Raw genomic sequence first — 115,632 nt, 5'->3', positions numbered from 1 at the left:
TGCTTGATGTGGTGGTGGTGTAGGCAAGAGAGAAGGCTGCGATTGAGCAGCAAATGCATGGAAAGGCTCTGTGAGGCTAGATGAAATAGCTTTCTTCCTTCGAGAGATAGAGAGTTCTTTGGTGAGTAATAAGCCATGCAACTCATCCAGGGTAGTGGTGGACAGACGAAGAAGAAGTGAATCAGTAAAAGATTCAAACTCATCAGGTAAGCCAGCCAGGGTAGCTGTAATTAGATCACGATCGGTGACGGGAGCACCAGCTGCCATCAAGGCATCAGAAAGTTCCTTGATCTGTTGAAGATAATCAGAAATTGACTGTGAACCTTTCTGAATAGACTGAAGACGAGATCGTAACTGATGAATGTAAGCATCAGAGACACCTCCAAAACGCTGCTCAAGTTTAAGCCATAGATCCCGAGACGAGGAGACACCAACAGTGAAAGGAATCACTTCTTCAGACAAAGTAGAATTCAACCAAATGAGAAGATTCTGATCTTTCTCATACCAAATTTCAAAGTTTGGATTAATAGAACGATCAGGAAGAAGAGAGGAGGGACACACCTCAGTACCATCGATAATACTCAGAAGCTTATACCGACGCAGAATTGGGGCAAATAGGGCACGCCATGGCAGATAATTGGAGCGTTTGAGTTTGATTGGCACCATACTGCCAATGTTTTGTATGGTAAGAGAGGCATACGAATTCGAAGGCGGCGCAGAACTGGAGAAATTAGGGTTTGCAGCTTGCACCGACGCAACGGGAGAAGACGATTCTGACGGTGACGCCATTTCTGATTGCAGAGAAAAATACACCGATCAACAAGATCGAAGATGCAATCGAAGAAGAGTAGAGAAGAATCGCAGCAGGGATTGAGAAGAGAAGTCAGAAATTGGAAGCGAAGAGGATCGAGAGAGAGAAAACCGTGAGGTGAAAAGGGCGTGATACCATATAAGAAAGGAATGATTTCTTGTTATTCAACATACTGAATAATTACACAGAGTTTGTTATATATAGCTGTGGGCATTCTGACATATTACATTTATGCCCTTAACAAAACTAACAAATTACAGATTAATAAAACAAACTACAATTAGTATTTATCAACACTTCGATGACTGGATCTTGGCTTCTTTATTTGTTAGAGATGCCCAATCTGTATTGGGCATGTACATGTTTACGTATTAAAAAATGGTACATTTTGAGCTTTTGCACTGGGCACCAAAAATCTCAGGACCGGCCCTGCTCTTGGCCCTCTTGGGCTCTGGCGGAGGCAGCTTCTCCACCCTCACCGTCAGCACGCCGCCTTGAGCCACCACCGAAATCGTCTCCAAATTTACATTCTCCGGCGGCACAAACTTCCTCATAAACTTCCCCACCCTCAAATACTTCATCCCACCCTCTCCTCTTTTTCTCGCCTTCTCTCCCCGCTCACCACCAAAACGTTGTCTCCTCTAATTTCATTGGCTTTGATTCCGGGTATGTCTACCACAAACGCGTGCGAGTTTGGATACTCCACCACGTCCGCCGGAGTGGCCGCCATTGCCTTCGCGTCTTGGACATATGCCCGAGACGGGTTCTTGGCGTTTCGGGACTTTTCGGGCCCTTGATCGGCCAAGTCCAGCATGTCTTCCAAGATTGTGAAGAAATTGTTTCCCGCGTTTCTCAAATCCATGTTAACGCAAATTGTGTGAGATTAGCAGAGAATTTATTAGTGTGGAAAATGGAGGATCAGATTGATGTATTTATAGAGTGATTAAGGAATTACAGAGAACATGCAAGAGTTCTAGAGGCTGCAAAGCAAAACGAAACAAGAACATCCCATCGCAACCAGAAGAGCAGCAACTCAAAATTTATCAGTACAATCTTCGTATTCAAATTTCGTCATTGTCTTCGTCGTCTACGTAGAGTGAATCATCTGTTTCTTTCTGCTCCATGTATCCATACTTTCTAAGAAGCCATATGATTACCCGAATCACGTTACCAATGAACACGATCCCCATCAACGCCAGCCATATCAGCACAGAAACTTGTGTCACATAGTACAGATAGCTACCCTTTCTCTTATTCGGTGTCATGATGATTAATCCGATAAAATAGGTACCCGTCAGTGCCGTTATTGCAATCCACATGATCACCATCTGAAGCCACATCAATCTCTTCCGCCTCATAGGCAATCCGCTCACCAGCAGTAGAATTATGCTCAATGATGCAAGGAAAGCAATCGTGTTGAAGATCATGAACTGTCCATAATTACGGGGCTCTGTATTTGCCATCACTGACTGCCCGGCTGTGTGCGGACGCTCCACGGCGGTGCCATTGGAGTATTCGAAATAGTCATCCTGCCATACACCGCCTGGCGGGGATAATGCAGCTTGAAATGCCACTGTCGCAATTAGGGAAGTCACAACCATTAACGAGCTTCGTTTCCTTCCCAACCAATCAATGTCCTTCTTCTTAACTATTTCCTTTATACTCATTCTCTTCGACATTAGCGGCTGCATTGAGATCGAGTTGGATACTCGAATTGAATCCATTTCCGGCTCGTACGCAACGGATCGTGACTTGTTGATTCCTGGAGCTGCAGCTTTCTGAAGGCACTGTTTGATTTCCAAGTCTCTTAAATCTCTAGTGCTATGAGATAAGACGTCCAATGCAGTGAAACCATTCGCATTCTGGGCTTTTACATCTATCTTTGTATTAGTCAGCAAATATTTTATAACCTGCACAAAATTTCCACACTTTTCATTGAGAATGAAAAAATATGATATCTCAGTCTAAAAACGCATTGCAAAACACACAAGTTAATTTGCATGACTAACTTGGGATTTTACGACAGTACTCCGACCCAATCACGCATTATCAACCACAGCATGCACGAATGGATTGGGATGCTGCGGTAGCATTCCAATTCAGTCATGCATTTCCAAATACAACACCGCATGATTGGCTTGGGATGCTACGGTAGCATCCCAATTCAGTCACGCAACGCCAAACACACAGCACTGCGTGATTAGCTTTAAATTCCATCATCGTAGCATTCCAGGTACAGGGAAGTTCTTCCTTACAATGTGAGTTAAATGGAATTGAAGTTTTTCTTCACTAATATTCATAGAATTCTTGAAATTTTGAAGTTTTCTTCTTTCAGATAAAAGTCTAATTATTCCCACTGAATTAACTAATTTTGATTTCAAAAGATAAAACTTTATTCCACAAAAATTAAGGAAATATTACCTCTAATTGTTTCTTGGCCACAGCAACATGTAAGACTGTGTTGCCATCGCCATCCCTCCAATTCACAAACTCATCACCTCTCCCAATACAATCCACCAAAACCTTCAACACCTCCAGCCTGTGATGCTTCACACACAAGTGCAGCCCACTCTCGCCTCCCTGAGTCAAAACCCGAGTCGCCGCCGGTATGACTCGGGCCAACTCAGCCACCACCGCAGCTCGCCCCTTGATCACACCCAGATGCAGGGGAGTGAACCCATCGCGATCCCAGACCAAACCCAGATCTGGGTTGACCAGCACCAGACTTTTCACTATCTCCACCGACCCTTTTGCCGCCGCCAGGTGAAGAGGCGAAGAGCCGCGGGAATCTAACTGGGCGGCGAGTTCGGGATTCCGACTCAGTAACTCTTTGGCGAAAGCAGAGTGACCCAGAAGCGAGGCGACGTGTAAGGGGGTGTCGGAGAGAGATGGGCCGGGCTTACTGAGGATTTGAGGGTCTTCTGTGAGGAGTTCGAGGAGTACGTCGACGGAGCCCCGCACGGCGGCTCGATGGAGCTCTTTCTGCATGACCTTCTCTCTCTGTTTTGCTTCTTCTTCTCTCTGTTCCTCTAACAAACACAGCAGCTTCATTTTTCATCTCGCGCTGATGCTTTGCGTGCGAAATACAAAACGGAGACGGAGGCGAGCAGAAGTTGACGGACGCCGTTAGTTTGGTGGTACCAAAGTGGAGAATAAGATCATCTCCGGATCTTCTTTGTTAAAATTTAGAGGATCAATTAATCATGTCAGTTCATCATATATTATGTGATCAGTTTTCGTTAAGTACTATTTATATTCAATTTAAAATTTAAAATAATTTATAATCGTACGATGTACAATGAACAAACATAATTGATTAATCTCTAAATCCTTACAAAGAAGATCCGAGGATGACCCATGTCCCCAAAGAGGGGAGGTCAAACCGTCAAAATTAGTAGCCTAAAAAACGTTACCGTCCAAGTTTTTTTTGGTCGAGAATACCGTCCAAGTAAATATGAGATAATACTTGGATTCCGATCATTTATTTTTTGTTTTGATATTATATTATATTTAAATAATTTATATATATTAAATTCTAATTCTAATTCTGATTAACAACGAATTACTTTTGTTTAAATTTTCTTAATTTTTTTATAGACCTTTCTGCGCCTTCAAGTTGGACCAAGTGAGGCTGAGTCAACATGAAACCACACGTGCGAGGGACAAGTAATGGTTTTCATCTAGAAACCTTATGGGAACCATTTGCTTTCTAATTTTCTATTTTCCTTACTGTCTAAACAATTTAGGAATCAACAATTGCATTTGAAAAAAGAAAAAAAAAATCATAAGCTATATAGTTCACATTTATCAAATTACTTTGTGAAATTTCGTAAAATCTGTGATACAAGTTTTTTTGTTTTAACAAACAATCTACACTAAAAAGTTAAGAAAGTGGGTTGAGCTCAACAATAAATTATCAATAACGCAATTCAAATTCACATTTGATAAGAATCAAACATAAAATCTCTTTTACAAAGTGAAGAAGAATCCACTGAACTGTATTACTAAGTGGCAAACTTGTGATACAACTTGACAAAACAAGGGCCATGGATGTGATTGCCAACCCTAAACCGCTAAAGCTAGATGAAAACCCTACGCGTGAATGGTATTGAACTTTTCTCTCCTTCGTGAGAGATCTTCTATCCTCTCTGTGAGAGTTTGTTTTCACCTGCGTGTGAGGTGGTTGTTGTCACCCTGTGCTTTCTTTTCCTTTTCCAGTTGTTAGTTTCCTGCATTTTTCGCTAATTGTCTCTGATTTGTCTATCTCCCATCTTCCACCTCCATGGTTTTCTTCCTTCCTCTTCCTGCTCTTCCATTTTGGCTCCGGATTTCCTCGACCCATATATTTTCAGATTTGTAGCCACAACCTGTCAACACGTTTTGACGCAATTCTACCGGGAAGTGCATAGAGCTTCGGCTCGAATGTTCACACCACCACCTCCCATGGATTTCTCTTCAGTGGCTTTGTTGCCTTAGATGACCTTGCTGCTAGTGGGTCATCTCTCACTAGCTTCCTTTGGTTTGTGGTTGTGGTTCCGAGTTGTGTGGTGCTTTGTGGAGGATGTTGTAGTCATGTTTTCCATCACTTATGTGAAGTTGGTTGGCTAGATCTTTGTAGTTTGTTTGGAGATCAGGTTTTCGGGGATATCTCATAGATGCTTCAATGGCGGCGGTTCTTACAGGACTAAGGTTTGTTGTTTGGTTTGTGGGCTCAAAATCTTTGTCTGGGCTCTGTTTTGGGGGTCCATATCTTATTTTGTGCTTTTATTGTAATTGGACCCTTCCTTTGTAATTATATTGTGTTGTTGGTAATAATATTACCTTTCTTCCAAAAAAAAGAAAAAAAGAGCGGTAACCCTACGTGCAATCAGAACCAAGATTATGCTTGGTAAAATTCATATGATGTCAATCAACGGTAGCCTGTCATCCATTGAGAAAAAATATTGCATGTGAATGGTATGTGTAAATTCGCATGCAAGTAATTGAGTTGAACTTGGCTTCTTTGCTTAAATACCAAACATGAGCTGTTGACTCATGTCCACTTTCCAAGTAATTGAGTTGAACTTGTCTTCTCATTTTACTCGGACTCAAAATTAATTATTATTTTTTTTATCAATACTCAAAACTAAAATTTAATTATAAGAATTCCACTATTTCTCTCTTTAATTTGTTGGCATAATTAAAATTAAAATTTGTCAATAAAAAAAGTTATCAAATTTATTAGTTTTGTGTGTTGGTCCCATACACATGGCATGAGTAGAAGTTTTGTTTTTCCTTTTTTTGTTGTCAAAATGAGAAAGCTACTTGCACTTTCGTAGTGCTAATCTTTATATAGTAAAACAACCCGTACAAGTGGCCTTTTACTAGAAGAGTGTTGCCCTTGTACCATAACGTGAACGTGAGTTTGAAACTTGACGACTCCCTAATCTAATATATAATCAAATAAATCTATCGTTCTACAAACAAAAATCAACCAGCACTTTCAATTAGTCCAAAAAGTAGAATTAAAGAAAGTAAGGGGCTACCTAGTGCATTCCAAGCTACCTTAGCTCCACTAAGTATTTATTTTGATTTCAGCACGGATAGGATCCACTAAGTTTTTGGATGAGTGTAATAATATTTCTGCGAGCAAAGCTGATCACTGAATAGCTTCAAATAACAAAAATGGAATTTGTCAGTGAATTATATTTCTCACCAAAGCAAAAACAACTTCAAATATTCCTCCTCCTTCTTCTCTTGTTTCTCTTCAACCCTAGTGCAACTCCGTTAACATTCAATTTCTCGAGTTTTCCACCCCTCACGGCCAATATATCTCTAGAGGGAGATGCTTACACAGACGGGTTCCTCCGGCTCACCAAAAGCGCTGCGGACGACAACAAGACTCGCAGCGCTGGTCGAGCCACCTATAGCCAACCCTTTCTCCTCCGCCAAAACGCCACAGGAAAGCTCGCTGATTTCACCACAAACTTCACATTTGTCATAGACTCACAAAACGAAACCAACTACGGCAACGGTTTCGCCTTCTTCATAGCGCCAAACGCCTCCATACTCAACCGCAAACTAGCGAAACACACTCTCAGTATGGGCCTTCCCGTACATCCACTTGGGGTCACCGTGAACACAAGTCTGTATCCTTATGTGGCGGTTGAGTTTGATATCCACTATAACGACCAGCCGGACATTCAAGACCCCATCGGCGATCATGTTGGTATCGACGTCAACTCGGTCAAGTCTAGGATTGCAAAGCCTTGGAATGGAAGTTTTGTTAATGGAAGGATCAATATTGCTTTCATTAATTACGATTCCAAATCAAAAAATCTTAGCGTTGCCTTCACTACTTGTAATGCAAATGGAGTCCAAGTGATGAGCTATCTCAATTACACGGTTGATCTGACTCGTTACTTGCCCGATTTGGTCGTTGTAGGGTTCACCGGTGAAACGGGTCGTTTCTATGCTATGCACAAAATCAACTCATGGAGTTTTAATTCAACTTCACTGCTTGATGATGCACATCACAAGAGCACCACCAAATCATCAAGAAATGGCCGCATGGCGGTTGGGATGGGTATTGGTGGGTCTTTAATTATCTTGGTTTGTGGATTACGGTTGCTTTGGTCCAAGATCTTGCGGAAGAAGAGAGAGAGAGAGAGAAGAAATTAGTAGTGATTGTGAATATCCTTCCGGTCTTGACTTGATCATGGACGATGATTTTGAAAAGGGGATCATAACCTCTGGCCCAAGGAAGTTTTCATATAGTGAATTGGCTCACGCCACGAGTGTTTTTTCCAAGGAAGAAAAGCTAGGAGAGGGAGGGTTCGGTGGTGTTTACAAAGGCTTCATACAAGACTTGAACTCATTCGTTGCGGTTAAGAGGATATCGAGAGCGTCAAAACAAGGATTGAAGGAGTACGCGGCAGAAGTGAGGATCATTGGTCGACTTAGGCATCGGAATTTGGTTCAACTCATCGGTTGGTGCCACGAAAAAAAACTGCTACTTGTGTACGAGTTCATGTCCAATGGAAGCTTAGATTCTCATTTGTTCAAGGAAACAAGCTTCTTGAATTGGGAGGTAAGATACAAAATTGCTCAAGGCGTGGCAGCCGGGTTGCAATATCTTCATCAAGAATGGGAGCAATGTGTGCTGCATAGGGACATTAAATCCAGCAACGTTATGTTGGATTCGAATTTCAACGCGAAACTTGGAGATTTTGGGTTAGCACGACTTGTAGACCATGGAAAGGAACCACAAACTACGGCTTTAGCTGGAACCATGGGATACATGGCTCCTGAATACATTATCTCCGGAAAGGCTAGCAAGGAGTCGGATGTGTATAGCTTCGGAATTGTTGCGTTGGAGATTGCGTGCGGGCGGAAACCTATTGATCATACTCGAGTTAACATGGTGAAGTGGGTTTGGGATCTCTATGGAGAAGATAAAGTTATTGAAGCAGCTGATCCAAAACTCGGTGGAGTTTTCGATAAGAAACAATTTGAGTGCTTGATGATTGTAGGGCTATGGTGTGCTCATCCAGATACAGTATGAGGCCTTCAATGCAACAAGTGATGCAAATGTTCACCTTCGAGGTTCCGTTGCCCATTCTCCCGTCAAAGATGCCGGTTGCCACCTATTTTCCTCTTCCAAGATCACTTTCAATGTTGTTCTCTGATATTAATGTTACTGTCTCTGAAGAAGGAGGACAAACTGAAGCGTCATGCCATGGATCTTACAACACTACAACTTCTTCCTCATACATACCGTAGTATTTGTATAACGTATTTCACTGTAATATATTTTTGGGTCCTTGAGATATAGACCCTTGAAATTCCTATTTTCCAAATAAAAAATCATCTAAATTTAAACATTCAAATAAAATCCAAATTTCAAATAGACTGCCACGTAGACAAATGTATAACCAACTATTACAATACATTTACAACTTATGCCACAAAATCCTAATTTGGTCAATAAATGTTATTACTCATCCTAATTATGATGAGCAATTAAATCCATATGGATATTTTACCTTTCTTGTGTCATATATATTAGCAATATATTTAAATTAATTTACCAAATTAAAAAAAAAAAAAAAAAAAGACATGTTGTACAGAAAAAAAATTTGTTTGAATCATGTAATTATCTACATACAAATTAATTTATCTACTTATAAAATATTATACTAATTTACCTGCATTTTGAATCATGTAATTACCTACACACAAATATTATACTAATTTACCTACATTTAAATTAATTTACGTACTTATAAAATATTATACTAATGAATTAGTTGGAGGCTAGCCAATGGGCTTTATTCAAGAAAACAAAAAGAGATGGATTTTAGTAGAGGAAAATATAGTTTCGAAGGGTAATGTCAAATTTTCAATATATTTTTCTACTCTCTCACCACTTAAGCTACCCAGGTCCCTACTGTTTTTTATTTTCTTGTTATTTATTGATGGTTGTGGTTTTGCTTTTCCAAATAATGGTATTTTTTAATTAATTTGTATTGGCCAGTACAAATTAAAAGTGACTTTGCTGCCATTTCCCTTTTTTCTTTCTTTTTCTGAAAAAAAGAAAGAAACAGTTTCGCTAAAAATCTCTGTGAGTTTGTGTGAGAGTGTCCAAAGTCCAATATTGTAAAGCGTTTACTTTTGCAGCATTAGCTCCACTTTACCATTCATAAGCAAAAAACTCTACTGTCTGCAGATCGATGAAAAATTACTGAATACAAAAGGTCCCATGTGAGAAGGCTTTGTTGAGAACATCCTACATTAGAGATGAAGCTCTTGCGTTAAAAGATCTTGAGCCTCTAATCCACTTATTGCCAATTTATTTTATATCGAAAACATGCGTTACAACAAAAACGTAAAAAAATTCTCACATAAAGTGATCAGTTAGAAAGTTGAGTCTTATAAGCTGAGAGCCTCAGGCTGACTATTTATGTTTTACAAACATGCATAGAAATGCAATACGTACAGTGTACGTACTCTCTCCCTCGCATACAGTGTCCCAAGCTGCTGCGGCTCCCTCAACACATTAACCCTGCCGGCCTCTCTCATGGCTGCGAGGTGAAGAGGGGTTTCCTTCCTTCAAGATCAATTGCGAGGCACATGTCACTACTGACAGTCAACCATCGTTTAACTATTTCAACATCGGCTTTTGCTGCTGCCAAGTGAAGAGGCAACGAACGTTGCGAATTCAACTCGCCTGTTTAATTTGGTCCATATTTCATATGTAATGAAATCAAAGTGTGGATTTGTCAAGATTATCGACTTTCCTAGAGCTTGAAGACATAGTTTGTGCTAAATTCTTCAACGGCAGAGAGTGATTCGGTCGTGAAGGATTCGTTGCAGTGGATGGCACCAGCTCTGGGGAGTCTCTGCATCAATGAAACACAAGTCTTTACAGGTTAATTAATACTTAAACTATGACAACTGGATGTAATTAAGAACAAATCTCTTCATAATTAGTTCATGTTATCACCTGGAGATTTCGGAATGAAAATCTCATTTCGTAGAAGCACCTGTTAGTACACGATATGTTAAATACTTGCTATGAATGATACGACAATCCATAGCTATAGTTAGGGATGGTTTGGTATAAGATATCGAACCGAAACTAGTATTTCGAATCTCAAACCAAAATTTGTTGGGATAGGAATTTGAAGACCAATCCCAAACCAAATTTTTGGGAATTCCGAAATATTTTCGGGATTTCAGGACAAATCGGGAATCTCAAATTAAAATATGAAATTATGAATTATTCTTCAAATATATAATTCAAGAACATATTCATGAATTAGGAATGTCATTTCATTCATACTACAATTTAATCGAACACTAGCATGTCTGACTGTTTTTATCAGAGTCAAAATTCAAATTCATTAAACGCTTTTGGCAATCTGTTGAGAGACAAAAGAATCAAGCTTTCTGAAATCATCATTCATGACAACAGCAATAATAAAATCCAAATGAATATCAACAGAACATGAAAAATATGCAAGGTGTAGGGCATTCCAGGTTTCAGAGCATGAATTAGAAACTACTAGCATCAATTACAAAAGAATAATATATATGTATAAATATATATATATATAATAATAATTAATAATATATATTTTCGGTTTGGTTCGAGATTTTTGGGAATTTTTTTCACCCCTAGCTATAGTAAGAAAAATGACTTACATAAAACAAATTAATTGCCACAATATGTTTTATTGCATGATATTGTACTAATAAATCACGACACCAAGTGATAATGAACTTATTTCATGCAAATTACTCTTCAGCACAACTTATATAACATGAGTACACCGTCACGTGTTGTTTCATACCAATAATGCAAAGAACATATGTCTTTATGTTATTAACATGGGACGCCAAACGATAATACACACGTGCTATGCAAGTCTTTCTCCTGCAAATCGATACACGAAGAGAAGCTCTACGTGTGGAGAGATCCTGCCATCCAGAACTCGGATGTAATGGGTCATGAGGGTGGTGTGAAAGGAAGTAAGTTCATTACATAAGGTAGTGGTGGGTCTTGATGTTAGGAGTTGGGGTAAGTGTAAAATATTATGTTTGGAGCCACATAGACAAGTGATCTAGATGTTGACCCCAAAATTTCCACCTACGTGTCGGCACTGATGGGCAACTGACTGTAGCATTGATGCCTACCACGATCCCACATATCAACCCATCATTGCATACGGATCAATGTCAAACCTATCCCAACATAAGCCTTGACACAAGCCCAAAACTGGAAGAAACTTTTAATTGTGATGGAAACATAAGTAGTAGTATACCATGTGTTTTAATAATAGTAGGAAATTTTATTTTTAAAGTTATTAACATTTTAGCATACATATCTCACCATTTATATAATGATGTGTGGTGTACAATTTCGTGTACAGATCATATTGAAAAATCTCTTAAAAATCGATTAATATCTTGGAAAGTTCTCGAAATGATAATCGACACGTGTCCGCTTTCTCGATCCGAAAAACCCTCGCTACACTCCATAAATCTTGTCCACTCTCAAGCCTTCGAGTCCCTCTCTCTCCCCTCAATCCTTTTGCTCAATCCACTTCGCTTTCTGTGTTACTCCTCACTCTCTCTCCCTCTTTCTAGATATTTGCAGCTGGGATTCCATCAATCGCCGCCGTCGATTCCGGAGGATGAAGTCCTGAAGACGATGAAGATGAGCCCCCATGATCTTCTTCCTCTGCTGGTAAGAACCATCACTACCGATTGGGGTTTTTACATGAAGAAATGTTCGACCCATTTATGGTGATCCACGTGCGGTCCCTAATCTGGTTGCGCAAGAGGAAAAAGAACCCTAAAAATCCAGCAAAACCCACATCCCAATTAATCCCATAGCTCTCAAATCACGCTTTAAATTCTTCTTTTTCTTACTAACAGTTCATTTCTTAGCAAAAGTTAACTTGTAAAGTTACAAGATTGTATTTTTACTTCATTTCAAAATCTAAATTACTCTTTTCCTTTGCTGATTGTTATCGGATTTGAGTGTTTCTCGAAAATTTGTCGATATCTTTAGTTGGGTAGGGAAGGATTTGGAAATATTTAGTCGGAAGAGGGGTTTGGATTTTGTATCCTGATCGAATTTTGAAGGTGGCGAAGATGAGCTTGAGCGCGGCCGAGGACGATTCGGCTTCGGAAATTCACATCCCAGCTGATATAGATTGGCATATGCTGGACAAGTCCAAGTTTTTCTTTCTGGGTGCTGCTTTGTTTTCTGGTGTATCAGGTGCTCTGTATCCAATTGTAGTGTTAAAAACCCGTCAACAAGTGTCACCCACTCAGATTTCTTGCTTGAAGATGTCTTGTGCTATCATGCGCTACGAAGGTCCTAAAGGGTTTTACAGAGGTTTTGGGACCTCTCTGATGGGAACAATTCCGGCTCGAGCGCTTTACATGACGGCGCTTGAAGTTACCAAGAGCAATGTTGGGACTGTGACTGTTAGATTAGGATTTTCGGATACTACAGCTATGGCAATAGCGAATGCTGCTGCAGGGTTGAGCTCAGCCATGGCGGCCCAATTAGTTTGGACCCCGATCGATGTTGTGAGCCAGAGACTCATGGTTCAGGGCTGCACCAGCAGCACCAGACACATCCTCCCCAATGTGAGTTCTTATAAGTACAGAAATGGCCTTGATGCTTTTAGGAAAATTTTACATGCCGATGGATTGAGAGGATTGTACAGGGGATTTGGGATTGCGTCACTGACTTATGCACCTTCAAATGCGGTTTGGTGGGCTTCTTACTCTGTTGCACACAGACTAATTTGGGATGGTTACGGTTGCTATATGTGTAAGAAAGATGAGAGTGGCTCAGGCAACGGGTCTAATTTGCGGCCTGATTGCAAAGCAATGCTGGCAGTGCAGGCGTTCAGTGCAGGCATGGCAAGTGGGTTTTCTGCTCTGATTACCATGCCGCTGGATACTGTCAAGACGCGCTTGCAAGTTCTGGATGCAGAAGAAAACGGGCAAAGAAGACCGCTGACAATAATGCAGACGGTGAGAAATCTGGTGAGGGAAGGAGGGTTTGCTGCTTGTTACAGGGGGCTAGGGCCTAGGTGGGCTTCAGTGGCAATGTCTTCCACAACCATGGTTACTACCTATGAGTTTCTCAAAAGAATGTCTACCAAGAATCAATAGAGCTGCCATTTCAAATCCTTCTTGCCTTGATTAGGTTATATTGGCATGCCTACTGCCATATCTGGTAATGTAACTTTGTACGTAGTGTAGAAGGTTTCTTTCATTTGTTTTGCCCCTTTGTGCAAGTAGTTTCATTCCGCTCTAACGATATGGCATTAGTAGATTGGTAACACTGCGTGTCGGTCGTTGAGACTTGTTATAGTAAGTCCAATGTGAAGGGGATGAACAGCAGAATCGGAAAGAAGTGAAGTTTTCATTCATGATTAGGGCTAAGTTTTGGATTATATGCTTGCAATCATCTAGTGGTATCTCTTTGTCATGTTGATTGAAAAAATCTGTTGATGTAAGACACTTCTGGAACTACCTTAATATTATTGTGGGTAAGCCCACTATCCAGAAATAACAAATGTAGGTGGAAATCTTGTGCAAAACTTGATGGGTGGAGTTGGTGGGTGGTTCGGCTGTAGCCCCTCTCTTAAGTTAAAAAAGAGAATATTTTCACTCACCGTTCTGATCATCTATAATACATACATGAACTTCAGGCTCAACGAACATTTATCATGTCGCGTGATGAGTGGTTTGGATTCGATTTGACTCGTCACATTGTCATTTCGCAAAGCTTTCTTAATGCTACGTGAATTTTCGGCTCAACAGACACTTCATTATGTAAGTAATTTGAATACAAGGGGATAGATATGTTTTGGTTTAAATGTCTGGCTGCCAGTTGGCCAAGCATGTTTAATGAAAATGTGTACTTCTAGCTTAATGAATGCTTTATTAGGTCGCGTGATGAATAATTTAAAAGAAAAATTAATGAAAAGGGTTTTAAAACTTTGAGTTTTAACGATAAAGACAAAATAAATGGTAAAGTAAATAGTACCGGGATTGATTTTTTAGTATAAAAATATGATTTTTTTGTTAAAATTAACAGTACAAAAAAAATTTCGTTAAAATTTCCTAATTTAAATGAGTGACAAGATGAATTTTGTAATCAGCTTCATCAGATGAGTTCAACAAACTTGCAATAAAACAAAAACAAAAAAAGAGGAGGCGGTAACGGTGTGAAAAGGCCATGACAGCATATGCGTCCGGTGTGGAACAGCCTTTTTGTTTTTAAATGGAACCCAAACTCCAAAACGAGTTGCGAATCCGGTGCAATGCAAATAACCATGGACCATCAAATCTTGGACGTTTTCTCAAATTTCTATGGACCATCAGAGGACGGAGTGGGTCTCACGTGCTCTGTCCCTATATTCTCTCTCTTTTCTTTCCCTGTCTTATCCTCAATGTGACACCCTCCCTCACAGCTGAGTGTCTTGTCCTCAATGTGACATTTCAAATCTCTTCCGGATTATCGGATTAAATAATTTAAGTCTTTGAAATTTTAACGAATGGTAAAAAATTATTATAATTTTTAAAGGGTCAAAACAAATGAGCCGTTGGAAAAAAATTTCAAAGGCCCGGATCATTTGATCCGGTGATCTTAGTGGAAAAGATCCATAGATGATTTCTTTCCTCTCTTTCCTGTGACAGTCTGGCCCTGAAATGTCTATTGAAAAGATTTATATAACACGGATATACTGATAATGAGACTCTTTGGGTCACGGGTTGATAATGTAATGTAATATGTAAGTTTTTTACATAAGTAAAGTACAAAAAATTACCTCAATTATTGATGTCACGACACTTTCATACCTCATCTTTTAAAATTGACAATGTCATACCTCATCTCTAGAATTTGGTTCAATGTTATACCTTCAGTTACTTGGCTGTTTACTTTTCAGTTAAATGATGACGTAGTTTGATCCAGATCCCATTTTCTATTAAAAAAAATAAAATATTATTAAAAACTAGAAAAAAAAATTTAAATATTAAAAGAAAAGTAAAAAAAAAAAATAATAAAATCCCACTTTCCTCCTCCTTCTTCCTCCTTCTTTGCAGATTCAGTTTTTTTTTTTTTCTTTTCCTTCTTCCTTCTTCTCCTCCTCCTCCTTTTGCAGATTCGGGTTTTTTTTTTTCTTCTTCTTCTTCTTCCTCCTTCTTCTTTTGCAAATTTGGGTTTTTTTTTTCCTTCTTCTTCCTCCTCCTCCTCCTCCTTCTTCTTCCTCCTTCTTTTGCACATTCGGGATTTTTTTTTTTTCTTCTTCCTCCTCCTTCTTCTTCTGGGTTGCAGATTCGAGTTTTTTTTTTTTTTTTTTTTTTTCTTCTTCTTCCTCTTCTTCCTCCTTGGGATGCAGATTCGGTTTTTTTTTTTTTTTTTTTCTTCGTCTTCTTCCTCCTTGTTTTCTTCTTCTTCTTCTTCTTCTTCTCCTTCTTCTTGTTGGGATGCAGATTCGATTTTTTTTTTTTTTTTTTTCCCTTCTTCTTCCTCCTTTTTTTCTGGGTTGCAGGAAGGGGAATGGAAGGAAGAAGAAGATGAAAATGGGGGAGAAGAGAGAGAAGAGGAAGGTGGGGGAGGGTACATCTTCTGTTTTTGTTTTTTTTAACTTTTCTTTATTATTTTAATATTTAAAAATTATTAAATGATTTTTTTTTAGTTTTTAATAATATTTATTAATTTTTAATAGAAAATGAAACCCCGATCAAGTAGCGAAAGGTATAACATTGGATCAAATTCTAATAATAAGGTATGATATTATCAATTTTAAAAGATAAAGTATAAAAATATTGTGACACCAATAGTTAAGATAATTTTTTGTACTTTACCCTTTTTACATTTAATATTGCACTGTTTGCTCGAGACACCAAAGTGATAATGTACAATGTACATGCTTCATATCATCGTTAAGAGTAACAGTGTTTAATATAATACATATGACACACGAACACAAGTCTGAACCGTTAGATCAACATAACTTTTTATAATCAGTGAATTTCCGAAGACATGGGGGCCCGCAACGAAAAAGGACCAAGTATTTAGCACATACGCTTTATTATTGTCTTTGAAATCAAACACCATTTTGGGCTTGGGCAGGGCCAATTCATTACCTATACAGAGACTGGACATTAAGCCCCGATTCAACAAAGCGCTTCTGCATTATACTTCGAAATTTTCACTTCATATCCCAAAGAGGCCTTTGATTCCAGTTCGAAGCACAAGGGCAATGAAGAAAAAACAGATTCGCCTCTTTAACACCCCTCAACTAAGCGTTTTGCGCCTCTCAGAATCGAAGTTCAGAGACAAATAGGACACAATCTGATGAAAATCCAAATGTGAAATAGACACGCGAACTTTATAAACACTGGACTACATTCACGCAGACAGATAACAAGTCCCACACTCACAGGGAGGAAAACGTTTCCGACCCAAGTTTAAATATCCTAACTTCAATTGAAATAAATAGCAGACTTGCAACCTACACAACATATAAAGATCCGAGATAAAATTTCCTAAAGTTACAAGCTTGAGACCGAGAGAAAACCTGACCTAGATAATTAGCAGTCAACCACGAGAATTCGTATCCACAGAAAAACCATCAATGTTTGGCTCTCTTGTTGCTGCAAGATGGGCATTTGTACTGCTTAATATGCTCGGCTCTTGCTGGCGTGATCTTGACACACTTACCGTGGAACCACTTCTCGCAGATATCGCAGCAAATCCAAAACTCATCAGCTGCGTAGTTCTCTCCACAGGCCCCACACAGTGTCTCCCCATGCTCATCCTCATCCTCTTCTTCATCTTCCACACCTTCTTCCTCATCCTCCTCTGCGTCCTTTGATTGCAATGCCTTTGAATGCCTGGGTTGAGGCTCAGAACCTCGCTGCATTTGCCAACCAAATATGAAATAAGTTACAATGTAGCCACGTTGTTCAGAAACCAAAAACTAATGTATTCATCTTCCACTCTGATGTTGGAACGGCATCACAATATTTACAGAAATTTCAGAGTTAATTTTTCCATTGTAAATATGTTATGAATATACCAAAGTTTCAACATGGGCACAACTATAAAAATATAAGCAGAAACATCAAACAATCCAGAAACTAGCAATCAATCCTTTTCCAAACCTTAGAGTTTGACTTAGATCTGTTGCTGCCATGATTTGAATTTGATGACTTCTCCTTCACTTGTTTCTTGGCTGTCCCTGTCACAACCTCGAATATTGTTGGAAGTTCATTTATCATATTAAAAAGGCGTTTCCTGCAATGTAGATACCAACATCGTATTGGTAAGTGAATTCAAGATCACTAATACGACAGAGTTGCCACACGAAACTAGAAGAGGTCACTAGAAAATGAGATTTAGATTGTAGTCAGCACTCCAAACCACCACATGAAGGCAATGGTACATAAGTACAATCTCAGAAAGGAAATACAAAATTCCTCTTTTCTGGCGATGCTCTTTATTAATAGGCCACGTAACCTTATACATCAAAAATTTAAGTAAAAGAATCCAGAAAAGGTAACCGAAAAAAGAATCCAAAATCCAAACACCTTCAACTACATTCCTAATAAAGAAGTCAGAAGAAAATAACACAACTATCAACTATGGCACGATCACCTTCTACATCTTCCAAAAAGAACAGAATCAATCATTTAAAACAGCTGTGAACAGTCGTCAAGGAAGTAGGCCACAAAGTATCAACTGTACTACAGCTCAACCCAAAACTTAAGATTAGGCCATTGGAGTTTTCCTGAAAAGAAGAATTACACAGCAAACACACACATGGGCGTGTGCACATATATTGGAACATAAAAAGTTTTAAAACAGATAACGTAATGTCAGGACGGTGATTTTGCCCTGACTTGACTTCTTGGGAATAAAGAAAGAATTTCAAATGCCCATACGCAGGAACTTGGCCTGACCTAAAAACAAGTGATACGTCAACTCTGAACCCACAATTCGAATCCACTGAATCATACAGAATCAAACCACGCATTTATCATATGGTACAAAGAAGCATACCTATCAGCCTTATCAAATCCAAACCTAGCACCAAAATAAAATGCCACTGCAAGCAACCATGCGTCACTGTGGACAGCAACCAAGGATAACCAGTCCTTTTCTTGCATCCCATCTCTCGCAAAGTTGATACCAAGCGCTGGCTCCGGAAGCTCTGGGGGAACCTCCTCCGCAGGCAAATTAACCTCCCACTGCTCGCTTGGAAATCCATAAAGGCAAAGATTTTCCTTCTCTGTCATTAAAGATGTTTAAGGTAACGTTCAGGCTTTAGAATTAACCGCTACAGAAGCTTTCAACAGTTGCATTCTCATTTTTCATTAATTTTTTTAACAAAAGAACCCAAAACCCCCCACTTCAACCCATCTGCCTTGAGAAACATTGATTTTGTCTTTGAGGTGGGAATTCAAACTACTTCTGTCAATACCCGATCAAACCGCGACAATTCAATTCAACTTTTGAAAGTTGAATTAGACGTATAAACACAACTAAATTCATTCCTCTAATAATTTTCAAAAGAAAAAAGAATTTACTTTTTGAGTTTTTATAGAATCAACTGATACTGCATTATTGAAAAATAAAAAAAGAGCAACCCCACTCAACGCTCCCCGCTTTGCGAGCCAGCGTCGGGAGAATGCAAATAAATTTACCAACAATAAAAAAACCGAAAACTGAATGCTAATAAAAGTGAAAATTCACTACCAGTACAAAATTCATGAAGTAAACTGTAAAGGGAAACAACTTAAGTTAAAAATTAGATTATTTAATGATTTATTTCTTAAATTACTAAAAAATCCTCTCTTTCACACACGTGTCAAATACACCAGAAATTATTAAACAAAAACCCTAATTCAGTTCCTTCAGGAAAAAAAAGCCCATTCTGTCAAATAACCAAACAGCACCTGCACTAAAATTAAACAATTAAAAAAAAACAGAAATAAAATCAAGGAAAAAACGCTAACCAGGGTCACACTGCTGAAAAAAGTCTTCGACCTCTGCAACCACATAAAATAAGAAAATTTAATATTTCATCGAATTTCCATAGATTTTGAAGCAAGAGCACAGAGTTGAAGAAAAAAATTGGAGCGAAAAGGTTACCGGTGGTGAGAGCTTTAATCATGCCGGCCCTCCGCCCTTTGAAGTCTCTGAAGACCTCCTCCACCGTGCGCGGGTTGTACGGAGCACCGCCGTCCATGTCTTCACAATTGCAGAGAGGGGGAAAAAAAGAGGAGGGAAAGGTTGGGAAATATTTTGACCTCTGACTCTGAGTCTGAGAGGAGAGAGAGGAGGGAGGAGAGAGAGAGAGAGAGTGGGCGTGTGGGAGACAGAGAGAGATGGGACGGATTTGAATCGGAACGAAATGGATTAATAAAGCGAATTTGATAAAGGGTGAAGAGTCCGTGAGGCTGACGAACTAACAGGCCCAAAATATTTTCAAAAATAAAAATAAAAATAAAAAATCGAAATTTTCAGATTGTTGTGGGTCCCCGATAGACTCCGACTCGACAGGGCTTTTCGGCAAATTTGGTTTTGACAGATTTCAGGGAGTAAATTGTAATTTAGATAAATCAAATTTATTCCTTGTCATGTAGAGTTTCAACTTAATTAAAGTGACAGTCTAACTTAATGACGTAATACCATGTTGTGAAAATTTTACACTTGACGAGTCTACAAATTTCGGAATCTCTTCCGTCAAATCCTACCAATCAATAAATTCGGACTATTAAAATTTGATCCAAATATTAAAATTATTATAACTTTTAAATGATCTCCTATTTTTAACCGTTTGATCAAATTTTAAGGATACAGATTTGTTGATTAATAAGATTTGGTGGAAAGGATCCGGAGATCCCTTTCCATCAATTTTGATCAAATAGAAATTGATTAATATTTCATAAATATTTCCGTAGCAATTTGAATTTATTTTATACAATTAGTATGAGCTATGACATATTGACATGAAAGCCGATGGGAAACCCATTTGCCTCCTTCCCCGACTGGAGAACAACATTGATTTTGATCAAGAAAATTTGGCTTCTGCTTCACTAGGCAATTCGTCAGACAATCGATTCGTCCCTGATCTGAAAACAAAACAAAACGCGTGTTTGAGCTTCACGTCGAAGAGTTTACTTCTTCATGATTCCCATCATACTCATCAAAACCTAGTTACCAAATAAAAGATCCTTGAACCTGCATTACTGTTGTTTCACGATCAAGTAACCTCCATTCTTTCCCTACACACAGACAAATGTTCAACTAGCACCCTTCTGTACCTATCTGCATCAGGCGCATCTCTTACGCTTGTCATCAAATATCGTCTTACCCTCAACTGCCATCCCTTTTTCCTTGACCAAAACCGAAAAGCTCTCCAAACTGAAAATGTAATTGTTCCACAGAAGGTCTGCATTGCCATATTCACGTTGTCATCCTTGCAGTAACTCTTTATTATGCAACCGTGGAGGGGGTATCAAGCTCGCGACCATTCAAAAGCATGTTGCGAACAAGCTTTTCAACTTCCACCATGAATCAGAGCATTGTAAGTAAACAGATCAAGATCACAACCCTACTTCTCTATTTCATTCATACACTTGATCGCCTCATCCAACTCGCCTTTCTTACAATACCCCATCAATCAAAGTTGAATACGTTATTGGGTAGACAATCCTTACTTTCCCTCATCCGACTCAAAACTCGCCTCGCACTATCAAAATCACCTGTCTTACAAAACCCATGAATCATAGTATTGTAATTAATCACATTTGGCTCGCAGGTCATTTCATTAAACAGTTTCTGAGCATTCTTCATTTCACCCATTTTACAAAATCCATGAATCAGAGCATTGTAAGTAACTTGATTGGGCTCACATCCCTGCTTCTCCATTTCACTCATACACCTCATCGCCTCCTCCAACTCGCCCTTCTTACAATACCCATCAATCAAAGTTGTATAAGTTACCGTATTGGGCAAACAATCCTTGCTCTCCCTCATCCGACTCAAAACTCGCCTCGCCCTATCCAAATCACCCGTCATACAGAAACCATGAATCAGAGCACTGTAAGTAACTTGATTGGGCTCACATCCCTGCTTCTCCATTTCACTCATGCACTTCATCGCCTCCTCCAACTCGCCTTTCTTACAATACCCGTCAATCAAAGTTGTATAAGTTACCGTATTGGGCAAACAATCCTTGCTCTCCCTCATCCGACTCAAAACTCGCCTCGCCCTATCCAAATCACCCGTCTTACAGAAACCATGAATCATGGTATTGTAAGTAACTTGATTGGGCTCACATCCCTGCTTCTCCATTTCACTCATGCACTTCATCGCCTCCTCCAACTCGCCTTTCTTACAATACCCGTCAATCAAAGTTGTATAAGTTACCGTATTGGGCAAACAATCCTTGCTCTCCCTCATCCGACTCAAAACTCGCCTCGCCCTATCCAAATCACCCGTCTTACAGAAACCATAAATTAAAGAACTGTAAGTAAATAGATCAGGCTCACAATCCTGCTTCTCTATTTCATTCATACACTTGATCGCCTCCTCCAACTCGCCTTTCTTACAATACCCATCAATCAAAATTGAATATGTTACTGTATTGGGCAAACAATCCTTTTTCTCCCTCATCTGACAAAACACTTTCCTTGCACCATCAAGATCACCTTTTTTACAAAATCCAAGAATCATGGTATTGTAAGTAATCACATCTGGCTCACAAATCATTTTATCAAACACTTTCCTTGCACTATCAAGATCACCCTTTTTACAAAATCTATGAATCAGAGCACTGTAAGTAACTTGATTGGGCTCACATCCCTGCTTCTCCATTTCATTCATACACTGGATCGCCTCCTCCAACTCGCCTTTCTTGCAATACCCGTCAATCAAAATTGAATATGTTACTGTATTGGGCAAACAATCCTTTTTCTCCCTCATCTGACAAAACACTTTCCTTGCACTATCAAGATCACCTTTTTTACAAAATCCAAGAATCATGGTATTGTAAGTAATCACATCTGGCTCACAAATCATTTTATCAAACACTTTCCTTGCACTATCAAGATCACCCTTTTTACAAAATCCATGAATCAGAGCACTGTAAGTAACTTGATTGGGCTCACATCCCTGCTTCTCCATTTCATTCATACACTTGATCGCCTCCTCCAACTCGCCTTTCTTGCAATACCCATCAATCAAAATTGTATATGTTACTGTATTGGGCAAACAATCCTTTTTCTCCCTCATCTGACCACAAACCTTCCTTGCGCTATCAAAATCACCCATCTTACAAAACCCACGAATCATGGTACTGTAAGTAATCACATCTGGCTCACAAATCATTTCATCAAACACCTTCTGGGCATTCTCCATTTCACCCATTTTGCAAAACCCATTAATCATTACGCTACAAGTCGAGACATCGGGCTTCACCATACCTTCCTTCACAATCTGATCATATATTTCCTTAGCTACACTCATCCTGTCAGCCCTAACCAGAGCACCCAAAATCGCATTGTACGAAAACAAGCATTTCCCGTTCTCGATCAACTTCGCCTTGTGAAACCAATCCATGGCGGCTCCGATATCCCCTCGTCCGCCATGAACTGCGATAAACCTGCTGACCAAGAAATCATTGAGTCTATTGGATTCTTGAAGGAGTGAGGCAGCGGTGGAGAAGAGAGAGTGGGAGAGGAGGAGGTCGGTGATGGCCACGTAGCAATGGTGAGTGTGGGAATAATTGTTGGGATTAGGGTTAGGGTTTGAAGCCCAGTTGAAGAAGAAGAGGGCACGGTGAGGGTTGGCCTGAGATTTGATCACGTGGATTACAAGGCTTGGTTTCAGGAGAGGCGAGAAACGGTTGAGAGCCGCTAAACCCAGATTAGAGCGGTCGGGTTTTTGTGGGTTTAGAATTTTCATAAGGGAGTTTATGCGGACTGCCGCATTGAAATCTGTAGTTGTGAGAGATGGGTTGATTAGGGCTCTGGCTGGTGTAGCCATTGATTTCCTCAAAGCCCTTCCTTCCACAGTAGAAGGTGGCATTGTCGGTAACTCCCTCGCCCGAGCTCGTTTAGTATTTCTTCAAAAAGTACTTAAATTTTTTTTGAAATTGAAAATTAATTTCATCAAAAACGTTTTTGATTATTTTAAATAAATGTACTAAACCCATCCCAATGCTTTATAAATAATACCTAACGAAAAAACTGGCTGTACGATATACGATGAACGGGAATCCTCATAAAGAGGATCCTCTTAGGTCAATTAGGAACCGAATCCCATCCATATCCACCAAAACTGAGCCCACTAATCAATGAATTCGGACCGTTGAAATTTGATTCAACAGCTACAATTATTATAACTTTTAAGGAGCTCCCTATTTGTAGCTGTTTGATCAAATTTTAACGGTCCGAATTTATTGATTAGTGAGCCCAGTTTTAAAAGATCCAGAGGGGATCCAATTTCGTCAATTAGAACATTCAACCTGCTTTAATGATTCGTACAACTGTAAAGTACCCTAATTTCTTTCCCCAAACGACGCAAATGTTCATCTCCCACACGTCATCAAATATCCTATCAGCTTCAACGACCATCTCTTTTGCGCACAATTCCTGGACCAATCCCAAAATGCTATCCAAATCAAACACTAAGTGCAAAAGTAACACACTGTTTTAGCCAACTGACCTAACTCACGTTTGTCGCAACGTAACAAAAATGTGAATGACACCACACCAGACTTTTGACACCAACTTATCAACTAATGCGATTATAAATATACAAATTTTTAGCTTTCTTTGGATTCAAATGAGTGTTACTACGTATCTTACATTTTACGATGTTGGTGATCACATTCATAATTCATCAGTCAATAGCTGCAACGAGCAAACTTAGTACGATCAAATTGTTCTTGGGGGACAGAATCCGCTAGGCGGCCGGAGCATAGCGACGTCAACAGCTTTCGGAGCGATTCGAAGCAAATGGTTAGACCAGGCCATGAGGTGCAAGTGAACTGTGTCCATCTGATCGAGCGCCGAGTGGAGTTTCTATTTAATTTCGGAGTGATCACAACAATGTATGAGCCCGGTGGAGCTGACATGTGAAGGCATCAAGCTCTTGCCTTCTAACCTAGATATCACAAGCTGGTATCCACTTGCATATGCTTCCTCATCAAGGATGCCGAGCCCCGATCGATCTGAGGCTGAGCCTTTCACTACCGAGTGTATGCAATTCAAGCCCTGCATTTATTTTTTTAGCATAAAATTGTAACGTTCATGTGCATTAAACAGTGTTCGTATGTTATATGTGTTCGTGTGACAGAATTCGCGACAATGTCTAACCTCTTCAGTTCGTTTAACGTCCAATCCAAACCACGCATCGTCTGGTTCAGGTATCATTTCAATCAGCATTTCTGCAACTCCAGGCATAAACCAAAGTCTTATACCTTGCGCTATTTGGACCGTCCTTGTGTGGTTTTGTTGCTGCTTATTCGAAATCATTTCCTTTCCTAATAAATTATTTTTGTCCTTCAACAATAAGAAAATGAAAATTAATCGAACCGATTAATAACGGGTTGCTAGCTAGAAATTCAGCATGAGTGAAAGAGAGACTGATATTATACCGACTACAGGATCTGTTCTGTTTGGATGTTAACAAAAATTAGCGGAGCTCCTAAAGCAACTGCTGCAGTAAACCAAGCCATGCAACGGTCTGTTGTGGCCTCGGTGCATTACTCACCCGGCAGCTGCATGAACAGAATGGAGCTAACGATCGTGCACCGTTGATCGGGCAAGTAGCTGTCGACTTTCATCTTCCAGTCATACTTAACTCCCCTTTTGTTGTGTCCCCTGTATTCCACGTTCACCAAACTCCTGCTCATTTCTGCAAAATCACATAAACATCAATGAACGAAAGGTCAAGTCACCGGGTAAAAAATTTCGTAACTCATGAATGAATGTACCATCCTTATTTGAACAGTGTGACCTGTTATGTTATCAGATTGTGAATCAGAACAGTAAATTATGAGGAATTAAAACAGTATATGCAGATCTGATTCATAGTATGACGGTGTGTTTTATGTGATTGAATCATAATCGTTGATTACGTGGAATGAAAATAAAATATGCGATCTTAATCAGCAGTAAAACAATACAACACATCAGATATCTTATAAGAGGTTACAGTACCAACATAGACTAGAATCTGGCGAAGAAAAATGTACCTTGCAGCTCAGGGCATTGATCCGAGTAATAACCATAGTCATGTTGACATATGGCAGTGTGCCATTGGTTAGTTACTTAGTTTGAGTTAGTTAGAATGGAGTTGTTAGAAAAGGGTAATAGAGTCATTGTGTAAAGTGATATTAGCTAGTATAAATAGCTGATATTGTAGGGATGTTTGGCATTCTGAAAAACACTACTTTCTCCACTCTTAGAAATACAAAATCTCTCAACTTCTTCTCTTTCTTCATTTCTGTTTACATATCTCTGTTCAATACATTTAGGGTATTATACATTTAGTAGTTAATATGGTATCAGAGCCGGTGAAGGTTGACGGCCGTGTTCGATCTCTGGGGTTTCTTCCGCTACTCTGATGCAGATTCTTGGTGGTTCTTGCAAGGATTTTCTGTCGCTGATCTGGTGAGATTGTTCATGTTTCTTTATCTGGGTTGTCTTGAATGTTGATTGCGTTCTGTACAAGAATGGCGTTTGAGATTCTGTCATGTTTCTCGTGAATTGGGGATTCTATTATGTTTTCTCCTGTATTGCTGAATTGGTGAATTGGGGATTCTATTATGTTTTCTCCTGTATTGCTGAATTGGTGAATTGGGGATTCTGTCATGTTTTCTCCTGATTTGATGAATGAATTCTGGTGTATGAATTGTGAAAATTGTCTGTTAGTTGACATATTGATTGCAGTACTATAATTTGGTCGCATTGTTGCAAGAAAGTGTTCGTCTTTCTTGATTTCTTTAGAGTGTCATTCTCTGGAGCTGGTTTTGGTTTGATCGTATAGTTGTCTTGATCTGTGGAACTATCAATCTTTCTGTCATGGATGCGTCTTCATTTAAGGTTGAAGGTGTTTTGGGAATGCTTACCATTAAGCTTAGGGATGATAATTTTGCTAAATGGGCATTTCAGTTTCAGTCGGTGCTTAGGGGGTATAAGTTGTTTGGTCATTTTGATGGTACCACTCCTTGTCCATCAAAGTTTGTTGTTGATTCGGAACATGGGGTTACAAGAGAGGTCACAGGTGCATATACTGCATGGGAAACTGTTGATATGGCATTATTGAGTTTATTGCTTGCTACTTTAACTGATGAGGCTATGGAATATGTGATTGGATGTCGCACTGCATATGAGGCTTGGAGTAATCTTGTTGATCGATATGCCACTGTGTCTAAATCTAGAATCAATCATTTGAAAACTGAACTACACACGATTCAAAAAGGGTCTGATACAATTGACAAATATTTGTTGAGGCTCAAGCATATTAGAGAACAACTAAGTGCTGCAGGTGAGACTATTTCAGATAATGATGTTATGATTGCTGGTCTTGCTGGTTTACCAAAGGAATTTGGGGTTATTCGTACTGTTATATTGGCTAGGGAGTCCACACTCTCGTTGAAGGAGTTCCGAGCATTGTTACTCGGTACTGAGAGGGAAATTGAGGGGGATATGAACATAGTTCCTCAGAATATGTCTGCTTTGTATGTGCAAGGGTCCAGTTCTGGTCCAGTTACTAGTTCTAGTTCAAACACTGGGTCTCACTCGTCTGCTTCATCTTCACATTCTCACAGTCATGCTCATATTCCAGCTGTCACTGCTGGTACTGTCACAGCAGTACCGTGTGATTCTTTGGCATCTTTACCACCACATCTAAGTTCCCAGCCATATTTGTCTTCACAATCTCAATTCCAGCAGCCATATTATTTTCCACCACCTGGTGTGGTTCCAAATGAGTCATATGGATATGGTTTTTCTGCAAATTCTAGTGGTCCACCTGTCTCTAGATCACAGTCCTCAAATGTACCCTCTGGATCCTTTGGAAATAATTACAGGGGTAATAACAACTACAGGGGTGTTCACAGTTACAGGCATAATAATGGTTTTAGAGGAAGAGGGAATTCCTCAGGGTACTTGGGGGGATCAAGACAATCTGGGAATCCTACTATCTGGTCAGGCATTGTTGATAATAGGACTACAGTGGTGATTGAGTGTCAGATCTGTAACAAGAGAGGTCACACTGCAGTTAACTGTTTTCAAAGGAATACCAATATGCCTCTTACAGGTGTTGCAGTTGAGTGTCAGATCTGTGGGAAGAGGGGTCACTCAGCTTTGGATTGCTATCACAGGGGAAACTATGCGTATCAAGGTCATCCTCCACCTTCATCTTTGTCTGCAATGAATGCACAGCAGTCACCTCACTCTTTTCCTCAAGATACCTGGATTGTTGATTCTGGTGCGTCCCATCATATAACCTCTGACTTTAGTGCTCTTTCTCAAGTAAAACCCTTTGAGGGTTCTGAAAAAATAACAATTGGGAATGGTACTGGTCTCCCAATTAAACATATTGGATCTACTAAGCTTCAGACTCCTACTCATTCCCTGATTCTTAACAAAGTTTTACATGTGCCTACTATTGCTAGGAGTTTACTTTCTGTGAAACAGTTATGTGCAGATAATAACAGCTGGTTTATATGTGATGAGTCTGCATTCTTTGTGCAGGACAAGAGGACAAGGGAGATAGTGTACCAGGGAAAGAGTAGGCCTGATGAATTGTTCCAGATTCCAGTGGTCACAAGTGCAAAGGGTTCTCAGCATATCACCAGGTGTCCAGCAGCTTATCTGGGAAAAACAGTGAAGAATAATGTCTGGCATCAGAGATTAGGACATCCAGCTCATGATGTAATGACTTTCATGTTGAAACAATCGAATATTCCAATTCAAACAGATGATAATCATCATACTTGTATCTCTTGTATCCAAGGCAAAATGTCTAGGCTTCCATTTCCTGTTAGAACTGATAGATGTACCTCTCCTTTTCAGAAAGTACATACTGATGTCTGGGGACCAGCACCTGTAAGATCTATAGAGGGATATAGGTATTATGTAACATTTGTTGATGAATATACGAGATTTGTTTGGATATTCCCCATGAGCAATAAATCTGATGTGTTTACAATTTTTGTTCAGTTCTATCAGTTTGTCCTGACTCAGTTTAGCATTCCAATTAAGTCCTTGCAAACAGATGGGGGAGGTGAATATACAAGCAAGAGGTTTGCTTCATTTCTTGCTGCCAAATGAATTATACAACTTATTTCCTGTCCTTATACTCCTCAGCAGAATGGAGTTGCTGAGAGGAAACATAGGCATATTTTGGACACTGCAATTACTATTCTTAGTGCTTCTGGCTTGCCTTCTGTGTTCTGGTTTCTTGCTTGTGCTCATTCTGTTAGGCTCATTAATAACATGCCTTGCAAAAGCTTGGGTTTTAGCTCTCCATACTTGTCATTATATAAGAAGCTACCAGATATCCAATTCCTTAAGATCTTTGGTTCTGCTGTATTTCCATGTCTCAGACCATACAATAGTAACAAATTACAACCAAGATCAGTGATGTGTGTATTTTTGGGTTATCACCAAGGATACAAAGGAGTGATCTGTTATAACTTGCAAACCAAGAGGATGGTTATTTCCAGGCATGTCTATTTTGATGAATCTTTATTTCCTGCCAGAATGGTTTCACATACAAGTCCTACAAGAATGGCTAGTTATGAGGAACAGGAGCAATCAAGACCTGTATCTGTGCTGGTCACTATACCAGTGTCTTCTTCGCAGCACAATACAACTCCTGGAGGCTCTCAACACTCTTTATCTCAGACAGATGTCGATTTCTTTTCTCCAAATACTACCCCATCAGAAGATCGTGTATCACCAGAGCCAGAAGTTCAGGGCTCTGACACATCTCTGGTTCACTCTTCTTCACCAGTTCCTACTCCAGTACTATCTGTCATTGCATCTGCTTCTCATCAGCAAGTTATTCCTTCCTTCTCACCTCCACATACTACTGATTTGGTCTCCACACCTATCACTCGGGAGTGTATTCAAACCAGGTTAAGAACTGGTGCGATTCCCAGGAAAAGCTTTGTGGGTTGTCTTGCTTCTCTACCTCAGTTGTGCTCTTTACAACTTGATGATTTCTATTCTGACGGTTCATCTACCCCTTTGAGTGTGCCTGTCTCTGAGGGATTTTCCTTTATTGCTGACATTTCCACTTGTGAAGAACCTAGGACATTTAAAGCTGCTTCTATGTCACCAGAATGGCAAACTGCCATGCAGGAGGAGTTTACTGCATTACAATCTCAAGGCACGTGGACACTTGTTCCACCACCTTCTCATAGGTCTGTTATTGGCAGTAAATGGGTGTATAAGGTTAAGAAAAATCCAGATGGTAGCATATCTCGGTTTAAAGCTCGTTTGGTAGCCCAGGGGTTTTCTCAGGAGCAAGGCTTGGATTACTCAGAGACCTTCAGTCCAGTGGTTCGCCATACCACTGTGAGGCTTATCTTGGCTTTAGCTACTCAGTTTAGTTGGTCATTACGACAACTCGATATCAAAAATGCTTTTCTTCATGGTGACTTGGAGGAGGAGGTTTATATGAAACAACCACAAGGGTTTGTGGATGCTACCTGTCCTGGCTATGTTTGCAAATTGGTCAAATCCCTTTATGGGTTAAAACAGGCTCCTCGAGCTTGGAACTCGAAGTTCACAAGCTATCTTCCAGCTGTTGGTTTTCAATCCTCTTCTTCTGATTCGAGTCTCTTTGTCAAGATTGATGGTAGTGATATAATTTTGCTCTTATTGTATGTTGATGACATCATTCTTACTGGATCAGATTCTACTAAAATTCAATCTGTCATTGATGATCTTGCTGGTGTATTTGAACTCAAGGATATGGGGAGGTTAACATATTTTTTGGGATTGCATATACAATATAGAGATGATGGTTCCTTGTTTATCTCCCAAGCTAAATATGCCAAGGATGTGTTACAAAAGGCAGGAATGGATACCTGTAAATCTACATCTACACCATGTAAACCTCATACTCAAATTCTGGCTGGTGAAGGAACTTTGGTGTCTGATCCTAGTCACTATCGGAGCATTGTTGGGGCTCTCCAGTACCTTACTTTTACTCGTCCTGATATAGCCTACTCAGTAAACATGGTCTGCCAATTCATGGCACAACCAACTGATGTCCATATGGTCTTGGTCAAAAGGATTTTGAGGTACATTCAGGGGACGGTTGGTTATGGCTTACACTATACCAAAAGCCAGGAATTCAATATTACTGCCTATTCTGACTCGGATTGGGCAGCGGATATCAACACCCGAAGATCAATCACAGGTTTTGTTGTCTATTTGGGGAACAATCCTGTTTCTTGGCAGTCTAAAAAGCAGTCCACAGTTTCTCGAAGCTCCACGGAGGCAGAGTATAAGGCATTAGCTCACTGTGCAGCTGATGTATTTTGGATTCGTTCTGTGTTTAAGGATCTTCATCAATCCATCTCAGTTCCACCATCCATATACTGTGATAACATTTCTACCCTGGCTTTGAGTTCCAATCCAGTATTTCACTCCAAGATCAAGCATCTTGACACGGACTATCACTTCGTGCGTGAAAAGGTTCAACGAGGGGATCTTCTGGTCCACTACATTCCCACAGATGATCAGGTGGCCGATGTCTTTACAAAGGGTTTGCATAGTCCCATTTTTCAGAAACATTGCAGGTCTCTTGGCTTGGGTAGTGGTTCTACAGCAAACTTCGCTTCCCTAGCTCCGCTCAGTTTGTGGGGGGAGTAATAACCATAGTCATGTTGACATATGGCAGTGTGCCATTGGTTAGTTACTTAGTTTGAGTTAGTTAGAATGGAGTTGTTAGAAAAGGGTAATAGAGTCATTGTGTAAAGTGATATTAGCTAGTATAAATAGCTGATATTGTAGGGATGTTTGGCATTCTGAAAAACACTACTTTCTCCACTCTTAGAAATACAAAATCTCTCAACTTCTTCTCTTTCTTCATTTCTGTTTACATATCTCTGTTCAATACATTTAGGGTATTATACATTTAGTAGTTAATACCGAGGTCAAGTCGTCCAAAACTGCAACATGTCTATCATCTCTAGCCGCTTTGATCGTATACTTTTTCTGAAGCATCGAAGGCCTCTCAGCCACGCGCGTTCGGAGCTTGAGAGTGCTTTCTGTTGTGCGGAAGCGTCAACCAAGTGTGAGTGAAAATAAACCACAATAACTGACAAAAGATAAATGAAACAATACCAACAAGAACACCAAGATTTATACTGGTTCGGCAATGCCTACATCCAGTTTGGAGACGACGGAGTATTCCACTATAATCAATGAGAACATACAATAGTGTTTATCACTCAATTTCCCAAAGACCCGAATAACCCCAAGCTCACACACTTACAATAGGAAGAGAAAACCAAAAATACAAAGCAAGACAATTTGAGAAAATTCTTCTCTATGCCAAATGGCTTCTTGCTATTTTTCTCTCTTCCTTTCTCCTTGGTGTTGTATTTGAGTTATGCCTACACCTCCTTTTATAGGCCAAAGGCCTCTCATCAAGTCAAAAGAATTAGGCATAAATGCATCCATTCTTTGACAACAAATTAGGCATAAGACCATCCATTTTATTTCCCACATGTAGCATGCCAACCATCAATTTTGACCACAAAAGTAGCCAACATCATTTGTTGGTTTTAGACTACTTGTTTGAGCCAATAATCAACAATCTCCACCTTGGCGCAAACCCTCTAAGTAGAACTTCCAATAGTCGTCTCCCACTCCCCCATGGGGCAATCAACAAATTTTACAAATGCCAATCAAGTCTAAGCAGTGCTTAAACTTGAGCAACGAAACTGGCTTTGTTAACATATCCGCAGGATTGTCAGCGGTCCCAATCTTCTGAAGAAGAATATCTCCCTCGTCAATAATCTCACGAACAAAATGGAACCTCACGTCAATGTGTTTCGTACGTGCATGATGAACTTGATTCTTTGCTAAATGAATAGCACTCTGACTGTCGCAATGAACATCCACATGGTCTTGTTGAACCCCTAAGTCATCAAGCAACCCTTGAAGCCAGATGGCTTCCTTTATAGCTTCTGTTACAGCCATGTATTCTGCCTCAGTAGTTGACAGAGCAATTGTAGATTGCAGAGTCGACCTCCAACTTACTGGACCTCTAGCAATAGTGAATACAAAACCTGTAGTGGATCTACGCTTGTCCAAATCACCTGCGTAATCAGAATCCACATATCCAACAACACATTGACCAGTAATTTTATCCTGCTGGAACAATAAACCAACATCCACAGTACCCAGAATATACCGTAGAATCCATTTCACAGCTTCCCAATGCCCTTTTCCTGGATTATGCATATATCTACTAACAATACTAACAGCTTGTGAAATATCAGGCCTAGTACACACCATCGCATACATCAAACTACCAACAACATTTGCATAAGGAATTTGAGCCATGTACTCACTCTCTTCAACAGTTTTAGGAGACATAGAAGCACTAAGTTTGAAATGAGGGGCAAGAGGTGTACTAACCGGTTTTGAATTTTCATTCATCCTGAAACGTTGTAGTACCTTCTTCAAATACTGCTTTTGACACAAACTAATCTTGCCCTTCGGTCTATCTCTTTCAATTTCCATACCTAGTATCTTCCGAGCTTCTCCCAAGTCCTTCATCTCAAATTCATTACTCAGTTGAGTCTTCAACCTTTCAATCTCCACTTTGCTCTTACATGCTATAAGCATATCATCCACATATAAAAGCAGATAAATGAAGGTTCCATCTTGTAGTTTGCGAAAGTATACACAATGGTCATAGTGACTTCTTGTGTACTTTTGCCCGATCATAAATCGATCAAATCGCTTGTACCATTGTCTTGGAGACTGCTTCAAGCCATACAATGATTTTTCCAATTTGCAAACCCAATTTTCCTTTCCAGCAACCTTAAAACCTTCTGGCTGAGACATATAAATCTCTTCCTCCAAATCACCATGTAAGAACGCAGTCTTGACATCAAGTTGGGCCAACTCAAGATCAAACTGCACAACCAAAGCCAACAGAATACGAATAGAAGAATGTTTTACTACAGGAGAAAATACCTCATTGTAGTCAATGCCTTCTTTCTGAGCATAGCCTTTAGCTACCAATCTGGCTTTGAATCTTACATTGTCTTTTCCCAAAGATTCCATCTTTTTGGCATACACCCATTTACAACCAATTTCTTTCTTCCCCTTTGGTAACTGAACCAGCTTCCAAGTCTTATTTTTATGAAGAGATTTCATCTCCTCATCCATAGATTTCTTCCACAACTCGTACTCTGAACTCATGACAGCTTCTTTGTAGGTGGATGGAATATCATCTTCAATAACGGGAAGTGCATATGCCACAATATCAGTAAATCGAGCAGGCTTTCGAATTTCCCTTCTCGATCTTCTGGTTGCAATATAGTCTTGTTGCTGTGGAGGCTCTTGGGTAGGTGCCTCCTCTTCATCATCCTCGTCCTCATCATCATGATTAACTGTAGGACAAGTGTCTGTAACATCAGACCTTACTGGAACAACTGGAGTCTTCAGTAACTCCACCTGCTTTGAGCTACTCATGGTCTCGGTTGTTTCAGTTTCACCTTCATGCTTGTTCTGATTAACCATAACAGCCTCATCAAAGGTCACATCTCTGCTTACAACAAATTTCTTCTCATCTGGACACCAGAGTCGGTATCCCTTCACGCCAGTGCTAAAGCCCATAAATAGAGCTTTCTTTGCTCTTGGATCCAACTTGCTTTCTCTGACATGATAGTAAGCAGGACAACCAAATATGTGTAAGAACTTGTAATCAGTACAAGGTTTACCAGACCATACCTCCATGGGCGTTTTGCCCTCATTCGCAACAGCTGGCAATCGATTAATGAGATGGCTTGCATACGTAATTGCCTCAGCCCAAAACGCCTTGCCTAATCCAGCATTAGACAACATACACCGAACTTTCTCAAGCAAAGTACGGTTCATGCGCTCCGCCACCCCATTCTGTTGCGGTGTCTCCCTAACCGTGAAGTGCCTCACAATACCCTCATCTTGACAAACTTTCAAGAAAGGATCAGACTTATATTCACCTCCATTGTCTGATCTGAGAGTCTTGATCTTTCGACCGCTTTGCGTTTCAATCATCTTTTTCCACTTCAGGAATATCTTCAAGACTTCATCTTTACGCTTCATGGTGTACACCCATATTCTTCTAGAGAAGTCATCAACAAAGGAGACAAAATAATGGCTACCTCCCCAAGATGCATTCTTGGAAGGTCCCCAAACATCAGTGTGAACATAATCAAGAATGCCTTTAGTGTGGTGAATAGCAGTGCCAAATTTTACTCTAGTTTGCTTACCCAACACACAATGTTCACAGAATTCCAATTTGCATGCCTTTGCACCTTTCAATAAGCCTTGCTTCACCAATCCTTGCAACGCTTTTTCCCCAGCATGCCCAAGACGCATATGCCATAACCTCGTGGTGTCTGTGCTATCTGCGTCAGCAGCTTCGGTGACAACTGCTTCACCAATAACTGTACTCCCCTTCAAGAAATACAAGTTATTTCGTCTTGTACCTTTCATCACCACCAGTGCCCCGTAAACAGCTTTAAGAACTCCACCCTTCATGGTGATCTTGAGACCCTTTGATTCCAATGCACCCAGTGAGATAAGATTTTTCTTCATATCCGGTACATACCGAACATCACTTAATTCTCTGACTGTTCCATCATGCATCTTCAAACAGATTTTGCCTATCCCTTGTGTTTTGCAGGCGTTATCATTACCCATCAAAACAACTCCACCATCCAGCTCCTCGAAGCTAGAAAACCATTCTCGAATGGGACACATATGATAGGTGCAACCTGAATCCAAAATCCACTCCTTGGAGTGACCATCAGCAGATGAACTAGCCAAAGCAAACTCGAAATCATCATCTCCAGATTTTGCAATATTTGCTTCAGAACCCGCTTTCTCTTTGTTCTTCAATTTGGGGCAGTCTCTCTTCCAATGACCCTTTTGGCGGCAAAAGGCACATTCATCTTTAGCAGGAAACTTCCCTCGTGACTTTGAACGAGATTTTCCCCGCTTCACATATTTTCTTTCCACTGTTCGACCCCTTGCAACAAGTGCCTCGGTTTGTGAATTGTGAGTCTTTAATTCCTTCTTTCGACACTCATGATTCACCAATGCCGCAGACACCTCATCAAGTTTCACCTCGGTTTTTCCATACAACAAAGTAGTTGTCAAATGATCATAATCATCAGGCAATGAATTTAACAAACATAGTGCCTTGTCCTCGTCAGGAATTTTCACATCAAGGTTTGCTAAATCAGCAAGTATTTTATTATAATCATTGAGGTGTTCATGCATAGAAATACCTGGACTATACTGAAATCGGAAGAGTCGCTTCTTCAAGAAGAGCCGATTTTCTGCGCTCTTGGTCATATACTTCTCCTCCAATTTTGTCCATAACTCCTTAGCAGAAGTTTCCTTCATATACGGGTATTTCAACTCCTTATCAAGGAACGATCGAATAGCAGCACAAGCATGAAGATTAATTTGTGTCCACTGCTTGTCATCAATATCTTCTGGTTTATCTTCCAGAACCATATCCAACTCTTGTTGATACAACACATCCATAACTTCACATTGCCACATACCAAAATTATTAGAGCCATTGAATTTATCAACCTCTAACCTTGTAGTAGCAATTTGATGTCTATTAGATGTAGACACCGACGAAGACGATGCCGACTCCTTCCCCTTCACAGATTCATCTTTATCTCCAGCCATCTACTCAGCACTATTCACGGGACTGTAGCGCCAACAAATTTTTCACTCCCACGAGAACGCCTAGTCGAAACACTAGGCTCTGATACCACTTGTTGTGCGGAAGCGTCAACCAAGTGTGAGTGAAAATAAACCACAATAACTGACAAAAGATAAATGAAACAATACCAACAAGAACACCAAGATTTATACTGGTTCGGCAATGCCTACATCCAGTTTGGAGACGACGGAGTATTCCACTATAATCAATGAGAACATACAATAGTGTTTATCACTCAATTTCCCAAAGACCCGAATAACCCCAAGCTCACACACTTACAATAGGAAGAGAAAACCAAAAATACAAAGCAAGACAATTTGAGAAAATTCTTCTCTATGCCAAATGGCTTCTTGCTATTTTTCTCTCTTCCTTTCTCCTTGGTGTTGTATTTGAGTTATGCCTACACCTCCTTTTATAGGCCAAAGGCCTCTCATCAAGTCAAAAGAATTAGGCATAAATGCATCCATTCTTTGACAACAAATTAGGCATAAGACCATCCATTTTATTTCCCACATGTAGCATGCCAACCATCAATTTTGACCACAAAAGTAGCCAACATCATTTGTTGGTTTTAGACTACTTGTTTGAGCCAATAATCAACACTTTCACCCCTCCTCACCTTCACCAAATGACCTCTACATTGCTGAACCTAGCAAGCTGCGACGTAAGCTCAGCCTTGGCTTTCATAGGCACGAAAAACTCGTCACCAATATTGTCACTGCTCTCGGAATTATAAACTCCTTCAAAGATGTCTCTGGGCAATGGCATGCTCGTCCCACTCTTCCGACTCCTCTTGCTTCACTTGCTTGACGCAACCCAGTGTCGTTGCAACACCGGCCATAATATTCCTCTTCAAAGTGCAGAAGCCGCTTCCCATTATCTTATCGAATGAATTTCGATGAAGACATAGTTCATGGAGATCTTAGGAATCTCCATCTATGTTCGAACACTCCAACGTTAATTTTCGGATCCTCCGCCCTAGTCACATTGAGGCACATTGTCATCCTTCTGGGGGTGTATTTATGTTAATATATAGCGATGATGTCTAGAAAGCCGGCTGGCCGTTTTAGATATTTATGTAAAAAAAAAATTCATTAGGAACCATAAATTAAGAGCGAAACAAAAATTGGTATAATTAATCCATCATTAAAGTCAAACATCTGCAAATGTATGGTGATTTCCTGTTTCAAAATTGGATGGAGTACTCTCAAGTACAAAATTGGGTGGCAACATCCCAACTAGATCATTCGTAAGCACCTCTCAGAAAAAGAAAAGAAAAAACATTTAACTCTCTATATTTTGGTCTCACCTGACTCCACGTTGATCCAAAACTAGGGGAGAAGATATGTACTTTATTCACACTATGGTACAAGTTCGGTTATTTTTCTTTCAAGCCTACAGATTTCAGCTTCAGCGTGAACCCTTGTGTTTGCATCGTCTGAATCTAAACTCGGTCTCAACCTCAAAATCTGCCTGTTGATGCTTCGAATCTGCGTGTGTGATAAAAAAATTGAAAGGGTAAGGAAGATAAAACACAAAAAGAAAAAATAGTTCTATGAAGGACTTTATAGAGGAGGACAGACCTTTCTTGAGGGCCATCTATTTAATCCGCTTCGGCGGCATATCCTTTTCACAACAGTTGGGCAAACCTTCAATCTCCTAGCAGCTTTTTCGATCGGAAGATGGAAGTAATCGCGAAGATCGTCCAATGTCATGCTTGCTGTTCTCTCCCTCTGCACTACTTCCACAGCATTGCACAAAGAAAAGTGTTAATAAAATGTACTTATTATCTTGTTTTAGCTAAATGTAGGGTTTAGGGTTTAGGATTGAAAGAATGGTTAACAACAACCTGTGCTGCAAGAGAAATCCTCTCGTTCTCATCCTCGGCCGCATGTGGTTGATCATCAGCGGGTTGTTGTTGTTCCACTTCACCGACTCTTCCTGAAATTGACCAAAAAAAAAAAAAAAATTTCAAGTAACCAATATATGAACGTTAAATGTTCCAAATGATAGAAGTTCACGAGGAAAACCAAACACACGAACCTGAATTTGGAGGAGATGGTGGGAAGGTGAAGTCACTGGTGTTTAGAATGTCATCCCACTCGAGTCCAATGCAGAGGGCCTCGTAAAAGACTGCCATTGGATCTTGCTGCAGAATGTAGCCCTCTAGCTTTCTCTCTTGGCAGTACTGCATCAGAAATTGCTTCACCTCCTCTATGCTTTTCTTGCAAAAACTAATTTCCGAAACCAAAAAAATATTTAGTCTTCTCGTTAAACGAATCAAACACTTCGAATTGAGAGGGGTCGAAAAAACTTACTCAAACATTTGATACTGATGATTGTCGGAAGAATTCACATCGACACTGTAAAGAATTGCATGACTGATCATACCGAACCTTCCATGAATGTCAAGTTTCATGACATGGTTGCCTTTGCACACAAGTTGAAAATAAAAAATCAATACCCTAATCACCACTTAAACCGAACCGAATAGTACCCACTAAACCAATACTAATTTACAAGAAAAATGAACGTAAAACTTACCATTTAAGTGTATGATTTCCCTAAGCAGTTGGCAACAACTGCAATTAAATAGAACTGGTGTCGCAGGCCAAACTGAAAGTGGCCTCGGATCACCAAAACCCTGATTCTGCTCATTGTTGTCCCCTCTGGGAGGATTAGAGCCTCTCGATTCTCCGATAAACTGAGAGGGACCGGCTTGCGAAACAAAGTTTCCTCCGCCATTACTACACTGATAGAGAAAATCCCATGTCGCTTGATCCAACAAAGGGTCGCTCAAATCTTGGATTCCTTCATCAAACAGAGGAATTGGTTTAGTTGGGCAAGCGAGTCCCTCATCGTCCAATGGCGGTAACGGTAAGCTTTCATCGAGGATCGGGTGTTCAGAATCGTACAGAAAGTTCATAATATCGGAACACGGGCCGTTATCGTACGGGTCTTGGTACGGTACAACAGCCCTGGGATCTGCCATGCATAAAAAATATTATATTTATCTACGAAAAGCCTACACAATTCTCTGAAATTTCAAAGTGAAAATTTTCTTCGGATTCTTTTTTCTCCGTTTATTTTTTGTTTGACTTTTGCAAGTTTCGTAAACTCAAACCGAATCGGAGAGTCTTGAGCACCAAATTTTTGGTGCTCGAAAGAAATTGAAACAGGTTTTTTTGTTCTTAATTGGAAGTGAAAGTTTTGAGAGGGAGCAAAGAAATAGAGGACCAAGGGGCGAGTGACAGTTAATTACCGTTTGGACAAGAATCGGTTGGGATTTTTTAAAGGTGTTGAGGATGTGATCCGGTGCTATGCGTTCATTTGTAACGATCATATTCCTTCGTTCTAAAGGGGTTTCCAGTGCAAGTGTGCAACCCGTGAGATCACACGGTTACCATTTTGCGATGATTTTTTTTATTTTTTATTTTTTATTAATATTTGATTTTTTTTGTTGTTGTTGAAACTAATATTTTACCCTAATTACTCTTTCAGTAGGCAAGAGAGTCTGCAATGTAGAATTAAAGGATAGACGATAATACACATCTGAGTGTGTTTGTTAAAGTAGTGCATCCGTTCCATATGAATCCGAGTTTGTATTTTCTTATTACGTATATAATGAGGAATTTAATTATATTGTCTAAGAAGATAAATAATCGATGAATAAAATTGACATTCTCTTAATCAACGGGAAAAAAAAATTTAGACGTTGAATTCAATATTGGAAGATAAATATTGTTGGTAACCCTAGGTTGAACTCTCACACTAGAATACGTAGCCAAAGCTTGCTTGAACACTCAAAGACTTGGGAGAACAATCTTGTTATTCAATCATGTAAACACGGCTCTTAAGTAGCCTTACAAAGATAACTGAAAGCAGGAAAAATGCAGCCCACGTTACAACCCTACAACGTGGTATAAGACTAGTTCAAAACATAATAACTTATCCCTACAAACTAGGGTTTATTATCAACAACTGAAACAAACTCCTAATAACCTGGAACTAAGAAGACCTAACCCTAACGGCTAGGAACCATGATAACGTTCAACATCCTCCCTTAAACTGAATGCTATCAGCAATCAGTTTACATGCATGAGTGAATGAACACCCAACAATCCTCGCAGTTTCTGAAAAACGTCTAGCTTTAGAGGCTTGGTCATGATATCAGCCAATTGCTCCTGCGAGGTACACTGAACCAACTCTACAATCTCATCCCTGGTGAGCTCGCGAAGAAAGTGAAAGCGAACATCTATATGCTTACTACGCCCGTGCATCACTGGATTCTTTGAAAGCTTGATGGTAGAACTGTTGTCACAGTATATGATTGTAGATTTATGCGATTCAAAATTGAGCTGCTGCAAAATCCTTCTTAACCAAACTGTTTGACATGCACAAGAAGCTGCAGCTATGAACTCAGCTTCAGTGGTTGATAATGTGACCACCGGTTGTTTCTTTGATGACCAAGAAACTGCTCCTGCACTTAACATAAAAATATACCCAGAAGTACTTTTCCTATCATCCTGATCTCCAGCATAATCACTGTCAGTGTACCCATAGAGTTCTTCTTCTCCTCCCTTCTTGTAGACGAGCCCAAAATTCACCGTGCCCTTCAAGTACCTCAATACTCTCTTTGCTGCTTTAAGGTGCAGCTCAGTAGGTCGCTCCATGAACCTACTTATTAGGCTAATCACATACATCATGTCTGGTCGTGTTGCTGTTAAGTACATCAAGCTGCCCACGATTTGTTTGTACTTAGTACTGTCCACTTCTGCTCCATCTTCATCTTTTGTCAATTTAAACCCAGGCACAATGGGATTATGAACAGCATTGCATTGGTCCATATTAAACCTTCCCAATAACTCTTGTGCGTACTTTCGTTGAGTAATGTAAATACCTTCAGATCTTTGAATCACTTCCAGGCCAAGAAAATAGCTCATTTTCCCAAGGTCAGTCATATCAAACTCAGTCATCATTGAATGCTTGAAATCCTTGAACATTGACTCATCATTCCCAGTAAATATAAGATCATCAACATACAGGCACACAATTAACATTTTACCTCCATTCTCTGTCTTGACGAACAGGGTGTGTTCATGTGGGCATTTTTCAAAACCTTCCTTTATGAAGTAAGACTCGATGCGGCTATACCAGGCTCGGGGAGCCTGTTTGAGACCGTATAGAGCCTTTTTAAGCTTGTAGACTTTATGCTCCTGTCCCTTTTTTTCATAACCTGGAGGCTGTGCGATGAACACTTGTTCATTTATTTCTCCATGGAGGAAAGCTGACTTGACATCCAACTGGTAGACAGTCCAGTTCTTCTGTGCTGCAAGTGATAACACAACTCGGACTGTATCCATCCGTGCCACAGGTGCAAAAACTTCTGCGTAATCTACTCCATATTGCTGACTGTACCCTTTTGCAACCAGGCGAGCTTTGTATTTATCCACTTCACCTTTCTCGTTGAACTTGGTCTTGTAAATCCATTTTACTCCAACTATCTTCCCTTCAGGTGGCAGCTCTGTGAGTTCCCATGTATTATTTCTCTCTATTGCTTGTATTTCTGAATCCATGGCCTTCTTCCATTTGTCACTTTGAATAGCCTCCTCAAACGTGATGGGATCCGACTCAGCGAATAATGCTAAGTGAACCATATCTTCTTCCTCTGAAAGACCTTATCCACTCACATAGTCTTCCATCCACACTGGTTGCCTTCTGACTCGCCTTTCAGCAGTCATCTCAGTCTGTTCATCCGCCTCAACATGATCACTCAGGTCTCCTTCCTCATCATGATCACTCAGATCTCCTTCCTCATCATGATGCCTCAGGTCTCCTTCTTCGTTCACGTCCCACTCAAGATCAGCCATGATCTTGTCTTGGGAGTTATTACTCCAGTCCCAAGCTTTGTCCTCTTCAAAAACAACATCCCGGCTTATCACAATTTTCTTGGACACTGGATTGTACAGACGATAGGCCTTGGACTCCTCACTGACTCCAAGTAGAGTACACTTCATGCTTTTGTCATCAAGTTTGATCCTCTTGCTATCAGGAACATGCACGTGTCCTATGCATCCAAAAACCCTAAAGTGCTCCACTGATGGGTTGGAGCCACTCCATGCTTCTTCTGGCGTCATGCTCTTTACTGCTAGGGTTGGACTTCGATTAAGTACATAAATGGCCCAATTTACTGCTTCTGGCCAGAAAGTTCTTGGGATTTTCTTTCCTGTAAGCATGCTTCGAACCATGTTCATGATGGTTCGGTTCTTCCTCTCCGCGACACCATTCTGTTGGGGGGTGTAAGCAGCTGTAAGCTGCCTTTGAATTCCATTCTTGTTGCAAAAATTGGTGAATTCAAATGAAGTGAATTCACCTCCACGATCTGTTCTTAGAGCCCTTATACTCGAACTCGTTTCTTTCTCAACCCGTGCTTTGAAGCTTATGAACATATTAAATGCTTCTGATTTCTCAATCAAAAAGAACACCCATGTTTTCCTGCTATAATCATCAATGAACGTAAGAAGGTACCTCTTGTTACTGTTGGAGACTGGATTTATAGGCCCACAAATATCTGCATGCACAAGTTGAAGGATTTGAGATGCTCTCCATGTGCTGTCCTTTGGAAATGGATCTCGTTGTTGCTTTCCCACCAGACATTCTTCACACACCTGTGTGTGTGCGTTGAATTTTGGTAAACCCTTCACCATGTTCTTTTGTTGCAGGATTCTGAGACCACTCCAACCCAAGTGTCCATATCGACGATGCCATAATTTGAGTTGATCATCTGTGCTCACGTTGAAACATTGCTCCTCTTGTAATTGTGTGCGTGTCAGCAAAATGAACATGCGATTTTCTGCCATTGTGGTCTCCCAAATTAGTCCTTTTCTTGGATGGTAAATCCTGCACTTGCCACCTTTAATGAAGAAGGCAAGACCCTTCTCTTGCAATTGACCAACGCTCAATAGATTATTTTTTAGTTCTGGCACGTAGAATACCCCAGTAACAACTTGCATGGCTCCATTGACCTCCATTCGAACATTGCCCTTCCCTAACACGTCCAAGCTTGAGTTATTTCCAAGTTTGACAGACTTCCTGAAGGTGTCGTCCAACTCTATGAACAACTCCTTTTTCCCACACATGTGATTGCTGCAACCTGAGTCCAAAAACCATAGTTCTTCCCGGTCGTTCCCCTTGATATCCACATATGCCATCAGTAGCATTTCTTCACTAGTTTCTGCATAAAAACCTTTGGAATCCTTCCCCTTCTTAGGACATTCCCACTGAAAATGCCCAAGTTCATGACAATGGTAACATTCGAGGGTGGATTTGTACGAGCCGATTCGACCCCTTCCTCGCCTTCTTCCTCTATAGCTGCTGCGTCCCTCTCGCCCACCTTGTTGTGTATCATAGGTCACTTTGAGAGCTTGCTCCTCCGTGGTGTGTCTTCCCATCCTTTGCTCGTGCACAAGCAAGCTACTTTGCAGTTCATCGATGGATAAGACGTCCAGATCATTTGACTCTTCAATGGAACAAACCACATAGTCATAGTTAGGGACCATCGATCGTAGAATCTTTTCAATGACCACTACATCTTCCATCTTTTCCCCATGAAGTCGCATCTTGTTGGCTATGGTGAGAGTACGTGCAAAGTACTCAGTCACCGATTCTCCTGTCTTCATATGCAACATCTCAAACTCTTTGCGAAGAGCCTGTAACTGGGCACGCTTGACTCTTGCCGTGCCTTGGTACTTCTGTTTCAGTGAGTCCCAGATGTCTTTCGCAGTGTCCTTCTTCAATATGGTCTCTAGAATTGAGCGATCAAGAGCCTGGAACAAATAATTTTTAGCCTTTAGGTCCTTTAACTTCAAATCGTCAATAGCTTTCTTCTGGACATCTGTGATACTGCTCTCATCTGCTGCTGCAGGAATGCCAGTCTCTACCAAACTCCAATATTCCTTGGAACGCAGGAAGTTCTCCATGAGCATGCTCCAATGATCATAGTGTCCATCAAGTCGTGGGATTGCAGGTTGCACAAAGCTACTCTCAGTCGTCATGATGTTCAGGTGAATAGAATAACTAACTCCGATCAGGCCCCGTGGTGGGGCTCTGATACCAGATGTTGGTAACCCTAGGTTGAACTCTCACACTAGAATACGTAGCCAAAGCTTGCTTGAACACTCAAAGACTTGGGAGAACAATCTTGTTATTCAATCATGTAAACACGGCTCTTAAGTAGCCTTACAAAGATAACTGAAAGCAGGAAAAATGCAGCCCACGTTACAACCCTACAACGTGGTATAAGACTAGTTCAAAACATAATAACTTATCCCTACAAACTAGGGTTTATTATCAACAACTGAAACAAACTCCTAATAACCTGGAACTAAGAAGACCTAACCCTAACGGCTAGGAACCATGATAACGTTCAACAAATATCACTAACACTAGAACAAAAACTAATTAATTATTAACTTTGACAAAGAAATGTTTGATATGAGATTTCTTCGTTCCAATTAAGAAAATAGTAAATTGACGACTTCGATTTACATTCTAGTCAATGAATTTCGAAATAGATCTAGATGTTCTTTAATTTGTTAATAGAAAATTTTGACGAAAATAACAAATGATGCAATGCAAAGTTAAGTTGAGGACCAAAATGCAAAATTTTGGAGAATACATGAACAAACTTAGAACGGTGTATTTAATTGAGTATTTGAAAGATTTTAATGGATTTATAAATCCATGGATTTGTATAGAGTTTAACTGATTTGTACAGATTCCATGTAAAATTTTGATTCAATTCCTTCGAATTCTTATGAAAAGATGTGAAATTTATAAATGCTTAAAATACACTACAAATCTCTTCAATTTATTAAAAAAATTAAAATCTCTCAAAATCTCGTTTAAATACCTTGTTCCCAAAGAATCTCACTCCTCACTCCTCATCCTCCTCCTCTCTCCGCCGCTCCATTTGCCTCCGCCCATAGCCTCTCTCTCCTCCGCCGGCTTTCCTCTCTCCAATCGCACCCTCCACAGCCATCGCCACCAATATCCGCATCGGTCTCAGCGGCAAGTCCCAGACCCGCTCTGTAAATTTCTCGTCGGTGATGGCGTCGGCTTACAAGCCCGAAGAAGCCAGGGTCCCGCCTGCTCTTCCCCTGCCCACTCCTCCCGTCACCAAGGCAAGCTGTCTCTTTAATCTATCTGTGTGTATATGGTGATTTTGTTGTGAATTTTTAGAGTTTTGAGGTTGAATTTGAATTGGTTTTCTTGTGCAGTTTAAGATTGCGCTGTGCCAATTGTCGGTGACGCCGGATAAGGAGAGGAACATTTCCCACGCTCGGAAAGCCATCGAGGATACCGCCGCAAAGGGTGCCCAGCTTGTTGTCCTCCCTGTGAGTTTTGCAGTTTTACTTAGTCTGTTTGTTTATTTGGACATTCACATTGGTATGCTGATTAAGCTTGCTGCTTCAAGTTAAACGTGGATTATTACTTATTAGGCTCCTATTGTTTGTTAAGTGTAGCAATATATGTTCGGAAATTTGGAAACTGTATTTTTCAGCTGATCGAATTTTAGATACCCATAAGAATAGTGTAAGTAACTGAAAGGTTAGTGCTTTATTGGGTTTGTTCACTTTTACCCGCTAAGGATAGATGTACCATCAAAGTGGTGGAGGGTGGGCTGGCGTCTGTTTGAGGGGTTTGTATTAGAACAATTTTATGTTGTATAAGACCAGATGGCCATAATCTCAATTTTAAGAAATGTTAAGATTTTTGGCTTTAAGTTGTGTTTGATGCTCTGTGTGTCAGGAAATTTGGAATGGTCCATATTCAAATGACAGCTTTCCGGTTTATGCCGAGGACATTGATGCGGGTGGCGATGCATCTCCTTCAACAGCCATGCTGTCTGAAGTTGCACAACGTCTGAAGATCACCATTGTTGGTGGATCTATAGCGGAGCGTTCTGGGGATCGGTTGTACAATACTTCCTGTGTCTTTGACACTGACGGAAAGCTGTTAGCTAAACACAGGAAGGTAAGGCTCTAAGCTTTAACATGAAGGGGGCACTTACAATATTAAGTTAAAGTCTTGTTATGCAAGATATATTTTTTGGTATGGTTATATGTCTATATGAAAGACTGTTCTTTCCATTTGATTTAGAAATGTAGAGACTTGATGTTTTGACCATATAATGATTACCTTTCAAGGGAAATTATGTGTCCTCGTCTTAGTTTCTTACTGACTGTTTTAGTAACAAAGATCATGGCATATGGTCATAGATACACCTATTTGATATCGACATCCCGGGGAAGATTACCTTCATTGAATCAAAGACTCTCACAGCAGGGCAGATTCCTACCATTGTGGATACAGGTTTGATGCATTCTTTGCAGTAGTAACCATCAATTGGTTTGATGCATTCCTTTGGTGAAAGAAGTTATTTCATTCATTATTGATGGGATAGTAACCATCAATTGGTTTTTGCAGAAGTTGGGCGTATTGGCATAGGTATCTGTTATGACATTAGGTTTCAGGAACTAGCAATGATTTATGCAGCAAGAGGTTAGCCTCTTTTTTTTTCTTTCCATGGACGTGAAATTTGTTTCCCCTTTCTGGGCATTGGTAAACTGATAAAGTTACGGGCTTTTCTTTCTGTAGTCAGCTCACCTAATCCTTTGAGATTTGATAACTTCAAATTCATGAAATCTGCCACTGGATTCTTCTTTACAGTTCAACTAATCTGGTTTTTGTTTAAAAGGAAATGGAATTATTTCTCCTTTGTTTAATCCTTTCCCAGTGAAGGACTTCTGTTGTTGGAAATGCCAATTGATAGCGGTAATAAGTTGTTGACGTCAGGTGCTCACTTGATATGCTATCCTGGGGCTTTTAACATGACTACTGGACCGTTGCACTGGGAATTATTGCAGAGGGCAAGGTATTACTTACATTATTCCCTAATTCATATTTCTTTAGAATAATGTTTCTGCGATATGTTAAATCGATATGTAGTTTTCTATGTAGTGATTCTTACTGAGATTTTTCCTTGCTATATCTTGTACAGGGCTACAGATAACCAGGTGCGGTAACATATGTCCTATATGAGATGCACATTACAGTTTACATTTGTTAATAAACTTGGAGTTGGTACAATGATAAACAGAACTTTGTGATAGATTACATGACAAGAACCACAGTCAAGTCACTACTTTATGACGATTATGCCTTGATGGTCCTCATATATTAACTCTAACAATTTCCCATGGGTGATTTTCTGTGGGTTGTCAGCTATATGTAGCAACTTGTTCCCCTGCTCGAGATGCTGGAGCCGGTTATGTGGCATGGGGCCACTCCACCCTTGTTGGACCAGTAAGTGGATACGTAATTTTAGCTTCATGATGCATGCTTACATTTGATCTTCGCTAAAGCCATACACCAGAAATTTGATGCATGCTACATTATATCTTTAGCTCATGATGCATGCTTACTTCCCCCTTTCTACTTTTTAGTAATAGAACAAGTGTCTGGGTCTGCATTTCCATGCTTGTTTAAGTTTGTTAGATGGCAAGTTATTTGTAGGTGAATCTTTTTATGAATCTGACTAAAAGAATTAAATGTGGTAGTTTGGAGAAGTAATGGCGACGACAGAACATGAAGAGTCAATAATCATAGCAGAGATTGATTATTCAGTGATTGAGCTTAGAAGGTGATGTGGTTTCCAACCTACACTCTTCCTTTTCATATGCAAGAGTATTTATGGAATACCGATGAAATAGTTTCGTTACTTTACAAATAAAGTAGTTAAAATAAGTTTGTTTTGAATTATTCAGGACAAACCTCCCCGTACTGAAGCAAAGACGAGGCGATCTTTACCGGTTGGTAGATGTTGAGAGGTTAAATTCTCAATGATTACGTACGGGTAGAAGATTCCTATTGTGCCTCAAGGAAGGAGAGTGTCAAAGACCGCATTTCTTAATAGAAAGAATGCGTCTGTATCTATAAATAATGAGAGCTTGTTATTACTTATCGAAAACTCGAATTATTGTGTCTGTATCTAGTAACAAGGGGAAGCGAACCCTTAACAACGCACCATGTAAACTCGAATTATAATCCTTCTCCAAGATATTGGGGAGTTGAGAACCAGTTTGTTAAAACAGTTGGCCCGTCCCGTCTGAATTCGAGTTTGTATTTCATTTTTATGTATAACATGAGTAATTTAGAATATTATATTGTCAAATAAGTGATCGGTTAATAAGATCGACATTTTTTTAATCAATGGGAGAAGGAAGTTTTAGATCTTGAATTCAAAATTTTGCATCGGTCTCTCTCCTCCGCCGACTTACCTCTCTCCAATCGCACCATCCAAAGCCATCACCACCAACATCAACATCGGTCGCAGCGCAAGTCCCGGACCCGCTCTGCAAATTTCTTGTCGGTGATGGCGTCGGCTTACAAGCCCGAAGAAGCCAGGGTCCCGCCTGCTCTTCCCCTGCCCACTCCTCCCGTCACCAAGGCAAGCTGTTTCTTTAATCTCTGTCTGTATCTGGTCATTTTGTTGTGAATTTTTAGAGTTTTGAGGTTGAATTTGAATTGGGATTTTTGTGCAGTTCAAGATTGCGCTGTGCCAATTGTCGGTGACGCCGGATAAGGAGAGGAATATTGCCCATTCTCGGAAAGCCATCGAGGACGCCGCTGCAAAGGGTGCCCAACTTGTTCTTCTCCCTGTGAGTTTTACTCATTCTGTTTGTTTTTCGGAAATTTGGAAACTGTAATTTTCAGCTGATCGAGTTTTAGATGCCCATAAGAATAGTGTAAGTAACTGAAAGGTTGGTGCCTTGTTGGGTTTGTAACTGGGAGGAGACTATCAGAACAATTTTATGTTGTATAAGACCAGATGGCTAATAAAGTCAACTTTTAATAAATGTTGAGATTTTTTGGCTTTAAGTTGTGTTTGATGCTTTGTGTCTCAGGAAATTTGGAATGGTCCGTATTCAAATGACAGTTTTCCTGTTTATGCCGAGGACATTGATGCGGGTGGCGATGCATCTCCTTCAACAGCCATGCTGTCTGAAGTTGCTCAACGTCTTAAGATCACCATTGTTGGTGGATCTATAGTGGAGCGTTCTGGGGATCAGTTTTACAATACTTCCTGTGTCTTTGGCACCAATGGAAAGCTGTTAGCTAAACACAGGAAGGTAATGCTCTAAGCTTTACAAGAAGGCGGCACTTGTAATATCAAGTTCAATTCTTGTTATGTACGAAATTGATTCTGTGTGGTTATATGTCTATAGGAAAAATTGCTCTTTCCATTTTAGAAGAGACTTGATGTTTTGAACATATAATGAGCACTTTTCAAGGGAAATTATGTGTCTTGGTCTTTGTTTCTTACTGACTGTTTTAGTAACAAAGAACATGGCATATGGTCACAGATGCAGCTATTTGATATTGACATCCCGGGGAAGATTACCTTCACTGAATCAAAGACTCACAGCAGGGCAGACTCCTACCATTGTGGATACAGGTTTTATTCATTCTTTGCAGTAGTTTTGTTCATTGGTTCGTCTTTTATACAAACACTTATTCCTTTGGTGGAAGAACTTCTTTCACTCATTTTTGATGGGATAGTAACCATCAATCGGGTTTTGCAGAAGTTGGGCGTATTGGCATAGGTATCTGTTATGACATTAATTTTGAGGAAATAGCAATGATTTATGGAGCAAGAGGTTAGCCGTTTCTTTTTCTTTCCATGGAAGTGAAATTAGTTTCCACTTTCTGGGCGTTGCTAAACTAATAAAATTAGGGGCTTTTCTTTAGGTAGTCAGCACACCTAAACCTTTGAGATTTAATAAATTCAAAGTCATGAAATCTGCCACTGGATTCTTCTTTGCAGTTCAACTAATCTGCTTTTTATTAAAAAGGAAATGGAATTATTTCTCCTTTGTTTAATCCTTTCCTAGTGAAGGACTTCTGATGTTGGAAATACCGAATGATAACAGTAATAAGTTGTTTACATAAGGTGCTCACTTGATATGCTATCCTGGGGCTTTTAACATGACTACTGGACCATTGCACTGGGAACTATTGCAGAGGGCAAGGTATTAGTTACATATTCCCTAATTCATATTCCTTTAGAATAATTTATCTGTGATATGTTAAATCAGTTGTAGTTTTTTATGTAGTCATTCTCAATGAGATTCGCCTTGCTATATATCTTGTGCAGGGCTACAGATAACCAGGTGCGGTAACATATGTCCTATATGAGATGCATATCACGGTTTACGTTTGCTAATAAACTTGGAGTTAGTACAATGACAGAAACAGAACTTCGTGATAGATACATAACAAGAACCACAGTCAAGTCACTACTTTATGACGATTATGCCTTGATGCTCCATATTAACTCTAACGATTTCCCATGGGTGATTTTCTGTGGGTTGTCAGCTATATGTAGCAACTTGTTCCCCTGCTCGAGATGCTGGAGCCGGTTATGTGGCATGGGGCCACTCCACCCTTGTTGGACCAGTAAGTGGATACGTACTTTTAGCTTTATGATGCATGCTTACATTTGATCTTCGCTAGAGCCATACACTGGAAATTTCATCCATACTACATTGTATTTTTAGCTTCATGATGCATGCTTACTTACACCTTTCTACTTTTTAGTAATAGAACAAGTGTCTGGGTCTGCATTTTCGTCCTTGTTTAAGTTTTTTGGATGCCAAGTTATTTGTAGGTGAATCTTTTTATGAATCTGACTGAAAAAACTAAATGTGGTAGTTTGGAGAAGTACTGGTGACGACGGAACATGAAGAGGCAATAATCATAGCAGAGATTGATTATTCAATTATTGAGCTTAGAAGGTGATGTGTTTCCAACCTATAGTCTTCTTTTTCTTATGCAAGAATGTTTATAGAATACCGGTGAGGATAGTCTTCGTTACTTTACAGTTAAAGTAGTTAAAATAAGTTTGTTTTGAATTATTCAGGACAAACCTCCCCTTACTGAAGCAAAGACGAGGCGATCTTTACCAGTTGGTAGATGTTGAGAGGTTAAATTCTCAATGATTACGGACGGGTAGAAGATTCGTTTTGTGCCTCAAGGAAGGAAAGTGTCAAAGACAAATTGCATTTCTTAGTAGAAATAATGAGAGCTTGTGACTATTAATCGAAAACTCGAATTATTGTGTCTGTATCTAGTAACAAGGGGAAGCGAACTCTTAACAACGCACGATGTAAACTTGAACCAGAACGGAGCTTATGAAATCTCAGTTTGATAAGGCTATAATCCTTCTCCAAGATATTTGAGGAGTTGAGAACCAGAGTTGGAAAACTCATGAACATGTCTGTGGGCTTAATGCTTAGTACTACAAGGCCGATTCGCTCTATGTCCAATGTTGGTCCGACGGATTTCTTCCAACATTGTAAAGAACGATGAAGTACCGTCCCTTCTCGCAATTATACTATAGCATTTACTGTATAAAAATGGTTTATTCTTTCTGCCATCCGTCAAACCGGCAGAGAAGAATTTTCAGGTTGAAGGCTTTAAGCTGTTGTTTTCTTTGTGTTTGGTTGAAGGGCAGGAGAGTTGTGACCTTCAGCGACATTGTAAATTGGGATGTCCGGTGAGAATATTGGAAGCAGGAGGACTGTAGGACCTGTACAAAAGTATTGGGCCCTGGAATTGAATGGCCAGGGACAATTTACAAAAGGCCATAAAAAACAATAGGGCCATGAAAATGGAGGGGAATGAGGTGTTCAACTCCGCACGTGAAAATGGAGACCCCAGGAAAGCGACTCCTTTGATTTCTTTTGTAGGAAATATTTATGCCGATGAGGGTTCTGATGTAAAGCGTTTTTATTGGAAACACGTTATAATTTTTGTTAAGAGTTCAAGTACTTTTTGTAAAACATTCGGAGTGTTTATTATTTGTGGTTGCTTTAACTATTGGAAGGGCTAAAAACGCTTGTAGCTTCCTTTCAGCGAGAAACTTAAAAGTACGTTTTAGAGAAGCAACTGTTAAATGCCTCTTTAAAAAGTATTTGGATCTTTACTAGAAATTTGTCTAATAAAAAACCTTATAGCAAGGGGTTAGTAGATCCATCCTTAGTTTGCGCTCAATCACACTTTTTACCAAGCAATATAAAAGTGTTGGTTGACAAATCACTTTTAACTGTTACAGAAGTAGTCTCAAACACATCTTTATACGAAATAGATACATCAAAGTAATGGTGTACTAAATCCTACACCGTGTCAACATGTGTTTTAATTTTTTCATGTGAGGTTGTATAATTGGTTTGGAACATTTGTCATCCTTCCTACGTCCCCGATTCATCTAAAGTCCTAGAAAACAGCCAGGCTATACAAAGAGCACGTGGGTACTGCATCAGCCCTAGTCATCACTCATCCACTCTCTCTCTCCTCAGCCAGACATAAATCTGAGGGAGAATAGAGAAAGAGATAAAGAAACTTGGCTGGTCAGGAAACTCGGAGAGGAAGACAAAACGAAACCCCAGGCAGCAGCAAGGACAGTAAAATATGCTGCCACTGCAAGCTTTGTTGGGAAGGGAGAAAAAATAAAGAGCAAAGTTTCTCCCTCTGTTCATTATTCACTTCCTCTTCGGGATCTCCCCTCAACTGCTGCACATCTCTTTCACAATATCAGTGCATGTTTGGCGTGATCGGGATAAAGCTACTTCCAATTTACCCAAATTATCTCACCCATACTTGTCCAAATTAATAATAAAGTCGCTTCGTCCTTTTTCATGGAAGCACTTTCAAGCAATCGATAATATTGAGTGGAGCGAATCGAACTCGTGAAGTGTAAGTGCACTTAAATACGAGAAGTGCTTTTGTATCCATATGTAACCACAATTGATCTGCAACGCGTTTCAATACAAAGGCATAACCCTACAATGTAAGATTAATTGTATTATTATTGTAGCGTTAAATCGACGGTTCACTCTTAGAGATTGATAAACTCAATCAAAACTTATTGAACTCTCCTCCCATTAGATAATAATTCGCACTGAAATAAAACTTCAACGATCGACTTCGACAATTGCCTACGTACCTAGACGAACACAAAACACTTCACTCCTTACTTTTGGATTGATGTTAGATTTAGCACATCTGACTAGATCGATAAAGGGTATCTCATCGATCCTACAACGACCAGAGATGGACACACACACACACACACACATATATATATATATATATATATATATATATATATATTCTTGCCCACATCGAAATTAAAATCAAGGTTGTCATAACACTGTTCATTTACCCTACAAACATGAGGTATTATGAGGGATGTGCCCATGCTTTCTCACGTGGTTCTACGTCTCCAAAGATGCATGTTTGGGTCCCAAAACCCTAATAATGCTTACTGGCAACTTGTATATTACGCTTGCAATTGCTCTATTGTCGCAGGCTCACAGCAGACAAAAGCTGGATTCAGAAGCTGCATTACCTGCCTGTCACCTCCTGTGTGTACTATATAGCTAGCCCTGATACTCTTTTTTTACTACAGTTGATAACAAACGTATCAATATGTTAGGTGCTAGCTTGGCTGAGTTGCGCACGCACGAGCTGATCTAAACCACCGGTGCATGCCTAATTCATAGTTTATTAACAACCAATATTAGCTCATACACACATGCACGACTACTTTATTATTTTCAATCTGCAAGGAAACAAACTCTTAAAACAAATGTGTATCCACAATCTCATCATTACTTAAACTTGTAATGTACACCTAATTAATACTTAACGCTATCTTTTCCAAACCAAAGTAACCCCGATGCAATTCAATCCTAGTCACCAAACGACGAACCAGAGATTAGGGTAAAATGTTTATCTACGTCCAGTCTAGTATCTGTTAGACGAAGTCAAAATGCAATTTCACTCACCGTGCTTTGAGGACTCCAGCATGCTTTGAGGAGTTTAGTTCTGTTTGGAGTTCTATCTCTTTGGAGTTCTATCTTATTAGGCTTCCTTGTTTATAGGATGTAATTTTCAAATATGTGTCGACTGTTGCTTTTTTTATTTGAATTATTTGAATTTCGAATCTCCTTGTAAATAGGGCCTTCAAACCCTTTGATGTAATCATGAAGCAAGTATAAATACAAGCATCCCATAGTTAAATGGGTATGTAATCATCTTGAAAAAACCTGAGTTCTTAAGTTTTACATGGTTTCTAGAGCTGTTTTTGTCTGACGACAAGATCCTCTCGCCTGTCATCTTTTCCATCAACCTTCCATGGCTAAAAATAATGTCCCCTCCATTAACCCCAACCCCCAAAACTACACCTTCCAGCCCTTCTCCATTGTCGTGAAAATCAAACTCGATAGAACCAACTACCCACTATGGTTGGCTCAAATGCTTCCTATTCTGAAAAGTAGGGATCTGATGGGTTCTGTCGATGGCACAATGTTGTGTCCCCCAAAGCATGTTGTTGGCTCCACCAATGTGAATCCTGCGTACTCAACCTGGGTTCAACAGGTTCAATAACTTCATCGTTTCATAATAAGAATACAGACAATGGTTTGTCCCAAAGCATTTGAGAGTGGCACCCATCAAAGATAGACTCAAGAGCCTAGACACGTGGCGAGGACAATGGCTTGGGTCAAATAAATTTCACTACACCAGCGTGCATGACGTATGCGTGTGAAGAAAGCCAAGGACAAAGTGCCCCGTGTTCGCACGTGTAGAAGAGCGTGTCGTACTGGACAGAGCGAGAGCAATTACATGGTCCCCACACACACCCAATGAGTAGGATCAGGTCCACACGAGTTACGCGTGATGCTCAAATCTGACCGTCCATTATTCGTGACCGTGTAAATCTGCGTTGGAAAACTGGAACTTCAGTGGCCCCACCAATGGTATCACAGTCCGTACTGCCCTGATTTTAACGCTGCGTTTTGCTCCCCCTCCTAAATAAGGAAAAGAAACAGTAAAACAAGATCAGAAGAAGGTGAAAACAAATGAATGACAAATCTTTTTCTAGGTGCCCAACATGCTTGCAAACAAAACATACTGTTTGGTTGCTGCGTTCATGTTGTAAAACAGCAAATTTGGGACTCTATTCTGGGTAAACTTTTGCCCTAATGCGTAGTACGCAACGTAAATTTGACAATAAAATATTACTCAAGACTATTAATTACATTATATGTGATACATACCGCGTATTATTTAATAAATTGCATCCGCATTCACAACCAAATCCACATGAACCATTGAGAATGTTAATTAATTTGAATTATTCACCTATATGTCCAACGATTATATTTTGAATAATTTCAAGAAGATTTAATTGCATAACTTCCGATTTTATCTTTAATCTAAACTAGTTTTTTATATGAAATACTTGATGAACAGATGGATATTAAAATAAAAAATGTGAACTTTAGTGTCAGGTTTATAACTCAACTGACCTGATTAGGTGGGCGGGACTCCTTAGATCGATTGAATATTATCTTGAATTCTAATTATAATCTGGGAAAGGATTTCAGATTTGATTTTATATATGTATATTTTTCTCAGCTTAATGCATTGGTTCGAGTCGTTTGACCAAAGCTTCAATTATAGGGCCTACGTATTTGATCTCTATATCATTTTGCATTATTATCTAGTATTATTTATTTTCTTATAAGTGAGAAGTCTTAAGTTCGACATCTGTAGATGACAAGTTCAATTTATAAATTATTACAGATGACATACTGTATCTTAGCCCAAATCTCCCACCCTATACTATAAAGACTCATTTAGAAGTGCTTTTAAAATGACTGAAAGCGCTTTTAGCGAAAAAAAAATCTAGATTCTAAAAGCAAAGTGCTTCTTGCAAGAAGCATGAAACACAAGTTATATGCTTCTTGTATGAAGCACTTTTTAAGATTTCATTTGCATTTTTACTAAAAATTGTTTCCAAAAACATTTTCAGTATAGATATATAATCTTTAGAAGATCCATGACAATCAGATCGTGAAAGTACATAAGATCATTATCTAATTGTTGGGTGGAAGCCACCTTACATGTATCTTATTATAAACACTAACCCAAATGACTGGGATACTGCTTGAAATCCGATTAAGAGACCAAATCAAAGGCCTTTCTGTGTCACACCACTTTATATCATACGGTTAGGGTGCATAAAGGGCCATGGATGTTGCAGGCATCATGGCATATGTCTTTGGATGGATGAACAGGAACAAACAAAAATGGCTAAAACATGTGATTCTGGCTAGGGTTTCGGAGGCAGATCATTGGTTCCCATGTAATATAATTGGCGGGGTTTGTTGGATCTTGATATGTAAGTCCAAAGCCATCCTTTTCATCTTAATTAATGGTTTTGTTTGTTTTATCAACTAGGAAGGAACAAATATAAGTCGTACTCTTGATCGCCTAGTTCATATAATTAATGTGGACATGGTTATTTGCTATTGATCATTGTCAATGGTTCTGGGTAGGGTTTAATCAATTAAATGCACTCAAGTGTCTTCCAATTCCAATATCAGTAATTTTTTAGTGTGACCATCGACCCATCATGTCACGCTCAACTCACTTTATAAGTTATAACACATATATAAACGTGTGTTTTTCTATACCTTCTATTTCGGTCAATCTTTAATATTATAGGTGCATAAAATATGAATCATTCACCCATCCTATAACATATAAATTAGTAACACGATGACAACGTAACCTCATGAAATGGAATCAGTTTGAAGTTTCAGTAAAAGTCAACACGTTGAGTTTTTGAACTTCATTAAGGCTCCTCCAGAGAGCCGTTTTCACCGTGATTAGAAGCTCCCCGATTGAATTTCCATGATTAAGTTTAAAGGCCAATTTTACAGGCCACAGGCTCCTTCAACAAATCAACCGCGCGGTTAAAGGCTAATTTCCATGATTACATTTTATTTCCGGTAATAGAGCTTTACCTCTTTCAAATTCAAAATATCATAATTAAATAAAAAAACCAAAATGGGGCCCCTCAACTCTTATAAGAATCACTTGAAGAAAAAAAAAAAAATTCTGTAATTCTTTAGTTATTTCCACAAGCATCTTTTGTTGGTAAATCCATCTGTTTCTCTTTGTTTTCTTATTAACCTCTCTCTACTTGCAAACGTTGACGGTTATATAATTTAAAGTACCATATATGGTAAGCAATTTAATTAACATTTTGGTTCTACCTAAACAGTGTAATATAATGGTTTATGGGTTTTGTTAGTACCTTTGTTTAGATTAAAAAGAATCCATAAAAACACGACTAGAAAAAATGTTATCCCAATCGTTTGAATGTTTTTTGGTCATTGTACTTGCTATATAGGAGATTAATCACGCTTATTTGTTGTGCGCTTATTCTTTTCAGATTAAGAGTTTGGTCATTGAAAAAGATGTACTCAGTTGGCACTGTGTGATAATCGTGTTGCAATCATGTTTCTCGAATCAATAAATTATCGACATTGCTTTTTTTCAAAAAATGTCACACCTACCTTTGAAAATAACTTGAACTTCCACCAAAAAGATAATAGATAAAATAATTCAATGACTAAATTAAGTATTTTAAAAAGAAACAAAACCACCAAAATAAAAGGTGCAAACAAATTTAAAAAAGAAAAAGAAAAAGGAAAGATCATATTTTGTAATTGAATTATCTCCCTTTCATCTTATTGGTATATCGTGACTGCTACCTAAAAATTAATCAATTATGCCAGCTCAATCCGAAACCTAAAATATATACCGTACACCTTCCTGTTTTTTTTTTCTTTTTTTTTTAATATAATTAATATAAAAAAAACCTTTTTATAAAACATTCCCACGAAATTCCAAAACTTGACTACTATCTCAACCGCTGATGAAATTAATAGTTTTAAATGGAATATTACCAACAAAAATATTGGATTATATTCATCTACCAAACATGATCACAATAATAAAAATTTAAATTGTCCTTGTTTCAATTAAACTAGTCTCTTTGCATGCACTCACGTATGTGTGAGAGACATTTTTACATCACGGGCACTACACTTCCCCTAAAAGTGTATTGTGTTAGTTTTTTCCCATTGTGTCACACTATATTTTTAATGTATTGTGCAAAGAGAAACTTTATCATACATTTCAATTAAATAATTCAATTAACTTAGCTTATTTATTCACTCTCAATCACCTAGAGGAATTTCAATGTCTGATTTCGAAACATGTACTTCATGTGTCCTAAAATAAGAAAGACATAAAAAAATATATCTTTTTCTACACTTGTATTATGACATATAAAGTATCGTTTAAATACTTGATACTTAAAAAAAAAAAAAAAATATTTCCAATCATCTGCCCTTGTAGGCCCGAGCTTCAAAAAAGCGTTTTAACTTTTATTTATTTATTTAAAAACATAGGGATGAGAAAACGAAATGCCACACTAATATTATAAATTAAAAACATTTCTCTTTACTTATAAGTAATAGTTTTTAATTCGACTCTCCCTGTTGTACTTTAAATTCTCATCCTTTTTAGTTCTTAGTGTAAAAATATAATTATATTATTAATAAAAGATTTGCATCAATCCACATATTACCTACGAACAAAAATTTTACCTCATTTTAGAAAAAATGAAGTTTTAACGAAACACTTTCAGTATTATTTATTTTTAACGAAAAATCATATTTTTATCTTTTTTTGGTATTATTCATTACACATTTATTTATCATTTTTCATTAAAACTAAATTTTTTTTTTTTTACTTTTTGTTAGTTTTTCTTAGAAAAAATGTAAAAAATAAAAATCTTTACCTCACAACAAGACGTGGGCCCGCCATTTATTACTAGGGTTTACAGCAATTGTCGTTTACAAACGCTTTGTCAGCTTGTCCTCCTCCAAACACGATCAACGGCTTCAAATTATAACTGGAAGGTTGAGCCATCAAAGGGTCAGACCGCCATTTCCTAGTCAAAGGAAGGGGTAATTTAGTCACATCAAAAGGCAAATTTCAAGCCACGTCATCCGATGCCAATCTGGCATTGGCTCCAGTTGGGGTGGACATGCACGCGCGTGTAGAGCTTTATATACCCCTCGTCTCTCTTCCCCTGTTCCTCACTCCATCTCCAAGGCGTGCCACTTCGCTCTCATTGCCTCTCTCTCTCTCTCTCTCTCTCTCTCTCTCTCTCTCTCAGATTGAGTCGTCGAATTACCAATTAGGTCGCTCAGCTCAAACATTGTCCATCCTCTCTCTACCTTATTTTCAATTCCACTGCAGCTTTTGATTCTCTCTCAGCCAACACAAAAAAGTCACAAAAGCTACACTTCTGTAGCTAAAAACCTCAAATTATACATTTTTCTAGCCTATTTCTCAACAAACAAAAATGTCAAGGTGGGAAAATAAGCTGAGGGAAGACAGATACAGGCACGAAAAGAAAAATCCTTCTTTCTCATCCTCTCTTCTCGACAAAATTTACCGTTCGATTGACGAGGGATCACCGAAGAACCGCGAGGACTCGATGTTTTACAACGAAACAATGCCGAAGAAGCAGAGCAAAAGCGGGGCGAAAAGCGGCAGAGTAGTGGAAGAAGAAGAGATGGGCAGCCTCCGCCGAGCTTGTTTGATCGAGAAATGGATGGAGATGAAGGTCGGCCAGAAGGTTGGTGGTCAAAGAAGACAGCATTTGGGTGATTTGGACCGAAAATTAGACCGTGATCACCAACGTGATCTCGATGCTATGTTTTTCAGCTCCACCTCTAGCTCCTCTGACTCGAGCTCCGGTGGGTTCTCCTCCTCGGATGCGGAGTCCATGTTCGGGTCTAAGTCGAGGTCCTCGTGTTTCGCACCACCACGGCCGAAGCCGGTTCGCACCAGCGTTTCCACCCGGTCGGTGAAATCAGAGGAAAAAACAGAGAGAAAACACAGAACTCTGTTTTATGAACAGAGAGAAGTGCACATGTTCGATGACTATCACTACAGTTGTGCATCGGATCCGACTCCGAAGCTCGATGAAGGTATAATTAAGTCGAAATCGAGGGCATTGAAGATTTACAGCAACCTAAAGAAGGTGAAACAGCCGCTTTCGCCAGGCGGCCGCGTTGCGAATTTCCTCAATTCTATCTTCACTGCAGGGCAGACCAAGAAAACAAAGAGCACTTCATCAATTGGAGGGTATGAGGAAGCGGTTGCGGAGAGGAAACTGAAATCATGGCAAGACTCGACATGTTCTTCAGCCTCTTCGTTTTCGAGATCATGTTTGAGTAAGAACTCACCATCTACGAGAGAAAAACTGCGCAATGGGGTTAAAAGATCGGTTCATTTCTGCCCGGTGAGTGTGATCGTTGACGAAGATTGCAGGCCTTGTGGACACAAATGCTTGTACGAAGGGGAGGATAAAACCCTAATGCCGGTCACTGTTCCGACCGCATGGAAAATTGGTCGATCGCCAGCGAGAAAAGCCGAGGAGGAGCTTAAGCTTCAAGTGTTGGAGAAAAGCAGAAGAGTTGAGGAAGCGGCCAGAGAGATTTTGAGAGACTGCCGTCGGAACCAAGTAAGGAATGAATTAGTGAGCAGAGAATGTCGTGACGGTGATGAAGGTGATGACGATGATGCTGCTAGTTGTTCGAGTTCGGATCTTTTCGAGCTTGATCACCTTTCGGTGATCGGGAAAGAAAGGTACCTTGAAGAGCTTCCGGTGTACGAAACCACACACGTTCGTACAAATCGCGCCATTGCTAATGGCTTAATAATGTAGTTAACAATGTAGGGGTTTTTTTTTTTAATTTATTTTTTATTTTTTATCTCTTCCAAGTTTCATTACAGCAAATACAAGTATAGAACTAGATTTGTTCTTGGTTTTCTCTCTTTGTTTTACTAATTAATCGAATTGGTTTTACGAGGGGAAACAAAAACGTGACTCTTCATGAAACAGGACTAGACGATATTCTAAGTAACTCTAATTTATGGGGTAGATGATTGACCTCGAGTAAAAAAAAGGCAAACACATTGTCTTTACTAACTGACCTAACCCACTTCTAAACGATAGATTCTAATACGACTTGGCAAATTTTAATGAGTGGTGCCTCTTGCACCTTATTTGTTTTTGTGTTGGGAAAAAGAAAGCTTGAAAGATTAAGAAGGTGGCAATCTGGGGGATGTAAAAAAGAGAAAAAGTGAGGGAACAGAGAGTTTGATTTTTCTGAAAAGAAAGAGAGGTGGGAATGGGGATTCGTTACCTTATGGATCATGATCAAACACTCAGATGGAGACTGACAGAGAGCTTGATAGGAACGGGAAAAAAAGGTGGTGGAAGAAAGAAAAAGAGCAAGAGAAAATTGAAAAGATTCTATGATGCTGATCACAAGCAAGCGACCAAAGCAAGAAACTGAGAAATGATATGAAATGAATAGTTCTGCTCTCTTGGTCATCTGGTGATCAATGATACATAGTTATTCACCGTTGAATTTGACATCAATAGTTGGGTTTAAAATAGTAAAATTACGTACATATATTCTCTACAATTGATATCTAACCTAATTGTCATATATTATTCAATCACTAAGTGATCGCGGGAAGAACATTTATGATGAAATGAGATGAAATTTATGAAGAAAAAAGATGGGGGTGTGATGGCAAAGGCAAAGGCAGATCTTCACCCATGGGAATAGAGAAAGTGAGTCCTAAAGCATTTGCTTTTGCTTCTTCTTTCTCTCTTTCTCTGGAATTGGATTTTTGTAAATATATTTTGGATTTTGGGGAATTTGGCATCCTTGTTACTTGAACGTTGCGTTAGCATCCCCATCTCATCATCCCCTACTCGGGTCTTTGGGTTCATGGATTCTCCATCTCTTCAAATTTCCAACTGTTCTTTTTCACTTTCCTAACTAAACACGTACGTGAACTGTGGTTACATAATACATTTATACATGAATATTGCTAGAGAGACCAAATTTTTAAACGATGTATCACCAATAGGAAATAAGCATGTTAATCAGTACTTAAGTAATAATTCAATCACTAACATCTACATCATTTGGTTTTAAATTTTGATCTCCCTAGCATTACCTTTCATACATATATGCTTTGCAAGTGCAGCCGCCAAGTGGCAATCATCAATATGTACGTATAATTATATATTTTTTGTTTATTATATGTCACAATATATTGTGAAGAAGTGCCATGCCAATGCATGTAGCTATATTTTTGTTATTATATCAAGTAGTGAAAAAAGGACAAGAGGACGAGTTGTAGGACTGATGATTTGCTGTGGCGACTAAGAAATTAACTGATCGAGCACGATCAAATTGAAAGATGCTTAATAATTGCTTATTATTAATATACAAGATTAGTGGTACGTGATGAGCATGCAGATTGAACTCTGGGTCTCAAAGTCTTGATGCCAAGAATCGAAATGTCTCTCTCTAAGTCAAAATTAGCATCATCATATGATTAACTAACTTAAAAACAAGGCTGACTAAACTTTATTCGTTGAAATTTTCTATTTAAATATCTTTTCTAGAAAAATTCTTCCAATTTGAAGACCATATTCATTCATATAAAAATTGACTGTCAACACTTGTTATCATAATCATTTTGTTAGACAAATATAAATGTCTAAAGGGTCTCGAACTTCAAGATGATATTTGAATAATGATAAAGAGAATGAATGATTCGATTATTCTTATTGTATGTAGAAATAATGCCGCATTAACTTTTTGGGAATGATTAGACTTTCCACATTTTCGGAAATAAGGAAAGTATTGTCCTTCAAGGAGTCAGATACAGAACTTCAAGGCTCCAAGGGTTGAAATGTATCAGTAAATTATTAAGCAATTTGATTAACAATGTTAATGAATGAATTCAATTTCGGTTATTTTAGGGTAATTTCCATACGGTGGGTGAGGTGGTGGGGAGTTGCCGGCAATAATTAAAAGAATAATGTGGGTGGTGTGTGGAGGAAGAAGGAGAGTAATCGTTTACCACTTTTGGACCATCCTCAGTTTCTAGCTTCTAGGTTTTACAAATCACTAATCATGTTCATAATTAATAACTCCAAATACAATGTTTTTAAATCAATTTGAACTCAGTATCTCCATCAACAAAATAAAAATATAGGCATCTTTGGATGAAAATTGATGATGTGCGGTACAAACAATATTTTAAAATCAACAGCTATCGTCCCCTAGATTTGAGCTCGGGATTTTCTCAAACATATATAGTACAAACTGAGTAGTGTAAATTAAACGACGATGTTCAAATACGAACTATGTGTTGAATAATTATGCAAGTTGTTGTGTTATCCTTTTCTTTAGATTTTAATATGCACCTTTCTTCTTCACCAACAAAAATGGATCTCAGTAGTAGTTGTATTGCTCAATTCAAAAACTGTGCTTCCTTGATTCTTTTGCTGCTTTCTGCATAATTTTTATGGCATCTTAAGTTGCAGATGAAGTTCATTAGTCAAATCAAGCCTGCAAAACTCTACCCTATAAATATACACAGTAATTTAACTTTCTCAAGTTAAATAAAGTTGTCAATCATGGGAAAACAGGAATCAAGTTCCACCTTCCATTTACAAATACGTACGTTGAACTTTATCAGACGTTCTATATCGTAAATACATTGTTCCTACTGTTGCTCTATTCCTACTTGTGTAGTTTAACTTGTACCCAACATGCATGCTTTCTTTTTCTTCTAATCAAACTGTGAAATATATTGAACAAACCAGCGTGGAAGTGGGGAAAAGGGCGAGGACCGCCAGACTGACAGGATGAGCCCTGCGCCCTGAGGGAGGGCCAGCTCCTCTCAACAAGATTACGATCGTTGAATGGTCCACAGTCTCCTCCTCCTCGGTCTTCACTAGATTAGGTTCCACCACTTTTATTTTTGGCTATTCGGGTGGTGAAAGAGTAAAAGACAAGTCACAAAAGCTAATGAGTGATTGTCGATCCCGAGGTGAAAATTCCACAATCTTAATTGTTTGTTAGCACCACCGTCCTCTCCTTTCTCCTACAAAAGTCATGATCTGTGCGTTGAAGTTCTCGCAGGACCACTTACTTGTAATAACAGTAGTTAGGGTTTTCAAGATTCATAGTCCTCTCTATCCATCCCCATATACTTGCATACATTTAAACATAGAGCAATGACAACCTAATTACCTATTCATTAATTGGACACTTCATCGATTCAAATTGTCGAAGGGTATTGCTACCGTCAATTTGAGCAGTACAATGTTAGCTCAAATATTGATATATAATTGCAAGATAGATTGCACTCGGGTCAATCAAAACCTAAATTCTCAATGAAACATAAATCTTACAATAATCAATGTATGATGAGATATTGTTGCGTCTAAAAAGTGACCGACGCTAGCACAACTCTTTATCTTGAATCAATTTCTCTATTTTCACGCTACTTTTGTGGTAATATTGTAATTTTTTTGTGCTTCAAGTCCATAGCTACTACTAGAAGGATCCACATAATTTATAGTAGTTAATTACGCCCAGACTGTAATTCTTGGCATCCCTTCTCATATTCATAGACTTTATCGCCTCATCAACTTAAGCTGTATAAAAACAAATAATTGACATCACAAAATCCGCCCAGATTGTTTTATTGCATGAACTAAACAACAAACGTTGGGACACCTTATAAACACCATTAAACCATTATTAAGCTTCCCCTCTTTGCATCTTCTCACTAATTAATCGTAATTAGCATATAGGAAAATAGAATAGCATGAACTATTTCAAGAAGAAGGGTTCCATATTTGGGTCTCCACAGTCGGCGAAAACCAATTCAAGTAGCGCAAAGCAAGTAGTGCCTACTAACATCGTCACCGCCACCTCAACTGGATGTTGCCAAGGGACGAATGGCTGCTCAAGTTCGGAGTCAGTTAACGTTGTTCCTATGAACCACCATCCAATGATCTCTAAATTAGAGCAGCAGGTATATGCTTGTTTTTTTTGGTTTTGTTTGCGGAACAGGTATATATGCTTGTTTGGATCACAACCTAGCTCTCTTAGCTATGAATTTTTTCAAGAGTGTCACTAATAGGAATAAACACTAATAGGAATAAGCACGTTTATCAACGTTTAAGTAATAAACCAATCATCAACTTTCATGTCCTCTTTGTCTTCAAATTTAATTTTCCTAGTATTACCCATTTGTCAAATGTGTTAATTTGGTTCAACTAGGTTAGTTTGGACCCCTCTCTTAATATAGCATCTAGCTAGTTTGGGAGATGCATGCATCATAAGGTCGATCACGAATCCCAATACAGAAATACTCATCTATTTCAATTTTCTCACGTCTATATATACAAGATTTTGTTTTGATACGTCCGATGGTCAAATCCCACCCAATATTCGTGTATCATATGTTTCTTTGGTCCTGCATAAAAGCTATTTGATAAGTGGCTGTTACACTAAATAAATAATAAGACGTAATATTGTGACTGTTAAATTGAAGAAAATTCACAATTAATATCAAACATGCGTATCTTTATGTTCAACAAAAAGAAAAGAAAAAAAAAACCCATCTCTATAACTTTTCCAGTGATGAATTCTAAATGAATGTTTTCATCACTACATATTCAAATTTTCTTAGTGTGATGAACGTAGACGAGCTTTTTGGTGTTCAACAATATAAAGTTGGAGAAAACAATTCGATTTTAACATACATGTAGTTGTAGTATATGTATTTTGTAACATATACTCATTTTTGTTGAATTGAATTGTCATATTTTGGGTTTTGGCTGCAAATTAAGGTGGCAGAGCTGGAAAAGAGAGTCCTAAATGAGAGAGAGCTTCAAATTATGCATAAGAAGAATATGGAAAGAACACAAGATTATCTTGGGCACTGCCTACAGGTAGCCCAAGATAATGGATTCTTGAACCTCATTCACAACTCCAAAGACATTGGCCCACAACCATGCCCGCCCTCCTCCAATGTTGTCACTCCAAATGCAATCCCACAATTTCCAGCAACTCAACCACACCATTCTTCTGATCTAGCAGCTGTTATTGATCAAGCCCAGCTAAATGGATGGTACATCCATCCAGGAGAGGTAGGTCTTCCGTGACCCAAATTTAAAATTGGGTAAATTATATTTTCATACCTCAGGTTTGAGGTTTATTTCAATTCCGTACAACATCTTCAAAACATTTCACTTTCATACTTTAAGTACTATTTTATTTCAAAATAATACATCCGTTACATTTTCCATCTATTGATCCGTTAAATGTTGACGTGGCTGCCACATATATGCCACGTGGCTACCAAATGCCTGCCACATGACAAAAAAAATAATTAAATTTTTTTTTTAAACATGAATTAAAAAAAAAAAAACTTGAAAAAGCAGAAACCCACCCCACCCCCGCAACCACTCTTCTCCCTCCCAAGCATCCCAACCACCTCCCTTTCCTCCGCTCTCTTCACCTCCCCTCCCATCCAAAAACTCATCACATCCCACCCAAAACCTGAATTTTCTCACCTAAAAAAAAAAAAAAAAAATTGAAACACACAGCGACCCCCAGTCTGCAAGAAGAAGAAGAAAAGGGAGGAAGAAAGAAAAAAAATTGAAACTATCCCTCCCCCCTCCCAACTGACCCATATCTGCAACAACAAGAAGAAGGAGAAGAAGAGGAAGAGGGAGGGAGGAAGGGGGAAAGAAAAAAAAAATTGCACCCCCCATCCCCCAACCCAACGACCCTCCCGACCCCCCGGGGCGAAGATGATTTCTGGGATTTTTTTTCCTCCTTCTCCTTCTTGTTGTTGCAGGTTTAGGCATATTGGGATGCTTGGGAGGGAGAAGAGGTGGGTTTCCCCTTTTTTGAAGTTTTTTTTTTTTTTTTTTTATATATATAAATCTTTTTTGCCATGTGGCAGACATTTGGCAGCCACATGGCATATATGTGGCAGCCACGTCAGCACTTAACGGATCAATGGATGGAAAATGTAACGGAGGTATTATTTTGAAATAAAATAGTACTTAAGGTATGAAAGTGAAATGTTTTGAAGATGTTGTAAGGAATTGAAATAGATCTCAAACCTAAGGTATGAAAATGTAATTTACCCTTTAAAATTTGTACATTATGTTTCGTATGGTTTAGCATGCTATTTTGTCAGACTGTCAACAAAAATTGTTAATCAAGTAAAATTAGTATATGAATGTGTAATTTTGATGTACAGTCTTGATCAATGTAACTTGCCAAATTTCCTAAAACCCTATGGTAACGTATCTATTGATGTATGGTGAAAATTGGATTAGATTGAGATTGAAGAAAAAATAGGGCAGGGGAGTACGGCTCACATATACAAAGGAACATGGCATGGACTTGAAGTGGCAGTGAAATGCATGTACCCTGATTTCTTTGAAACGAACGACAATGGTGTCGCATTTTTCGCTCAAGAGCTTGACACCTTATGTAGGCAGCGACATCCATACATACTTCAGCTAATGGGTGCATGCCTCGATCCTCCTAACTATGCTTGGGTGGTGACGGAGTTCATGAGTACAACACTAAAGGAGTGGCTTCACGGCCCTGGAAATAGGCGAAAAGAGAGGATGATACCACTTCCTCCGCTCAAAGAGAGGGTCGCTAGGGCATTGGAGATTGCTCTAGCCATGCAGTATCTTCATGGACAAAAGCCTATGGTGATTCATCGTGATCTCAAGCCTAGCAACATATTTTTGGACGATGCTATGCATGTACGAGTTGCGGATTTTGGTCATGCTCGGTTCCTGAGTGATGAAGAGAAGGCACTCACTGGCGAAACAGGCGAGGATTTGTGTGTTAAATGATTGATTTATTCATATGTATTTGTGTTAACTAAGTGATTTATGTCTTAATTTGTTCGTTAATTACCTTTAATTATTTGCAGGAACTTATGTGTACATGGCACCTGAGGTCATCCAATGCGAGCCTTATAACGAAAAATGCGACGTATACAGTTTTGGGATTTTATTGAATGAGCTTATAACTGGAGATTATCCTTACATTGAGAAAGATTACGGTCCCATTAAGGTAAGAAACAACCCACCTTGTCTCAAGGAAATAAAAGGATATAATAAAGTTGTACGGAGGGATTTTCTAGTGATCCATGACGCTAAATTTGCAACGCATTAATAATGAGATATCGCTTATGTGTGATTAATGCTGGTTAAAATTTTAACTAAAACATGACATGAACAATAAGTAAATGAAAATAATAATAATCGAATTAATCATGTGGAAAATAATACTAATCAACTAGTGATTTTTCATTGTAGATTGCGATGGAAGTTGTGGAGGACAACCTAAGGCCAAAACTGGCTGATGATCATGATGGGCAACTTGGGGAGCTAATTGACCTAATTTTCCTTTCATGGGATGCAGATGCGTCAGTGAGACCATCCTTTGCCGCCATTACAAGTAGTTTGAAGGCTCTTCAAAACAGATTGTTTTATTGAAGTTTGACAACCATATGCTTATGTTAATGTTAATCTAATCAGTTTGGACGTTCATTTAAGCAATTAGGATATTATTACTTCAATCAAATATCTCATAAAGTCAAAGTTGTTGGGTTGCATACGTACGTAAGCAATGAGTTTAGGTTAACAAACTATGAAGTAATTAAATAAAAAGTGATTAAGCAAGACCAGCTCTATAGAATCGGTCGATGTACAGTGCAAAACGCCCTACATTCTCCAAAGAGACAGAGGACCATTACCTCCAGGAGACCCTGGTCGATCAAGTAGTTGAATAAATATATGATTAGTTTATGAATAAATAAACTCACATAAGATCGATGTAATCAAGTTCGTATTGCATTTGTCTTTAACTTTGCAATCAACCCTTAAAAGATAAAGTTGACGCGCACCAAAGCGACGCTTCAATTGCAAATCATGCCTCACACGTCGTTATTAATCACACAAAACAAAACGATAAAGGTAAAAAGCTTGCATGTCGTTTCACTCCCTTTCTTTTAAAATAGGAAAAGACTTGGCTGCTGAATAATTCAGAAGCATATTCTGCTTAAAATCGAAATTTAAACACATGTTTAGTTAGGATTAGATGTAAGCAGGACCTGATGTTGAATTTTCAGCAGCCAAGTCTAGTTCTTTAAAATATGGGCCTTTTGTCTTGTGGTTTCATGGATTGATCAAGGCTTTATTATCCTACCAACCTTTTATATTATTATAATGTTAAGAGGTTAAAATTACAAATTAAATTATATATCATCAATAAAAAATAATCATATTAATCAACAATTAAATAAGAATTCAATCATCTCATTTAGTTTATAAATTTAGCGTATAAATTTAACTTTTCCATCATTAGCCCTTTATATTATTATTCGAAATGCAATAATACAAGTTCCAAGATATCAAAACCATGACCAATTGCATAGCTAGGAGATATTTTTGGCCATTTCACTTTTGGTGCCTCGAGCCATGTCGTCCACTCGTCTTTCTACTTACTAACCTTTATGCACGTGCTCACGTGCTTGCAAAATGTATTTTTTAAATCACGACGTGTTACGCATGACTTACACATTTTAAATGTATGTATTCATGTAAATTGATAAAAGAAAAATCAAATATTTGAAGTAAATGAATCGTTTTAGATCATACTAGAAGAAACCCCTCATAAACCAATTAAAGCAGCTGAATTCACATAATAAAATCGGTCTCTATAGAATTTACATTAAGAGTAGAGAAAATAATATTTAATAAACAATTGATTGAATCATATTATTGCTAGCCCATTGTGAAGCTAAACTCACACACTCCTCCTTAATGTAGATAATATCTTTTGTTAAAAAAAAAAAAAAACAACCATTTGACAATTAATTTAATCACATTATTATCCACGTGTGAAAGACTTTTTTTATAACCGGCATTACACGCCTCTTAAGATGTTTTGAACGTGTTTAAAAATAAAGAAATTGAATCACATTATTGCTAGTCCATTGTAAGGTACTAATTATAAAAAATAAAAAATAAAATTGCACCAAAAAATTAATTATTAAAAAAAAACACTGTTAAAATTACAAAATTACCCTTGTATTATTTTATGCATTCTCTTTTGTTACTTTTGATTTGTATTGGATGAGGGGCATTTTGGCCATATTATTTTTTGTCGAAGCTGTGACCCCAAAGTGGGGCTCTGGCTTTATATATAAGATAAATATTTATGCATACTCAAAGCACAAGATGTTACAACTTTCGTAAATTTATTTTTAAAGGCAAATTACATTATTACATTTAGTATTATTGCGGTTCAGGCCATACAATAGTATGTTCTATACTTTCTTTATAATGACAAAAAACAACATCAAATTTATGAAATACTTATCTTATTCAAGATGTCATAATCGTTCGCTCTTAATGGCACGTAGACTAATGTCATACAAATAGTGTACAACGACAACTTTAATAGAAAATGTTAACCTTCTAGATATAGCGAGAGATGAATAAATAATCTAAGTTGCATCAAACAAACGTACGTGCAAGAAATTCGAGCATTGAGTGCCATGTAAAGCAGGTGGCTATATGGTAGTATTTTTTCAAGAAATGGAAACAACATAAAAGAAAAAAAAAAAAAAAAAAAACAAATAGAGAACATTGTTGAAACATTCCATTTCAACTTATATTGAAATTTTTTGTAATAAAATTTCACACAAGATGAATTATACGTGATAATTAATAAGTTGTTAATAATACCTGTGTTGTTTGACGTGTTTGATCCGTACTGATCGCTCACGTGAGACCTAATAATACATATTTTTTTGTCAAACATATGTTTATTCAGTGGGAAAAAAAGAAGAAGAGAGTATATGTATATTGTTGGGTCAAAGGTGGGCGAAAGTAGCACCAGGACTAGTACTGTGAAGAATTAATACGAACTGTACCTCTCACCCAACATCAAAGATCTTTCCAGATACTTGGGCCCACTGTATTAATTTTGGTGGGCCTCCCCACCATCCTCCTCCGATCTGAGGTCATTCATTTGTCTGCATTAAACACAGATTTGCATGTCAATTAATTCACGTAGATAAACCATAAAAATTGTATTAATCGAATGTTAATTAAGTAGTGGAGATAATTAGCACCAAAAATGTAAAAACAAATAACATTCAACAACTTTCTCTCATTCTCTGTCGAGACGATCACTGTTGCGTAATGGGATTGTATTGCTACTTGTTTCTTTGTGGTTGGCCACACCACCTGTGTCTGTCATTGTAGTGAGCATTTTTACTTACCATCGTAAACTATGATGTACGCTTATCGTATATCAATCCATCTATCGCATGTTTTTTCAAATAAATTTAATTAATTTTTTTAAATTAAAAAATAACATTTAATGTAAAAATTAATTATAATTAAATAAAATAACAAGTATCAAATAATTAGACGTTTACTGTCCATACACTATAATTATGGCGAGAGCAAAAATGCTCCCGTACCTGCAATTCTTATTATAATTAACTCATAAACCCTACTTGTTCTTATCCAAATTCCAGTTTTACCCTTGCTGACTTCATATTCGTTACATCACATTACCATAATAATACAATGTCTTTATCAAACTATTTTTTTTTTTTTTGAGGGGTCAATTTCACCAAACTATTTCATTCATTACATCACATCCGATGGTACATTCAACCACCATCCTCTCCTTTTTTTGATACCGACGACATTGCGAGATGAAAATATGAAAACGTAAATCTAGACATAAAAATAGACGTGGTTAATTACTCAATCTACAAATTTTTTGTCAAGATGTTTTATAGTGGTTATGGAAAGTATGATACTTATATATAAAAAAATAGACATTTTGAGTTTAATTTCTGTAACATTACTGTTATATTAGTGTAAGTTTAATATATTAATACCACACTAATAAGTTTGATATATTAAACTCATGATTCAATTAATTAGTATCACATTCAAAATTTTCAACCCAATGTAAAAATGTAATTACCATATAAATTCAATGTATCCAAGCAGCCCACTTATTTTTTCCAACCTGCTGTGGAAGATCTAAGATCATTCTTTTATATCTTAATTTTCTGACGTGTTTATTTATATCCAAGGAGCGCACGTGGTAAACAATATTAATATGCATTCCTAGGAACTTGCATTTCCTAAACATTTGAACCCTCTCTCAACCGGAGAAGAATTCTCTACATTCCTAATCTCTTTACCCTTTCATGTTATCTTATTTTAATAATTATAATTAAATCACGTTAATATCTTATATTAATTTTTTATAAAGATAATAAAATAAAAAGTAATGTGTGAGGAGATGATGGAATGAGATGAGAATATGACGATACCTCCTCCCTCTCAACCTTCTGTCTTATCAATCTGTCCCTCTCTGACTTGTCTGCACACCTTCTCTTCCTCCTTTGCTCCTTCACTTTCACATTATTTATTTTATCACATACTATTGCAACTGCAAACCAATCTCTAATAAAATCACCATTATTCTTCTCCTTCTCAAGTATTTAAAGCATCAATCGCCGAAGTTTCAAACACCCTACAACCCAAGTTCAAATTTCGATTTCTTCTTTTGGATTTGAATTTTTTGTTTTCAATCTAGTTAACCACTTGCTTTGCACTACTGAATCAAAGAACTTGCTGGAATGATCTTCCATTTTTTTCCTTGGTGGGGTGCTGTCTCTGCTCTGTGAATAGCTCTGGTGTGGTGAGTCTGATTATTTACATATTTAGGTGAATAAGAAGAGTGTTTCTTACTGTTTTAGACACCTTGTACTGTTTGATTTGATCTTTTTGGCGCCAAGGTAACTTCTTTTGCAGTTACGTTAACAGAAGTAGATTACTTCTTGTAAAGTTTCAATCTTTGGTTAAAACGATGGAGATTGGATATATCTGCCAAAAGGGTTTGAAAAGTCAGAATTTTTAAATGTGATTTTGTTTCTGGTGTACCATGGTTTCTTTATTTGGGGGTTTAGTGAAAGCTTTTTGTGATGTTTAATGTTGTAGAGTTCGATCAGAACTAGTTTGTTATGGTGTTGTTAGAAAGCCGTTGATATAAATATTCAATATTTAATTAGGAAAATAAAGGTTTGATTAATCCTGAAAGAAAAGAGGGTACTTGGGATTTATCTACCAAAAGGGTACGGAAAAATCGCATTTTTGAATGCCATTCCGATTTGGTGTTTTGTTTAGTTGGGGTTTAATGCAAGATTTTTGTGATGTTTGATGTGGTAGGGTTTCAATGAAGAAGACCATAGAGAGAGAAAAGCTTTTGAAAGGCGGGGAAGTAAGCATGTCGGAGAAGCTTTCTTCCAATGGAGGTGAAGTTGTACTGGAAGTTCGAAGCGAAGAAATCAATGCAGCAAAAGGATCTCCCTCAAAAGGCTCAGAATATTCAGCTCCCAAGCAAAGCAAAGTGGGCTCACCCGCAAAGGCATCGGCTGAGTCCAGCAGTGGATTCTCTCAGTCAGTCCCAGTGAGCTCCCCTTCACCTGAATTTTGGAGAGCCAGTCCTGGTAAGCCTCCCAAGATTCCCACCCGCAATGAGAGTCTTGCTAGGAGAAAGTCACTAAATAGGTCAATTAACTCGAAACCCAAGTCAAGATTTGGTGAACCCTCAGTAGGCATTGATCACAATCTGTTTGAAGAAGATCAAGTTGGTGCAAATTCCCCTTATAGGGGTTCATTCAATAGGCCTTCCCCAAATGATAAATCAGGTATCAGGAGTGTTTCAATCTCCGGGAGTGGGAGGATACCGCCGTCTCCAGGCAAGATCAAAGAGAAGGAGGATGAAGAGATTTACAAGAAGGTTAAATTGAGTAGAGATAACCATAGGAAAGTGAAAATGACAACTAAGGTCTTGCTTGAGTGGGTTACTTTTCTGGTACTTCTGGCTTGTTTATTGTCTAGCTTGACTATCGAGAAATTAAAGAATGATATGTGTTGGGGCTTGGAAATTTGGAAGTGGTGTGTGCTTGTGATGGTGATATTCTGTGGAATGTTGGTTACAAACTGGTTTATGCATTTCATAGTTTTTCTGATTGAGAGGAATTTTTTGCTGAGGAAGAAGGTTTTGTATTTTGTTCATGGCATGAAAAAGAGCGTTCAGGTTTCGATTTGGTTGGCTCTGGTTCTTCTCACATGGTTATTGGTGTTCAATCGGGGGGTCAAGCGATCAAAGACTTCCACCAAGATTTTGAATTATGTCACATGGACTCTTGTTTCCATTCTTGTTGGGGCATTTTTGTGGTTGTTAAAAACTTTGTTCCTTAAGATTTTAGCATCTAGTTTCCATGTGAACACCTTTTTTGATAGAATCCAAGAATCAATCTTCCATCAGTATGTTCTTCAGACACTTTCAGGGCCAGCACTTATAGAGGAGGCTGAGAGGGTTGGGAAATGTCCGAGCACTGGGCAAGTGAGTTTCAGGACGACAAAGAAGGCTAAGGCTGGGAAGGAGAAAGAGGTGATTGATATGGGAAAGCTTCAGAAGATGAAGCAAGAGAAGGTTTCAGCTTGGACGATGAAGGTATTGGTGGACGCAGTTTCGAGTTCAGGGCTGTCCACCATCTCCCATGCATTGGATGAGATGGAAGCGGGAGGAGCTGAACAGACGGATAGGGAGATTACTAATGAGATGGAAGCAACCGCCGCTGCCTATTACATTTTTCATAATGTCGCACAACCGGATTCCAAGTGAGAAAAACCACCTTATTGTTTAGTTGTTATTTGTGATATAGGTGCCTTTTCATGTGTTTCTTACACATCTTACATCTGAGTAGGTACATTGAGGAGGAGGACCTCATGAGGTTCATGATTAAAGAAGAGGTGGAACTTGTGTTTCCGCTGTTTGACGCAGACGAGACTGGACATATTGACCGAAAATCTCTAACGGATTGGGTGGTAAGACCTTTTATTTTCATGTTTCTGGACTTCCCACTTGTACTTATTGATTCTGTAATCTGTAGTCATGGAGTGTTATTCCTTGATCATACACATACATGCCTTATTTTAAAATCATGCATGTCTTACAATCTAAAAACTTATGGTGGGGGATGGAGAAAGGGAATTTGTAACTTGAGTCTGTTTCTATATACATTGTTTCCCTTCAGCATTACTCATTAGCGTCTGCACTTGGAATCCATTTTTGTTTAATGTTGAACCGCAAGGTAGATAAGAAAACAGCAGCAGTCCTCAGTCATGTACAGAATTGAGCTGTTGGTGGTCTGCCTTAGAAAGTTCTTTCGGATAAAGAGGTGAAGTATTTTTGGCCTTCCGGCTTTTGCAGGTGAAGGTATACAATGGTCGCAAAGCATTAGCTCATGCTTTAAACGACACCAAAACAGCTGTAAGGCAATTGAACAAACTTGTGACTGGCATCCTGGTTGTTATCACCATTGTAGTGTGGCTTTTATTGATGGAAATTGCAACCACGAAAGTGCTTGTTCTCCTCTCGTCACAGCTCGTAGTTGCAGCTTTTATGTTTGGAAACACTTGCAAGACTATATTTGAAGCTATAATTTTTGTATTTGTAATGCATCCATTTGATGTTGGTGACCGCTGTGTTGTTGATGGTGTTCCGGTAACTTTCTCAACTCTTGTTTCGTTACATTCGGTTTCCTTAAATCAAATTTCTAATGCCTGGCAACCTGACAGTTGATGGTTGAGGAGATGAACATCTTAAATACAGTCTTCTTGAAACTCAATATGGAGAAGGTATACTATCCGAATTCAGTTTTGTCCACAAAAGCCATCAGCAATTACTACAGAAGTCCAAACATGCAAGACATCGTCGAATTCCACATTGCTTTTTCGACAACAGTGGAGAGGATAGGCATGCTGAAAGAGAGAATAAAACAGTGAGTTAATCAAATCTTTTGTTGGTTTATGTACGGGCTAGCACAGGTCTAGAAACATATATGTTAGTTTCCTGTCAAATAAACTGATATGTTACGCTACTAGAATAATCACAATTGTTATGTTGTGCAAACTGCACATTCACGCATGATTTCACTTGAGTAAAATGTTTTAATTAACAGTCTAGCATCAATTTCTACTGCTCCTTTATATTTACTCCTTTGCAATTTCATTTTGCTTGTTCAGTCATTTGGAGAGTAACTCGCAGCATTGGCATTCTGACCACAATCTGGTAGTGGTTGAATTCGAAAATCTCAATAAATTAAAGATGGCCCTGTATGTCACTCACACAATGAACTTTCAAGAGTTCGGAGAAAAGAATAAGCGGAGAACTGAACTAGTCATGGAATTGAAGAAAATGTTGGAAGAGCTCCAAATCAAGTACAATCTGCTGCCCCAAGAAGTTCGTCTCACTCAAACTTAAATCAGATGCAGCTATTGCCAGTAAATGAAGTTCTTGCGGGGTAAAAGGAAGACCTTTTGATGGTTTTGTTCTTTTTCCCGGTAGGGTTTTTTACCAAGTACGTTAGTTTCAGTAGCTAGTTCAGATTACTGCTGTGGACTAGCAAGGAATTTGGCATGAAATGTTGTTATAGTTTTTGTTTCCTATTTTCTGCACTTCGTTTGGTGGTGACTAGTGACTTTAGAAATCTGCATGTTGTTTTAAGAAGTGTAGTGATTTTCGTATGCAATTTTCTCTTCTGCATATCCGTCTAACGATGTGAATTATTCAACCTACCTCACAAAACGATGACACCTTATGTATTTTGATCCCACCTGACCTCACGGTTTTCCTTATTCATTGAGTGCCATTTGAATTCAAAATGAGCACATACAAGGCATGAAAATCCAAAATGTAAACCATGTGATTTGCCAAGTGCCATGCATGCTTTCACAAATGAAATCCTGAATTCAAGTTTGAAAATGAATCGGTTTCTGGCAGATCAAATCTAGGGGACAGCCTTATCCTCCAATCCCAGGCAGAGATTTACCCACATAGGAATACTCAGATGTGGCACATCAGCTTTTCAAATCTCTAATTTCCACCCACCATTTCATTTGCCTCCATTTTCCCATCCAATATCTAACGCTATCAATCCCAACTCTTCAAAAATAACACCACAAACATTTTGTACCAAGCAAAATTTAGCCCAAGAAATGGCTTCTGCTTCAATGGCCATGCCACTAATGTCTTCCATCCAAAACAGATTAACCCAAAACGTAGAAGCACTTTTCAAATCAGTCCCATTGAAGTCATCAAAGAAAGCTGCTTTTGTGAAGCCAAAAGCCCAAGGGCACGTTCAAGGTGGAGGCCTCTTTGAAAGAAAAGGCGGCGACGGGCCTAGCAGCTGCGGCATTGACAGCCTCCATGGTGATTCCTGAGGTGGCTGAGGCTGCAGGGACTTCTGGGCTTACGCCGTCTTTGAACAACTTCTTGCTCAGCATTGCTGCTGGTGGAGTTGTGCTTGTAGTGATCATAGGTGTTGTTGCTGGGGTTTCCAACTTCGACCCAGTTAAGAGAGCCTAAGAAACCAAAGATTGAAACTTTTTCCTAAATGAAGTCTTATGTCTTTTTCCTGTTATTTGTATATTGTTCTTGGTTAATTATACATACTCTGCAACTCTGGATGATTATATGAAATGTGTTTTTTCAAGTGATTTGGTTTTCGTTGTTTATAACAATTATAACAGAAAATACGCAAAAATAGAATTGGAAGGATACAAAACAAACAGCGAAAAGGACGCTATACAGTGTTACGGCTTATTGTCTATTAGTATCAATCCTTTTCAATTCATATTAATTTCCCTAGCTTCAAACACTTTCCAATAAATCTTAGGATGGAATGAGGGAGTGCCTCAGTTTTCTTCATTCATAAAAAGATAAAAACAAGCTTACCAAAGAGAAAATCTCACTTTTGAAACCCTATGAACAACCCAATGAAGCTAACATAATTATCTAGTGTAAAACCAAATGCTGCAAACAATTGTTGATTTTTCTTTTTATATTGTTTTTTTTTCTTTTTTTTGGATAAAATTAATAACTGTAAAAACTCCCATTCTTCGTCACTTCTTTTTTTGGCCGTACAGCAATTCCCCCAACCAATTTCTTGAGACCTCAGTTAATGCGGTAACCCACCCCATGTCCATGAATAAATCTAGCATCTTCCTCAGTGTAGACATGAGTTTCATTCAGCAACCTAATAAAAATGGCATTTTCACAGAAATTAATTGGAATCGAGCAATAATATTAATACCGGGAGCTGTTATTCACATTCTAAAAATTACGCTCCTTATATAGTGATAATAATTACTTAAAAAGAGTGCATGATAACTATTTTGGAGTACTAATTACAGCTCCCGTAATGTTTAGATGTCATATAGTATGATTGTAAAAAGGAAGTGATCTTACGATAAGGAAACGGTTTTGTTCATGGTAGCAGAGGAGATGAACAGAGCACCATTCAGATAGTTTAGCTCCCCATCAATTCTTTCTTCAATTCTTCTGTCCATTTTTTCAGCATTGATAGAGAACGGTTCATCAGAGGCCTGATTAGCATATGTCAGACATTAATTATTACTGTTAATACCAATGCGTTTCTGTCAAATTAATTAAGCTAATAGTGTGTGGTTAACTAACATACCATAACCCATCCCCATGTATCTGCAAAAGATGGTATATGAGCTGCATATGGCACCACATCTGCACAAACATTGAAAAGAATTCACAAAAAAGAAATGAATTAGAACAACATCGACATTAATATCGAGTCAAAGTAGTAACAATATCAATATTATCAACGACGTATCAATATCTGCATTATAAAAAAAGTGCACTCAAACGCACTGGAGAAAACCCTATATATATATATATATATATATATATTTGTGGGAGACTTACACTTGAAGACCTGTTTAATTGTGTTGTATATAGAGGTGAAGACCTCTTTGTGGGTAAAAATGCCTGCTGGACCAGCCTGCATATATAATGTAATTACTATGTTTATTTCCTGCAAAATACTAAAAAGAAGCAGGCATATATTGCCATAGCAAATATAATTTACCTGGGTCACAAAAATGCCACCATGATTAAGCTTAGGTTTAAGAATTTTCTCATAGAAGGATTTTGTGTAGAGTTGATAGCAAGGTCCTCCTTCAACTGGGTCTGCTAAATCTCCCACTATGATATCGAATTTTTCGCAACTCTTCTCCAATTCAGTCCTTTAATAACGACATTATGCGTAAGAGGTTAGGATGACTATTTCCGAGTGTTGATAACAGTTTACAGAAGGAGCTAATTATACACTTACTTGGCATCATTAATCACAAGGTTCAGCTTATGGTGAGAAAATGCCTCCTGATTCAGTGTCAAATGCCTGCGGCAGAAATCAACCACGTCCTGCAACATATAGGTAGCTCAAATTGTTGTATTTATTTTCCGTCTTTTACCTTAAACTTGGTTTATGTTTACCAAAATCACACAACTTTTACCATATTATGCTTAGTTACCTGATCGATATCACACATGGTAACTTTGTCCAGCAATTTGTGCTTGAGTGCTTCCCTTGCAGCTGACCCTTCCCCACCTCCCATTATGAATACATTTTTAGGCCTGCACTTTTTAAAATTTAATTAATTAGTTGAAGATGGATGCAATAAGAGCAAAATCATTCAACAAAAGAAAAATTAAAAGAAAAAAAAATCTAAATATTCTAAAAACACGCTGAAGTACCAGCTAGCAATAAGAGCACCTATATAATTACATGGTGAACAAGTAATTAAATCAATGTTAATATGGAGGAGGACTAACTTTGGGTGACATAAGAGTGCAGGATGTATCAAGCACTCATGATAAATAAATTCATCCACTTCTGCACTTTGCATCTTCCCATCAATCACCAACACCTGTATATAAATATAAACACAATATCAGCATCAACTTCCCGTTAGTATTATCAAAAAGGAAAGAACGTTCAAAATGAGGATCGAACTTAAGACATTTTCTAACGCTTAAAAAGAGAAAAATCACAAACCTTCCCGAAACGCTTTGTGTCCAATAAAGCTATCTCCTGATACTCGCTAGTCCCTTTATGCAGCACACTGCAGAGACAGACCAGCATAGACTTAATGAGAAAACCCTAACGAAAGAAGAAGAAAGATACGACTCGGAGATGCATATTAACTAACTAACAAGTTATGAAGAAGGAGCAGGCTAGAGATTAATCGTTCGAAACCTTAGCAACAAAAAAAGAAAGATTTGAAAATTTACGAACCCGTTGACATTGAGAGCAAATGACCATTTGAGGTCGTCGTCGATGGTTTCTTCGTACCAGGAACTATCTCTATCTCTCTCTACGTGGTTGCTACCGTTAAGTAGTACTACGGCTTTAGGATCAAATTTTTCACTGAACTTGCAGAAACCATTACCATTTGTATGGAAAAACTCAACTGCCTCACCCATTTTTGAAAATTAGAGCAAAAACCAAGACAAGAATACTAGGGTTTGGAATAGGACTTAGAGGAAATGAGAGGGTTTGCACTTGCAGTACAGGATGACAGAAAGGGAAGGGGGTTAGCTGCTTTATATAGTGGCACAGTAGACTTTATAAACTATGAAGGCACCCAAATAAATAAACAAACAAACAAACAAATAAAAGATCAAATCTATGCACTGGTAACTGGTAATTGGTAAACCAGGAGAATCTGTAGATTATGACGAGCACGGGTAATGATTTTGTCACTAGCTAGCAATATCACGAACTTTATGTTGCACTTCCCACAAACAAAATTAGCATGTAATCCATGCCTTCAATATAAAAAATTTCTTCTTCTTTTTTTTTTTTTTCGAAAAAAAATATAAAAATCTGAATTCTGTTGTAAGGATTTTGTCCAAGCATTTCTATTTTTATTTTTTTGGTCAAAATCCAAGCATTTCTATTCGTTATTGTGAAATGTTCTCAAATAGTGTGTTAATAAATTACAATAGTGTTATAACAGGTTAACCACATTGAATTAAGAGTTAGCTTCAAATTCAGATAAATAGGATCAAGAGTGGGATTAGGAGGTGGATTGAGCAAGTTCTAGGAAAAAACATAGTGATGCGAACAGTACACCAAGTAATTTGCAGTCATTATAAAACGTGCTGGATACCAAAGTTGGTGTCCCTCCCATGAAGCGAAACGCACGCGTCGGAGCGCAGTTGGCACGGCCAAGTGTACAAAAGTTACACGTGGCGAGATCGTATGGGACAAAAGCACAAACGTAGGACCCACTTGGGATTATGACCTTTTGCAAAACGTTCTAACATACGTTTCTTTGCGCACCCAAAAATATGTTATGAGAGTGCATCCGATGGGTTGGTGAGTTATCCATTTGCTTGTTTGCTTCTGATTATTTGCCCACAAGTATGAAATTGGCCTGCGTAGTGGGGTGTGAGCATGTCCCACTAAGCAAAAGCTTGAGAGGGATTTCATGGAGTAGATGGCCCCCATATCCATGTTTGGCATGAGTAAATTTTCTATGTATGCGAAGACCAATGCGATGACATTATTGTACTCAAATTGTAATACACACACAGATATATATATATATATATATATATATATATATATTCGTTTTTTTATTAATATGCTCTAGAAGTACTAGATGTCAATGTAATTTTGCCGTTCATCAATTTATATTATAATAAATATGGTAATGTCACGTGATAGTGTTTTGGATACATCACATTTCCTACTTGAAGATAATGGTCCTGCATTTGCTAATGTGGGAGAGATAGATGAGGGGAGGCGTCTTCAATTGAGCGTGGGGTGACTCCACTAAGCTATTTTTGTGGAATACCCACTATTTGACACTTGGTTTTCATTAGCTTCTTCCTCATCATCTCATCGATCCCATGTTTCTTTTTCTTCTTTAATTTGTTTATTCTTGTGTGTGCATTATTTGATGTCTTTCATGCCATGTCTCAAATGACCATATCACCCATTTGCCTTCGTACTATACCAAAAGGCTAAAAACCTTTCACTACTGTACGTATTTGCAAGCAGGAGTTCCCATTTTGAAATTGAGAGAACTAGTAGGGTAACTTGAAACATGTAAAATTGCTGGAGATACTCAAAGAGAACTGCAGTGTTTTAGATCTTAATTTATACGTTAACGTTTCATGTCTTTATACCTGGACTTGAAGAAAGATCGTTATAGATTCCTCTCTACAAAAGCCGTGATAAACAAGCTCATAAGATTAAATATGAACAAGTGTGGATCAGTTCTTCTTTGGCTTATAAAATTTATGTTGAGATATTCATCACACCACCTTATTCCAACCCTTAAAAAAAATTCTAAACCATTAGGGTGACTCAAATTGCATATTCACTTTTAATATTTTGGTGACGTTTTTCCTTAGAAGCTGCAAGCCACCGTGATCTTTACACCATAGTTTAATTCCTACCCTAATCAAGCTTTGTTAATTTCGCCAGGATTAAGATTACAAAAGTAAACGAAGTATCATTTCTCTAGACTAACTAGTACATGATTTAGCAGTACTTCTCTTTTTAATGTTAAAAGATGTCGCATGTTTGAACGAAAATAAATTGTAATTTTTTTAGCATGAAGGGGCACAATGGTCATTTTCATACACAGAGTAGGCAAAGGATCCCAAAAGGAAGTGTGGGTGTTGTTGGGTCGAAAGTTGAAACCTCTTAATGGGGAGACAAGGGTACCAAAAGATATTTTGGCATCAAACCCACCACCATAAGGCGTTGTGGTCTTTGTTCATTGTAAGGGCGGCTCACAATCATATATATTTAGATTTAGGGTTAAGCCAATGGCTTTACCTTTCATAGTCTAATAGGTACTTTACTGGTTCCCACGCCAAGTCAAACCTTTTCTGTATTTCAATATATTTCCATGGAAAAGGGTCAATTTGAAAGTTTGTATTCAGAGGAAGATAATATATATATATATATATATTATATCTTGTGTGTGTGTTTATCTTCAAGCAATATACTAGTTACTGCGCAATTTTTTACTCTGCGGGATTTGGATCTTTTGAGATGTTGGATATGCTTATTTATACAGAATTCTCACTTAAACATTGAGTACTTAAATTTACTGACCTTATGTAGAATATGGTCATACATGACTTTATTGAAGAGATATTAAACCTGTTAGCTGCTGGCAACTATTTCACATAGATTTTCGTGGGAACCATCCTACACTGTCGTGCATCGTTTCTGATAAACACATGGAGTTTCAAAAGCACTTTAGGTTATGGAATAATGTTATATACAAATTGAAAATTCATCTTTTTTCCTCGAATAATTTGACTTGTTATGTTATTTCAAGACAAACAATATGAGATTATGACCGTTAATATGACAAAAAACTTCTCTATGATCATGCGTTTAATTGATTACATATAAACACTTCAATACTTTCAAAACAAACGATATGAGATTATGCATTTGAACTTTGCAATGAGAATATCTTGAACTTCATTTGAAGAAACCTTAGAAGATAATGAGCAATGACACACAATTGGTATTAATCTACAAATCCACCAAAAGAAACATTAAATTACACACACACACACACAAAGAACATATGTTAGAAAATAAAGGTGAGCCAATAATTTGTATCATGACTCTTCTTGGCCAGCAGTAACATTTGAGTGATGAGGCGTGCTTGGTGCTTCCCACCATATATTACCAGAATATCAATCTATCTGTCTCTGCATGATAAGGTTCTTTCCCCCAATTTGGATTTCCACAAAAACAAAATGGGATTGAGGACAAAACCCACTGTCAATTTTCAATCTTTTATCACTTTCGGGCAGATGTGGGTTTTGTGCTTGCTTTGGTGCTCCAAAAACTTACAAACCTTTCTGCTCACGATGTTGCTGTCGTAAAAAGTGAGATGCTCTCGAGTGGCATGCCGTCAAATTGTCTTGCACACGTTCTATTAGGGTTTCCTAGTTGCTGCAATTGGAAGCTGACCTGTCAATGATGTCAATCTGATAAGGTTATTTTTCTTCCTTCAAAGACTCTAATAGGGGAGCTTATGACCTAGTCAAATTGTTAATCTTGCCTCAAAATTGAAAATCGACTTCTAGCAACAAAATTTACTTCGGAAATTTAAAGTCTAGGCACTTTGCGAGACCGAACTAGCCTTGGCTCAAACTTTGGGAGGCAGAGTGTCTGCCCTGCTGTTTGGGTGCCCTTCCCATCCCCTCCTATTTTGCGCAGTCACGGTTAAACCACGTCAACATTTTATATTGATTTTTTTTATAGAGAGAATAAGACAAAAAACAATAGGAATATAAAATGTTGATGTAGTTTAATCGTGACCGCACAAAATATGAGAGGATGGGAAAGGCAACCAAACATGAGGGCAGACAATCTGCCTCCCAAACTTTGAGCAGCATGAGACCCACTTAACAGGTAGAAGCCTAGCATCTAGCTCCTCACCACTAAAACAAAACAAAAACAAAAAAAATTGGTTGGCTAACCCTTACCCAACACATTAGATATGCTTTACGTGGATTGCGAAAATTCTACTATGTTCTGATGTATTTTATACATCGAGATTTTTAGACGTTAAATCTTCATATGGACAAAAGTGAAAACCTAGTGTATACGCCACCATGAAACATGCTACAAAATCTCAGTGGAGCAATGTGTAATAATCGTACATCATACAATACAGATGCTTTGTCAGTTGAGAGAGTATAATTGCTAAAGAGAACACAAGAGTTAGTGAAGAGGGACCAAAACTCAAATTGGCTTCCATGATATGGACGGAAGCCTGCATAGAATTTCAGTGCTAGAAAAAGAAATGGTAAAAAGTGATCGATCAGGGCTTGCATAAAAGGAAAATTCGTGACCTCCCCTCGTACAATTAATTAATATCTTTGCCTTTCTGCTTATTGTCTAATTCCTACCCAAAATAATATAATAAACTTGTAATTAAGCTAATCTAATTGACCGGCCGTATGAAAACAACACATGCATGATTGTATTTAACTGGTAAAACCTAAACCCATGTCCATCAGTTAATGTGAAATTCACTATCGACATGAGTGAGTTACATTAATTGCTAACAATCTGCAAAGATTTGTGTATCATTGATACACAAACTCCCCAGAGTTGGTGCCCTCCACCGCAGGGAGTCCAAGTCAGAACCTCTCCCCGCCGTTGAAGAATTTATCACAACCTTAAATGCTCGAGAAGATGCAGTGGTGAAGGGTACGTATTCCTCACGACTCCTTGAAGAAATATGAAAGCAATCAGTATCAACGGTTCAGAGTATGTTACATACTAACATCTCACATCTCACAAGCTTCACCAAAATGTTGCATACTAACATCTCCCAACCCCTAAACTCCACGCAAGCTCAATCCCAAAAAGATGCCCCAAATTTCGACATTCAAAATCCCAGCGCACCCTAGATTCACATAAAACTCAGCGCATAGAAAGCACCAAAGGAGTTCCTAGAACACCGTAACCGAAACGAAATCTACAGATAACAGAGACGCAATTCACCAGCATTTATCACTCATTTAAAAACAAAAATAATGTGAACAAAACTGAAATACGCAAATCAGAGGAGTTGATCAAACAACAAAATAGTAATTTTCCTCAACTGATTTCAACAAAACCCTGTTTGCTAACATAATACTACATAACAATGTCTTGGAAAAACAGACCGCAACAACTAAACTCCGTTTAAGCTACTGCAACTGGAACTGGCTCTATGTCGATTGCTGCGGGTGGAACTGGAAGGTATTGTTCTTCCTTGGGGGTGTGGATGGTCACCAAATCAGGCAATGGAGTCATTGGTCCCTGCTTGCCCTTAGGATCCCAGTCGAGCATGATCTTCACCTTAATACCAAGCACACCCTGTTGCAGTTGCGAGAGCAAAGACACACAATTAACTTTACATATTGAAAAGAAAAAGAAACAAAATCATGGGATCACTTCACTTGCAACAAAACAAGTTCAGGTGAGGAACCTAACCTGTCTAAGAAGAACGTGCCTCACAGCGGCATCAATGTACTCATTGACGGGCTGACCAGAGGAAATCATGTAGCCATCCTTAAACTTCATGGACTTGGCACGCGCTGCCCTGAGCTTTCCACTCACAATAACCTATGTGAAAGATTAGATTTTCAGAAGCCATTCTAACACCCTGACAACAATGGCTTCAATAATTGTCCGAAAGGAAAATAGTGTACTAAGGCATACCTCACATCCCTTTGCACCACTCTCCATGACAAATCTCAACACACCATAACAAGCCCTATAAAAACAAAATATCTCAGCACACATGTACAGTCGAATATGTACATATATGTAAGTGAAAACTAGTTCAAGCACTCTAAAAAGATGCAGGAGAATATTCCACCAAGCACCTTAGCAGTAGCACAAGAAGGCTGACAAACTCCAACAAAGGTTTTCTTTGAGCATTGTGATTAAATCATCTCCAAGAATCATGGGGCAACGAGATACGGGTATAAAGTACAAAAAAAAAAAAAACAATGCTCATGCATCAAGTAATGTGTGGTGAAAACGTGATTCGGAACCATTCAATGATTAAAAAATTTCCATCTAATAATTAAAGCCAGGAAAGAACAAGTATTTATCAATCCTAAGCTAAAAAGCATATATGGAATGAGCAATTTACTAGCATAAATTTTGTATCAAGATACATAAAATTGAAAAACGAATTGAACCTGCGAACAGCAAGACCTCCGAGGAGCTTGTAACGAAGAGACTCAGCCTGAGCAATGGCACAGAGTCCTCTGTTGTTCACCTTCTCAGCATAGAGCTCGACGCTGTTCTCCGGGAACTTGAACCGCTTCTGAACAATAGATGTCAGCTCCCTAATCCTTCTTCCCTTCTCGCCTATTCCACGTACACATACATACATAAATATATACTTATATAAACAAAAACATAATGATCAAAATAATCTCAATTTAAATCGATTAACAAACAGAATTACAGATCAAAGAGTGAGATTTACCAAGGACGTTCTGAGTGCGAGTGGCTCGGATGATGATCTCAGTCCGGACAGGGGTCACCCTAACTTCGACGCCGGAGTAGCCGTCCTCCGCCAGCTCTCTGGTCAGAACCTCGTTCAGCTCGGCGAAGAAAACTCCGTCGGCCACAAACTATCAAATCACAGAATATAATACGATTGATTGATTGTATAATCATTTGAGATTTGATTGGCTGCGAAATCGAAAATTAAGGTTTGGTGGAGTTCTAGGGGTTAGCGTTTACCTTTCGCTTCTTGCTCATCTGGGTAGCTGCCGCCATATTGTTGCGTGAAATCGGAGGAAATCAGAGAAACACTGAGCTTCGGCGCCTTCCGCGTTTGCTTGCAAAACCCTAATTTGCTTCAGTAGAGGGATTGCTAAAACCATTTTGTTTGGTATATAAAGAGGGGAGGGAGGAGGGTGATCTGACGGTCCATTCCGAGATCATGCACTTAGACGGATGAGATTTAATTTGAAACTAATGAATGTCGGGTCGGGGGTTTCTGCCTTGTTATCAAAAAGGGAAGCCCGTTATCTCTTGTTTTTTTTGGTGGTTAAAATAGGTGGGCTAATTTCGATTAAAAAAAAAAGGTGGGCTAAAAGCCCAACAAATAGCCGCTTAATTTTCACTAGCAGTCGATATTCCCCGTGAAGAGGGTTTTTCCTCGACTCTCGAGTCCAACATCCAAAACTTCCGACCTTCTAGTGTAACATAAAAAGTGCAATAAAAAAAAACTCGAGTTTCAATGTGCAAATCAATACGGTCTCATTGGCTAGAGTACATGTGTTTCACTAGTGCACCCAAAGCCGAATTCGCCTTGTCATAGTTTAGATTGATTTAAAATTACATATCGTCTGTATCAAAAAGAAAAACGCGAGTTTCATTTTGTCACCTGGAAAACAAATCAACGAGGTGCTACCTCGATTTCATTTCTTTTATTTCTTCAAAGAAAACTATTGCGTCGCCTACTCAATTGCCTACACTATTAAAGATGCTCTAATCACCTAAGGCACATAGGTGGTGCATTCTATTCTAACCTGTTTCTCATATTAGTACAGACACTAACTGCATAAATATCCTTGTCATCGTTGAATTAGAGAGCAAGTTGCTTTACTGCAAGTCGTTTCTTGTTTCTGTTTACCGAATGGCGAACACTGACCGTGATGGCACGATCAAATGCTAGAAGTCTGAATGGTACAAGCAAACTAGGCTCGAATGAGTTATGGGAGTCCGGCAGAGGGGGCATTCGGGCTTTTCGTTGCACCATTCCATGATGCAGCTCCTGCAAATAGAGCATGTTAATAAACCACAGAAAGAGAGAGAATGATGAAAATGCAAACCTGACAGTACCAGCAAAATACGTGACCGCAAGGTGTGGCTGTTGGGTATTGGCGATTACTCAAACAGAGTGTGCATTTGCTGGTCCCGCTGGCCTGAGACTAGAAGGAGGAAACAAAATCGAGTAAATTAGCATGTGTTTTCCAGCTCTTGAACCAAATTAGCACGTGTTTTCAAGTATTCGCATAAGCAAGTATTCATATACTTATAACTTCGTATTTTGTCTATGTTCTCCGCTTATCTTATACAAGAACACAGCTGGCAACCAAAGGGACATATAAGAATTCAACCACCGTCAAAGGAGAAAAAGTTTTTGAATGTATACCTCTGAAGTAGAAGATTCAGAGACCCAACTTCCCTTGGTAGCATCCGCAGATATCAAATTACCTTCCTCATTTAACACAGGCAAATCTCGACCTATAAACCCATAAAACAAGGTTACATATTACAGTAGCAGCTACAAAGATACTCAATGACATTTCTAACAAAAATTGGCTGCAAGGCAGACAATGTTTGAAGTTAATCTTGTTGCTTTTTATTGGGCTCAGCTTAATTACTCTGACGGTCTGACCTAAGATAAGCGATATTACTCTCATAGGCTGAATCAAGACCATATCTATTAGGTAAAAAGATTACTAACATACCGACCTGCAGAAGTTTGGTGCGTACCAAAAGTCTGCTGAGCTGAACTTGCAACAGAGGATAAATTGCTGCGCCTCAGTCCTTCAGCAGCTATGATACAAAGCTGAATCAATAGAAATACGCCTAAAATTTGGTATCTGCATGGGAGCCAATCATATGAGTCTGAATTTTATGGATAAAGTATTGCTATACAACTAATAATTCTCAGTCTATTGGAACTTTTATAAAAATTAAAATCAGACGAGTGCCGATCCTTTAATCATCAATCTGAAAACTATGAACGCCACAATGCTAAGATATGCTCAATCTGTGAGTGTGATATATAGCTCATAGAAGAGAGGAAGTGCAGATGAGAAAACTTGCTGATACTAGCAGGAAGGAGTAATCAACAAATGATAACCCTTCCATGCATACTTCTTATAGTGCGACTAAAGCATAGTCCATTAGGATATGAAATCCATACCGAGGCCTTTGGTTAGATGGTTTTCCGATGAACACATAACGAATGCCTGCTGCTCGTTTTGATATATGATAGAAGAGGCCTGCAGAGAATCAATGACAGCAAGAAATTAATTTCTTCCACAATTTCATTATTAGAATTTACACTAGTAACACAACAATACATGAACCTCTAAAAGCAGGAATCACCTTCAAAGTAAAAGAACATGAGGTTGGCACGAATAACCAATTGCAAAAATTCTCGAGCTATAGGAAGCACCTGCAGGGACCAGCATCACAGAGATGTTAACTACAAAAGGCATTCAATCCAGGTTATCTGATCACCAATCGAAGGCCGCACAGAAAGATTGAAAAAAAAAGATAACATAAATTCGACACAGCAATCAAGTTATAAACAAACATAAGAGGTGGATAAGTATACCGTAGGCCATCTCCGAGCTAACGAAATCCATAACCCATTGAACTTCTCTTTTAATCTTCTCAAAGCTGAAACAGATGGACCAGATGTAGAGCCAGTTGAATTATGAACAGTGGAAGAAGATTGAGCATCATTGCTTAGCGAAGCACTGACACCATAGAGCTCTTCAGAATCAGCTAGGGCTATGCCACGGTTAGCAGCTCTAGAGCTGTGTACAGTGCATTAAAAAACGGACATGAGCAGCACGCTCACTGCTTGCCAAAACTAACACTAAAATAACATAAGTAGATGAGTCAAAAAGTGGGTGGGGAGTTGGAACCTAATTCGTTCAGCAATGTAAGGAAGGGCTGTCTGGTAGACAATGAAAAGCGCACGCCTTGCTGGCGTTGGAGGCAGTCCATAAGGTCCGGCAACCTGAAAACACAAGTATCAAGCATCAACTACATAAGTAACAAAGCAAAGCGCTTATAGCTCAAACGATTAATAACATTTATACTTGCAACCGAGGTCTTAAAATCACCTACAACAAATAAAACAAGGAGCTTGTAGCTCAATCGGTTAAGAACGTTTATCCGATCTCATGTTTGAATCAAATACACAAGTAAAACAGGAATTTCAGATGTGAGATTATCAGAAGCAAAATGGGTAAACCTGAGTGATGTCGCAGTACTCTTCCCCGAGAGTTTGCTGGCCGGACCCTGTTGTCAAAACGTAATAAAGCACTTGCCCAAGAAGCTTTGTCTGCCAAAACCAAAAGAAAAGAGAGTGATGAACTCCAATCTCCACGGATGGAGCTAGTTGTAAATATCCCAATTCCCAGGAATTAAAGTTCAAAACTTGGAATTGAACCCAACCTCGTTCTGGTAAGCTACAGAAACTCTCGTACCTAAAACACACAAACGCGCCGAAGGTAAGTACTAATTAGCTCAATTAAACCTTAATTGCAATCGTAATCTGCAAATTAACAAACCCAAGAGGTGGCGGACGGCGTCTCGGCAAGCGTCGTAGACGAAGGAGGCGTACTGGTCGTCCTTTTCGGCTGCTCTCATGATCTCCGGCTGAGCCGCAAGTGGGAACTGCCGTGCCACGCTCTGGTCGCTGCTGCTGCTGGGACCCGGTTCTCCTCCGCTCGGGCCGGCTTGCTGCCCGGATCCGGTTGCCTCGTTCCAACCCATATGCTATCAGTGTCAGTTGTTGCAACTCCAATCAAAATTCGGAAGATTTGAAAAACTGAGAATTGAATTTGAAGAATGGAAGAGAGAAACAGAGACGACTGGAGATGTCTGGTTGCTCGACGAGCAGAACGAAGAAACCGGAAGAAGATAAATCCGAGTGACGTCGTATTGACGTAAAATAAGTTGCAAAAGTTGTGGAATTTAAAAAAAAAAATGAAAAAACGCCGTTGCCGGGGATCGAACCCGGGTCACCCGCGTGACAGGCGGGAATACTTACCACTATACTACAACGACTTCGTTGTTGATTGAATCATGAAAATAAATTTTATTTTAAGACTAGTCTGTAATACAAAGCCACACTCACACACACCATTCAATTTGATAATTTTATCTACTGGTGGACCATCAGGTGCTTTAATAAGCATATGTCAAATTTGTTAAATTTTTTATTAAGTCAAAGTCATTTTCATTTATTTTAATGAGAAAAACTAAAAGTAAATGTGATAAATTACCGAGTATTTTAGCACCTTTTTAAATATTAGAACAACTCAGAAAAAAATTGAAAATCGATTAAGCAAATTGAAGGAATGTGATTAGGGAGGAGGCATTTGCTTAATTCTTTTCTAAATTCGAGTACAGCCATTGTCTTATAATAAAACTCAAGCAGATAACAAACCTTTGGTAGGAAAACAAGCGGAGCCTTATCTCCAACGAAACAAAACTCCAAATAGCACTGACGACATTAACCAGAAAAACTGCTTCCCTGCATGCTAATACCTTACGCCAATGGCTATGTCATCTTCCACCTCTACAATATATACTGCCCAGAAAAGCTTTCATATTACTAATCCAACTCCAAAGATTGGCTGTGCATTTTCGAACTCCATAAGGATTGCGTCTAAACTGCGCGGGTTTTGCATTATTAGGAGCTCCGGCGATGCATCGGCAGAGACTGTTACGACCGAAGCCAATACAGGAAGCTCCATTGAAGTTCCGACAGAACCGCCTTCTCTGATTTCTGCTCTCAACGTCGAACGGGCTCTTCGTGGCATACGTACGTAATGTCGATCTTGATTACTTTCTTTTTTATATAGAAGACGATAGTTTAAACTACTCTGGTATACCGCAAAGGGCGAGAGTATCCAACCTGCCGAACACACATATGCGTCCCGATTCATATTTGAATTTAAGTCTTTCAGATTTCCCATTAAGCTTGATTAACTCACTAAAAATGGTTTGTATTCCAGCAATTACAGATGTTGATCACTATGGCAGGCTTGGACTTCAAAGAGGATGCTCCTATGATGAGGTTCCAACTTTTATTCTTGCCCCTTTTTTCACAATTAGTTTGACATATTCCTCCATATAGTATAAGTGTTAGTCGAATCTAAGACATGTCGACCTTTTGTCGTTGAGACCGTCATTTAACAAATTGAGTTTCTCTTAATTTTAAGCAGGTTTCAGTTGCATACAAAGCCAAGCTTGACAAGTTAATGAGCCAGGAGTTAGAAGAAAAGGAGCTAAACAAGAATTTGGAACCTTTAAAAGTACGTTTTAAGTACCCTTTTGTTCTCTTAGTTCAAATGATTTTTACTTGAAATTATACTGAAAAATGTACTTTTGAAAAATATTTTTGGTCATCTGAAAACGCTTTTAACCAATTTAAAGACTTTTCCAAATAGGCCCTTCCATGAATATATTGTCATTATACTTTCCCATAACACCATTTGCTGATTAAAATTGTACATCATCCATAGGAGTCGTACACAATCTTGTCATCGGGGGATGAACGAAGATTTTACGACTGGAGCCTGGCCAGGAGCGCAAACCCGGACGGGTACATTTGGCCTTATGAGGTTGAGAAAACCAGACCGGCCGAAGGAACTCCGCCGCCAGTGGGGGTACTTACTAATCTTTGTCCGTAGTTTTGTAATTATTTTTTTCGGTTTAATAATTAGGTTCAAGGTTTTCATTTTTCTTGTTGATCTCGGAGAGGACCGAGCCGGTTGAAATCAGGTTAAACCATTTTAATTTCTTCCCAAGGATAGTCGGGATGAGTTCGTCATGAGGTCCCTTGCAGCCATGGATTTTAATTCTTAAGGGTATCGGTTCAAGTTTCCGTGCAAGTCAAGTGCGTTAAGGACTTGCATGAAATGGAGACACCAAGGTTGCAACGTCGAATAATTGTTTTGAGACACTGCAACCAGGACGTTCCCGTTTCATGTCCTCTTGTCTAGCTTTGGTTGTCCATGAATAACTGAGAAAACCGTCGAAATAATCTCTGCGACCACTTGTTATTGCAGGAACCAGAGGATCCAGGGCCGACGAGGTTGGTGGGGTACTTCATATTGGGATGGTTGCTATTGTCCATCGTATTATCCATCGCCCTTAACCGATCGAGCCCTTAATCGACCGAATAAGTTTGTTGGAAACTTGCATTACATGTCAAATATTTTTCTTTGCAGCTTCTTAATTTTGCAATAGTTGGTAAGTATTGCTGCGTTGGACTGTTGGGTTGCAATTGCATCTTCCTGGGGAAGAAAAGCAAGATATCTGACCTGAAACAGAAAAACACTTCGTATTAGTAAAATTCGGAAAGTAACCAGTTTACTACGGGTAACGCATTACCTTTAGCATCGGAATCTGGCATGTACAATCCCTTTACCTACAAATTGGTCTTTACCACGCCGAGAAACCGACGCTAAAACATGAAATTCATACCATCATTATACAAAATATGCAGTGTAATCTTCAGTTTTTAAGATTGTACGTGCACTGAATTAGACACGAAAACTCTAAACAGTGTATTATAATCTTTTTACTAATGCAAAGTGGAGTGCAAGAAGCTGGGTAACTAGGATATAACATAAAAACGATAAACATATACTGGCGAATCAAATTTTGCAGCTCCGAAACGTTGAAGATTTGTGGAGTCAGTTTTTTTTTCTTTTTCTCCCCCTCGTTTTATGGCTTCTGTTTCTGCACCTTTTTTCCTCTGAAAGAGAACATACCTTCACTGGCTTTAACATGTCTGAGAAGGTAAGTTTTGGGACGAACGGAAAGCATAAAGCCCTATGATTACATCAACAACTGCTGCTATTCTTAAAACTTTTGAATGCTAGCCTCTCCCTCTATGACCAAGCTAGAATAAGTGGTGGGTTAGCAGATATTTACAAGTAGTTACTGTCCAAAAGCCGAGTCAATCAGATCTGTTTCAATAAAACCAACAGAGAATCGGCATTAGATCAAGTATCCTGCACAAGTCCGAGATTACTGTGCGCTAAATATGTTGCTTTCAACAAGTGTAGGCAGGTTTTATCAAGAAATAAACGGAGCTAATAACAAAACATTAATACAATCTAACTGAAACGAAAAGGTACCATATAGAACATCAAAGTTTAGAAATGCGATTTCATCTACACAATTTACCTCACAAACCAGTCCTGATTAGTGTTTTCTTTTCTGTCTAGAATACTGATAACCTTCTCCACAATCTTCATCTGACCCACTAACCATCTTCCACCTGTCATGACTCCGCTCATCAACATTACTCTTTCCACTGAGCTTAGAATGTCTAGAACTGTGACTGCTCTCTTTCTGCAACTTCTTATCACTGGAACCACTTTGATCGATACCAGATCCTGCGTGGCTGCGATATTTCTGATTCTGCCTTTTGGATTCATGCTCGATCCTGTTTCTGTTATTGTCTTTGGTATATCGATGATGAATCTGACTGGAATCATTGCCACACTGCTCTCTTCGATCCTTATGCTTTCTGGAGCTTCTATGGTGATGCTTCTGTCTCTCTTCACTGTGGCAACTGGAGCTACTTGGCACATCGTCTAATTCTGAACTTGATCCTTCCGTGCGATGATACTGCTTCTGATCTCGACCATCAACCACCAAACGGGAACTCTTCTGCTGACCATCAACTGCAAGCCTGTCTTCATCTGTGTGATTATGATGCCGATATTGCCTCTGGGACCCTTTAGTAGAGCCATCCTCAGAGTAACTTATGCTCATTTCCCTGTTTATATGATATCTGTGGTCATGTAATTTTTCCGTCCCATTATAGTAATGTCTCTCGTTTAAATCACGGTCTTCGTCATCTTCACCATCATGAGATTGTTCTCTGAAGCAGGACAAAACCACTCGTTAGTCATTAAAAATCAGGTATATTAACAAACTATAATCAAAACCAATAATATTATTTCAGATGCAAGATAGCATAACCAGAGATGCATATACCTTTGCCCTTATTTACACACATAGATCAAATAAAATGTGCATAAGTTCCTCCTACTGATTATTGATAATAAAAGACTCACCTCCTCAAATTCTCATTTGAAACTTTTCTTCTCTTTACCCAACCATGAAGATCCATGGATTCTGAACGACTTAAATGGCAGTCTTCACCAGTCACTGGAAGAGGAGCAACACCTCCCATCCTCATATATCCACTGCAAGATGGTTTGGTGTAAAAATCAATATAATGCAATTATGAAGAATACTTCATATGATTGAGGACCAATAATAATGAATATCTTCCGTACAGCAATCAGCTAAAGATGAAACTGAACCTACCCAAAGGAAGGGAACGAGTTATACATAGATGGCATGTATGCAGGAACTGCATAAGGAGCAGGAGGGACCATATTTGTGCCAAAAGCCGTCATCGCATGATTTCCATATGGATTTCCAAAAGGCATGGCATGAGGTGAGGAAGCCCCATTCCAGTATGGTGGTACATAACCTGGCATAGCTCCTGGAAAGATTGCATTTCCTAAAATCCACAAATTGGTGAGCATCACAGGCAAGAGTTCACGCAATTACAAATGAATGCGTACAACTCCTATTTCATACCTGCATGAAGCATAGGATGTGGGCTTGAAGCAACTGGACAGTCTCTGATGAAATGGTCTGGCGAACCACACCTGTAACAGGTACGTTCCCCCTGATTCCATAAAGACAAGTATACATTCAAAAAAACGCACCCAAAATTATAAATAATTAAGTCACGCAACCAAAAAGTGCTCAAACAATGATTAACAGTTTGTTCCAACAATAAAAATGAGAATTTTCACGTCTACTTTCACAATGAATACCTTTCTGTGCTTTCCAGTCTCTGAGAAGCTCTTGTCACCACCTGGTGAATAGCATGATTGTCAAAAAAGGTTAAACATGGCAAAACAACAATCGAATAAGGTTCCAGCAATGTCACAAGGACCAAGTTAGATACTACCTTCTGTAGAAACCCAAGGTGGCCTCTTTTTTGTGATTGCAGGTTTAACATCTTTTTGGAAAGGAGGGTTAAAAGCAGATTCTGCGAATAAATGATTAGAACCTGTCCCTGTTTCAGGAGAATGAGGCGCCTCTGCCTCTCTTTGTAAAATATTACCGCCCCGAGACACATCTTTGGCCTGAATTCCAGATTCTCCATCTGTTTTTACATTAATAACTTGTTAAACACAATAGTGGGGTTAAAGTATGTCAGAATAAACATATGTGAAACTCCTACCTGGAGCATACTGGCAACAATCATTATCTGGAGCAGTGATTAAATTTTGGGATTCTAGGAAATGCTCAATTGCTTGCCTCAGAGAAACATTTGGCAGCAAATCTTCTACTCTGCATTTGGTCAAAAGACACATGGGACATCTGGTCTTCTCTCGCAACACTTGAGAAATACCTGAACACAAAATGTGCATAAGCTATCACACTCAGGTTACAGCCCAGAATCACTAATACCTAACACAACATCTCTCATGAAAACTATCCAACGGTAAACTATCAGACCATAGACTTACATTTCTCACAAAAACTGTGCTGGCAGCATGGTATCATTACGGCCTCCTTGAAAAATGCGTTGCATAGAGAGCATTTCAGCTCTGATGACAAATTAGCATGCGGTGTATCCAGGGCATTCGCACTGCCCACCCTTCATTTACAAGAGAGAAAACAAGTCAGATCATTGAGACCGAAGAACCAGACAAACAATAACATGATACAACAAATGCATCTCTTACCTTTCCACATTCATGTCTTCTTCTTCAGGCTTTGATTTTGTCGGCAATATGATTTGTTCAACTCCACTATGCGCATGAACTATATAAAATAATTCAGAGTGGTAAGCATAGGCCTAACCCATGAAAAGACAAATACACGTAACAAACATAGGCCTAACCCGTGAAGCTTTGTAATCGAAGCACATACCTCCTGGAATAGCATCACTAATGCCACTTGCTTCAAGTTTCAAGCATCGTCTCATAGCGGGCTCCGAATATCTAAATACAAATTGAAATCATGTACAGCATAAATACCAAATATTTACCGAATGTTTGGTATATGCAATTCCAGAGTCTTAAAATAAACAATCATACACCACTAGGGAATCACTAATAAAAGAAACAATCAAACCTTTTGATGCCGTTATCGGTATTTGGTTGATAATCATAGATGAAGTTATCCTTGTCCGTATCCAAATCAGAACTGAAAAGGGTTTCTTTAGGAATGGGATACAAGTCAACCCCAAAGTCATCAAAGTCAACAGTCTCAGCATTCTGCGAAACACCAAAGACACAAGAAAAAATTAAATAGATAATCAACCAAAGAGCTTCAAATGTGACTAAGAAATATCCACAACTGCAACTTGAAATGCGAGTGCGAAGTTTAAGATACAAACCGGTGCAGCGGGTGATTTAGCATCCACAGAGTCCTTGCTATGAAGATTCTGACATGAATTGAAGTGAGGCCTGTCACAAATCATAAGAATAAATTCAAATTCCGAAACAATAAACAAACTTTGATCGCCAATTAATATGCATGCCAACTGAAAACGTGCACCGAATATATAAAACTATAAATCAAACGGATAGGTATCTTACTGGTTCACATGTACTGATCCTGCAGGAACTCTCTTAATTACCACGCTAGAACCGCAAGGAATTTGAATGCTCTCGTCGTTGTACTCTGTAATCAATCCGAAACCGAAAGGCGTTTCAAAACGTAGCTAACAATATACATAAACCCTAATTCCAATTCCATGCAACCAAACACCAAAACCGTAATTCTAACGTGTTTCTGAATCAAACGGACACAAAAAGAAAAGGATTTATGGCTAACTGTAACGTCTCAATTGGTTTTCCTCCCGTTTTCTGGGCAACCAAACAGAAAAATAAAATTGAAAGCGACAAAGGCTATTGACAAAGAGAAAGGGAGGGAGAGAGTTGACCTTGACCGGTTACGGCGTCAGAGAAGACGAGTTCGGAGTCTTGGCAGAGGTTGAGGTTCTTGTGGCGAATTATCTTGGATTTGAGATCGCGAACGGAGATGGAGGCGCGGCCGTCGATGGCGACGGATTCAAAGTTGACGGAGCTTCTGAATTTGAACTGGACCGCCATGGCAGAGCGGAGGAGCCGAATCGGTGGGAGTCAAAAACTTCTGATCATCAAGTTGTCAGGTGGAGAGAGCGAGAGAGAGAGGAGAGAGAGAACGGAGACGTGACGGAACGAGGTTATATACGGGATTTTCTAAGAAATTTCCGTTTTCTTGGTGCGAAGGTTATGATTTGGACTATAATTTATTTAGTAAAAAGCCCAAAACAAAGGTTAAGCTAAGAAACAAGTTCAAGTCCAAATCAAATTTGGATGGATTTGAACTTTTAAACATGATTTAACTTCTTCTGAGAAAGTTCCTTATAAAGAGTTAAATAGCAAAATACCCAAAATTTGGCGAAACTCTCGTAATACCCAAAATGCTCCTCCTTTTTTACAACTTTAAAAAAGAGCAAACTAAAATTAAATAGCAAATTAGTAAAAATAATCAAATGAAAACAACCACATAGAAGAGTTACTAACATTAAAAAAAAATCATAAACTGTAAATTAAGGTTTTTAAAAAATTAAATGCCAAATAAAGATTAAATTGGAAAAAAAATTTGTCAGCTGTTATCTCGTGTGACAAAAAGCTAATATTAACATGGTGCATGATTATTAATTTATTTCCACTGAATGCAAATAAAATTGGGAACTTTAACGAAATGTTCCCGATACTGTTCACTTTAACGAAAAATCACATTTTTACACTAAAAAGTTAAACCTAATACTATTCGTTTTACCTTTTATTTTGTCCTTATTGTCAAAACTTAAAGTTTTGAAGTCCTTTGCATTAGTTTTCCTTATAAAATTCCCACTCATTACTGAGTTGGGCTTGAAATTTCAGCCTATGTCTGGCGGGCCTCGGTCATTAGAAAGCCCGTTTATGCTTAGAAGGCCTACAATTTTAAACGGCGAGCCCATGATATTTTCAATAAGAAGCCCAAAACCAATTTACCAAATTTGATCCAGTTAATTTCTCACCCTTTTCTCCCGATAGAAGATACAAGCAACAGTCCATTTTTCTTGTACAAATATTTATTTTTATTATTCAACTTGATAAACATGTTTGTATACATAATTTCTCTTATTTAGCAGACTCATCAACTTTGTTTATTGGTATCGTCAACGTATACGCAAAAATTAGTGTATTTTTTAATAAATACGTATACATGTATGTAATGATTGACATGAAACCAATCAAGATTTTGTGAGAACCATAGGGCCAAAGAAGAAAAACAACCTTCGGCCACATGGACAGAAGACTGGACGTCAAACAGTTAGCTCAACTGCTCAAACCTTAGAACGCATCGTAATTTGCAACTGTTTACGTTTTCTTTCATGATGGCATCATGAAGAACAGTAATGCTACCAATTACCAAACAATAGGTCCTATGAAGACCATTTTAATTAACACCGTCCTAAATTGCGACTGTTTACGTTTTCTTTCAGGATGGCATCATGAAGAACAGTAATGCTACCAATTACCAAACAATAGGCCCTGTGAGAACCATTTTAATAAACAGCGTCCTAATTTGCAACTGTTTACGTTTTGTTTCATGATGGCATCATGAAGAACAGTAATGCTACCAATTACCAAACAATAGGCCCTATGAGGACCATTTTAATTAACACCGCCCTAAGAGTAGATAGAGTTGTAAGATTATATTTCTGTTTGACTGTCATTACGGATAGGATGAACTTCTTCTAACTTGAAAGGGTTGGATAATCGTTGTTTATCATTAGTTGTCATCTTTCTTGGAAAGATAAACAACATGTTCAATCTTACACCATCCCTTGTCTCTACTTCGAGAGATTTTTCAATGTAACCGGAACACGGGATGGTACATCACGTGCTACATTACAAATGGTGGGATATATGTGTTAAAAAATTAATAACTTATATAAAAACACTTGGTATATCACTTCCGATCAGAATGAAAATTTTATCGTCTACTTCCTCTTGTCTCTTTCATTCGGGGAAAAGAAAACTCAATAGTTTGTCTTCCATACTTCCACCCAGCAGTCTGTCTTTCTTGCATCCCTTTTTTATTTCAGTTTTCCTTTAACTAGAGTTAGGCACCACCAAATTCCTCTTTTTGTTTGATAAAACAGCCTGCAACGCCTTGTGTTCAATGGAGTATACCATTCAAAACCAAATTCGTACTATTAATTACCTTGTTCAAAAAAACATCAGAAAAAACAATCCAAAGAACAGATCCAGTAGGGAAAGACCAGTGAAAAGGTTGAAATAAAATTTTAATTCTTCGGCGACGGTGTGAAATTTGAGGCAGATAGCTTCTCCTTGTTCATAGGGAAAAAAAGACAGGGAGGTAGAGATGGAAGACGACGGGGACGAGTTGGCCCCCGGAGAAGACGTGTGACGTGAATTTTGTTTTTTTTTTTTTTTTTCCTTCAATTAGTTCGCTAATTATTGTTTAGATAAAACAAGAAAGTTTTTATTTTTATTTTTATTTTATAATTCTATCTACCTTAAGATTAATTAATCGAATGATATTAACCAAAACGGTCCTCACAGGATCTCATTCATAGGTCCTTAGGTGAGCAATAATGTCATGCATAATCTCTCATAAACCAAACAAATTATAAAATATTATTATTATATTTTATGTCCAAGGAGGCAGGGAAGTGCCAAGGAGATGTGAAACAAGATCTATTTGTATTGGAATGAGGATCTAGATTTTCTTTGTGAGGATCTCGATGATCCTTAAATCGTGTTCGTTCATTGTACATCGTGTGGTCATAAATTATTTTAAATATTTTTATTTAAAATTAAATATAAATAGTATCTGACGAAAACTAATCGCATAATGTACAATGAACGAACAAGATTTGAGGATTCCTGAAATCCTCACAAATAGAATCCAAAGAGGATCCTCATCCTTTGTATCGGACAAATTCATCATTATGTAACATTTTAATTTAATAATACAATGGTATGTGAAAAAAAAAAAAAATTAAAACACTTAACATGTATAATTAAACTGAAACATCAGTGTAAATATAACCTCATTCCATACAAATCACTTTTACGTGAGACATAACATTGTCATTATCATATCTACCTTTCCAATTCCCTGGTGCATGAATACGTTTACCTCCCGGGAAAGTTAGGTACGTGCGTGGTAATTTCATGTCGTCAAATACTTCAATCACTTTTTTGATTTTTTAAAGACTCATGACCCCATGATTTGATTACTTTCAGAGTACTATAGGATACTTGATGTCTTGAACCACGTGATACAGACACAAACAGTAAATATGTCCACGTTTTCATGTCCTTTCTTTGGTGAGGACAACATGGTGATTGGTGAGGATATTATTAATTATTCGTCCTTTTTTCTTACGTGGTGTTTATAGAGAATTTTTTAATTATGACGGAAACACATATAATAAATCAAGTGTTTTTATATAAGTAGTTAAAATTTTCAAATTTTAAGTTATTAACATTTTAACACATATATTCCACCATTTATATAAAAACACGTGATGTACCAACTCGTGTAACGAACACACTAAAAAATCTCTCATGTTTCAGCCATCCATGTCCAAATTCAATGATGAATTGCAACAACGTTCAGTTGATAACAAAACTAGACCGAATCACGTGATTAACATTTTAGAGGTTAAAGAGTGGTGTTCATGTCAATAATCAAACACTATATTGATCATATATAATTCTAGCAAAGACGAGACTTAAGTACCTCCATTTGTATTAGTGAGTCGAGACGATACAGATTAATACTTTTATTAATAAGTTATATTGTTAGTTTTTAATTGAAATCTAATGATACATCATGTTATAATACAATTAAAAATAAAAGTAGGAAGCCTGAAAGTGAATATAACGATAATGTTCACTAAAAATAATTTTCTATATTATTACAAGACGTTCGTATAACGATCAACGTTATTAGTTGAATACATTGACGATCGCCATATAACTTTATTAAAGCAAATAGTCTTTTCCATAAGTTGATACGCAAGTTTATGAGGACCCTTGGTTTTATTTTATTTTATTGCCATTGAGTGCCGTTGATTAGAACATGGTCAAATAAATTTATGAGGACCCTTGATTTTATTTTATGTATACTTCTGTTGCTGTATGAAAATGATGTTTGCGACTCTGCAGCCTGCTTTAACAGTCTTTCTGGAAGCTTAATTTGGTTGGATGTTGAAGGGAAAAAAGGTTCTACTTCTACCTCATTGACTTGGCTGTAATTAAAAGTTAGAAGAACTATATATAAATGTTCATGTGTGCGCGCGCGTGTTACTGAAAGTGGGCATTCAGTGAGGGGTCGATTTAAGGTGTAAGCTAATCAGTCATCATCATGCTTGCGGAAATAATTTTTTTTTTTTTTCAAATGAAGAAATATTATGTGAGATTAGTTATTCGTCAATGGCCGTAAGCAAGTTACCTACCCTCTTCTAAAAGGGTGAGGGCCATTACACTGAAGAAAAAATCCCGCTCGTTCCTCCTCCACCATATTTATTGATAATTAAATAAAGAAAATAAAAAAGATACAAGCGGGGGCTATGCCGAGACCTGCAAAAACAAAAACAATCAACAAAAATGCTTGCAGAAATTATAACTACAAATTAAATTGATATTTTGAGGACAAATTGAAGTTGCAAGAAAGTTGATATTATAATTAACTACAAATTAAATTTGTTCAAAAAACCACAAATTATATTGGCATGTGGTCATTTTCTTTTCTTTATTTTGATATTACATGCATGAAAGACAGAGAGAGAAAAACTAATTAACCGCTGACTATATCCTTAATAACTTTGAATGATATTGGCATATAATTTGACAAAATTCAATGAATGCAGTACATGCATTGATTTCATCAACAAAATTGGTGTAAAGCTAAAACTGCGTTAATTTCAACATGCTCCATTATATTCCTCCATGGTTTCAACACCAACATCATGATAAAGAAGTACAAAAATGTCAAATATGGATGGAGCAAGGACCTTGTAGTTGGAGCGTTTACATCTACACCCAAAACCTTTATTCGATCCACTCCCCCAGTATTGATGTATGTTAGAAAGAATTTATCATTTATAACCGAAATTTAATTCCTAAATTAAAAAATGTTAGTTTTTATAAAAACTATCATTTATAGTCAAAATCTCACGTCAATTTATAGAAGTACCCTCAAAATTGAAAACCAAACGCCAAAGAGATTTTCTTTATGTTCTTTCTTCTTTGGTCTTTTCATTTTAACGGTTTAATTATTTTCATATCCCAATTCGAATTGGAAAAGATAGAAGGAGGAGCATGATGAAATTAAACATTTTATGAAAATGTATTTATTCTGATGGATATTAAGTCAATCAAATTATCAATTTCATTTCTTAATTTACAAGCCTACAAATATGATGATGAAAAATTCACATAACAACAAGTTTTAAATATTCTTGTGTGATAAGTAATTGGTATTTCTCGGAAAATTTTGTTATGTATTTCTGCATATTTTTTAATAGTATTTTGTAAGTATTCATTTTGATGGAAATTGCGATCGTATGCTCTCATGCATTCTGCACATGAGCTCTTAAACAGAGGGCACCCTAATTAGGCATTTAATTGAGTAATAAAAATTGAGCATAATATGCACAACCAGTGAAACAATTTAATATGAATATGTGAAAGACAAAAAGAAAAAAAGGGAGATGGAGCAAATCACGCCAGAAAAGTGCATTGGAAGATGAGAATATTTAGGATCGATTTTATGGTGTACATGATGAGAATCATATATATGACGATTCAAATTCAAAGTATAAGCAAGTTGATGATGATGCTGCTTCTAAATCCCAGTATGGCAGAATGATACTAGAGAACAATGATGCTTGATTAGGTTTTGGTTTAAGGGTGTAATTAAGTTTTGATTTTGAGGCTAACTGAGTCTATTTAAGTGAATTGTTGGCTATATTTGAATTGTTTTATAAAAACTGGTTTTTGGCTGAATTTTAGCTACTAATAATAAATACTCTTTGATAGATGGGGATCTTGACAAAAATATTGGTCAATGAGTAAACCTAACAAACTTTTTTGTGGCGTAAAAGATCTTCTCTCTTCGAAACGGGAAGCACTGGATATACATGAATAATGGAACTGAAGTGTGCAAATCTTGGGGTTTAGCGTGTAGCCAATTTTGATATTGCAAACCCAGATTTTTTTTTTTTCCCAGTTGAGTAAGGCACTTTATTTCTTAATTAATTGGGGTCATGCCAATTGGAACTTCATATTATTCAAATCCATAAGAAATTACTTCACGTAATTAATATGCATAAAAAGTTTCAGCTTCCATTACTAACAACTTTCCAGTAGATCTTTAAAAGTTTTAGGGAAGATTGGTTACTCTCACCACCAGCGTCATGACATATCCATAATATCGAACCGAAATGACTTACGCATGACACCTAACTGCCAGTTGCCACTGATATAGATTTACGTAAGAATTTACCATGCACCAACAAGGATTACTAATAGCGAAACTACAACCTTGGTGGGCGACACACAAGGTAGAGGGACCTTTCGAACTGAGCTAACCACTTAACTCCTTAAATTTGGCCTAAATAATAATCAACCTATATGTTTTAAATAATAATCAACCTATATGTTTTGAACAAATATAGAAGTAGTGAGAAATTGAAGCTTGCAATTAAAAATGGTTGGAATGCAAACATCATGGGGATGATGAGCAAACTTTATGTTCAGTTTTCAGTTTGTATGCACGTATATGTGTTGCCTTGTACTCGTCTCTTCCGAGCACGTGTCTCCTTGGTTCTTTATTTCAAGATCGTGAAAGCACTATATATGCAGTTATAAATTAAGTGAAATCTGCTCGAAAATGATTTTAATTTTTAAACAAATGAAGTACCTAGGGAAAACGCATATATATAGCTGTTTAAGATGAAGTGTGTAGGACTATTCTTTTAATTTTATACACAGATCCTGTTTTCTGCTGCTTAAACTAATATTGCCAAAAGGTTGGAGACAAACTAATTGAGAAGATTCTAGAATATATTATTCTTGTATATATGTCACGTGAGAAGATATGCTAGCAACTTTGTCATTTAAATATTTTTCGTTCTACAATTTTTGTTTTATTTCTCATCTTTCATTGTTGCACGATGATCCAAACTGTCTATCTATAAAGTTAGAAAACTTATAACGATCAATCAGTTACAAACCAACTAAATTTAAATTTTTTTAGAGCATCTCCAAAGAAGATGTCAAAAGTCTTATGTGAACTGTTATGACAAAAAGGGTAGTTATGGTCCAAAATCTTACATGAATTGACATTCTCCACTGTACTGTCAAATTTGAAGGCAATGTAGAAATTATTATTATTATTTTGTTTCATTTTAATGCGAGCCAATATATTTCCTTATTTTTCTTCACTTATTAATTATTTTTATTATTGAATTATGACCATTTGATTAGCCACCTTAACAATTATTTAATAAATAAAATATTTTTCAATAGAACACTGTAATTCTAACAATTATTTTAATTTTTTTTATAAAAATGTTTGTTAAATTATGATCTAAAAAATAAACAATTCCAATCATTATGAACTATATGTTGCAATTTACAAGATCAAAAGAAAAATGAGCGAAAAGATTCGGTAACAATAAATAAAATCTTTCTCAATTAAACATTGAAATTCTCAAGTTATTTATAGTTTTTTATAAAATTGATTTTAAATTATGACCTAAAAAAACCATTTTCAAACATAATGAAATATATATTGCAAGATCAAATGAAAAAATAAGAACGAAAAGATCTGGTAACTGGTGAGTAACATCACCCTTGTCCCTATAACTGAGGATGGGACTGGTACTGTCACATTCAAGATTGCCCCATAAAACCTAAATCTTATTTATTTATAATAAAAAACACGTATATTCAAAGTTGAAGTGACAGGCAGTGGTTTGAACCTACCTCTCATCGATGAGACAAACTCATCCTGGTCTCCCAGCCAGCTGCGCTATGTCAAAAGGAAATGACAAGGCTGCTAATCTTGTGTAACAATGCAATATTAGTCTCCTTATGTATAGGTTTTCCAAAATCTCCATTATTTTGTAGGTCATGAAATCGATGGTTTTGGACTTACAAAGGGGTTAGCGACATGACTAAACCTTAGAAGAACTTATAAAGTAAGAATACAATGTTATAGTAGTGTCTTATGTTACTGAAATAAAAATATGTGTAAACTTTGGTCTACATATCCTTATTTCATGGGCACATACAGAAAATCATCTGATTACGTTTTCAGATCATGTAAGTTGTTCTTGACTTCTAAGCATGATTAAAAATAGTGCTATGCCCTTCTTTTGCCTTCTAGGTATGATTAGAAGGATTCATTACATCCGTTAATCAAAATTAGATATTAACCCATGGATAGATGCTTCTTTACCTACCTCAAAATATCATCATTTAATTAGATATCAAACCGTGGGAAAAAGTGAACCAACCCCATTGTAGCTACCAGCAATTCAAATCTCAAAAATTTGTGAGAAAGTAACTTTGAAATCTAGCTACCGTCTTGAAGGAAAGCTATCATCTAAAGACGAAAAAAATAATTCTTAGAAGACAAATTAGTAACGCTCATGCATATTCCCCGCACATTTGGCACAGACGAAGGAGACTTTAGGAAATTTTGTTAGGACCAATTTTCTTACATCATCAAATAAAAAAATGTCAAGGGTATTTGTTTTTTTTTTTTTTTGGATCACATGCATTGGGTCATGTTCCTCTGTTTCCTAATTATCAATGTCCTACTCGGAAATCGAAATATACATATACTTTGATGGTGGAACCCTTGTGAATTTAGTAACATCATGGATCGAAAAAGCCTACGCATGTTTGGGGAATCATATTTATTTGTGGCTTGACAATTTGACATGGTGAAAAACTGCACCATGTCAATTTAATGATTAGGAAATGACCTAAGCAACATCTGCCTCTCAATTTAGAGCAGGTTCGCCCGTTTAGGGAGGACAAGGCATATAGCATGTCCTTACCATTCACCCCAAATAGTATTTATCTTTGTGCAATTTTATCCGTTGGGTACGGGAAAAAAAATTTGAAAAGTGGAAAACAAATATAGGAGATTGATGTAAAAATACATATTGAGTTGTGGTGTGGGAATGAAGACGATGGTTGAGTAATTTTAGAACAATAAGAAGAAAAAAATCCCCATTTTTTTATAATTTTTTACCGTTGGACATGTTGGAAATATATAATTGCCACCTTTCATGGTCCCTTGTTTATTGTGGTAACGATGTTTGCATTCTCAAATTTAACAATCACACTTTAAGCATGTTATTATTGAAATACTCATTTTGAATTGCTAAAAATTCAATTGAATGGCGAAAAGTTAATAAGAGTACGTAAGTCGCTACATGTCTTAAGGATATGATTTGGGCATCTATATGCAGCATCCGGGTATCTTAATACTTATTGAATATCCATCACGAGCCAAAGCTCAACTACAACTAAATTTTAATGGTTTTACATAAGTCACGCATGCACACTTGGTTATTTATGTTACTATGCAGCATATGAGTTAGACAATAACATTTTCTTGGGATGGCCAATCCTCAGAGTCAAGCAAAAATGCCAAAGAATCTAAATCCAATGAGGCACCGTAGTCCTCCAGCTCGCAACCGTTTCCAACCGTCCAGCAGCCGTCGTTGATCATTGCCTCATCCAACGGTATAGAGTCGAGCGACTGAAATTCATTGCAGTATTGATCTCCCTTCACATCAATGTCGTCATCATCGCAGCCAAAGTTCTTCAAGATGTTGCTGCAGTCGTCTGCATTAGTCCTCGGAAACTCTTCGGTGCTTCCGCCTTGTTCCGCCAATTGGGTTTGATGAGATTGCAGCTCTAATGGGTTTGCGGCAGCTGCTGTATAATTTTCATCACTAGGAAAGTTTTGTGGGACTAAAATTTTGGACAACCTAGTGGCCTTGGTTCTTATTACTAGAGGTTTAGCAGCTGCAGTTGATGTTGTTTTGGACTCGACATCTTTCTTTTTCACTACGGATTTGCTTGGATGTTGAGAAGTTTCTTTCGAGCATCCAGAAGGAGAATCGGCTTTCGATTTCTTCCACAAAGTTGTGTTCCAGTAATTCTTGATTTCATTGTCTGTTCGCCCCGGTAGCCTTCCGGCTATCAACGACCATCTGTAGTAAAATATCAACAGAATTAGAGCATCCAACTTAGAACCAAAGTGGTTATCAAACGGTCTCCTAATTTTGAGTGAGAGAGAGAGAGAGAGAGAGAGAGAGAGAGAGAGATACCTGTTACCAAGAAGGTTATGGAGTCTAACAATGAGTTCCTCTTCATCACCTGAAATGTTGCCTCTCTTTATGTCTGGTCTCAGATAGTTTAACCATCTCAGTCTGCAACTTTTACCACATCTCTTTAGACCTGCATTTTATTCAGTTGGAAGGGTTTTGGTAAAACAGAGAGTGAAAACAGAGCAAAAGATAGGTAAAAATTGATGGAGAAAAAAGCAAAAAGCAGCTTTTCTCACCAGCTCTTTTGGGAAGGCTTCTCCATTTGCCTTCTCCATGGGCTTTAATGTAAGCTGTTAGAATTTTATCTTCCAAGGCAGTCCAGGCTCCTCTGTTGAGTCCTTCCTTGGAGCAACATGGACTCCTCCCCATTTTTTGGCTTTCCCTTCCCTGTTTCTCTCTCTCTCTCTCTCTCTCTCACACACACACACACACACACACTCACAAAGAAATAGGAGGAGTCGTGCCCTTTTATAGCCCACGCCACAAATGAAGAATGACAATCACAGTAGAAAGCGACTGTTGCTTTGAAATATTGTATCGGGTCTTTAGGCAAGGAACTGATGAGTCTTGTACAAGAAACTGTAGTTTTGCGAGGTAGGAAGGATTTGGTATTCTAGGGTTTTTATACACACAAGCACGATGAGTGTCATACATATTTACATTATCGGACTGTATCTGAAGCATTGATCGTCTTAATTTTTACTTGAATATATATATGGACAACATATAAATATTAATCTTTGTATTAAAAAAAATCTATTTAATAAGACCATCTCCGATTATGCTCTTTATTTTCTAAACTTAAATGTTAACTAAAACAACTAGAAAGTTATTTTAAAAACTCTCTAGAAGGTAAAAGAATTGTCATTAGCATTAAAAAAGCAACTAGTCAACATGCATTTTTCCTTGTTAATTAGTTTACTAAAGAAAAGTCATGTGAGCAAATTAAAAGCGCTTACTAACATAATGTACATATAATTTTTCAACACATAAGTGTATATATTTTTTATTTTAAATAAAAATATGACACGTCTTGTTCTGTGAATTGTAGACAGCAACAGAATAATATGCACGCAATTTCCGCCAAATCTTTTTTCATGATATGTAGAACTTCTCACTCTCATTTCTCCATCGTATGTGGAGTAGCCGTGTAGGCTCCAATAATTTATCATCTACAGTCCTACAACTCCATTTGCAATGTGAATCATGAGGTGATGATTCATCATCTCCAAAACCCATATCTCATAAAAAAAAAAAAAATCAGATCTGTTTAGAAACCCAAGTGATTAACTGGAGCAATGAGAGAAGTTAATTTGCTACTGAAAATAATGGTCGTGAGTTTGAATTATTATACATTATTTATGTATCATTTCTGTTTAGTAATTTGTATAACACATAGGCAAATTTGATTCTCGTTTCCAAAGATTAGGAAAGGGATCATCTTCGGATCCCTTCCACCTAATCCACCAAGACCACAAATCCAGGCTTTTGAAATTAGATCAAACGGCTACAAATAGGGGTCCACTTTAAACGTTATAATAACTTTTAACTGTTGGATCAAATTTTAAGAGTCTAGATTTGTGACCTTGACGGATTAAGTGGAAGGAATCCAGAGATGTTACCTTTCCAAAGATTACTAGGGATTTGAAAATTCCGAACCCCTTTTATGACTAAGTACAAATGTCCAAGCATTATTTCTCAATATTTGGTTTAGAGTACGTGATTAGTTAGCACACTGCCAATCATAGTTTCTTGCATGTGCACATGTACGTTGGAGACAGTGAAGTATTTTGAATCCAAAAAAGAAAGAAAAGAGTAAAAACGTTTATCAATGAATTCTAACAAAATAGAAAGAAAAATAATATCAAGATTCATTGAAATTATGTACTCTATATGGCTGGAGAGAAAACTGATCATTATTCATCATGTTGATAGCTACCACTTCCATGTTCATTGAGATTATATGTAAGGAGGAATTTTCTTTGTCGCCCAAAAAAAAATTGAGGAGGAATATTCTTTAATTCGTGATGTTAACAGCTTGCATTTTGTTTCTATATTATACATAATTATTCGCATATAGCTTGTAAATATTGTCTTCCATGTATATATAATTATATATGTATACAGTTCTTTTCCGTTTAGGGGACTCTCAAATAATTTTATTTGAGGGACACCTTGGTGCTCATTTTGTATATTTTTTCAACTATCTAAATTGTTTATATTCAGTACATCAAATCATTCTTGTAAAAAAATAGATAAATTCAACAACCATTAAGACATCCAATTGTAGTGAAAAAAATAGACCGATACAGTTTGAAAAAAAAAAAAAACAATATTACAACGACTACCATTAATCCAACGTCAAATGATTTCAGCTTTGGGTAATTTTTGGTGAATGATTTTTGAGGGAAGACCTAAATATGAATGGTTGGATCGTCAAAATATGGTGTGCAATGCGCCCTATATGAACGCCAAACACCAATGAGTAATTTAATATGACACTAACCACTGGCAAAAATTCAATGAAATCAAAAGCAGTTTAGACACTTTGAAACTATTAACTCAATGTTTTTCAATAACCATCTATTTTAACACATGTCCGTATTAAAAATCTCTTGAATGTGAAATTCTTAATCATTATTGAAATAAATCTGTATATGTCTACTAAGACTATAATTATATGTATAAATATTGACAAACGTACGGGGTCTCATATCATTCTAGGTAGAGATTGTTTAACACGTATGTGTCCTCCTGTGTACCTAATTCTAGTTGGTAGGTTACGAATTTGTCCACTTTTTCGTATAAAAAGACCAAAAAGGAATGCATGGAAGTAAGTCGGGTCAAGAACACATAGCATCCTCTCTGCGAAAGTAATTTCCGGGATGTGGTCACTTGCAAGCAGCCTACCAGCCCTAAGACCGGTAGTCACTAGATCAAATAGTCATTAACGACCAACCTGAATGCTTAAATTTATCATTCGGAACATCAACTAGTAACTGACGAGCAAATTTTAGCAGAGAAAATCTAAATAGAAGATTCGGCCTTATTGAATAGTTTGATTGGACTGCTTGAATCCTGTTCATATTTGGCAAACAGAATGCTGGAAAACAAAACCAAACTGAGCTTCAAGACAGAAGAAGAGTAGAAAACTAGCGGAAACGAGCAATGCAACGATCTGAATAAGTGGAAAACCTATTTGCTTGTTCTACCAAAAAGAAGAAAGAAAAAATGACCCCATTTACCCATTTACTTGAGGTTTTTATATCAATATGATTGGGTTAATATTTAGTGGGAGCACATGTATGTACTATTCAACTGTTCTTTACTTGTGACAGGTACATTAAAAAATCACACCGTTCCTTAACAAAAAAATAAAATAAATATTAATTAATTAATCTCAGCTAACTCAACTGAAATTCAACTTGGCCTGTTTTGAACTTTTGAAAATTACATGAACTTATGTTTCAAAATCAAAATAATAATTATTCAACTTGTCAATTCTTTCAAATCTCCTTAATTTATTTTCTCACAAAATTCTTATATATAGTTTACTAATTAACTTTGACCAGGTAGAGGTAGAGATCATATTGGTGGCAAATCATATTGATAAGTTATTTATATTCGGATGAGATCACGAGATATATGACAAGTTTTTTTTTTTTTTTTTTAATTATTACTATTTTTTTTAATCTAAAACGCTGTTACATGGTGTTTTTATTCTATTCAAATAATAACACTATTCTTTTAGATGTGTGATATCCACACTTCTTTTTATTTCATACACACCCTCTTAATTTGAGACCGTCAGATCGATTGAACTGAAGAAAATCAAAGGATAGAAATCAACAAGGGGTGTGTGAAAAAAAAGGAGTTTGAATAGCACAACCATTTTTTTAATATACATCACAAGTTAAATATATCAATCATGTCGTTCACATATATAAAATAATTATTTTTGGGCGAATATAACAATAATTGTTTTGAGAAAGTATGGGTTTTCTCCTATCTTAATTTCATGAGTTATCTTCCTCATCTAGCTAACTTTCAATCCTTTCACGCTGTGCTTGAGACTTCTAAGTGAGTCAACTCAGTTGCCATAGCTTCTTCTTTCCTTTCAGTTCCCAAACGCACGTTTCACTTAATATTATTCCTCACCTCACCCACCATCTAGTTTTAATTAGTTTAGCCAACTAGGGTTTAATATAATTTTTTTTGAAGGGATGATTTTAAAGCTTTTCAGTCAATTATTAATATTAATTCCCCGACGACCATGTCACATCCCGACCCGGGGCGGATCACTTCCCGGGTCCGCTCCACCACCGTAGCACGATATTGTCCGCTTTGGGCTTACCATTCCTTCACGGTTTTGTTTTTGGGAACTCACGAGCAACTTCTCAGTGAGTCACCTATCATGGGATTGCTCTAGCCCCCTTCTCGCTTAACTTTGGAGTTCCTACGGAACCCGAAGCTAGTGAGCTCCCAAAAGGCCTCGTGCTAGGTAGAGATGGGAATATACATATAAGGATCACTTCCCGGGCCCGCTCCACCACCGTAGCACGATATTGTCTGCTTTGGGCTTACCATTCCCTCACGATTTTGTTTTTGGGAACTCACGAGCAACTTCCCAGTGGGTCACCCATCATGGGATTGCTCTAGCCCTCTTCTCGCTTAACTTCGGAGTTCCTACGGAACCCGAAGCCAGTGAGCTCCCAAAAGGCCTCGTGCTAGGTAGAAATGGGAATATACATATAAGGATCACTCCCCTGGGCTATGTGGGATGTTACAACCAGTTAGGGTTTAGGATCATTTTTGTTGGGGGTCTAATTATTTTAAAGCTTTCAATTAATTATGATCTGCGACAACAAAAAAATTTCTTTCCGCCATGCAGACTAGTCGATCATGTACATTTTGAAAAATTAGATTCATAATAAGAATAAACACTACTACAAAATTAGTTTTAGGTGTCGAATGACGGTGGTGGTTTAATAAGCCATTATGTTTGATAAAACATACCTGATACGTCATTCAGTTAGTGTCGGATAACAAAGAACTCCTATTGGTTATATCTAACATCAAACACAAATGTCGGATCCAACCGACATAAAATTATTATAACCGCCAAGATTTTTGAATTCCAAAAATCCCGCCCTTAACAAGAATTCCTGGCGGATAGTTTGTTTTTTTAATATATTTTTAACACATTCTATAACCCACAAAATTTAACTATTTTAGTATTTTAGTATTCAGTCGGTTATGGTAAATGTAATGTCAGTTAAATCCGACATAAGTGATTTATTTATTTTATTATTGTAAAATTACTTTTTTATTTCTTTATTGCATATTTTACATTTAAAATATTTTTGTTTGTATGGTAAAATTTTAAATGTTATATTGGTTAAAAAAAAAAACACAAAAAACCCAAACATACACGAGTGCAAAATTTTGAGCAGGAAATTTCTCGCCACTTTGATTCAAAACAAATTAATGGCGGATTAAATCCGATGGAGAGAAATGGTATACATCTCTACTAATTAATAAAACACTCATTATCAACCAAAATTCTATGAAATTATAAGTTTAACCCTCTAATTAAAATAGAACATAAATAAGAAATATGGGCAGAAATGTAATTTCACACAACCAAATCTTGCTGTTTTTTTTTCTTCAAAGCTTCACCTATATGTAATCCTAACATATCTCTAATTAAAAAAATAAAAAATAAAAAACTTCCCACGCTCACATTTTCTATCACTCTCTTCCACTCTCCTTCTATTTCAAAAACAAAAAAAAAAATTTCACACACTGCCCATATACTAGTAAGGGATAAGAATAACATTACTCTTTAATCCGTTGAAATTCAAACCGCATCCGCATGCATGCTTAATAAATTAATTCACTTTTTCTTTAAGGAAAATTAACGAAAAGAGCTTGAAAACTTTGAGTTTTAATAATAAGGACAAAATAAAGGGTAAAGTGAATAGTACCATGATTGACTTTTTAGTGTAAAAATGTGATTTTTCGTTAAAGTGAACAGTACCGTGGGTTTTTCGTTAAAACTTCATTTTCTTTACACTTGTCCTGTTTTAATTGTGCCATTTGTATGAGGCCAATGAAACGTTGAGATCACTTCACGTAAATAGTTATGCTCCTTTTCATATTCTTCTTCTTTTCTATCTCGATCAATTTGCCACCGCCGCTGAAACCTTAAGGCCCTTTATCGCCTGCTCCAAGCCTCTGACCCTCCCGACGTCAACTACTAGCTACGAATCCCAGTATTCCCTCACATCGTTACTCCCAGTATCAACCAGCTAAACCCGGCCAACCCGCTCAACCGATCCACTATTACCAACCCATTTTCCTGGTCGGCCCCGGTTCCATAATTACCAACCCGATATCCTTAGATCGGTTAAGGTAGAACAGAAGCCGACCCGCTCGCTGCCCACTCTACCCCAACTCTTCTACCCTTAGTTTAAATGTATCATTGTATAAATAAATAATTAAATAAAACTATAAATAATCAAGTGGCAAGTGCATGATCGGTTGTATAAGAGGTAAACCTGCAGCTTTCAGTAGTAGGAAACTTGTTTTTGAATGTAGGAGGAATCACCCCCACACATTGATAACGGATTA

General features: G+C 38.0%; 14 protein-coding genes, 1 non-coding gene and 4 pseudogenes across 17 annotated transcripts; 9 read left to right on the top strand and 10 right to left on the bottom strand.

The window, feature by feature from the left end:
* Positions 1-1,182: 1,182 nt before the first annotated feature.
* On the bottom strand, positions 1,183-1,693 carry LOC137709603 (17.6 kDa class II heat shock protein-like; annotated as a pseudogene).
* A 16-nt stretch (positions 1,694-1,709) lies between these two features.
* On the bottom strand, positions 1,710-3,888 carry LOC137747272 (ankyrin repeat-containing protein BDA1-like). The gene is made up of 2 exons (XM_068487353.1): positions 3,233-3,888; positions 1,710-2,721 (listed from the first exon to the last, which is right to left on the bottom strand). Exons 1-2 carry the CDS (start codon positions 3,860-3,862, stop codon positions 1,873-1,875), a joined length of 1,479 nt encoding a protein of 492 aa, XP_068343454.1. The 5' UTR covers positions 3,863-3,888; the 3' UTR covers positions 1,710-1,872.
* Positions 3,889-6,475: 2,587 nt separating this feature from the next.
* On the top strand, positions 6,476-8,572 carry LOC137709494 (L-type lectin-domain containing receptor kinase IX.1-like; annotated as a pseudogene).
* Positions 8,573-11,875: 3,303 nt separating this feature from the next.
* On the top strand, positions 11,876-13,592 carry LOC137739046 (uncharacterized). The gene has a single exon (XM_068478525.1). It carries the CDS (start codon positions 12,452-12,454, stop codon positions 13,487-13,489), a length of 1,038 nt encoding a protein of 345 aa, XP_068334626.1. The 5' UTR covers positions 11,876-12,451; the 3' UTR covers positions 13,490-13,592.
* Positions 13,593-16,689: 3,097 nt separating this feature from the next.
* On the bottom strand, positions 16,690-19,726 carry LOC137739056 (PHD finger protein ALFIN-LIKE 4-like). The gene is made up of 5 exons (XM_068478537.1): positions 19,488-19,726; positions 19,352-19,384; positions 18,396-18,624; positions 17,498-17,630; positions 16,690-17,250 (listed from the first exon to the last, which is right to left on the bottom strand). Exons 1-5 carry the CDS (start codon positions 19,582-19,584, stop codon positions 16,966-16,968), a joined length of 777 nt encoding a protein of 258 aa, XP_068334638.1. The 5' UTR covers positions 19,585-19,726; the 3' UTR covers positions 16,690-16,965.
* A 537-nt stretch (positions 19,727-20,263) lies between these two features.
* On the bottom strand, positions 20,264-23,430 carry LOC137710278 (pentatricopeptide repeat-containing protein At1g09900-like). The gene has a single exon (XM_068449211.1). The coding sequence runs from the start codon at positions 23,427-23,429 to the stop codon at positions 21,018-21,020; it is 2,412 nt and encodes an 803-aa protein (XP_068305312.1). The 5' UTR covers position 23,430; the 3' UTR covers positions 20,264-21,017.
* Positions 23,431-45,271: 21,841 nt separating this feature from the next.
* On the top strand, positions 45,272-48,479 carry LOC137739693 (omega-amidase, chloroplastic). 2 transcript variants are annotated; one of them, XM_068479365.1, is made up of 10 exons: positions 45,272-45,520; positions 45,617-45,733; positions 46,149-46,373; positions 46,619-46,712; positions 46,827-46,901; positions 47,196-47,274; positions 47,401-47,416; positions 47,625-47,705; positions 47,960-48,042; positions 48,167-48,479. In XM_068479365.1, the coding sequence occupies exons 1-10, from the start codon at positions 45,446-45,448 to the stop codon at positions 48,243-48,245; spliced, it is 924 nt and encodes a 307-aa protein (XP_068335466.1). In that variant the 5' UTR covers positions 45,272-45,445; the 3' UTR covers positions 48,246-48,479. The 2 variants fall into 2 exon arrangements, with proteins under 2 accessions (XP_068335466.1, XP_068335473.1); XM_068479372.1 differs by lacking the exon at positions 47,625-47,705.
* A 137-nt stretch (positions 48,480-48,616) lies between these two features.
* LOC137739703 (omega-amidase, chloroplastic-like) lies at positions 48,617-52,523 on the top strand (annotated as a pseudogene).
* Positions 52,524-59,455: 6,932 nt separating this feature from the next.
* Positions 59,456-61,071, top strand: LOC137728835 (protein BIG GRAIN 1-like A). Its single transcript, XM_068467614.1, has one exon. The coding sequence runs from the start codon at positions 59,695-59,697 to the stop codon at positions 61,063-61,065; it is 1,371 nt and encodes a 456-aa protein (XP_068323715.1). The 5' UTR covers positions 59,456-59,694; the 3' UTR covers positions 61,066-61,071.
* A 3,977-nt stretch (positions 61,072-65,048) lies between these two features.
* On the top strand, positions 65,049-68,763 carry LOC137708837 (serine/threonine-protein kinase STY13-like). The gene is made up of 5 exons (XM_068447995.1): positions 65,049-65,258; positions 66,073-66,378; positions 67,582-68,092; positions 68,196-68,338; positions 68,584-68,763. Exons 1-5 carry the CDS (start codon positions 65,049-65,051, stop codon positions 68,761-68,763), a joined length of 1,350 nt encoding a protein of 449 aa, XP_068304096.1.
* A 3,947-nt stretch (positions 68,764-72,710) lies between these two features.
* On the top strand, positions 72,711-76,902 carry LOC137718515 (mechanosensitive ion channel protein 10-like). The gene is made up of 6 exons (XM_068458073.1): positions 72,711-73,006; positions 73,534-74,994; positions 75,081-75,201; positions 75,587-75,880; positions 75,955-76,157; positions 76,402-76,902. Exons 2-6 carry the CDS (start codon positions 73,541-73,543, stop codon positions 76,637-76,639), a joined length of 2,310 nt encoding a protein of 769 aa, XP_068314174.1. The 5' UTR covers positions 72,711-73,006; positions 73,534-73,540; the 3' UTR covers positions 76,640-76,902.
* A 119-nt stretch (positions 76,903-77,021) lies between these two features.
* On the top strand, positions 77,022-77,868 carry LOC137718537 (uncharacterized; annotated as a pseudogene).
* A 240-nt stretch (positions 77,869-78,108) lies between these two features.
* LOC137718525 (thermospermine synthase ACAULIS5-like) lies at positions 78,109-80,744 on the bottom strand. Its single transcript, XM_068458082.1, has 10 exons — positions 80,487-80,744; positions 80,247-80,313; positions 80,024-80,118; positions 79,723-79,825; positions 79,524-79,612; positions 79,278-79,434; positions 79,115-79,190; positions 78,858-78,916; positions 78,626-78,762; positions 78,109-78,413 (listed from the first exon to the last, which is right to left on the bottom strand). Exons 1-10 carry the CDS (start codon positions 80,672-80,674, stop codon positions 78,332-78,334), a joined length of 1,053 nt encoding a protein of 350 aa, XP_068314183.1. The 5' UTR covers positions 80,675-80,744; the 3' UTR covers positions 78,109-78,331.
* A 5,002-nt stretch (positions 80,745-85,746) lies between these two features.
* LOC137733581 (small ribosomal subunit protein uS3x) lies at positions 85,747-87,653 on the bottom strand. The gene is made up of 6 exons (XM_068472721.1): positions 87,495-87,653; positions 87,235-87,382; positions 86,942-87,113; positions 86,454-86,508; positions 86,226-86,357; positions 85,747-86,108 (listed from the first exon to the last, which is right to left on the bottom strand). Exons 1-6 carry the CDS (start codon positions 87,528-87,530, stop codon positions 85,935-85,937), a joined length of 717 nt encoding a protein of 238 aa, XP_068328822.1. The 5' UTR covers positions 87,531-87,653; the 3' UTR covers positions 85,747-85,934.
* Positions 87,654-87,830: 177 nt separating this feature from the next.
* On the bottom strand, positions 87,831-91,426 carry LOC137746640 (peroxisome biogenesis factor 10-like). 2 transcript variants are annotated; one of them, XM_068486653.1, is made up of 11 exons: positions 91,079-91,426; positions 90,963-90,994; positions 90,760-90,849; positions 90,428-90,522; positions 90,112-90,316; positions 89,880-89,949; positions 89,695-89,773; positions 89,259-89,368; positions 88,915-89,006; positions 88,602-88,690; positions 87,831-88,533 (listed from the first exon to the last, which is right to left on the bottom strand). In XM_068486653.1, exons 1-11 carry the CDS (start codon positions 91,281-91,283, stop codon positions 88,431-88,433), a joined length of 1,170 nt encoding a protein of 389 aa, XP_068342754.1. In that variant the 5' UTR covers positions 91,284-91,426; the 3' UTR covers positions 87,831-88,430. The 2 variants fall into 2 exon arrangements, with proteins under 2 accessions (XP_068342754.1, XP_068342747.1); XM_068486646.1 differs by having other exon boundaries at positions 87,835-88,533; positions 89,238-89,368.
* A 79-nt stretch (positions 91,427-91,505) lies between these two features.
* Positions 91,506-91,577, bottom strand: TRNAD-GUC (transfer RNA aspartic acid (anticodon GUC)). Its single transcript has one exon. It is a non-coding gene; the product is annotated as a tRNA-Asp (tRNA).
* Positions 91,578-91,958: 381 nt separating this feature from the next.
* Positions 91,959-93,727, top strand: LOC137718002 (NAD(P)H-quinone oxidoreductase subunit U, chloroplastic). Its single transcript, XM_068457531.1, has 5 exons — positions 91,959-92,337; positions 92,531-92,592; positions 92,741-92,830; positions 93,041-93,184; positions 93,587-93,727. The coding sequence occupies exons 1-5, from the start codon at positions 92,070-92,072 to the stop codon at positions 93,689-93,691; spliced, it is 669 nt and encodes a 222-aa protein (XP_068313632.1). The 5' UTR covers positions 91,959-92,069; the 3' UTR covers positions 93,692-93,727.
* Positions 93,728-94,354: 627 nt separating this feature from the next.
* Positions 94,355-98,796, bottom strand: LOC137717993 (E3 ubiquitin ligase PARAQUAT TOLERANCE 3-like). Its single transcript, XM_068457524.1, has 15 exons — positions 98,515-98,796; positions 98,168-98,252; positions 97,966-98,035; positions 97,701-97,843; positions 97,497-97,567; positions 97,310-97,388; positions 97,091-97,221; positions 96,802-96,972; positions 96,526-96,723; positions 96,389-96,429; positions 96,147-96,237; positions 95,868-96,066; positions 95,612-95,743; positions 94,713-95,415; positions 94,355-94,492 (listed from the first exon to the last, which is right to left on the bottom strand). Exons 1-14 carry the CDS (start codon positions 98,681-98,683, stop codon positions 94,731-94,733), a joined length of 2,265 nt encoding a protein of 754 aa, XP_068313625.1. The 5' UTR covers positions 98,684-98,796; the 3' UTR covers positions 94,355-94,492; positions 94,713-94,730.
* A 9,197-nt stretch (positions 98,797-107,993) lies between these two features.
* On the bottom strand, positions 107,994-109,423 carry LOC137716671 (transcription factor MYB1-like). The gene is made up of 3 exons (XM_068456078.1): positions 109,236-109,423; positions 109,000-109,129; positions 107,994-108,882 (listed from the first exon to the last, which is right to left on the bottom strand). The coding sequence occupies exons 1-3, from the start codon at positions 109,366-109,368 to the stop codon at positions 108,261-108,263; spliced, it is 885 nt and encodes a 294-aa protein (XP_068312179.1). The 5' UTR covers positions 109,369-109,423; the 3' UTR covers positions 107,994-108,260.
* Between the last annotated feature and the right edge of the window lie 6,209 nt (positions 109,424-115,632).

This window comes from Pyrus communis, chromosome 1 (genome assembly GCF_963583255.1).
Source record: "Pyrus communis chromosome 1, drPyrComm1.1, whole genome shotgun sequence".
Taxonomy (NCBI): Eukaryota; Viridiplantae; Streptophyta; class Magnoliopsida; order Rosales; family Rosaceae; genus Pyrus; species Pyrus communis.
Note: the sequence above shows the minus strand (reverse complement) of the source record. Positions and strands in the feature narration are given on the sequence as shown.

What these genes read in the sequence shown, in the direction of transcription:
- LOC137747272 (XM_068487353.1), bottom strand. Translation starts at nt 3,862, where the DNA reads ATGAAGCTGCTGTGTTTGTTAGAGGAACAGAGAGAAGAAGAAGCAAAA. An exon ending in TGGCCAAGAAACAATTAGAG is followed by an intron (nt 2,722 to 3,232) that starts GTAATATTTCCT and finishes AATTTTGTGCAG; the next exon opens with GTTATAAAATATTTGCTGAC.
- LOC137739046 (XM_068478525.1), top strand. Translation starts at nt 12,452, where the DNA reads ATGAGCTTGAGCGCGGCCGAGGACGATTCGGCTTCGGAAATTCACATC.
- LOC137739056 (XM_068478537.1), bottom strand. Translation starts at nt 19,584, where the DNA reads ATGGACGGCGGTGCTCCGTACAACCCGCGCACGGTGGAGGAGGTCTTC. An exon ending in GATTAAAGCTCTCACCACCG is followed by an intron (nt 19,385 to 19,487) that starts GTAACCTTTTCG and finishes ATGTGGTTGCAG; the next exon opens with AGGTCGAAGACTTTTTTCAG. An exon ending in GGATTTGATAAGGCTGATAG is followed by an intron (nt 17,631 to 18,395) that starts GTATGCTTCTTT and finishes TCTACATTGCAG; the next exon opens with GAAACGCCTTTTTAATATGA.
- LOC137710278 (XM_068449211.1), bottom strand. Translation starts at nt 23,429, where the DNA reads ATGCCACCTTCTACTGTGGAAGGAAGGGCTTTGAGGAAATCAATGGCT.
- LOC137739693 (XM_068479365.1), top strand. Translation starts at nt 45,446, where the DNA reads ATGGCGTCGGCTTACAAGCCCGAAGAAGCCAGGGTCCCGCCTGCTCTT. An exon ending in CCCAGCTTGTTGTCCTCCCT is followed by an intron (nt 45,734 to 46,148) that starts GTGAGTTTTGCA and finishes TCTGTGTGTCAG; the next exon opens with GAAATTTGGAATGGTCCATA. An exon ending in TCAGTGATTGAGCTTAGAAG is followed by an intron (nt 48,043 to 48,166) that starts GTGATGTGGTTT and finishes TGAATTATTCAG; the next exon opens with GACAAACCTCCCCGTACTGA.
- LOC137728835 (XM_068467614.1), top strand. Translation starts at nt 59,695, where the DNA reads ATGTCAAGGTGGGAAAATAAGCTGAGGGAAGACAGATACAGGCACGAA.
- LOC137708837 (XM_068447995.1), top strand. Translation starts at nt 65,049, where the DNA reads ATGAACTATTTCAAGAAGAAGGGTTCCATATTTGGGTCTCCACAGTCG. An exon ending in TCTCTAAATTAGAGCAGCAG is followed by an intron (nt 65,259 to 66,072) that starts GTATATGCTTGT and finishes TTTTGGCTGCAA; the next exon opens with ATTAAGGTGGCAGAGCTGGA. An exon ending in GGTACATCCATCCAGGAGAG is followed by an intron (nt 66,379 to 67,581) that starts GTAGGTCTTCCG and finishes AAATTGGATTAG; the next exon opens with ATTGAGATTGAAGAAAAAAT.
- LOC137718515 (XM_068458073.1), top strand. Translation starts at nt 73,541, where the DNA reads ATGAAGAAGACCATAGAGAGAGAAAAGCTTTTGAAAGGCGGGGAAGTA. An exon ending in GTCGCACAACCGGATTCCAA is followed by an intron (nt 74,995 to 75,080) that starts GTGAGAAAAACC and finishes ACATCTGAGTAG; the next exon opens with GTACATTGAGGAGGAGGACC. An exon ending in AATCTCTAACGGATTGGGTG is followed by an intron (nt 75,202 to 75,586) that starts GTAAGACCTTTT and finishes CGGCTTTTGCAG; the next exon opens with GTGAAGGTATACAATGGTCG.
- LOC137718525 (XM_068458082.1), bottom strand. Translation starts at nt 80,674, where the DNA reads ATGGGTGAGGCAGTTGAGTTTTTCCATACAAATGGTAATGGTTTCTGC. An exon ending in GTGGCATTTTTGTGACCCAG is followed by an intron (nt 79,191 to 79,277) that starts GTAAATTATATT and finishes TTATATATGCAG; the next exon opens with GCTGGTCCAGCAGGCATTTT. An exon ending in AACAAAACCGTTTCCTTATC is followed by an intron (nt 78,414 to 78,625) that starts GTAAGATCACTT and finishes CATTTTTATTAG; the next exon opens with GTTGCTGAATGAAACTCATG.
- LOC137733581 (XM_068472721.1), bottom strand. Translation starts at nt 87,530, where the DNA reads ATGGCGGCAGCTACCCAGATGAGCAAGAAGCGAAAG. An exon ending in AGATGAGCAAGAAGCGAAAG is followed by an intron (nt 87,383 to 87,494) that starts GTAAACGCTAAC and finishes GTGATTTGATAG; the next exon opens with TTTGTGGCCGACGGAGTTTT. An exon ending in GGCACGTTCTTCTTAGACAG is followed by an intron (nt 86,109 to 86,225) that starts GTTAGGTTCCTC and finishes CAACTGCAACAG; the next exon opens with GGTGTGCTTGGTATTAAGGT.
- LOC137746640 (XM_068486646.1), bottom strand. Translation starts at nt 91,283, where the DNA reads ATGGGTTGGAACGAGGCAACCGGATCCGGGCAGCAAGCCGGCCCGAGC. An exon ending in CATGTTCTTTTACTTTGAAG is followed by an intron (nt 89,774 to 89,879) that starts GTGATTCCTGCT and finishes GATTCTCTGCAG; the next exon opens with GCCTCTTCTATCATATATCA. An exon ending in TACGCACCAAACTTCTGCAG is followed by an intron (nt 89,007 to 89,237) that starts GTCGGTATGTTA and finishes ATGGGTTTATAG; the next exon opens with GTCGAGATTTGCCTGTGTTA.
- LOC137718002 (XM_068457531.1), top strand. Translation starts at nt 92,070, where the DNA reads ATGGCTATGTCATCTTCCACCTCTACAATATATACTGCCCAGAAAAGC. An exon ending in ACGGGCTCTTCGTGGCATAC is followed by an intron (nt 92,338 to 92,530) that starts GTACGTAATGTC and finishes TTTGTATTCCAG; the next exon opens with CAATTACAGATGTTGATCAC. An exon ending in GAGGATGCTCCTATGATGAG is followed by an intron (nt 92,593 to 92,740) that starts GTTCCAACTTTT and finishes AATTTTAAGCAG; the next exon opens with GTTTCAGTTGCATACAAAGC.
- LOC137717993 (XM_068457524.1), bottom strand. Translation starts at nt 98,683, where the DNA reads ATGGCGGTCCAGTTCAAATTCAGAAGCTCCGTCAACTTTGAATCCGTC. An exon ending in GAAGACATGAATGTGGAAAG is followed by an intron (nt 97,222 to 97,309) that starts GTAAGAGATGCA and finishes TTGTAAATGAAG; the next exon opens with GGTGGGCAGTGCGAATGCCC. An exon ending in GCACAGTTTTTGTGAGAAAT is followed by an intron (nt 96,973 to 97,090) that starts GTAAGTCTATGG and finishes TTTTGTGTTCAG; the next exon opens with GTATTTCTCAAGTGTTGCGA.
- LOC137716671 (XM_068456078.1), bottom strand. Translation starts at nt 109,368, where the DNA reads ATGGGGAGGAGTCCATGTTGCTCCAAGGAAGGACTCAACAGAGGAGCC. An exon ending in AAGCCTTCCCAAAAGAGCTG is followed by an intron (nt 109,130 to 109,235) that starts GTGAGAAAAGCT and finishes AATAAAATGCAG; the next exon opens with GTCTAAAGAGATGTGGTAAA. An exon ending in CATAACCTTCTTGGTAACAG is followed by an intron (nt 108,883 to 108,999) that starts GTATCTCTCTCT and finishes ATTTTACTACAG; the next exon opens with ATGGTCGTTGATAGCCGGAA.